The following is a 114,205-nucleotide window of genomic DNA, read 5'->3' on the forward strand; positions in this document are numbered from 1 at the left end:
ATGTTCACATGTGTTTGACATTTCTCAGTATTCCCAGCACAAACCTCTCAAACAGAATTTGTTGTTTGTTTTACATTTTTTATAACCAAGTTGTTGAAGAGTGTTTCACACCAAAATTATGCAGGTCATTGTTTTCTTTATCAAAGAATTGTATGAATATGAAACCATATTTGTTACAATTATTTCAAGTCCATTAGAAGTGAGTTTCACGTTGTCATGTTACTGCATTCAGTACTGTATCATGGTTGTGTTAGCATCTATTTATATGTATCTTGAACTTTCATAGGGCCTACATGTTATGTCTTAATGTTTCAAGAATTTATGAACAAATTCTGTCTAATTTTCAATAATTTATGAACGTGTTCTTTCTTAATGTTTCAAGAAATTAATGAACAAGTTCTGTCTAAATGTTTGAAGAATAAATGAACACTTTCTGTATTAATATTTCAAGAACATATTTTTCTGTCTCCATATTTCAAGAATTTATAAACTTGTTCTTAATAAGTGCTAATGTTTCAAATATTTTTAATTGAGTGTAGAGTTAGCCTTTTTATAGACTAGTTTTTTCATGACATCGTGGCAATTTCTCTTGTTAAACTATTTATTGGAGTGATATTTTTGTAGATCACATAAGTGCTAAATGCACTGAATGAAATGACAGTATTTACTAACACTTCACAAAAATCTGCACACTTTAATTATTCACAGGTTGACCTTCATACTGTTCTGAACTCTACCATCTAATGCATAGATTAGAATGTTGTCTATCTTTTTCATATCCTATTTATTTTGTTGTATTGAGTACTGTGTACACCTAGAATGACAATCTTGCTTTAATTTCCAGCCAATATTTTAGAACATATGTGATGTGGTTTCTTTTCTTGCTGCCATTTTTAAAAAAAAAAAAATTTGTAGTAAATAAACAATTAGTAAAGTTGATGTGTTTAGCTTGATGTGAAGACACTATACATAGATGTGATTAGCTTGATGTGAAGACACTATAAATAGATGTGTTTAGCTTTATTTGAAGAGACTATAAATGGATGTGTTTAGCTTGATGTGAAGACACTATAAATGGATGTGTTTAGCTTGATGTGAAGAGACTATAAATGGATGTGTTTAGCTTGATGTGAAGATTTAATAAATTGATATCAATTAGTTTGAAGACACTATAAATGGCAGAGATGATCTCAAATAATTGTTATGGTTTGTTGTAATTAAATCTTTTGGCGTGCTCATTGCATAAATCTTTTGCAAATTGGACACATTGATACCTGTGGTTAACCCAGTATACCAGTGGCTAACTGCTATTACACCTGTGTTTAACTGCACTGATACCAGTGCTTACCCACAGTGGTATATGTGGTTAACTCCACTGATACCTGTATTTAACTACACTGATACCTGTGGTTAACCACAGTGATACCTGTGTGTTTATACCTGTGTGGTTAACCGCACTGTATTAACCCAGACTGCTGATACAGAGTGTGGATGCCCTACCCCACAAGAGGCAAGCCTGTACATAGTAGCCACATGTGTTGGAGACCAAGATTGTGATTTGATTCAGTCCTTCCACTGTTCTTGTTACCAAAGTAATTCATTCTACACAATAGCCATTTTATACCTTTTTTTTATCCAGCACTTCTTGGGTATACGTGTAATATAGGCCTACATCATTTCAATCATTCTTGTTAGTTTAGATGTAGTGTAGATCAGCTATTTGTCTGTGGTCAGCAGATTTGTAGAAGTCTTATGTCATAGCATTGTTTATGTCTGTTGATATATATTGTTATTATACCCTACTTAGCTTGTACCCAGCATAATATTTTAATCACCCTATATACATATACTCACACTATATACTGCTTGTTGTGTAACTGCACATATAAACTTGACATATACTGATGTTGGCACTGCACATAATAGCTTGTATGTTGTCTTGACCTGTAATGTCATGTCTTACATAATGAAAGTAGACATAGACCTCTTTAACTGCACTAATATCTTGAAGATATTACTTAACATTATTGTCCTTCATTTCATTTGTAGGCTTTAGTTTTTCAAACCGGTCTAAAAGTCCCTTGTAAATGTTGACAACTAGAATAATCCAGCGCTGGTCCTGATCATGACATGTTATTACAAAGTGGCGCAAACTTATAAACTGACATTTTAGTTAACCATTACATAAGCTGACAAAAAAAACCATGACTTTTTGAAAAACAAACTAAAACCTGACTCTAGTACATTTATGACATTTTAAACCAAACATTACAACTTGACAGAAATCACATTTTACTTGACCACACATTTAGTATTTGAGTTCACATAAAGGTCTAAAAAGAAAATAGAAGATATTCAGTTTTCATACACATTTCAGTTCATCACTAAAGATTCACGTTTAAGTTTTATGATGGAATGTAACTGCCTTATTATGATCAGTCCATTTCTTGATTTTGTACATGTATTTGAAGTATTATTTAATAATGTTGCATTAAACTGGAAGGAAATAATGTTTGAGTTGTTGGAAGCTCTTGTGGTGTACTAAAGCAGCTGATTTGAGCCTGTGTTTTCTAGTTTGATCATGTCAAATTCCTCACCAAATGTCAATGGTTTCTCATAAGTTTGATTTTTGACTGCTACTAACATGCTATTCTTTTTAGTAGATCATTAACTAGCTTTTTGACTGCTGCTTCTACATGCCATTCCTTTAAAATTATTGACAAACGTTTAGACTGCTACAAACTACATGCCGTTCCTTTGAACTTATTGACTAAGTTTTTGATTGATAATAAGTTCATTGACTAACTTTTAGACTGATAATAACTACATCATACATGCCATTCCTTTAAGTTCTTTGACTAACTTTAAGCTGTGCTACTAACTACCTTTGAAGATCATTGACTAACTATCAGACTGCTACTAACTACCTTTAAGATCATTGCATTTTTTTTATTTCCACATGTTTGTTCTACACATTATAAAGCTTGTGAAGATTTTTTTTTCTAAAAACATTTTTATTGCATTAAATTGATTTAATAAAACAAAAAGATTTATTATTGTATGGTGTGACTGGGCAGAGTAAAAAATCAATGTCTATAACATATCTTTTCCTTACCCCAAAAAACTTTATAGGACAATAACATTTACTTACACCACCAGCCCTTACATAACATTTACTTACACCACTAGACCTTGTATAACATTTACTTACACCACCAGCCCTTACATAACATTTACTTACACCACCAGCCCTTACATAACATTTACTTACACCACCAGCCCTTACATAACATTTACTTACACCACCAGCCCTTGTATCACATTTACTTACACCACCAGCCCTTACATAACATTTACTTACACCACTAGACCTTGTATAACATTTACTTACATCACCAGCCCTTACATAACATTTACTTACACCACTAGACCTTGTATAACATTTACTTACATCACCAGCCCTTACATAACATTTACTTACATCACCAGCCCTTACATAACATTTACTTACACCACCAGCCCTTGTATCACATTTACTTACACCACCAGCCCTTACATAACATTTACTTACACCACCAGCCCTTACATAACATTTACTTACACCACCAGCCCTTACATAACATTTACTTACATCACCAGCCCTTACATAACATTTACTTACATCACCAGCCCTTACATAACATTTACTTACACCACCAGCCCTTGTATCACATTTACTTACACCACCAGCCCTTACATAACATTTACTTACACCACCAGCCCTTACATAACATTTACTTACACCACCAGTCCGTGTATTACATTTACTTACACCACCAGCCCGTGTATTACATTTACTTACACCACCAGTCCGTGTATTACATTTACTTACACCACCAGCCCTTACATAACATTTACTTACACCACCAGCCTGTGTATAACATTTACTTACACCACCAGCCCTATAACATTTACTTACACCACCAGCCCTTACATAACATTTACTTACACCACCAGCCCTTACATAACATTGACTTACACCATCAGCCCTTACATAACATTTACTTACACCACCAGCCCTTACATAACATTGACTTACACCATCAGCCCTTACATAACATTTACTTACACCACCAGCCTGTGTATAACATTTACTTACACCACCAGCCCTATAACATTTACTTACACCACCAGCCCTTACATAACATTTACTTACACCACCAGCCCTTACATAACATTGACTTACACCACCAGCCCTTACATAACATTTACTTACACCACCAGCCCTTACATAACATTTACTTACACCACCAGCCCTTACATAACATTTACTTACACCACCAGCCTGTGTATAACATTTACTTACACCACCAGCCCTATAACATTTACTTACACCACCAGCCCTTACATAACATTTACTTACACCACCAGCCCTTACATAACATTGACTTACACCACCAGCCCTTACATAACATTTACTTACACCACCAGCCCTTACATAACATTTACTTACACCACCAGCCCTTACATAACATTAGCCCCCAACTCCACCTCTCCACCCTACCAACTAGGCACACTTTGATCTACTACAAAAGGTAACAACGAAGTTGAGTGAAAATCACTTATTTCAGTTTCAGTAGAAACCTTAGCATATCTTAACCAGCTTTGTCCCAGTAGGCCTATTTATCCAGACATTTTAAGACTAAAACAACGTGAAGAAGAAGATCTAGAAAATAAAAGTCCGTGTTAAATTTTGCCCATCATATTTTATTGTAACACGAAGATTTTGCGTGCTGGTTTAGAAAGGAGTTGTTTTATTTAAAAAATGCAGTTTAAAAGTTAGACACTTGGCACGTTATTTTATGGGGCAACTGTATTTGGACACAATGTTATAGCGATTAGTCCTCTGTCCTTCCCAGGAAACCAAACATAAAAAAGGGCAGGTAACCAGTTGCCAGAAATATTTTTTGTTGTTGTCTTTCTTGGAATAGATTTCGTCCCATATGTGTGGATGCTCTTAACGTACGGATGGTTTCTGTTAGAATTTAACATCACGTGGTTCTCAGGTTAGAGATCACAGGCTATCACGTGGTGCTATGGTTAGAAGTGACAGCCTATCATATGGTGCTATGGTTAGAAGTGACAGCCTATCATATGGTGCTATGGTTAGAAGTGACAGCCTATCATATGGTGCTATGGTTAGAAGTGACAGCCTATCACACAGTGCTATGGTTAGAAGTGACAACCTATCACACAGTGCTATGGTTAGAAGTGACAGCATATCATATGGTGCTATGGTTAGAAGTGACAGCCTATCACACAGTGCTATGGTTAGAAGTGACAGCATATCATATGGTGCTATGGTTAGAAGTGACAGCCTATCACACAGTGCTATGGTTAGAAGTGACAGCCTATCATATGGTGCTATGGTTAGAAGTGACAGCCTATCATACGGTGCTATGGTTAGAAGTGACAGCCTATCATATGGTGCTATGGTTAGAAGTGACAGCCTATCACATGGTGTTATGGTTAGAAGTGACATCCTATCATATGGTGCTATGGTTAGAAGTGACAGCCTATCATATGGTGCTATGGTTAGAAGTGACAGCCTATCATATAGTGCTATGGTTAGAAGTGACAGCATATCACACAGTGCTATGGTTAGAAGTGACAGCCTATCATATGGTGCTATGTTTAGAAGTGACAGCATATCATATGGTGCTATGTTTAGAAGTGACAGCCTATCATATGGTGCTATGGTTAGAAGTGACAGCCTATCATATGGTGCTATGGTTAGAAGTGACAGCCTATCACACAGTGCTATGGTTAGAAGTGACAGCCTATCACACAGTGCTATGGTTAGAAGTGACAGCCTATCATATGGTGCTATGGTTAGAAGTGACAGCATATCACACAGTGCTATGGTTAGAAGTGACAGCCTATCATATGGTGCTATGTTTAGAAGTGACAGCATATCATATGGTGCTATGTTTAGAAGTGACAGCATATCATATGGTGCTATGGTTAGAAGTGACAGCCTATCATATGGTACTATGGTTAGAAGTGACACCCTATCACGTGGTGCTATGGTTAGAAGTGACAGCCTATCATATGGTGCTATGGTTAGAAGTGACAGCCTATCATATGGTGCTATGGTTAGAAGTGACAGCCTATCATATGGTGCTATGGTTAGAAGTGACAGCCTATCATATGGTGCTATGGTTAGAAGTGACAACCTATCATATGGTACTATGGTTAGAAGTGACATCCTATCATATGGTACTATGGTTAGAAGTGACACCCTATCACGTGGTGCTATGGTTAGAAGTGACAGCCTATCACATAGTGCTATGGTTAGAAGTGACAGCCTATCATATGGTGCTATGGTTAGAAGTGACAACCTATCATATGGTACTGTGGTTAGAAGTGACAGCCTATCATATGGTGCTATGGTTAGAAGTGACAACCTATCATATGGTGCTATGGTTAGAAGTGACAACCTATCATATGGTGCTATGGTTAGAAGTGACAACCTATCATATGGTGCTATGGTTAGAAGTGACAACCTATCATATGGTGCTATGGTTAGAAGTGACAAACTGTCAAGTTTTGGGGTAAGAAAGAAAACCTTGGAAGCTGTGAAACTGCAATGTGGTGTACCGTTGCAAATTGAACTCAGGTACCACGTGACAGAGAGAGCCAACAGACAGCGACTTTAGTAATTCAGGAGTTTGTTACTGTTAGACTTTAAAAAATCGCTCTATAAACTATTGGATAAGGGCAATGAGTTAGGTCTATATAGGCTATAAAGTAGATATATAAGATCAATACACTAATGTATGAGGGCTATATATATGTATGAGCTATAAACTGGATTTAAGTGGTCTATAAACTAGATGTAACTGGGTTAGAAACTAGATGTGTAAGGGGTATAAGCCATTCCATCTACATCAGATTTTATTTTAGTACTCAAGAGCTAAACAGTGATGACCTGTGTCAGTTGTAACAAGTCAACAACAAATGTACTTGTATTAAGGAATAGGAAACAGGATCATAGACTGTTCGCATTTGTGTGTGTATGTATGTGCAGAGTTTCTTCCAGGCATCTCTTCGGGGGGGCGAAGCCCCCCCGAAAATTTTTTACCGCCCCCCCGAACGAAATGAAATTTATATAATTTATATAGAAAATATATACTAATAACAGTGTCCGCCCCCCCGAAGAAAGTTTACCGCCCCCCCGAAGATTTCAAGTGCCCCCCCGGAGAAAAAAGTCTGGAAGAAACACTGTGTATGTGTGTGTGTGAATGCTTGTGTGTGTATGTCTGTGTTTGTATATCTGTGTGTGTATGCATGTGTTGTGTGCAGGTGTTTCAACTGATGCACGCGACAATCACAACTTACTGTTGTTACTGGTAGAAGCTAACGGTGTCTGTTACCACTGATGAGTCTTTTGTGTATGACAAAACTTTTGGGTCTCAGAAATCCGAAATGTTAAGTTTTATCTACGATTTCTTTTCTGGAGGTTGAGTGATTGATTCCCATAACATGTTTTGTTCCATCAAGGTTGTCATTGATTCCCCAAATATGTTTTGTTCCCTCAAGGTTGTCATTGATTCCCCAAATATGTTTTGTTCCATCAAGGTTGTCATTGATTCGCCAAATATGTTTTGTTCCATCAAGGTTGTCATTGATTCCCCAAACATGTCTTGTTCCCCCAAGGTTGAGTCATTGATTCCACCAGCACGTCTGCACCTTGTGTTGCTGGACATTCCTGAACAAGTAGTCTGGATGATACAATAGCACCACATTTGTTGTACTTATTTCTATTGGAACCCCCCCCCCCCCCCCCCACCCTCCCCCACCTCACAAATATTACACTTAAGCTGGATTTAAAATGTTGACAAAATGTCTTTGTGGGAGAAATTATTAATCAGTAATTAAGGCATTCGATTTTTTTTTACACCTCTTTGTTAATTCTTGTTCATTAAACTAACGCCAACAGCATTCATTTAACAACTTAAAAAACAACTCATCAATTTTCATTCTCTCGTTGGTTTTGCTGGCTGTGATTTTAAAGTTCGTAAGTTTAGGTGAAGAAACTCTGTCTTCACCGTAAAGACATGTAGCAAATATAGGGTAAAATGTCTGTCTGCTGCTGATGTTGATGCACCGGATTACGTTTTTTGGTCTGCTAACTTGTTTTGAAGAGGATGAAAAACATAATCGTCTTAAAAATGAATGCATAATTAGGGATTTGATCGGGGTGTCTGAGAATCTCGCGAGAATGTACAGTAAACATGATTTATCGAGCGATATTAACCGTTTTTTAACAGACGATACTCTCGATATTGGCGAAACGAACGTTCGTTGACAGAATTCTTCACAAATAATAAAAGCTGGGAGTGTACGGTGAAAGAGGAGTTTAGGCCCACCGTAATAAACATCCGCAGTATTTTAATTTTTTTTTATCTTAAATGTATTAGAGATAGTGCTAGACGCCATTAGCTGATTAAATTCACTGCGGGATAACTGTAGGCTAGCAGACGACAATTGGGATCTGATAAAGTCAAAAGAACTGGGCTGAAATAAAAATCGATTAAATGAGAAATGAACGTAACAGAAATACTAAATGGGTTTTTATCAAAGAAAATATAAAAATAAAGATTTTTTTAAATGAATAAATCCCATTAGCGTTGATCATTTTTTAACTTTATTTTATGACAGGTGTCCTTGAACTTATTTTCTGTCAAACGCACACACACACACACACACACACACACACACACACGCACGCACGCACGCACGCACGCATGCACGCACGCACGCACGCACGCACGCACGCACGCACGCACGCACGCACGCACGCACACACACACACACACACACACACACATATATATATATATATATATATATATATATATACTCACACATACACACATACGGTAGTTTAACCTTTCCCATACTCCACATAAACAGTATGAACTAGGTTTTCATTTGAGTACTTCTCACTGACTGCAAGATATTTCACGTCTGCTTCCAATTTCTAGTCACAATGTTCGTTTGTTTGTTTGTGAGTGTGTGGTTTAAGTCTAGTAACTCTATGTTGAGCCATTTTATCGGAGCGAGTCACGCTTGACTAGTACTATGATAACGCAAACACATGAATTCTTCGATTTAATCGATATTTTAGGAGTCGTTGAATTACTCTCAAGAGTACTTACAATCAAGGCCACACAGGGAGGTAAGTCAGCCCAAGCAACCACTTACAACAATCAAGGCCACACAGGGAGGTAAGTCAGCCCAAGCAACCACTTACAACAATCAAGGCCACACAGGGAGGTAAGTCAGCCCAAGCAACCACTTACAACAATCAAGGCCACATGGGGAGGTAAGTCAGCCCTAGCAACCATTTACAACAATCCAGGCCACACAGGGAGGTAAGTCAGCCCAAGCAACCACTTACAACAATCAAGGCCACATGGGGAGGTAAGTCAGCCCTAGCAACCATTTACAACAATCAAGGCCACACAGGTAGGTAAGTCAGCCCAAGCAACCACTTACAACAATCAAGGCCACACAGGTAGGTAAGTCAGCCCTAGCAACCACTTACAACAATCAAGGCCACATGGGGAGGTAAGTCAGCCCTAGCAACCATTTACAACAATCAAGGTCACATGGGGAGGTAAGTCAGCCCTAGCAACCACTTACAACAATCAAGGCCACATGGGGAGGTAAGTCAGCCCTAGCAACCATTTACAACAATCAAGGTCACATGGGGAGGTAAGTCCATTCGATCAGGTTAGGGGAACTGCTGTAGGGTCTATTAGCCTACGACTGATGTTGATGTTTAACTGCTGTAGGGCCTATTGGCCTACGACTGTTGCAGCCAAATCTTAGAGGCGAGACGGACGTTAAAGAGAGGGAAATATTAATGCATTTAATCAAGACATTCTTAGTGCCCCCCACCTCTGTGTGTGTGTATGTGTGTGTCTGTGTGTGTCTGTGTGTCTGTCTGTGTCTGTGTGTGTGTTAGGTGTCAGGGGAAGGGGGTGTCGGACCAGTTACTGATCCGAAAAGTCCCGAGTTCGAATCCCCGGGAAGATGAGGCTCGATAGCTGGGAACAGTCACCAATGTAGGAGAGACAACTCCAAAGTCAAACAACTGCTGCCTTTAGTTTGTTCTTGGTTGGAAGCGAAACAAGATAAAATCAGGCTGAGGTCAACGACCTTTATGGCGCATAAAAATTCCAGGAATTGGTTCAGCACTTTCACCCACACGTACACATCGCTACACTTATCTTGAAACTCTCATCTCTACGTCTTTTCTTAAACTTTTAAAATCAAAGTGCTGAAAAAGTTTTTTTCAATCAATTTTCCCAATGTTCTGGAAGCACAACATGTTATGGTATATCCTGTTGCTCTCAAGTGTGTTAAAACCTGAAGAAAACAACACATCGCTCATTGAACTGAGCTCATCTCTATAAATCCTGTGTGAGTAGCTTACAGATGATCACTTGCCGTTGTGACTCCTTTAACTAAGTCGTATATGGATGATCTCCCCTTATCTAAGATGCCCCCTGTTATTCCCCTTTTCCCGCCAACTACGATCCAATAAGTAGGGGGACACAAGGGACGAGGTGATTGGACAAGGTCATTGTTTACATTCTGGTCGAGAGGGATTGGCTGCTTGAATTCATACAGCCGGTGTTCACATACGTCACCCGTCTTGACGCCATTTCCTTCTCAAACATTCGCAGCACTGGGTTAGACAGGAGGATTCTGGGGAACATTGGGCAGGGCATGAGTGCAGGAATGTAGCACAGGGGCTTAGAACAGGGGGCATAGAGCATGGGGCTTAGCTCAGGAGGGCATAGAGCAGGGGCATAGAGTAGGGGCATAGAGTAGGAGGGCATAGAGCAGTGGCATAGAGCAGGAGGCATAGAGCAGGGCATAGAGTAGGAGGGCATAGAGCAGAGGGCACAACGTTGCACCACATATACATCAAAGACAAAAACACGTATGTGCACACTCCTACACACATGTATAAATATCTCGCTGTTTTATAAAAATACACATTCTCTGGTTATACATCATTTTTCAATATTTTATAAGCATACAACGTTTTCCTCCCTCTCTATATACACAATTCCTAATGTTGTATTACCGTATCTCTTCTTTATGCATATATATATATATATAATTTCTCAATACTATAAAATCATACAACTTCTCTATGAACATTCTTTAAACCGCTATGTTGTATTTTTATCAAACATCTCTCTGCTTATTTAGGACTACATTATTTCTCAATATTACATAATCATACAACTTGTCTATGCATATACACCTTCAGAAGTTCTCAAAGCTGTATCAGCGTACAACTTCTTTGTGAATATTTATCATTTCTCAATGTTTTATAAGCGATCAACATCTGTGTTAATATTTATCATTTCTCAATGTTTTATAAGCGATCAACTTATGTGTGAATATTTATCATTTCTCAATGTTTTATAAGCGATCAACATCTGTGTTAATATTTATCATTTCTCAATGTTTTATAAGCGATCAACTTCTGTGTTAATATTTATCATTTCTCAATGTTTTATAAGCGATCAACATCTGTGTTAATATTTATCATTTCTCAATGTTTTATAAGCGATCAACTTATGTGTGAATATTTATCATTTCTCAATGTTTTATAAGCGATCAACATTTGTGTTAATATTTATCATTTCTCAATGTTTTATAAGCGATCAACTTCTGTGTTAATATTTATCATTTCTCAATGTTTTATAAGCGATCAACATCTGTGTTAATATTTATCATTTCTCAATGTTTTATAAGCGATCAACTTCTGTGTTAATATATATCATTTCTCAATGTTTTATAAGCGATCAACTTCTGTGTTAATATTTATCATTTCTCAATGTTTTATAAGCGATCAACATCTGTATAAATATACATCATTTCTCAATGTTGTGTAATCGACCAACATTCTTGTCCAACATTCCTGTCAAACATTCCCGTCCAAAATTCCTGTCCAACATTCCTATCCAACATTCCCGTCCTCCATTCCCGTCCAACATTCCCGTCCATCATTCATGTCCAACATTCCTGTCCAACATTCCTGTCCAACATTCCTGTCCAACATTCCTGTCCAACATTCCTATCCAACATTCCTGTACAACATTCTTGTCCAACATTCCTGTCCAACATTCCTATCCAACATTCCTGTCCAACATTCTTGTCCAACATTCCTGTCCAACATTCCTGTCCAACATTCCTGTCCAACATTCTTGTCCAACATTCCTGTCCAACATTCCTGTCCAACATTCATGTCCAAGATTCCTGTCCAACATTACTGTCCAACATTCCCGTCCTTCATTCCCGTCCAACATTCCTGTCCAACATTCCTGTCCAACATTCCTATCCAACATTCCTGTCCAACATTCCTATCCAACATTCCTGTACAACATTCTTGTCCAACATTCATGTCCAACATTCCTGTCCAACATTCCTGTCCAACATTCCTGTCCAACATTCCTGTCCAACATTCCTATCCAACATTCCTGTCCAACATTCCTATCCAACATTCCCGTCCAACCAGTGATAAGTGTCCTACGTCGCTTCAACGGCTCGGGTTTATTTCACGGTCCGCTGCAAGCGTGACGTCATCTAATCGATACCTCGAGTGATGGCTATCGGCCCTCAATCGTCCGATGTTTCGATGACCTCAAGTCGGCATAACTGTCACTTTCATATTACATCATATTTCTTCCTCGTTCATGGCTTCATCAGTGGCCAGAGGTTTCATCGACAGCTCTTTTCAGATCAGCAAGGCTAATGCTAGACTGCTAGGACTACGTTACAAATACTAGACTGCTAGAACTACATTACAAATGCTAGACTGCTAGGACTACGTTACAAAAACTAGACTGCTAGAACTACATTACAAATGCTAGACTGCTAGGACTACGTTACAACAACTAGACTGCTAGAACTACATTACAAATACTAGACTGCTAGGACTACATTACAAATACTAGGCTGCTAGGACTACATTACAAATACTAGACTGCTAGGACTACATTAAAAATACTAGACAGCTAGGAATACATTACAAATACTATTGGATCAACATGCAACTATATTTCAACGTGAGTGCTTTGACGACATTACACATGTTAAACTTGATTGATTATACAACAGCACTGAGTACTTCAAGCGCTGATGATGTACTGTGGATATTTTCGACGCTAGACTCCTTTATATCATAGACTCTCACCTTTATATCCTAGACTCACCTTTATATCCTAGACTCACCTTTTTATCCTAGACTCACCGTTATATCCTAGACTCTCATTTATATCCTAGATTCACCTTTATATCCTAGACTCACTTTTATATCCTAGACTCACCTTTATATCCTAGACTCACCTTTATATCCTACTCATCTTTATATCTTAGACTCACCTTTATATCCTAGACTCACCTTTATATCCTACTCACCTTTATATCCTAGACTCACCTTTATATCCTAGAATCACCTTTATATCCTAGACTCACCTTTGTATCTTAGACTCACCTTTATATACTAGAATTACCTTTATATCCTAGAATTACCTTTATATCCTAGAATTAACGAATTAACTTTATATCCTAGACCAGGGGTCGGCAACCTGCGGCTCGCGAGTCGCATGCGGCTCTTTTGATATCAAGTTGCGGCTCTCCAGCTCCTTGCAAACATACTAATAGTTTTAATCAAAAAATAAAATATTTGAAATAAAAAAAATGTTAGTGGCTCTTTAAAACCAGGGAAATTTTGAAAATTGTAACTTTTGGCTCTTCCGCTTCAAAAGGTTGCCGACCCCTGTCCTAGACTCACCTTTATATCCTAGACTCACCGTTATATCCTACTCACCTTTATATCCTACTCACCTTTATATCCTAGATTCACCTTTATATCCTACTCACCTTTATATCCTAGACTCACCTTTATATCCTAGACTCACCTTTATATCCTAGACTCACCTTTATATCCTACTCACCTTTCTATCCTAGACTCACCTTTATATCCTAGACTCACCTTTATATCTTAGACTCACCTTTTATATCCTAGACTCATCTTTATATCCTAGACTCACCTTTATATCCTAGACTCACCTTTATATCCTAGACTCACCTTTATATCCTAGACGCACCTTTATATCCTAGACTCACCTTTGTATCCTAGACTAACCTTTATATTCTAGACTCACCTTTATATCCTAGACTCACCTTTATATCCTAGACGCACCTTTATATCCTAGACTCACCTTTGTATCCTAGACTCACCTTTATATCCTAGACTCACCTTTATATCCTACACTCACCTTTATATCCTAGACTCACCTTTATAACCTAGACGCTGGAGTCTATATCCCCAGATTTGTAAAAGTTAATTAAAGATTGATACATGACACCACCGCTCGTATTGGATCAATACACCCAATTAAGTGGAACCAATTGCTAATTACTTCTATCCTAATGTTGAATATTTAACTTCAGCTTAAAATAAAACAAAAGCATTTAAAGTACAACACTTGTGGGCTTGAAGTATTTCATGCTTGTTACACGCACACACTATCGCTGATGATTTGTTGGTTTTAGACCTTGAACTGCTTTTCTTTTGAGACGTGCAAGAACAGTTTTTAAAATTTTAAAAATTTGGCTGTATTTTTCACCAATCATACGGAAAAAGAAATGTATGATGAGTCTTTTAGATTATCTTAAAAAAAAAACATGAAAAAATCGTGTTAGGTCTCATATCTGTGAAATGTATACACTTTTATTGTGAAACCACGCATGCCTACAATGGTGATTCCCCACATTACATTTGTTCATTCCCCACATTCCATTTGTTCATTCCCCACATCCCCATTTTAATTCCCCACATCCTCATTTTAATTCCCCACATTCCCATTTTAATTCCACATTTCGATTGGTCATTCCCCACATTCCCATTTTAATTCCCCACATTCCCATTGGTCATTCCCCACATTCCTATTGTAATTCCCCACCATCCCCTGCAGCAATATATTACGGCCCTTTTGTAATCCCTCACGAAAACTCCTTAAAGCATTACCGCCCTCAGTGCAAACTGCTTAGAAGAGACGGCCATTGATTTACCGTTTAATTAATTAGATGATCTGAAATCAATGGTCTGAGGAGCTTACATCTTTAGCTAGCAGATCCTCTCATTTATTAATTAGTAACGAGAAGACATGCCTTAAGATAGTCAACTATATGAAGACGTTTGATTTTTTCTGCAACACAAATTTTCTTTTTCAAGGCGAGTTCAAGATTGCGCTTGAAAAAAACCTTAAAACTTACGAGATACAGTTAGGCGACTACATATAACGTAGCTCTACATAGCTAGGTTTACGAGACCTAACTTTCGAATAAAAATTCATCTTAATACTTTTAATAGTAAATTTAAAACAATTACAATGTCTAATTTTAAATAAAGAATATTTTCAAAACTAAATTGTGTTAAATTGAATTGAAGTGTGGAGTTTTTCGGCACGAATATTCAGAATGTATAAACATGTTCGCCCTATCGCAAGATGGCGCCACCCTGTATCGGCGCCCCTCAGCTACATTGCGGCATATGTGACTGATCGCCCCCCCCCCCATATCACCGTGTATCAGCAAGGGTGACTGGTCAAATCCCCCCCCCCCCATCCCAACTTGATTGCTGGCATTGTCGACCGTCTCCCCACCAAGATGCTCACTGCTGCAAGCTGGAACAGAGTTCAAATTAAAGCTGTGGATTCACTTACACACAGGAATGTGGAATTAACGCTTTAGTGCCACATTTTGTGGGCCAACCGGAATTGGACAGACTCAAGTAGGCCAACCGGAATTGGACAGACACTTGTGGGCCAACCGGAATTGGACAGACACTTGTGGGCCAACCGGAATGGGGCAGACACTTTGTGGGCCAACCGGAATTGGACAGACACGTTGTGGGCCAACCGGCATTGGACAGACACTTTGTGGGCCAACCGGAATTGGACAGACGCTTTGTAGGCCAACCGGAATTGGACAGACACTTTGTGGGCCAACCGGAATTGGACAGACACTTTGTGGGCCAACCGGAATTGGACTAACACTTTGTAGGCCAACCGGAATTGGACTAACACTTTGTAGGCCAACCGGAATTGGACAGACACTTTGTGGGCTAACCGGAATTGGACAGACACTTTGTAGGCCAACCGGAATTGGACAGACACTTTGTGGGCCAACCGGAATCGGATACAAATACATCATTAGTGCTTTTGGCTCCCTGAATATTGTGTCAATAAAATGGGGTGAATAAAATAAGTTACTCCAGTTAGACTGCAAATCTTTGTGAACGTCATATGATAAAACCTCTAGATAATCCTTTGTAGTACCTCAATTGAAGTAATTAATCAAATTAATTACTAGATTCATCATAAGCATACTTTAAGTACCACACTGGCAGACAAGTAAAATCATTTAAGGGGGCAGTATCACCCAAAGGGAGAGAAGAAAAATATTTTAAAAAAAACAAACTATTAGTAGACTATGAGAACTATTAAAAACTATGTTTGCATCATACAATGACTTTCTTTTATGTGCTGTTTTATAGCTCCTTGATAATAGCTATTAGGGTAAAAAAAATTATGTGTGTATGTATAATAGTTTTTTTTTTGGCACATTTTTTCGTAAATTTTCCATTGTCTGGGTGATACTTCCCCCTTAAATGACAACATTCGACACCTTTTTTTTTTCCAATAGATTTTGCTCTTCGTAAAATAAAATCAATTCTTGTTTCTGATATATTTTGTTTTCAATAATCGTAAATTAAAACGGTGCTACTTTTATGTACAACAACTTCATCGTATTCTTACCTTTAACTTTTGCTATTCGCACTTTCAAATTGTACTATTTATGCCTTCAACTTTTGCTATTCGCACTTTCAAATTGTACTATTTATGCCTTCAACGTTTGCTATTCGTACCACTCCTGCCTGCAACTTGTGCTGCCTGTAGCATCAGCTTTTACACCAAGGTTTACTTCGCCATTTGTAGCTCGCCTGAGAAAATCGAAGTTGGGAGACATTTATGCCCCGTGACGCGACTGGAAAGATAAAGTTAAGCTAATTCTCTCAAATGGCTACCTGATAACCTTTACACAAATTAGAGATGGCTTCGTCGAGAAGCATCTTGTCTGAAGGTTCTCATATAGTCTCACTATGCCCTGATAAGACATCACATGACGTCATCACTTGACGTCATCTTGAAACGTCTTGTCTGAAGGTTCTCACACAGTCTCACTATGCCCTGATAAGACATCACATGACGTAACCTTGAAGCGTCTTGTCTGAAGGTTCTCATACAGTCTCACTATGTCCTGAATAGAGATTACATGACGTCATCTTGAAACTTCTTAACATATAATTCTCAAACTTTCATTACGTTGCCTCGAAACAAAAGAACAATCTACAACTTTGAGCGTTTTTATAATTTAATGTTCTACAGTTTAAATCAATAAAATAACAACTGAATTGTGTCGGGTTTTCTAAAATGTATATATTCTAAATTAAGATGGTCGACTTTTGTTTTAATGTTTTAAGGTAATAGCATTAAATAAAATCTTTTAAAACACATATTTTACACAACTGTAGCACATACCGGTAGTTTTAATCAGTTTACACAAGTGTAGCACATACCGGTAGTTTTAATCAGTGTACACAACTGTAGCACATACCGGTAGTTTTAATCAGTTTACACAAATGTAGCACATAACGGTAGTTTTAATCAGTTGCTAAAATTTAAAAAAAAAATGTTTCCCGTTCTTGCCTAGGACACATGGGAAAGATGAAGTAGAGTTCATCTGTTTCAAGATTATGGGACTGGGACATAGGCTGGGGATCGCTGACTTACATACTGTTGGGGTCAGGTACAAAGGCTGGGGGTCGCTGACCTATATGATTTTGGGGTCAGGTACAAAGGCTGGGGGTCGCTGACTTACATGATGTGGGGGTCAGGTACAAAGGCTGGGGGTCGCTGACTTACATGATGTTGGGGTCAGGTACAAAGGCTGGGGATCGCTGACTTACATGATGTGGGGGTCAGGTACAAAGGCTGGGGGTCGCTGACTTACATGATGTGGGGGTCAGGTACAAAGGCTGGGGGTCGCTGACTTACATGATGTGGGGGTCAGGTACAAAGGCTGGGGATCGCTGACTTACATGATGTTGGGCTCAGGTACAAAGGCTGGGGATCGCTGACTTACATGATGTGGGGGTCAGGTACAAAGGCTGGGGATCGCTGACTTACATGATGTTGGGGTCAGGTACAAAGGCTGGGGGTCGCTGACTTACATGATGTTGGGGTCAGGTACAAAGGCTGGGGGTCGCTGACTTACATGATGTGGGGGTCAGGTACAAAGGCTGGGGATCGCTGACTTACATGATGTTGGGGTCAGGTACAAAGGCTGGGGATCGCTGACTTACATGATGTTGGGCTCAGGTACAAAGGCTGGGGGTCGCTGACTTACATGATGTTGGGGTCAGGTACAAAGGCTGGGGATCGCTGACTTACATGATGTTGGGGTCAGGTACAAAGGCTGGGGATCGCTGACTTACATGATGTTGGGCTCAGGTACAAAGGCTGGGGATCGCTGACTTACATGATGTTGGGGTCAGGTACAAAGGCTGGGGATCGCTGACTTACATGATGTTGGGGTCAGGTACAAAGGCTGGGGGTCGCTGACTTAGAGGATGTTGGGATCAGGTACAAAGGCTGGGGGTCGCTGACTTACATGGTGTTGGGGTCAGGTACAAAGGCTGGGGATCGAATAGCGTTTGCTAAATATTATTGACCTTAAAACACGTATTATTTTGTGTTTGAATTAGCTCATCGTACAAAGTTAAATATAAACTCATACATATTATCTAATTCATATAAAAACATAATACAGAAAGCATTAAAAATACAAATAAAAGGCTTCACATAAATTATTTATCCGATGAACCCTTTTCATAACAATATATATATGAGGTGGGGGGGGGGGAGGTGGGGGTATTGATTAAGAAGGAGAATGTTAATAAGAATAAAAGCATAGGTCTACCTATCGGCGTTTTACGGCAGAATATACAAGCCCGACTTACAAGCCCGACATACAAGCCCGATATACAAGCCCGACTTAATATTTACACATATCGTACCTTAGAGATAGTGTAAAACAAAATTATGCAACAGTGCTGCATGCTAGAGATATAAGCATATTTGGTAACACACGGCGATACTACATAGTCAATCTTTCAATCGATGAAGCATCAAATACCAATGCAACGAAGTAAGGCCTAAATCAATAAAACATTAAATATCAAAGCAACAAAGCCAAGCTTAAAACATCAAAGTTGGACCTAAAATCAATAAAATATCCAATTAGAATTCTACATAAGTAAAGCTAAAATAAAAATACATTTTGATCTGCAATCCTGATTGTAATAATTCCACAAAGTTATGTCTAAAATCCAACAAACATCAAACATCTATGGTGCAGCTAAAATCCAACAAACATCTATGGTACAGCCGAAACAAACATCAAAGATCTATGGTACAGCTAAAATCCAACAAACATCAAGCATCTATGGTACAGCTAAAAATCCAACAAACATCAAGCATCTATGGTACAGCTAAAATCCAACAAACATCAAACATCTATGGTACAGCTAAAAATCCAACAAACATCAAACATCTATGGTACAGCTAAAAATCCAACAAACATCAAACATCTACGGTACAGCTGTAATCCAACAAACATCAAACATCTATGGTACAGCTGAAACAAACATCAAACATCTATGGTACAGCTAAAATCCAACAAACATCAAACATCTATGGTACAGCTAAAAATTCAACAAACATCAAACATCTATGGTACAGCTAAAAATCCAACAAACATCAAACATCTATGGTACAGCTAAAAATCCAACAAACATCAAACATCTATGGGACAGCTGAAATACAACAAACATCAAAAATCTATGGTACAGAGCCCTAGCAGAATTCAATACAACACCAGTCTTCAATGCTGCCACAAGAATTAACTTGAGACCGACTTAAGACAGCAGCGCAATAAACACAAATCACGTGACGTCTTTAATCTAATTAGACAACTACAACATGGTCATAAAATAAAATTACTTCTGATTCAGCCTCCCCCCCCCCTCCTCCACCCCCTGTCCACCCCGGACCTTCCTGCTGAGTGAAATTAAACAAGAAAAGATGGAGAGAAAGAGAAAAATGAGCAGAAAAAAACAAAAGCAGTAGGGGGGTGGGGAGGGAGGGCGTGAGTAAGCCGGAAGAACGGTAACAAAAGGGTCTAATATGATTTGGTTAGTCCCCGCTTGTAGCCGGCAATCAGCTCCCGGTAGAATGCGAACGGCTGGGAAGGCCAACATTTAATAAACCGGCGGGGAGTCGGGCTCAGGGGGGTCGGGCCGGCGCGGGGCGAGGCTACTGGTACGGAATGAATTCTAACACCGGTTTCATAGTCATCTAATAAACGAGACCGCTTTAGGGCTAGTACATTATCCATTCCCCCTCCCTCTTCCCCCCCCCCCCCCCCCGTACACTCTTCGTTTTCACTCAAGTTTGTATTTCCTACATGATATAATATCGTTTTCACTTAAGTTTGTATTTATTAAATAATGTAATATCGTGTTCACTTAAGTTTGTATTTCCTACACGATGTACTATCGTAGCTGTACATTTTGCTGTGGTGGGTGTCTAATATAAATAAAACAGCTTATCAACGATAGCAACATCACTCATTGTCAAAGTTGTATTTGTTTTATGGCATTTTGTAAACAAACGCACTGAGTCACAGATGAGCTAATATTATTTATTTTGGTGAAGTAGATTTTGATGCGATATTCACAGTTTCAATATATTTAACTGAACTACCTAAAACAAATAACGTTCTACTAAATGTAATTTGTTTTATTAAACTTATTGCAACTTGTCCCATTGAATTAAACTTACTGCAACTTGTCCCATTAAACTTATTGCAACTTGTCCCATTAAACTTACTGCAACTTATCCCATTAAACTCACTGCAACTTGTCCCATTAAACTTATTGCAACTTGTCCCACTAACATGCATATTTCCCCTTGAATTCGACAGCTTAAAACAGAACTTCCCTTAAACCCACATTAAGGCAAATAATAGAGAGTCTGACTGGCAATCCGATAAGACACCTTAGAAAAATCTGGTCACCATCAATACCATCATCCTCTTACGATGGAACAGCGACAACTGACCGCATAAACCGCTTTGCCCTTTCAATCATCGCTCCCTGGTCTGGTGTGGTTTCTTCGTTGTGGGAACGTAGGGCACGTGACGTATATAGGAGCTACCGAGTTGTCGGTCCTGGCCCTCCATATTCCCTTGCTAAAATGGGTCAATATATTAAGCTATTTAAGACGATGTTTGGACCCGTTTTGGTCATTTACTGAAGTAGTCAAGCACTTTAAGGTAATTTTTATTAGCGTAAGATCATTTACTGAAGTAGTCAAGCACTTTATGGCTATGTTTTGCCACTGAGAATGTTTTAGTGGTCAAGCACTTTAAAGCTATGTTTTGCCATGAGAATGGTTTACTGAAGTGGTCAACCACTTTCAGGCTATGTTTTACCACCTGGCGATTGAGAACTTTTATACCGTTATGCAATGTTTGTCTCCAACAATCAGCTTCATTAATCCCACAGGTTTTTTGTTGACGTATTAAGCGGATTAAAGGGATTATAAATTCAGATGATGGCAGTTTGTTGTGTGAGTAACTTTCATGTGGGGCAGTTTACCTGGCTTGTTGGATTAAACATTTTAAATGTCAGTTGTTATTTGCCCGTTGGTTTTAAATTGTTGAGTTAAATATTAGATGTTGTAGATCTGTTGGTTTAAAATTGTTAAAGTAGATTTGTATGTCAGCTGTTTTTTATTCGTCAGGATTTATATGTCAGTGGTTTGTGATCAACATATTCGTATGTAGAGGTAACTGTATTTGTGTTTGCATGTCGATATAAATTTGTTCGTAAGCTGAGGTAATGATGTTTCGGCATCTGAATAATTATGGATGTATAGAGTGGTACAATTGAAATTGAGAGGACAATTGAACCACGGACAAGCGACTACACGCAAATTAATGAACATTGTTTGAATTAGTTTGTTATTTAAAACCCCGGACAGTAAAGATCTAATATAATAATGATCTGTTAATGAACGGGTTGTCATTAAAAGCGTACGTAGTTATAATAACATATAAATAAACTACGTGCCATTAAAATGATCCGCCGTTCAATGATTGGCATTGACACTATATGTAGTTAAGTGATTGGTATTGAAACAATACGCAGTTTAATCATTGGCATTGGAGAAATATGCAGTTTAATGATTGGCATTAAACAATATGTAGTTTAAATGACGTAGTTTTAGCTCTCAAGCATAACTGGGCGTCTTTGCTATCTGGTCCAACTTGTGAAATGTCCGTTCTCCTCTTGGTGTCCCCTTAGGGTTTAGGTAGTTTAGGATCACCCCCCCCCCCCACCGTGTTGTAATGTTATCCCGAGTGGTCTGATGGTCTCAGATCCTAAATATCTATGTACTTCTATGTTCCAGCCTTGTTGCATAATGTACATACATCAGACAACACGCGTCGTCTTGTGTACAACGGCAGCCTAATGTGTGCGTCACAAATATATTCAAAAACATTTCTATCAGAAACATCGGTAGGCTGGTATAAAATGTTATGAATTTACATACTACCATAATGAGATGCAGTCACAATAAGAACAAAGTACGAGTTTTATAAATATTCAAGCGAATTTTTTAATTCATGGCCAACACAAATAAAAAAATTGGGGTTTGGTTAACTTACGATTGATGTTGTTGTAAGGTTAGAACTTAAGAGATGTGGTTAAATTTAAAAATTACATCGATGTTAGATTTCACCGCCGAATTAATTACAACTTCCAAAGATGTGAACTTGTAATGCTGTATGTTAACTTACTGCTTTCAAAGCCGTATTGTTAACTTTTAACTCTCAAGGTTTAACTTACAAAAATGTATGGAAAACTCACACCTATGATATCGTACGTTTTTTTTTTACAACTGACAACGATGTAAGCTTACAACTGTCTGAAGTAAACCTATTACACAGCTGACCAATCTAACATGTAAGCTTACAACTGTCTGAAGTAAACCTATTACACTGCTGACCAATATAACTTACAACGATGTAAGCTTACAACTGTCTAAAGTAAACCTATTACACAGCTGACCAATATAACTTACAACGATGTAAGCTTACAACTGTCTGAAGTAAACCTATTACACTGCTGACCAATATCACAACTTACAACGATGTTAGCTTACAACTGTCTGAAGTAAACCTATTACACTGCTGACCAATATAACTTACAACGATGTAAGCTTACAACTGTCTGAAGTAAACCTATTACAAAGCTGACCAATATAACTTACAACGATGTTAGCTTACAACTGTCTGAAGTAAACCTATTACACTGCTGACCAATATAACTTACAACGATGTAAGCTTACAACTGTCTGAAGTAAACCTATTACACTGCTGACCAATATCACAACTTACAACGATGTTAGCTTACAACTGTCTGAAGTAAACCTATTACACTGCTGACCAATATCACAACTTACAACGATGTTAGCTTACAACTGTCTGAAGTAAACCTATTACACTGCTGACCAATATAACTTACAACGATGTAAGCTTACAACTGTCTAAAGTAAACCTATTACACAGCTGACCAATATCACAACTGACAACGATGTTAGCTTACAACTGTCTGAAGTAAACCTATTACACAGCTGACCAATCTAACAACTTACAACCATGTTGGCTTACAACTGTCTGAAGTAAACCTATTACACAGCTGACCAATCTAACATGTAAGCTTACAACTGTCTGAAGTAAACCTATTACACTGCTGACCAATATCACAACTTACAACGATGTAAGCTTACAACTGTCTGAAGTAAACCTATTACACTGCTGACCAATATAACTTACAACGATGTAAGCTTACAACTGTCTGAAGTAAACCTATTACACAGCTGACCAATCTAACATGTAAGCTTACAACTGTCTGAAGTAAACCTATTACACAGCTGACCAATATCACAACTTACAACGATGTTAGCTTACAACTGTCTGAACTAAACCTATTACACAGCTGACCAATCTAACATGTAAGCTTACAGCTGTCTGAAGTAAACCTATTACACTGCTGACCAATATAACTTACAACGATGTTAGCTTACAACTGTCTGAAGTAAACCTATTACACAGCTGACCAATATAACTTACAGCGATGTTAGCTTACAACTGTCTGAAGTAAACCTATTACACTGTTGACCAATATAACTTACAACGACGTTAGCTTACAACTGTCTGAAGTAAACCTATTACACAGCTGACCAATCTAACAACTTACAACCATGTTAGCTTACAACTGTCTGAAGTAAACCTATTACACAGCTGACCAATATAACTTACAACGATGTTAGCTTACAACTGTCTGAAGTAAACCTATTACACAACTGACCAATATAACTTACAGCGATGTTAGCTTACAACTGTCTGAAGTAAACCTATTACACAACTGACCAATCTAACTTACACCCATGTTAGCTTACAACTGTCTGAAGTAAACCTATTACACAGCTGACCAATATCACAACTGACAACGATGTTAGCTTACAACTGTCTGAAGTAAACCTATTACACAGCTGACCAATCTAATAACTTACAACGATGTTAGCTTACAACTGTCTGAAGTAAACCTATTACACAACTGACCAATCTAACTTACACCCATGTTAGCTTACAACTGTCTGAAGTAAACCTATTACACAGCTGACCAATATCACAACTGACAACGATGTTAGCTTACAACTGTCTGAAGTAAACCTATTACACAGCTGACCAATCTAATAACTTACAACGATGTTAGCTTACAACTGTCTGAAGTAAACCTATTACACTGCTGACCAATATAACTTACAACGATGTAAGCTTACAACTGTCTGAAGTAAACCTATTACACACCTGACCAATATCACAACTGACAACGATGTTAGCTTACAACTGTCTGAAGTAAACCTATTACACTGCTGACCAATATAACTTACAACGATGTAAGCTTACAACTGTCTGAAGTAAACCTATTACACTGCTGACCAATATCACAACTTACAACGATGTTAGCTTACAACTGTATGAAGTAAACCTATTACACAGCTGACCAATATCACAACTGACAACGATGTTAGCTTACAACTGTCTGAAGTAAACCTATTACAAAGCTGACCAATATAACTTACAACGATGTAAGCTTATAACTGTCTAAAGTAAACCTATTACACTGTTGACCAATATAACTTACAACGATGTAAGCTTACAACTGTCTGAAGTAAACCTATTACACTGCTGACCAATATCACAACTTACAACGATGTTAGCTTACAACTGTCTGAAGTAAACCTATTACACACCTGACCAATACAACTTACACCCATGTAAGCTTACAACTGTCTGAAGTAAACCTATTACACAGCTGACCAATCTAACATGTAAGCTTACAACTGTCTGAAGTAAACCTATTACACAACTGACCAATATAACTTACAACGATGTTAGCTTACAACTGTCTGAACTAAACCTATTACACTGCTGACCAATCAATTTAAAACTTCAGAGCCCGTTGATGGCGTGTGTGTCATTTCGTGTGGCAACAAGTCAATTATCTGTCACAGTTGATGACAGTCTGACAACGGTATTGGCATCTGGCTGACTCGTCAGTCGACGTTATAGCTTTTTTATTAGTGAACAAAAGATGACGTCACTCAAGGCTACTGAACCAGGGCATACACGGACTTGGTCGTGACGTCATTCAGACCCACTGGACACTAGACTATACAGCTATTTGACGTCACAGAATTGTTCTTTTCATAACCTCCTCAATGTTCAACTGCTAAGGAATCAAATTCCAAAATAAAAAGCAGGCTGAAATCAGAGTCAGTGGCCTGTATGGCCCATAACAGGTTGACACGTAATAATTATGGTGGATGAAATCACGGCCAACATTACAGTTAAGAACGAATAAGAAGGACATCTTCAGCTATACCGTCGTCCCTCCGCTTGTATGTGTCTACATCCCATGTCCTTATTGTCCTCACCCGTGTCATCATCCTATGTGTGTGTTTGTGTTTGTTTACAAAGACATGAGGAGACCCATAGACCTCACACGATCCTAAAAGTCTGACCAGATCCAATGACCTTGCACTATCCTACAATCATGTCAGTGTTTAGTCTGAAGAGACCAGATGACCTTGACCAAATGAAGAGACCCAATGACCTTGCACTATCCTACAATCATGTCAGTGTTAAGTCTGAAGAGACCAGAGATGACCTTGCAATATCCAACAATCATGTCAGTATTAAGTCTGACCAGACCCAATGACCTTGCACTATCCAACAATCATGTCAGTGTTAAGTCTGAAGAGACCCAATGACCTTGCACTATCCTACAATCATGTCCATCCCTAAATGTTAAGTCTAACCAGACCCAATGACCTTGCACTATCCTACAATCATGTCAGTGTTAAGTCTGAAGAGACCGGATGACCTTGACCAAATGAAGAGACCCAATGACCTTGCACTATCCTACAATCATGTCAGTGTTAAGTCTGAAGAGACCGGATGACCTTGACCAAATGAAGAGACCCAATGACCTTGACCTAAAACTAATGAGTGCTCGCCACACAGCCTGTGGCCGTCAAACAAGACTCGGGGCTGTCGTCCCTCATCTAGAACATTCCAACAATTTGTGGTCACTCTAGGGATGGCATGAACCCCGCCCAACCATCTGACTGACAGGAAAAACTAGTAAAATGTGAGGGTTGTGGGTGAAAGGGAGGGGGGTGTTGACCTGTTTAACCCGGTACCGTCCCCATGTTCTAGCAGTAAAAAACCAGTGTTCGCGTCTAGCTCTCCACCTTTGTGAAGACACGAACGAGACCACATTTAAAACCACTAAACTGACAACAAGTTGACGACTATCTCCAGGCCATTTTACTTTGACTCAAACTTTGACACAGTCTTTTTATTTCACGGTCGTGTTATTCCTATAACAAATATTTCAGCTAATTTGTTAACATCTATATCAGCTGTTAACAAAATAAATAAATTGTAAACCATATAATATTATAAATGATTGCTATTTGGATATATGAATGACGTATTATTTAACATCAGTATGTTCTGATTACAGCCCCCACTTTCAAACAAGCCAACACATTGTGAAAGCATACAAAAACAAAAAATGATGCCAATGCAGGTTTATAAATTTGACAAGTATTTGAATATCAATTAAATTATTTTTTCATTATGTCAAGAAGCCATTTTCTTTAATCGCTGGAAAATGCAATACCTTTATATTGAATTGTTTTATTTATTCTAATAAATTGTTCCTTTAAAAAAATTCGGACGCTTCCAGGTTTTTAACTTTACTGCGCCATGACTCAGTCCTTGGCTGACCTGTTCGCGTTGGGACCAGGGCGCATCTGTTGTGCTGATTGCCAATGGTTACAGGTAAGCCAAGCACTTGGATTGAAAAGGAGAAAAAAAAGAGCTCCAACAAGGGGAAAAACTCGGTGTAAGGCACGATTTCCCGACCTTTTCCGCAGCCGTTACTTTAATCACGTTCGACAACTCTCGGTTGGGTAGCGGACGACAGCAGACGAGAGGAGCGCGAGGCGTCACGCGATGCTGCTCGGCTCTTGTGACTCTCGCAGACCAGGCCAGCCCCTGGGTGCGCATGCCTCTACTCACACTCTCCACCATTTGATGCGCACACATTTCACTGCTTTTATTAGGGGTGAAAAAAAAAGTTTTACAGTAATTATCCGGAAGTGATGTAACTTTATTGTGTTTTAGTCAACAGATTCGTTTAGCGGGGAATTCCTCATGACCGGATTTTATTTGCTGTTTTTAATGCACAGGATTTTTTTTGTTCCATTCCGCGGCTGTACTATGTTTCCAAGGAACAACAACGGCTGATAGTGCTGTGTTGTCGCTGAGTTTGTCTAGTCGAGTCTAGTTTACTGCTGCTAAATATCACGTCATGGAGAGGAAACGTAGCAACGACGCCCGAGGGGGTCTGACCCCCACTGACAACAACGTAAACCCCGTCAATACTCACGTATTTATCACAGTTCCCGAGGAAGATCTGGGGTTCCGCGGGAACCTGAAGAGATACGGCAGGAAATGTTTGAACGGCAGCAAGGAAAACGCTCTGCTGATTGGTCTGCTGCTGTCTGTGGTCGCTGGCATCCTCATGGGGTTGATCATCCGCGGCACCAAGGACAGCTTCAGCAAGAGGGAGATCATGTACCTGGGATTCCCCGGAGAGCTGCTCATGAGGATGTTGCAGATGCTCATCCTCCCCATCGTCCTCTCCTCCCTCATCTCAGGTATCGCCGGGCTGGACGGGAAGACGTGTGGCCGGATGGGACTCCGGACCATTGGCTACTTCTGTATCACGACCTTCATGGCGGTCTTTCTGGGGATATTCCTGGCCATCACGATAGAACCGGGCGGCAACGCAGACCTCAGCTCTATGCGGAGGTACGGGAAGGCGGAGTCCTTGAATTCAGCGGACACTTTCTTGGACCTCATCAGGTTCGTACTCTTTTCTTAGACGTATCCAATTTTAGACATGTGTAATGTTCATACTACGGTATATTTAAGATGTACTTAATGTATTAGACCTACACCTGCCTATTTTAGAAACATCTACTCTAGTGTCTTTATATAAGAACTACACAATAGGTGTTTTGGATAAGTTTGTGTTTTTCTACTAGCCTTGCGTATGACATTCTCCAATGTCTTGAAGCCCTGCTAAAAACAAGTGATGTGAAATTTAATTCCCCTCAATCAAGGCTTGTAGCTCAAAAATATTTTGTTATTAATTAAGATAACCGCCAATCAAAAGATAACCGTCGGTATAATGTTAACCGTTAATTAGAAGGTAATTGTCATTTAAAAGATAGCCTTTGGTCATCAGACAGACATCAGTCAAAAGATAACATGGGATATTGCCTGCAGCCACGTACAATTACTTTATCTCTGTTTCATCTTCAATAAATGAAGAGAAATATGTGTGTGTCTGTGTGTGCATGTGTGTGTGTGGTTGCGTGCGTGCGTGCGCATGTGTGCCTGTGTGTGTGCGCGTGTGTGTACGTGTGTGTACGTGTGTGTACGTGTGTGTACGTGTGTGTATGTATATGTGTGTGCATGTGTGTGTGTGTACGTGTGTGTACGTGTGTGTACGTGTGTGTACGTGTGTGTATGTATATGTGTGTGCATGTGTGTGTGTGTGCGTGCGTGCGTGTGTGTGCGTGTGTGTGCGTGTATGTGTGTGTGTATGTGTGAAGGGAGTTCTTCGGAAGGGGACATGAAAGCCGAGTAATGCAGCAGGGGGTGGGGTCAAGAAAGGGTAGTTACGGGAGATGGACACATGAACTTTGACCTAAAATTGGGATACACATGCCACAAGGCAATCATTTTACAATTTTAATTAAATGTTTTTATACTAATTAGACTCAGTGATATGAAATGGGTTTGTTTTTAAATCCACATCATTCCAATAATCTAATTATTTTTTTAAACACGTGAAACATTCCATAGTTTATAAACCCATCTGAAGAAAATCAATTCCAGCTTTGTCCTGTTGCCTTTGATTTATAGCGGCCACATTTTTCAGGATAAAAAGCCAAATTAAATTTTAAAGTTTATGTTTTGCGTAATTTGTGAAAATTGCTGTCCCTGATCTCGCTCAGCTAGAAGAATGGACTTGAGAAATATATTGTCTTGAGAAATATTGTCTGGGATGTGATATTTCTGCTTTGTAACACACACACACAGACACACACACACACACACACATATATATATATATAAATTTATATATATATATATATATATATATATATATATATATATATATATATATATATATATATATATATATATATATATATATATATATATATATATATATATATCGCATCTGATCATGTACTAATGCTGTGTATTTAACACGCATTTGAATGTTATATTAATGTGCACTTTGCCTACCACGTAAATTATTTAAACAGAGCTCGTCCATCTAGACCGTATACTTATATGACACAACATGTTTACTTAGAGACAGGTTCAATTAGTAAAACACAAGTATTTTGATGTTATACATTTCTTGATTGCTTACAATGGCAATATTTTGCTGTTTGATCACTTGTGATACATTGAAAAACTTCGATCATACGTGACCCATTAAAAACTTCAATCATACGTGACACATTAAAAAACTACGATCATACGTGACACATTAAAAACTTCTATCATACGTGACACATTAAAAACTTCTATCCGACGTGACACATTAAAAACTTCTATCCGACGTGACACATTGAAAACTTCTATCATACGTGACACATTGAAAACTTCGATAATACTTGACACATTAAAAAACTATTTTCACACGTGACACATTAAAAAACTATTTTCACACGTGACACATTAAAAAACTATTTTCACACGTGACACATTGAAAAACTACGATCACACGTGACACATTAAAAAACTACGATCACACGTGACACATTAAAAAACTACGATCACACGTGACACATTAAAAAACTACGATCACACGTGACACATTAAAAAAACTACGATCACACGTGACACATTAAAAAACTATTTTCACACGTGACACATTAAAAAACTATTTTCACACGTGACACATTAAAAACTATTTTACACGTGACACATTAAAAAATTATTTTCACACGTGACACATTAAAAAAAACTATTTTCACACGTGACACATTAAAAAACTATTTTCACACGTGACACATTAAAAAATTATTTTCACACGTGACACATTAAAAAAACTATTTTCACACGTGACACATTAAAAAACTATTTTCACACGTGACACATTAAAAAATTATTTTCACACGTGACACATTAAAAAAACTATTTTTACACGTGACACATTAAAAAACTATTTTCACACGTGACACATTAAAAACTATTTTCACACGTGACACATTAAAAAACTATTTTCACACGTGACACATTAAAAAACTATTTTCACACGTGACACATTAAAAAACTATTTTCACACGTGACACATTAAAAAACTATTTTCACACGTGACACATTTAAAAACTATTTTCACACGTGACACATTAAAAATCTATTTTCACGCGTGACACATTAAAAAAAACTATTTTCACACGTGACACATTGAGAACGGCGATAATACATGACATTCTTCATCTTCGTTCTCTGTCGGACCGAACACAATTTATTACTTGTCAACTTGTTTTTCGCCGTTTTGACTCCGATTTCAGCCTGCTTTTCTATTGGATTTGCTTCCATAGACTTTGTCCAACCAAGAACTAACTACAAGGCAGCAGTTTTTTGATTTTGGAGTTGTCTCTCCTAGATGCTGCCCCCAGGACACTCTAGAAACTTCGATTAGATGTCCTGTATTACAATTACGATCATGTGATTTACAGTTAAATTTATGATCACACAATGGTAGTGAAAGCTGGCTGTCGAATCATTTTATTCATGTGAAATAGATTTACATCTAAGGACTCAACTCTTGGGTGACTGTTTCGAATGTCTTTCAAACAAACCTACAACATAATGAAGACGACATTAGCCATGTATTCCCTGCATACTTCATAAGTACTAGAAGCAGCTTAGCTGCATCTGATAGGTTCACTAACTGCCGCATTACCTAACTCTTGGTGAATCCTGTCCAACTTCTCCAACAGGTAGATTCTCCCAGAACTCTCTGAAACCTACCCAGGTTGATAAAACCCTTCAATCTCTCATATAGTGTAGTATCTTTACTTGATTTAAGGCAATCTAGAAGTACCATAAAAACACGAAATTCTTCACTATTCGGCTAAAATCAACAACCGTTATAAAAAGATACTTCAAAGGCTAAAATCCTGGTTTTGGTTTCAGCAAAAAATGTCATCGTTTGCTGGTCAATGCCATATAACATGCGCCAAGCGACGCCAGAGTGAAATCAATGGTATCGTATGGCTCTAATGTGTTAGGCTTGTGTCGTGAAACCCAGGACCGACAAGGTTAATGCCGTGTTCAACCTGAACGACCGCAGACAATTCACAAACTTTGAGAACAATTCACGGGGGTTTGTTTGTGTGGGTGTATCAGGGCGCGCAGGATGACAGACCGGAAGTTGTGGCAGGGTGGGGGTATGTGAAGGTGTGTGTTTACATCGGGAGGTGGCTGAGTGAGTTGTTGGCGTTGGTTGGGGTGTGACTCCAAGGTGGTTGTCACATATGTCACATCTTTGTCACAAATGTGTTACAAGCTTGCAACACATATCTCCCACACTTGTCACACAGTAGTAACACAGTTATCACAATGTATCGAACACTTGTCAAATGCTTGTGACGCATGTCAAACATTTCACAAAATTATCAAACTTTCCAAGTTAGATCTGTAACTCCACATCCCTACCTATTTTGCTACCTTCTCCACCCCCACATCCCTCACTATCTTGCTACCTGCCCCACCCCCACATCCCTCGTTAACTTCCTACCTCACCCACCCCCACATCCCTCCCTATATTGCTACCTTCCCCACCCCCACATCCCTCACTATCTTGCTACCTTCCCCACCCCCACATCCCTCACTATCTTGCTACCTGCCCCACCCCCACATCCCTCGTTAACTTCCTACCTCACCCACCCCCACATCCCTCCCTATATTGCTACCTTCCCCACCCCCACACCCCTCGCTATCTTGCTACCTCCCCACCCCCACATCCCTCCAGCTACCTTCCCCACCCCCACACCCCTCACTATCTTGCTACCTCCCCACCCCCACATCCCTCCAGCTACCTTCCCCACCCCCACATCCCTCCAGCTACCTTCCCCACCCCCACATCACTCGCTATCTTACTACCTTCCCCCCCCTATATCACTGCCGTCTCAATACACGACAAGCTTTAAGGATGCCCTTAACATAAAGTCTTAGAAACTGTCGTCTTGTAGTGTATACAGACTATTAAACTTTATGTAGGAATAGGACAATAACATTCACAAAAAATCAACACTCACTTGTATCTAACAAATATTGATTTCATGTTTCGGTTCCTGTTTGGTTGTTTACTATCTGACCTAGTAGATTTTGTTAGACAGTCACTGATCTGACTGGAAATAAGACACATCATGACGTCTGGAAGTAAGACACATCATGACGTCTGGAAGTAAGACACATCATGACGTCTGGAAGTAAGACACATCATGACGTCTGGAAGTAAGACACATCATGACGTCTGAAAGTAAGACACATCATGACATTTTTAAGTAAGACACATAATGTCTGGAAGCTAGACAAAATAAAATGTCTGGAAGTAAGACACATCATGACGTCTGGGAGTAAGACACATCATGACGTCTGGGAGTACGACACATCATGAGGTCTGGAAATAAGACACATCACACTGTCTGGAAGTAAGACACATCATGACGTCTGGAAGTAAGACACATCATGACGTCTGGAAATAAGACACATCATGACGTCTGGGAGTAAGACACATAATGAAAACTGGAAGACACATCATGACATTTTTAAGTAAGACACATGATGTTTGGAAGCTAGACAAAATAAAATGTCTTGAAGTAAGACACATGATGTGTAGAAGCTAGACAAAATAAACTGTCTTGAAGTAAGACACATGATGTGTAGAAGCTAGACAAAATAAAATGTCTTGAAGTAAGACACATGATGTGTAGAAGCTAGACAAAATAAACTGTCTTGAAGTAAGACACATCATGATGTCTGGAAGCTAGATACAATAAAATGTCTTGAAGTAAGACACACCATGTGTAGAAGCTAGACACAATAAAATGTCTTGAAGTAAGACACATGATGTGTAGAAGCTAGACAAAATAAAAAGTCTTGAAGTAAGACACATGATGTGTAGAAGCTAGACAAAATGAAATGTCTTGAAGTAAGACACATGATGTGTAGAAGCTAGACAAAATAAAAAGTCTTGAAGTAAGACACATGATGTGTAGAAGCTAGACAAAATGAAATGTCTTGAAATAAGACACATGATGTGTAGAAGCTAGACAAAATAAAATGTCTTGAAGTAAGACACATGATGTGTAGAAGCTAGACAAAATAAACTGTCTTGAAGTAAGACACATCATGATGTCTGGAAGCTAGATACAATAAAATGTCTTGAAGTAAGACACACCATGTGTAGAAGCTAGACACAATAAAATGTCTTGAAGTAAGACACATGATGTGTAGAAGCTAGACAAAATAAAAAGTCTTGAAGTAAGACACATGATGTGTAGAAGCTAGACAACATGAAATGTCTTGAAGTAAGACACATGATGTGTAGAAGCTAGACAAAATAAAATGTCTTGAAGTAAGACACATGATGTGTAGAAGCTAGACAAAATAAAATGTCTTGAAGTAAGACACATGATGTGTAGAAGCTAGACAAAATAAAATGTCTTGAAGTAAGACACATGATGTGTGGAAGCTAGACAAAATAAAATGTCTTGAAGTAAGACACATGATGTGTAGAAGCTAGACACAATAAAATGTCTTGAAGTAAGACACATGATGTCTAGAAGCTAGACAAAATAAAATGTCTTGAAGTAAGACACATGATATGTAGAAGCTAGACACAATAAAATGTCTTGAAGTAAGACACATGATGTGTAGAAGCTAGACAAAAAAAATTGTCTTGAAGTAAGACACATTGTAGAAGCTAGACAAAATAAAATGTCTTGAACTAAGACACATGATGTGTAGAAGCTAGATAAAATAAACTGTCTTGAAGTAAGACACATGATGTGTAGAAGCTAGACAAAATAAACTGTCTTGAAGTAAGACACATGATGTGTAGAAGCTAGACAAAATAAACTGTCTTGAAGTAAGACACATGATGTGTAGAAGCTAGACAAAATAAACTGTCTTGAAGTAAGACAAAGCAAGCTGTTATCAGGTTGATAACCTAGGCGTGTGTTCAAGAATCTTTTTAAACCACGTGGTTTTCATGTCTGTTGCTGTATAATAGCACACTTGAAAACATGAATAGGCAGGCATTAGAAATAATTACTGCCATTAGTCATTGATGTTTGCTGATAAAATGCTCACTCATCAAAAGTCAAGTAAAAGATTGAGTTCGTTTTACCGACTTTAACTTGAGAAACTCGCTTAATACGATATCATGTTGAATATGTATTGGAAATGACATATTTACTTTGACATGTAGGTTCTAGAACATGAACATAACTTAAGGTCATGGTCAAGTAGTTCTTGTAAAGTCTAGGTCAAATGGAATATGTTCTTGTAAGGTCATGGTGAAATTGTTCTGGCACGCTTAACCCAATTTTTTTTTGCAACAAGAAGTGTACTGATAAAGTATTGTACCCGTTGTATCATATAAAAAATTTTTTAAATAGATAATTCCATAGCTTCTCCAACAAGTAGGCCTACGTTTAAGTAAAGTAGCATTAAAATATCGTCGAAAATGCTGCTTTGTGTGTATTGCACCGATATGAAAACATTCACACACAAAAAATTGAATAATCTAAAAACTTTTGGTTTCAATGTTGGAATTGAACTTCAAACTGACGGTTTGAATTAGTGTTAACATTTCCTAATGTTTTTAATAACATTTAAATTTCTTAGGCTTTTTAAAATTTAAAAAGCCTTGGAAATTAGATTAGTTTACAATTCCCAGGCTTTTGAATATAAGTTTATATTTCGCAGACTTTAGAAATAGAGTTAACGTTTCCTACACTTTTTGAATACGATTTAAATTTCCCAGACTTTTTTTTAATAGTTCGCATTTCCCAGACTATTTTTCTATTTCCCCACGCTGGAAAAAAAAAAATCGGAGTTCACTTCTTTAGGTGCTATGGGTATTCACAAATGACCCATAGCAAACGTTTATTTCAAGCCTATTTCCTACGTTTTCTTGTCATGAACATTGTTTTTTTCACTCCGCCTTCTATATCAACCATGTATTCCAATGAGTTCTGGAAGCACAGTCTGAGAACCTCAAACCGTGTGCGTGACATGTTCCCTCCTGTTGTTTTATTGAGCCCACCACGGCATCCTGTGAATGATGAGGTGGCTGGAGTGGGAAGACTACATTTACTGGAACCCAAACATGTGAAGCCTACCCCACCAGTCAGCTCAGGCTAGTTTGTCGCAGGGGATGTTTTCAAAGACTTAGTTAATTAAAAATTAAAATGCCATCTTTTAATTGGATACTAGGTTCATTCATCGACGTAAACTGGTTGTGATTTTTTTTTTATAAAGGCGTTTTTTTTTGGCTGTCATGTGAAACCATTGATCATTTCTCTTGGTATTCTCCTTGTCGTCTTGGTAGATTTCTTATCCTGTTGGTATTCTCCATATTGTATTATTATATATTTAAGGAACGAAAGGTTGATCGTAACAATATGTCTCATGCAAAATTGTATGATATTCGAATGTTTTAATTTCGTGCTCAACACGTTTATATGTCATTGAATCACCCAGTCAGTATGTCATATAGGTGTTAAATGTTATTGACTCACTAATTCAGTATGTCATACAGGTGTTGAATGTCATTGAATCACCCAGTCAGTATGTCATACAGGTTTTAAATGTCATTGAATCACCTAGTCAGTATGTCATACAGGTGCTGAATGTCTGTTGTTAAATCACTCAGTGGGGTCAGCGAGGTCTAGTTGGTAGAGCTCATTGTCGCTAAACCGAAAAGTCTCGAGTTCGATCTTCCTGGCAGATGAGGCTCGATAGCTGGGGACAGCCACTCTTCTAGGAGAGACAACTCCAAAATCAAACAACTGCTGCTTTATATTAGTTTGTTCTTGGTTGGACAAAAGCTAAGGAAACAAACCCAAAAAACAAAAGCAGGCTGAAATCGGAGTCAACGGTCTATATGGCGTATAACAAGTTGACACGTAATACTTCATTGTTTTGAAGGGGATCCCTACCCTTCCAACATTAAAAATTAAGAACGAAGAAGAAGAAAGAGAAGAATCAGTATGTCGCACAGGTGTTGAATGTCTGAAGTTACATCGGTCTGTCGGTCATAAATATTGCATGCGTGCCTGGTTTTGAGCCGTCCCCCACTCCCCCCGTCCCGCCACATACCGCCAAAAGATCCGTCAAGCTTTATGTCCCCCCCCCCCCTGTCCCGCCCCAAAGACCCGTCAAGCTTTGTGTTTTTTTTCTCGAGGTGAGCAGTAAATGTGATGAAATTAAGATCGATTCGGCCCGGGCGCCTTTGTTTCAGTATGTTTTCAGTGGCCAAATGTGCCACAGGTCCCTGACCAGTCCTCAGGAGACTCTGGAATCCAATCCACTTTTAATGAATATTTCAGCACCATTATTCATTCGTCTCTCACTAAAACCCCGCTTTCAACGTCCCTCTGTTGGTCAGGGGTACTCACACTGTACTAGCCGACATCAGGGAAGTCACGGATATTTATACCACAGGATACAGGTTCAAATATTATCCCACGGTGGTATAGACACGGATATTTATACCACAGGATAGACTTTTAAATATTATCCCACGGTGGTATATAGACACGGATATTTATACCACAGGATAACGATACACATTATCCCACACTGGTTAAAACACGTATATTTGCATCTCAAAAACATAATTACTCACAAAAAAATGTAGGGGCGGGGAGGGGGGCAACAATTGTATCATCTAACATGAGAATGACACTAACACGACACTAACATGAGAATGACACTAACACGACACTAACATGAGATAGACACTAACACGACACTAACATGAGAATGACACTAACACGACACTAACATGAGATAGACACTAACACGACACTAACATGAGATAGACACTAACACGACACTAACATGAGATAGACACTAACACGACACTAACATGAGATAGACACTAACACGACACTAACATGAGAATGACACTAACACGACACTAACATGAGAATGACACTAACACGACACTAACATGAGAATGACACTAACAAGCCACTAACATGAGATAGACACTAACACGACACTAACCCGTCCAAAGCGAAGAGACATCAGAGAACAGGATCTGATAGTGTGTTCTACACCAGCCTATACTGTAGGCCACAGATCCTCACATTTTAGTAACGATAGAGTCGCCCTAACTCACGAATATTGTAGGGCTAGTTAAGACATTGGGTATACAATAGTTGCTTCAGTTGTTTAAAGTTTATTTGATTCTGTGACATTCCACAGTAAACCTAGGGCAGAGTTTTGCTATACATTTCACGGGCTATACATCATCAGTGTTAGAAATGGCATGACGAAGTGGATTATGAATTGACATATGACATATTGTGACATGACAAGTTGACTTTTAAAACATCTTGTTACCCACTGGCAAACGTTTGTTCAATGATATTGACAAAATGTATTTTGTGAGACACTTGCACTGGGTAGACTAGCAGGGGTCAATGACCTGGGGTTTCTATTGTCGTCTGTACGTAAGTTACATTCTCCTCAGACCTAAAGATATGCATGGGGCAGTTGAAGTAGAGTTCATATGTTTCGTGACCTTGCTATGATCTACACTATTCCCAGTCGCCTTAAATTCCCCTAATGGGTCAGGTACCCAATAGAGCTGGGTGGACTCAGACAAAATCCGAGACTTTGATGTCAGCAGTCTTGTTTGTACGTGCGCTAAACAGATTAGTTTAACTTGAGTATCAATAAAATATGGCTTTGTAACTGATTTATAGATAATTATTTCAATACGTCCTTAACTAGTTAAAAATGTAATACAGTCATATGTGTGTTTTATGTTAGGATCAACATAACAATTGTAAGATCTTTAAACATTGTATGAGGGGAATACCTTATGCAACTAAAGCAAAAGCTAATTTCATTTTTTAAACTTATTCAAATGCTGTGTGTATATTCTTACAAAAGCGAGTCACTCGGTAGCACTAGCTACACGGCTATAGATTTTGTAGCCAGTGCTGAAGTGGGCTATTCTTTGAGTGATACTGGAGAACTTGGGCGCTGGGAGCGACCTTGACATTGTCGACTGAGTTAAGCTTATTAAGTTCAACAGTCTTTACGGCGTAATGCGAGTCACGTGACTGAATATCGACCCACACAGACATACAGAGACACAGGCACAGACAGACACAGGCACAGGCAGACACAGGCACAGGCAGACACAGGCAAAGGCAGACACAGGCACAGGCAGACACAGGCAAAGGCAGACACAGGCAAAGGCACAGACAGACACAGGCACAGACAGACACAGGCACAGGCACAGGCAGACACAGGCACAGGCAGACACAGGCAAAGGCAGACACAGGCACATACAGACACTGGCACAGGCAGACACTGGCACAGGCAGACACAGGCACAGACAGACACAGGCACAGACAGACACAGGCACAGACAGACACAGGCACAGACACAGACAGACATAGGCACAGACAGACACAGGCACAGGCAGACACAGGCAAAGGCAGACACAGGCACAGGCAGACACAGGCACAGGCAGACACAGGCACAGGCAGACACAGGCAAAGGCAGACACAGGCACAGGCAGACACAGGCACAGGCAGACACAGGCACATACAGACACAGGCACCGACAGACACAGGCACATACAGACACAGGTACAGACAGACACAGGCACAGGCAGACACAGGCACAGACAGACACAGGCACAGACAGACACAGGTACAGACAGACACAGGCACAGGCAGACACAGGCACAGACAGACACAGGCACAGACAGACACAGGCACCGACAGACACAGGCACATACAGACACAGGTACAGACAGACACAGGCACAGGCAGACACAGGCACAGACAGACACAGGCACAGACAGACACAGGCACAGACAGACACAGGCACAGACAGACAAAGGCACATACAGACACACAGGCACATACAGACACACAGACGTTCAGACACACAGGCACATACAGACACCTTGACACACAGACACTCAGACACACAGACACAGACAGACACATTCAGACAAGCACAGACATGTAGACATAGACACACAGACACAATCAGACATAGACACATACAGAGACACAGACACATACAGAGACACACACAGACACACTCATACATAGACAGACACATACAGACACACAGACACACAGACACAGACAGACGCGTAAACATTCAGATAAGCACAGACATGTAGACATAGACACACACAGTAAGACACATACAGAGACACATACACAGACAAACTCGGACGGACACAGGCACAGGCAGACACAGGCACAGACAGACACATACACATTCAGAGACACAGGCAGACATACATACAAACATTCAGACACAGAGGCACATACAAACACACAGACATTCAGACACGCACAGCCATGTAGAAACAGACACACACATTCAGACACACATTTAGACACATACACAGACACATACACAGACACACTCAGACATAGACACATACAGAGACACAAACACATACAGAAACACAGACACACAGACATTCAGACACAGACACATAAACATTCAGATAAGCACAGACATGTAGACATAGACACACACAGTCAGACACATAAACAGACACATACACAGACAAACTCAGACATAGACCGACACACACAGAGACCCAGACACACAAAGACACAAACACACTGATGCACAGACATTCAGACACACAGACATATAGACACACACAGATATATAGAAAGACAAAGACAAATATTTAGGCACAGACACACAGGTACATGATGGTACACAGACATTCAGACATTCAGACACACACAGATATATAGAAAGACAAAGACAGACATTACGACACAGACACACAGACACTCAAACAAAAAATTCAGACACAACTAGAGAAACACACACATATTCAGGAACAACTAGAGAAACACACACACACACACACCCTCACAGACGTACACAGGCATCAAACACACAAAGACACACAGACATTCGCACACAGACCAATGCACCGATATAGTGGTAGAGTGGGGGAGGGGGGGGGATTTGCAGTTTTGGTCTTCTAGAATTTGTTGTATGGGTATCACATTTTGATCTGGTAGAATTTGTTACACGGGTATCACATTTTGGTCTTCTTGAATTTGTTGTAAGGGTATCACATTTTAGCCTTCTAGAATTTGTTGTATGGGTATCACATTTTGGTCTTCTAGAACTTTTTGTAGGGGTATCACATTTTGATCTGGTAGAATCTATGGGATTCGTATGGTGTCTTATATCAAACGATATTCTGGGTTGTATATCACACAATATACTGGGTCTTATATCAAATAATGTTCTGGGTCTTATATCAAATAAAGTTCTGGGTCGTATATCGAACAACTGGGTCTTATATCAAAAAGTGTACAGGGTCCTGTGCAGAAACACCAGTATATTCTGTCCCAGTGGCGTAGCGAGGTCGGGTGTCACCCGGTGCGGCACTTAATGGTGTCACCCCCCCCCCCCAGAGGCATAGAGACCCTTCCCAGGGACAAACTTTCAAACTTTCGATTTGCACCCCCCCCCCCTCAAACTTTCGATTTGCACCCCCCCCTCAAACTTTCGATTTGCATCCCCCCCCCCTCAAGTTTTCGATTTGCACCCCCCCCCTCGAACTTTTCGATTTGCACTTCCCCCCTCGAGTTTTTCTCTATATATTTTGCTATTTTTTGCCTTGGTGTCACCCCCCTAAATGGTGTCACCCGGTGCGGTCCGCACCCCCCGCCCCCCCCCTCGCTACGCCCCTGTAATCTGTCCTTCATGATTCAATTATAACCTCTACCAGTTGTAAAAAAGACGTCGTTTTTATTTGTTGTTCTTTACCACTCAGTTAATTAAAAAGTCGCCTCTAATCAAATCAATCATTCAATCAATCATTAAATCAATATTATTTTTTTTATTGAGCTTACTATTCCTATTCCCATAAAGCAGTATATTAGAGAACAAGAGAACAGGTTAGCGTGTGTGTACCACCATTGGAAGAACAGTGAGGTACAGCAGGGTGCAGGGAAAGTCAGCGTTTGGTCACGCATGGGCGCCTTTGATTATCCTTGAAGTAAGGTCGTCCACACGATAGATGACACAGGTATTGTGACTGCCTGCTAGAGCAACGTTTTTTTATTGATTGGGTTCATGACGTACACACTGATCGGTATCGATTCCTTTTGTTCACATCAACTCGTGCCTGCTGATCTTGACATTTTAGCTCATAGAACTTGGCCGGAAATAGTTTACTTTTATTCTGGCATTGTAGCACCGGAAATAGCTCTACTTTTGTTTTAGGGCGGATGAACCGACTCTTGTTTACTTTTGTTTTGGCATTGATTTCATGGAACAGTAACTTTTGTCTCACCATTGATTCATGGAACAGTAACTTTTGTCTCACCGTTGATTCATGGAACAGTAACTTTTGTCTCACCATTGGTTCATGGAACAGTAACTTTTGTCTCACCATTGATTCATGGAAGAGTAACTTTTGTCTCACCATTGATTCATGGAACAGTAACTTTTGTCTCACCATTGATTCATGGAACAGTAACTTTTGTCTCACTATTGATTCATGGAACAGTAACTTTTGTCTCACCATTGATTCATGGAACAGTAACTTTTGTCGCACCATTGATTCATGGAACAGTAACTTTTGTCTCACCATTGATTCATGGAAGAGTAACTTTTGTCTCACCATTGATTCATGGAACAGTAACTTTTGTCTCACCATTGATTCATGGAACAGTAACTTTTGTTTCACCATTGATTCATGGATCAGTAACTTTTGTCTCACCATTGATTCATGGAACAGTAACTTTTGTCTCACCATTGATTCATGGAACAGTAGCTTTTGTCTCACCATTGATTTCATGGAACAGTAACGTTTGTCTCACCATTGATTTCATGGAACAGTAGCTTTTGTCTCACCATTGATTTCATGGAACAGTAACTTTTGTCTCACCATTGATTCATGGAACAGTAACTTTTGTCTCACCATTGATTTCATGGAACAGTAGCTTTTGTCTCACCATTGATTTCATGGAACAGTAACTTTTGTCTCACCATTGATTAATGGAACAGTAACTTTTGTCTCACCATTGATTCATGGAACAGTAGCTTTTGTCTCACCATTGATTTCATGGAACAGTAGCTTTTGTCTCACCATTGATTCATGGATCAGTAACTTTTGTCTCACCATTGATTTCATGGAACAGTAACTTTTGTTACTAGACTCTTGTAACAAAAGAACAGCGTTCTAATTTAGTTAAAGAAGTAGGTGAGTTGCTAAAAGTTTGACTGTCAATCTACAGATGTTGTCCTAAAGGTGTTTCTACAATCTTGGCCAAGTTATCATTTTGTTGGATGACCAGTTTACCTTTTAGATTAACATACTATCTTGAAAATATTACCACTTGACTATTTCAAACTTGACCAACCTACCATTTTGATCTTGGACAACTTACCACTTTGCTCAAGGATAACTTACCACTTTGCTCAAGGACAACTTACCACTTTGCTCAAGGACAACTTACCACTTTGCTCAAGGACAACCTACCACTTTGCTCAAGGACAACTTACCACTTTGCTCAAGGACAACTTACCACTTTGCTCAAGGACAACTTACATCTTTGATCTTGGTAGGTTGACCAACCACATACCGTACCACATGCACGCGCCCCACAACCACACAAGCACACCACACCATCACACCATCACACCATCACACCAGCAGACCGAAACGAAATCAATGCGACAATTGTCGTCAGGAGATGCTATTTGTCCCGAGCTCTTTAGACCTGTTGACATTTCGGATCCCTAGCAGTGCCGTCTTTAACGTGTCAAGTCTTCTGGGGGGGGGGGGTTGAGAGGGGAGGGGTAAGAAAGGAGGGGGGTGCTGTATCAAGCTCAGAGCAAGCCTGGTGCTGGGAGATCAAATAAGATGCCATTAAAGTCAGACAGTTGATGGGGGAAATAGAAATACACTTTACGGTAGAAATACATGCTACAATAGAAATACACTTTACGATAGAAATACATGCTACAATAGAAATACACTTTACGATAGAAATACATGCTACAATAGAAATACACTCTACGATAGAAATACATGCTACAATAGAAATACACTCTACGATAGAAATACATGCTGCAATAGAAATACACTCTACGATAGAAATACACCTTACAATAGAAATACACGCTATTGTAGAAATACACGCTGCAATAATACATGCTACACAGAAATACCTACAAAAATAGAAATAAACGCTACTTTAGAAATATATGTTACAATAGAAAAACCTGTTAAAATAGAAATGAGTGCATGCTAATATAGCAGAATTATATGCTAATACAATAGAATTATATGCTAATATAACAGAATTATATGCTAATACAATAGAATTATATGCGAATACAACAGAAGTATATGCTAATACAATAGAATTATATTCGAATACAACAGAATTATATGCTAATACAATAGAATTATATTCGAATACAACAGAATTATATGCTAATACAATAGAATTATATTTGAATACAACATAATTATTTGCGAATACAGCAGCAGTACCTGGTACAACAACAGAACAACGGATGAGACAACAAAAATTGACAACCAGTTGATACACGACTTACATTCTTGGCTTCAATTAAAAAGTGGAAGTTGTTGCTTCAATAGTTGTGCAAATGTTCCTTCTGATTATATCCATTCGTATGTTAGAGCAAGTTTTTCCCTCACTCGATTATGTTTTTTTCTTCATTCCACCAGAGGCGTAGCTAGGGGAGGGCGGGGAGGGCGGTCGCCCCGGGCGCCGACCCTAAGGGGGCGCCAAAAGGGGTAGAAAAAAAATTAAAAGCTCATTTTAAGCTGCAGTTTTGAATTATAAACAGTCAAAGTAAAGAAATTTAACGACTGAGATCCTTTACATACTAATTTAACTGTTTTCTACCTTGATTGTGTAACTGTAAAACGTATATCTTTAAGAAACAGTGACTGGAAAAACCGCTTTCCAGCTTTACTAGATGTGGAGGGGGGGGGGGGCGCTTTTTCGAAGACTAAAATCGAAAAAATTGACACCGGATTAAGGAATAACTAACCGATATCCCTCAGAAAAGAAACCCATTGAACTAAAGCGTAGTTTATGATTGTGTAACATAAAAAGAGTTAGTGGCGTTTAAAATCCCGCTCTACCATTTTTGTCCAAGATGGTGGGGCGCTTTTTCACTAACAAAAATCGCAGGATTTGTACTGGATCGGTTGCTAGATAACTCTTTTAACACTTAGAAAAGAAATCAAGTGTATTAACACTTAATGTACGATTTCACTACCCAGTTTTGCTAAGTAATAACGCGACTAGTTCTTTGTACGATTCTTACGATTCTCTCAACTTCATCGTGATAGATCAGATACTTTACTTGATTGCATTTCATCTTGCCTGAATCACTGCATTAAAGAGAAATAAATATAACGGATTCTTGTATCGCTATCCGATCAGTAAAATAGCAGACTGTCGGAGCGAGTGGGTGGGAAGCGACACTCTTTGCCAAAATTTTAAGAGAGAAGAAAATTAGTATATTGTACTGAATATTACTTTGTTCAACCTAACTGATAATTCAAAATTGCAATATTGGCCTACTATTATCGAAATTGTTCTAAAAACACGACCAAAAGTAGACAAAATAAGGCTTGCACCTTCTACAAAATACACTCTAAAGCAGTGGTTCTTAATTTTTTGGAGTACCGAACCCCACCAGTTTCATATGTGCAATCACCGAACCCTCCTTAATAGTTGTATCGTCCACAATGACAAAATCCGACCGTGAATCCTATGAGTCGGGTGTGTGTCTTGACCTCCGCGGAAGCCCCAAGACTGAATTACTGAACCTCTCGGGTTCGATGGAGCCCACTGTTCTAAGCTCTTTTGATTTTCTACTTTTTATTCGTTTCGGCATCTTAAGGGGAATTTGATTGGCGTCCAGTGAATTTTTAGGGAACGACAATCAGCGTAGTTGTTAATTTTTTTTCCAGACTGTCGCACACACAAACACACACACGCATATATATATATATATATATATATTATATATATATATATATATATATATAGGGGGGGGGGCGCAAAAATGAAAGATCGCCCCGGGCGCCGGGAGGGGTCGCTACGCCTCTGCATTCCACTTAATATATATTTGTTTGATACAATATAATTTTCATTCCATTAACTTTATAATTTTTTGATAACATTTTTCTTCAATCAGAAGTTTAAACAGTGACAAAGTCTGACATTTTCTTGAACAGTTTTTTGCTCATTCTAAATGAAAACAAAAAATCTTTTTGAAAACGATTTGAAAGAATGTCGGACAGGAAGAAAGTACATCAGGTTATGTCGGTGTGTCTAAACAGATATTTAGAGAAGTAAAATTCAGTTCTTACGGCGTGACTGTTTTATTTTTACTGCCCAACTACAGTAACTGCTAATGAACGCCAATACGCCTGAAAAGCTGGTTCCAAATGGTTATGCCAGAAAGCATATTTTTAAACCAAAAAATGACTATTTTATAAAATTTGTGAAATAAGCACAAAATAACTTCCGGTTCTATTAAGGCTAGACATATTCAAACAAATAATAACTAGCAATAGAGTAGTGATTTAGCAAACACTTTTATTTGTAATTTAGATTAGCAGATTCAGGGTGTTGTGGTGATAGGGGATGTTATATTATTTAATATAAATAAAGTACCAGGATTATTCCCCACTGACCGCTTTGTTTTGTGCATGTATACACAATAATCGTTTTGAAGGGTGAATTAGAGTGTAACATGACTGATGAGCAACTAAAAGTACCATCTTCTATACGACGGTGGGCGGCGAGTCGACAGCGTATATCGAGGCAGATTTAATGAGATTTGACGCAGGCATTAATACACCACCTCCATCTGGACGCGCCAACGTGTGGAGCTGCGCTAATGTAATCAAATGTAACGATCGTGGGACGGGAAATTAAACAGCGACCACTCAACCCTACACCCCATAGAAAGTAGGCATCAACCTACACCAGATAGATAGTATATAACAACCCACATCTCATAGAAAGTAGACACCAACCTACACCCCATAGAAAGTAGACACCAACCTACAACCCATAGAAAGTAGACACCAACCTACAACCCGTAGAAAGTAGGCATCAACCTACAGCCCATAGAAAGTAGGCATCAACCTACACCCCATAGAAAGTATACACCAACCTACAGCCCATAGAAAGTAGACACCAATCTACATCCCATAGAAAGTATACATTAGCCTATATCTCATGGAAAGTATAGATCAACCTACCTCCCGTAGAAAGTTTACAATTGCCTACATCTCATGGAAAGTATACATTAACCTACACCCCATACAAAGTATACATTAGCCTACACCCCATACAAAGTATACATTAGCCTAAACCCCATATAAAATATACATTAGCCATCTCATGGAAAGTATACACCAACCTACACCCCATAGAAAGTATACACCAACCTACAGCCCATAGAAAGTAGACACCAACCTACATCCGATATAAAGTATACACTAACCCACACCCCACACAAAGTATACACTAACCTATAACCCATACACAGTATTAATCAACCTACATCCCATAGAAAGTATACATTAGCCTATATCTCATGGAAAGTATAGATCAACCTACCTCCCGTAGAAAGTTTACAATTGCCTACATCTCATGGAAAGTATACATTAACCTACACCCCATACAAAGTATACATTAGCCTACACCCCATACAAAGTATACATTAGCCTAAACCCCATATAAAATATACATTAGCCATCTCATGGAAAGTATACACCAACCTACACCCCATAGAAAGTATACATTAGCTTACATCTCATGGAAAGTATACATTAGCCTACATCTCATGGAAAGTATACATTAGCCTACATCTCATGGAAAGTATACATTAACCTACACCCCATACAAAGTATACATTAGCCTACACCCCATACAAAGTATACATTAGCCTAAACCCCATATAAAATATACATTAGCCATCTCATGGAAAGTATACACCAACCTACACCCCATAGAAAGTATACATTAGCTTACATCTCATGGAAAGTATACATTAGCCTACATCTCATGGAAAGTAGACATTAGCCTACGTCTCATGGAAAGTATACATTAGCCTACATCTCATGGAAAGTATACATTAGCCTACATCTCATGGAAAGTATACATTAGCTTACATCTCATGGAAAGTATACATTAGCCTACATCTCATGGAAAGTATACATTAGCCTACATCTCATGGAAAGTATACATTAGCCTACATCTCATGGAAAGTATAACTCTCCTAAAGAAGTATTCATCGTCGCTCTGACCCTTCGAGGAACCCATCAGAAATTATACATTTCAATTTTAAACTCTTTAAATGTAAACCCTACAAGGATTGGATGAATGTTGATAGTTTTAATTAAACTGGCCAGTCCTGCTCGAGATTACATCTATTCAATAAGGTCCGGCTAGGGAATAGGGTGATAAAACGTACGGGACATTTTTTCAAATTTTAAATTAGAAGTTTACGACAAAAAACGTGTTTATACGAGTTTGATTTTTTCCAATCGATTTTAATTTGAATCAGAGAAAATTGCATGCAACTCGTCATCTAGCATGTATTGAAAGACAGCCCAGATGAAAAAATGTCATTTCAACTCCATTTCATTTACTCATAGTTAGATCATGCAAGGTCTTTCAAATGGTGTATTTTCCCTCTTGTATACATATGGACAGTTTTTCTTTAATTAATGTCATATTATTGTTTCATGCAAAATTAACGGACATTTCTTTTAAATGCAGACTACAGCTTTATATATAACTTAGATTTTACTAAAGAAAAGCATGTTGTATGAAATAAAATAAGATTGTACCAAAGAAAAGAATGTTGTATTACAGCTCCATATGTAAAAAAAACCGAAGGGTCTTTAAAATTGTGACAATGGCATTGACCTCCTCAACGAACGGCCATTACAACTTTACATTGAGAGTCGAGACAAACAGTTAAACAGAGAGCTATCTTTTAATTTTTGTCCCATGCTTTACGCATGGTTACGTCTATTTAAAATTAATCTCATGTCTTACACATCTATACGTCTAATTAAAATTAATCTCATGTCTTACACATGTATAAGTCTATTTAAAATTAATCTCATGTCTTACACATCTATAAGTCTATTTAAAATTAATCTCATGTCTTACACATCTATAAGTCTATTTAAAATTAATCTCATGTCTTACACATCTATAAGTCTATTTAAAATTAATCTCATGTCTTACACATCCATAAGTCTATTTAAAATTAATCTCATGTCTTACACATCTATAAGTCTATTTAAAATTGTCTACATGCTTTACACATTAATAAGTCTATTTAAAATTGTCTACATGCTTTACACATTAATAAGTCTTTTTTCTAAAAATGTGTCCCATACCTGACACTTCCATAAATCTATTTATAACTTGTCTTAAACATATGCAGGACATTTCCCATCTGTGTGTTGCCCTTTAAAAGTTCCTGAAGACTTGACCATTTGTTTCATCAAGTGTACAACACATAGCGATGTGTATTTTTAGGCTTATGTTTGTATTCTGACAAGGAATGTTGTGTATCAGTGACAAGTGAATTGTGTCAAGTTAATTGTGACAATTAACAATCGAATCTTGACATTTAAATTTTGACTCGTGAATTGTGACAATGGACTTTACAGTTAAAATTTGTTTCATGAATTGTTTCAATCGAATTGTAACAATCTGTGGCAATCAAATTGTGAATAGTGAATAAGACACTTTTCCGCCTGTATCAAAAAACAAAAAACAAAAAATCAGCAGCCATAAAAAGGAGAGAAATTAACTTACAATAATTTTATTTGACACACTAAGGTGATCTAGTTTTACAGCGACCTATTCTGGTGGTCTAGTTGTAACATTGACCTACTGTAGTGATATTGTTTCGAGATTACCTACCTTAGTAATCTAGTTTTACAATGACCTACTTTAGTGATCTAGTTTCATATTGACCTACTCTCGTAAACTAGTTTCACAGTGATCTACTCTGGTTGTCTAGGTTCACATTGACCTACGCTGGTGATTTAGGTTCATAATGACCTACTCTGGCGACCTAGTTTCACAATGACCTCCTCTGGTGACCTAGTTTTACAATGACCTAATCTTGTGGAAACTGTGATCAGCTCGCAGAGAAATGTTTGGCTGGTTCACAGTGTTTCTTCCAGACTATTTTCTCCGGGGGGGCACTTGAAATCTTCGGGGGGGGGGGGGGGCGGTAAACTTTCTTCGGGGGGGGGCGGACACTGTTAAAAGTATATATTTTCTATATAAATTATATAAATTTCATTTCGTTCGGGGGGGGCGGTAAAAATTTTTCGGGGGGGCTTCGCCCCCCCGAAGAGATGCCTGGAAGAAACTCTGCTGGTTCAGGAGTAGGCGGTCCTTTTGTTTTTTACGACTTTTAATTCTGAAATGGATTTTACATTATCGCATCTAGAAAGCATGGGAGTGGCATTAAGATAATTAATTAAATTGGGCTGCCCTTTCGTTTGTCTTCACGGGAGCACCAGCTATAAAAACAATTTAATTTATTATTACCTCACTGTGGGCACTGATCAATGGATTATAGTACACTTATCACTGTCTTTGTATTTTCTAGATTTTTAAAATTTTGTTTTCTATTTTCTTCGGAAATTAAAAAAAATCGCGAATTTCTAAGCAATCAAGTTAAAAATCTGGCCAATCGTGTCGACAGGAAGTGACAAAAACACGCTCAGATCTGCTTAGCTGAGATCTCGTCTGGTGTGATAAGGTTTTTTTTTTCGAAGCGAGTCGCGGCGAGATATCGCGAGACGGAGCGAGACCCAGCGAGATCTGCAAGACACATTTAGACACAGGGATGTATAGTGAGACACATGAAGAACAATGGAGACACAGCGACACGGGAAGACACAGTTAGATCCAGGGAGATAGAGAGACACAAGGAGACCAATGGAGACACTGTAAGACACAGAGAGACATGGGGAGATCCAGGGAGACAGAGAGAGACACAGGAATACCCGGAGATCCAGGAAAACACGGCGACATAGACACAGAGACACATGAAGACACGTAAGACACATTGAGACCCAACTGCAGAAGCCACCGCTGAAAGATCTTGCGCCACACGAGAAGAAAAAAATGGCGTCGATACGGATTTACCGTGCTGTACTGCACGCATACCGGAAGTTGTGAGCCACCGGGTGGTTCCATTGTGATAATCTGGAGACTTAGCGGAGAAACCCAGGCTCCAAACTGATTAGTGCTGGATGACATTCAAACTTGTACGGATAAAAAAAATGTGTGACATTGGATAGCGTGGAGTTCATTGACCTCAGCAGCAATGACACATTGTAGATTGATGTGCAAGTGGCTAAAACACATAAAACATAACACATAAAACATAACACATTTTTTAAAAAACGTAACAGTCGAAAAACGTTTGTTCGGTTTACTAGAAATTATGTAAACAGAGGCTAGCGAGTGATAAAGTTTTCATTTTATATTATTTAATTTTCCCAATACTCGTTGGTTGTCTACTTTGATTGCTTTGTGAATCTGTTATAAATCTCCGATAGTCTACCTTTATTGGCGGTGTTCATAATAATATCGTTAGATGTAACAGATTTTTTTTACAAGTGGTTAGTCTCCCCTTTGATGTAAGCAATTGGTATTTTACGTGTTGTGGGGTCATACATCTTTCATGGTACTTGGTTATATGGTCATTCGTCCTTCGTGGTACTTGTTTATATGGTCAGACGTCCTTCATGGTACTTGGTAGAGTGGTCAGACGTCCTTCGTGGTTCTTGTTTAAATGGTCAGACGTCCTTCATGGTACCTGTTTATATGGTCAAACGTCCTTCATAGTACTTGGTTATATGGTCAGACGTCCTTCATGGTACCTGTTTATATGGTCAAACGTCCTTCATAGTACTTGGTTATATGGTCAGAAGTCCTTAAATGTAGTTTGTTATATCGTCAGACGTCCTTCATGGTATTTGGGTAGATGAAGTGCTGTCCCATCACTTTCCCTCGTGTAGATCTATAGCCACATGTGGGTAGATGAAGTGCTGTCCCATCACTTTCCCTCGTGTAGATCTATAGCCACATGTGGGTAGATGAAGTGCTGTCCCATCACTTTCCCTCATGTAGTTCTATAGCCACATGTGGGTAGATGAAGTGCTATCCCATCACTTTCCCTCATGTAGATCTATAGCCACATGTGGGTAGATGAAGTGCTGTCCCATCACTTTCCCTCATGTAGATCTATAGCCACATGTGGGTAGATGAAGTGCTGTCCCATCACTTTCCCTCAGTATGTAGATCTATAGCCACATGTGGGTAGATGAAGTGCTGTCCCATCACTTTCCCTCATGTAGAACTATAGCCACATGTGGGTAGATGAAGTGCTGTCTCATCACTTTCCCTCAGTATGTAGATCTATAGCCACATGTGGGTAGATGAAGTGCTGTCCCATCACTTTCCCTCATGTAGAACTATAGCCACATGTGGGTAGATGAAGTATTGTCCCGCTGTCCCATCACTTTCCCTCATGTAGATAGCCACATGTGGGTAGATGAAGTGCTGTCCCATCACTTGTCCTCATCATGTAGATCTATAGCCACATGTGGGTAGATGAAGTGCTGTCCCATCACTTTCCCTCGTGTAGATCTATGCGCACATGTGGGTAGATGAAGTGCTGTCCCATCACTTTCCCTCATGCAGATCTATAGCCACATGTGGGTAGATGAAGTGCTGTCCCATCACTTTCCTCATGTAGATCTATAGCCACATGTGGGTAGATGAAATGCTGTCCCATCACTTTCCCTATTGTAGATCTATAGCCACATGTGGGTAGATGAAATGCTGTCTCATCACTTTCCCTCAGCATGTAGATCTATAGCCACATGTGGGTAGATGAAGTGCTGTCCCATCACTTTCCCTCATGTAGATCTATAGCCACATGTGGGTAGATGAAGTGCTGTCCCACCACCTTCCCTCATGTAGATCTATAGCCACATGTGGGCAAATGAAGTTTTGTCCCATTATATTTCCTCATGTAGATCTCTAGCCACATGTGGGTAGATGAAGTGTTGTCCCATCACTTTCCCTCATGTAGATCTATAGCCACATGTGGGTAGATGAAGTGCTGTCCCATCATATTTCTCGCATGTAGATCTATAGCCACATGTGGGTAGATGAAGTGCTGTCCCATCATATTTCTCGCATGTAGATCTATAGCCACATGTGGGTAGATGAAGTGCTGTCCCATCACTTTCCCTCATGTAGTTCTATAGCCACATGTGGGTAGATGAAATGCTGTCCCATCACTTTCCCTATTGTAGATCTATAGCCACATGTGGGTAGATGAAATGCTGTCTCATCACTTTCCCTCAGCATGTAGGTCTATAGCCACATGTGGGTAGATGAAGTGCTGTCCCATCACTTTCCCTCATGTAGATCTATAGCCACATGTGGGTAGATGAAGTGCTGTCCCACCACCTTCCCTCATGTAGATCTATAGCCACATGTGGGCAAATGAAGTTTTGTCCCATTATATTTCCTCATGTAGATCTCTAGCCACATGTGGGTAGATGAAGTGTTGTCCCATCACTTTCCCTCATGTAGATCTATAGCCACATGTGGGTAGATGAAGTGCTGTCCCATAATATTTCTCGCATGTAGATCTATAGCCACATGTGGGTAGATGAAGTGCTGTCCCATCATATTTCTCGCATGTAGATCTATAGCCACATGTGGGTAGATGAAGTGTTGTCCCATCACTTTCCCTCATGTAGATCTATAGCCACATGTGGGTAGATGAAGTGCTGTCCCATCATATTTCTCGCATGTAGATCTATAGCCACATGTGGGTAGATGAAGTGCTGTCCCATCATATTTCTCGCATGTAGATCTATAGCCACATGTGGGTAGATGAAGTGCTGTCCCATCACTTTCCCTCATGTAGATCTATAGCCACATGTGGGTAGATGAAGTGCTGTCCCATCACTTTCCCTCAGTATGTAGATCTATAGCCACATGTGGGTAGATGAAGTGCTGTCCCATCACTTTCCCTCATGTAGATCTATAGCCACATGTGGGTAGATGAAGTGCTGTCCCATCACTTTCCCTCATGTAGAACTATAGCCACATGTGGGTAGATGAAGTGCTGTCCCATCACTTTCCCTCATGTAGAACTATAGCCACATGTGGGTAGATGAAGTGCTGTCCCATCACTTTCCCTCATGTAGAACTATAGCCACATGTGGGTAGATGAAGTGCTGTCTCATCACTTTCCCTCAGTATGTAGATCTATAGCCACATGTGGGTAGATGAAGTGCTGTCTCATCACTTTCCCTCAGTATGTAGATCTATAGCCACATGTGGGTAGATGAAGTGCTGTCTCATCACTTTCCCTCATGTAGATCTATAGCCACATGTGGGTAGATGAAGTGCTGTCTCATCACTTTCCCTCAGTATGTAGATCTATAGCCACATGTGGGTAGATGAAGTGCTGTCCCATCACTTTCCCTCATGTAGATCTATAGCCACATGTGCAAGACATCGTAAGCCAGTAGCCAGCAGCCGGTGCACACATGAGCAGACCCTGGGTGTAAGAAGATTTAATGTCCCTGTAAGCCTCTCATGTCCCTCATGCACACCGTGGGTGAGGGGGGGGGGGGGGGGGGTAGGAGCAGAGAACCCCCTTGATTAAATCTATGTCAACATAGCTGTGAACCTCGGATTTTAATGTTTACCTCCAAAGGTCAAGGTTTCTGGCAGCTATATGACAACATAAATATTTACATTTTCTCAATGAATAATTACATACAACTTTAATACAACTTTAAGACAACTTTAATCGATTTCATTTATTTGTCAATTATCTTTTGCTTTTTAAAAAAAAAGTAGGCATAAATGTATACGACTATACTATTAACATTCTTTTCAACAGCTTTTTTTTGTTAAATTTCAATTCATGCAACTTTAATTATTTAATAGCCCGGTCTTCATTTTTAGCCTTAAATTTGAAATTAAAACCAATCAGTAGGCCTACCTTACGATATTCAGGTCTAAACTCAAATCCAGAATTATGTCCCTTACTTACCTTCACCGCTGTTACTGCCCTTCGATGCGTAACCAATGTTGAACGGTGAACGGAAAAAATGTCACAGGAAAAAAAAAACACAGAAAAAAAGTCACAGTTTTTGCTAGGAAAAAAAGTCACAGAAAAAAAGTCACAGTTGAAAAAATTTTATCGGAAAAAAGTCACAAAAATCTTTTTAGAAATATTTTTATTAATTTGTTAAGAATTGTAAAATTTTGTATGTTTATTGTTGTGGGTTGTATTTTTTGATAGCATAAATTATTTATAGGCGTTAAAAGCATTATGATTTATAACAATTGTAAGTAAAAATACTCTAAGATAATTAACACAAAAATCTCAACTTTTTTTACGTATTTAGTTAAATACGCGGTAGAAAAGTTAATTATAAAAGAAATTTAGGCACATTTTGCCGTAGGCTATTCTCTGGTCGGCCTCTCCTCGGTAGGCATTGTCCGAACATCTTTTGTGTTGTTGACGTTATGTGTCATCGACAGCCTTTGAACCTTGTCGGCTTTCTGTTTTGATCCTAAGTTTTGTTATGTAATGAGCGTGATCAGTAGCGTACGCAGGGGGGAGCAGGGGGAGCGGCCGCTCCCCCTCTGGCCATTTTCAGCAAAGTGGCGCCTTTTTGGAAACTTTTTAAACTCAAAGTTTTAAACAATAATATTTGTAAAAAAAAGATTTTTGGTCGGCACAACTATGTAAACCACAAGACTTCTTTTCATGCAGCAATTAAGCATTATTGTACTAGTCTAGTAGTGTCTATGTTTACAACACGTATTAACAGCTGCATCAGTTTGCCATTCTAAAAAAAAACCATTACGATGCATTGCAATGTTTAAAAAACCTCTACAGGTAGTACCACCTGGCAAGAGGGGTGTTAAGTTTAAGGCAACTGTATAATGTATTTTGCTTACGAATAATTGAATTAGAAAATGTTATACATAAAAGTTTCCCTTTCAAACCTGACGGTCTAAGGGACAAGTGATGTAGAGTTCACTTGTTTCTGTGACCTCGGCATATAAAGTGATAGTGTGGTCAGCACTATGCCCAGCCGCTTTTACTTTCCCTAACGTGAGTTAGGTACCCATCAGTTGGGTGGACTTAGGGACGGTCTACAGACTTGAACCCGGATTCGAACTCGAGACTTACGGGTTAGCAGTTCAGCTCTCTACCGCTAGACCACTCCGTCCCCTATATACATGAAACTTCACACATAATTACTTTATATATACAGTTTGAATCGTGTGATTAATTTTTTAAAAATTAAAATATAGAAATAAATACTTCTGATGTGGCACCTCTATTTAAATTTACTTATGTGCAAACTGAGTAGTGGTGGGGAAATTTTGACAAGGCCAACAACGTCATCACGATGAAGTATTAGCATTCTTACAGTTTGGGCGATATTGATTACGATTACAAATTATATGAAACAGTTACAACCCCCCCCCCCCTCCCCCATGGACCCCTCTGTAAAAAATATTGTCATAATACCACTGCTACTTATTTAAATCTATTTCTGTAATATATATGTGTGTAATATATATTTGTGTAATATATATGTATTTTTTGAACAGTCATCTAAAAACTTAAGCTATGTTCACGCTGAGTTGGTTATCTCCCCCCCCCACACACACACCTCACCACCACAATTGTGTAGAGCGACATTAATGTCACATCTAGGTATACACTGGGTTGGATAATTGACCTAAAGTGACCGGACAGTGGTGAATGAAGTTGAACCCCCCCCCCGAACTTATCTGTTAAGTACATGTAGAAAAACGCGTAATGATGCACCAAAGTACCATGCCGCCAGAAAATTAGCTTTTTAAACGTAAACTCTTGTGAATATTGTTTTTGCAATTACCAGTGAAAAGGTGTGTGATCAATACAGTGATCTAACCCATACCTATCATATGTTAAAAAATGATCTTTATAGAACAAAAAGAAGCAGTAGTTAGTTTAAATTATATGATCTGAACTAAAAGAGCGATATTTAGTTAAATGGAGGCTGTTATTCCGAATGTTTTTCCATTGTATCGAAAAGCGTGGTTTTATACCAACTCTGATTTTAAAAACTTTCATTATGCTGTAATACTTTAGCATTTATGATGACGATATATTGAAGTCTGATTATAGACAAAAACATTTTGTAAGCACGAATGGTGTTAAACAATTTTATTATATTCTAAAGTAATTATTTATTTGTTATGACATTTATAATTGAATGTGTAGATATATACATATTTATATTAAGAGAGTAACTATTTGCCGTATTTCACTTGTCTTAAATAATTTCCCAGGAATTATTATGTAATAATTTTTTAAACAAGAATCACAAAACAGATTGTGTTACGTTCATTGTTTTTGGTTGTAGTGTGTGTATATTTTTTTAGCGCAATTTCCATTCTGGAGAATTGCGTTTATTAACCCGTCATTTCTGGATGTATGAATGGATGGATGGATGTGTGTCCGCAGCTTTAAGTCGTATCTCCTCCTCAACGAAGCAATATCGATGACTAGTTCCAAAAGCAATTATGTTAAGAAAGTTACGAGGATGAACATAGGTCAAAAAAATTCCGGATTTCTTTCATGAATTTCCCGGAAAAGCCAAAAAATCTCGAAAAAAGCAGTTTTTAGCCCATATCTCGGCAACCAGACCACTTAGCGACTTGAAACATGTACCAATCGATTCCTGCCATAATTTTAGAACAATATTGCCGAAGAAAGTTTCAAAAATATCCTTTCGTTCGGTCACAAAATTTTTTTTGAATTAATTAAAATTTGGACCGAATTAGTAGGCATGTTTATCCAACCACACCACACGCGACATCACGTTCAATGGCTGTGCCATCACGTTCGGTAGCTAGGCGCGCAATGGTTTTTAGTCATGTAACTCTATTGTAAATAAAACATGTAAAATACTGAATTTTTTTTATTAAAAACGTTTTAATAACTAACCAATGGTTTTACTAACCCTGCCCTTGATTTACGCTACGACAGAGCTATTTTTAGATAACATAAGGAAAGTGCGCTAAAATTGTCACTAGACTTTTTAATTAACTTGTTTGTTTAGATTGATACAATTTTTGTTTTGTCGGCCGACATTGTGTGTTTTTTCTTATTTCTTCAGAGTGCTACTTTCAATTTAGTTTACACATAGCGAAGTAAAGACATACAGCTAATTATATATATATATATATATATATATATATATATATATATATATATATATATATAATACACGTATATAGAACGTGTTAAAAATTCGGCGCCTTTTTTTGCTCTTTTCGCTCCCCCTACAACGAAAACCTGGATACGCCTCTGAGCGTGATAAATGTGGGCAGTAAAGGTGGTTGAACTAAACATAACTATTGTTGCCATTAGTTGAGGGCAGCAAGTCAGATGAACTTACCATTCACGGTAATTTAATATTGGTATTAAAAAAAAATTACGATGAAAACCGTTGACTTTGGAGCATTCCATAAAATGCTACTAATCTTAAGTTTAAAATAATTACAATCTACATACTTCATAATAAATATTTTTAGATGAATTATAAAAATTCCTCTGCGTATACAGCCTACACACATTACATTACATTTAATTAATCGTAAGTTAATTTGCACTCTCTAAATATTTAATACATAAAAGTATTAACAAATATCATGCAAATATATATTTGTCACTTTTTTTTCCTGTGTTTTTTTCCCGTGACTCTTTTTCCTACAATCATGTTGAACACCAGCTCACCAGACTTATTGCTACAGCCAAGTTTCTTTCCTTTTCATGAATACTTTCATATCTAACACGTTTGAAATTATATAATACAGCGTTGTTATCGGAAATGCACTTATTTGCAGAGTGAATGAAAGTACCCGTTAATGCTTGGTCTAAACTACAGAAGCACAAAACAATTGAATCGCAGCCTTCCCTTCGACGAACGGACATTGTGACTTTAGAGACCGCACTATGGCATGTAAGATCGTTGAACCTGGTGGTTGGCATGTAAAACCGTTAAACCGTTGGGTCAGATGGTTGGCATGTAAAACCGTTGAGTCATGGTTGGCATGTAAAACCGTTGAGTCATGGTTGGCATGTAAAACCGTTGAACCTGGTGGTTGGCACGTAAAATGGTTAAACCATCGAGTCTGGTGGTTGGCATGTAACAACGGGTTGGATTGATGTCTGGTAATTCCTGAGATCAATTCCACGGCATGGCCCTGCCCGGTGTTTCTGAAGATTAAATCAACTAATCGCGATTAGGGATTAATTAAGCTGCTGGCATTTCTGTGCGATGTGACCATGACCTTGATTGATGTAAACAAACCAAACTTGGTGTAGTCTGTCACGCTGAAGTGTGTGTACATTAAATTATATGACAATATATCGTGTTAAGTTTGTGTACATAAGGTATGCTGAAGTGTGTGTACATTAGGTATAACTGTCTGTCGTGTTATAGTTTGTGTACATTAGGTATATCTGTTAGTCTGTGAAGTGTGTTTTCTATCAGCTAGAAGGCGCCGTGGACAGAATCCACACATATTGACGTTTTACTTATGTTAATAAAGACAGCGTTTGTCGAGAAAGAAATCATTGAAAATAAAAAATAAAAACACGAGAATGTATTTGTCTTGCACGTGCAAGTGGGGGAGGGGGAGGGGAAGCAACACGGATGTTTATAAGAATATTGATGAATACGTACACAAACAACAACACCAATATCAACTGGTCAACTTGAATCACTACACCAACAGCAACTGGTCAACTTGGATCACTACACCACCAACAGCAACTGGTCAACTTGGATCACTACACCAACATCAACTGGTCAACTTGGATCACTACATCAACATAAACTGGTCAACTTGGATCACTACATCAACATAAACTGGTCAACTTGGATCACTACACCAACATCAACTGGTCAACTTGGATCACTACACCAACATCAACTGGTCAACTTGGATCACTACTACACCAACATCAACTGGTCAACTTGGATCACTACACCAATAGCAACTGGTCAACTTGGATCACTACACCAACATCAACTGGTCAACTTGGATCACTACACCAACATCAACTGGTCAACTTGGATCACTACACCAACATCAACTGGTCAACTTGGATCACTACACCAATAGCAACTGGTCAACTTGGATCACTACACCAACATCAACTGGTCAACTTGGATCACTACACCAACATCAACTGGTCAACTTGGATCACTACACCAACATCAACTGGTCAACTTGGATCACTACTACACCAACATCAACTGGTCGACTTGGATCACTACACCAATAGCAACTGGTCAACTTGGATCACTACACCAACATCAACTGGTCAACTTGGATCACTACACCAACATCAACTAATCAACTTGGATCACTTAACGAGATTGTTGGACATTTCTTTATTTTTGAGATATTTTTGTTGTTTAACGAATACAACTTGCTACTGTAAACGAAAGCCAATAACGTTCGTTGTTTAGCCAGCCAACATTGTGTCTTGTTTAGCCAGTCAACATCGTGTCTTTTTTAGCCAGTCAGTGTGTCTTGTTTAGACAGTCAGTGTGTCTTGTTTAGCCAGTCAACATCGTGTCTTTTTTAGCCAGTCAGTGTGTCTTGTTTAGCCAGCCAACATTGCGTCTTGTTTAGCCAGTCAGTGTGTCTTGTTTAGCCAGTCAACATTGCGTCTTGTTTAGCCAGTCAGTGGGTCTTGTTTAGCCAGTCAGTGTGTCTTGTTTAGCCAGTCAGTGTGTCTTGTTTAGCCAGTCAACATTATGTCGTTTTTAGCCAGTCAGTGTGTCTTGTTTAGCCAGCCAGTAACAAGGTTATGAACTCTAGTACTGTTATTCCGCCAGTCAATGGAAACCGAGTTTCTCAAGAAACGAAGTTACGGGCCCTGTTTCTATCTTTACGGTCACCGGGACATTAAGTGTGGCGAAGTTGCTGGTCTAGCCCCCATCTTGACGCTATTCGTTAAATTGTTACTCTAGTTCTGTCATGACGCCATTTGTTAAATTGTTAGTCTATTTTTATCATAAAGCTATTTGTTAAATTGTTAGTCTAGTTCTGTCATGACGCCATTTGTTAAATAATAATTGTTAGTCTATTTTTATCATAAAGCTATTTGTTAAATTGTTAGTCTAGTTCTGTCATGACGCCATTTGTTAAATAATAATTGTTAGTCTATTTTTATCATAAAGCTATTTATTAAATTGTTAGTCTAGTTCTGTCATGACGCCATTTGTTAAATAATAATTGTTAGTCTATTTTTATCATAAAGCTATTTGTTAAATTGTTACTCTAGTTCTATCATGACGCCAGTTGTTCAACATCACATAAGTTAAATACTTAGCAAAGCCCAATCAAAACCTTTGATAATTAGCTTGTCTACCACAAATTATGCCAACATTTGATAAAAGTCTATCGTCTATCAAAGCTCCATTCGTTCTCTCTAGTCGTTTGCGTTTTCCTCTACTTTACGCTATTTTCTTATAGGGACGTAATCGAATCTACTGAACCCTATATTTTACAAGGGATATAATCGAATCTACTTAACGCTGAATTTTATAAGGGATGTAATCGAATCCGTTCTTAGGCCGGATCCAAGATGTAGAACCTAATTTTATTTAACGTTCGGGGAGGGAGTGGTCAGTGTAGTGGTCAGGGAATAGATCGGTTAAATCCTCTTGAGGTTAATCTGATGGCATCAGGGGGGGGGGGGGAGTTTTTATAGTTGAAATTTCAGTGACCTTGTGAAACTAGGTCATCTGGTTATTTTTAGACTGTTAGTAGCCAGGTGATATTATCGTTGTATCAAATGTATGATAGTCTAGCCGTTATATTAGAATATGGTACCCAGATGTATGATAGTTTAGCCGTTATATAAGAATATGGTACCTAGATGTATGATAATCTAGCCGTTATATTAGAATATGGTACCCAGATGTATGATAGTCTAGCCGTTATATTAGAATATGGTACCTTGATGTATGATAGTCTAGCCGTTATATTAGAATATGGTACCCAGATGTATGATAGCCTAGCCGTTATAGTAGAATATGGTACCTTGATGTAGATAGTCTAGCCGTTATATTAGAATATGGTACCCAGATGTATGATAGTTTAGCCGTTATATAAGAATATGGTACCAGATGTATGATAGTCTAGCCGTTATATTAGAATATGGTACCCAGATGTATGATAGTTTAGCCGTTATATAAGAATATGGTACCAGATGTATGATAGTCTAGCCGTTATATTAGAATGTGGTACTCAGATGTATGATAGTCTAGCCGTTATATTAGAATGTGGTACCCAGATGTATGATAGTCTAGCCGTTATATTAGAATATGGTACCCTGATGTATGATAGCCTAGCCGTTATAGTAGAATATGGTACCCTGATGTATGATAGCCTAGCCGTTATAGTAGAATATGGTACCCAGATGTATGATAGCCTAGCCGTTATATTAGAATGTGGTACCCAGATGTATGATAGTCTAGCCGTTATATTAGAATATGGTACCCAGATGTATGATAGTCTAGCCGTTATAGTAGAATATGGTACCCAGATGTATGATAGTCTAGCCGTTATATTAGAATATGGTACCAGATGTATGATAGTCTAGCCGTTATATTAGAATATGGTACCAGATGTATGATAGTCTAGCCGTTCAATTAGAACACGGCTTTGCCACTGCGCCTCTCTGGAACTATCAAATCATCTTGGCGCACTTCAATGGTAGCACCAGAAAAACTGACACGTTAGCACCTGGTGAACTGACACCTCCATGTTAGCACCTGAATAACTGACACGTTAGCACCTGGTGAACTAACACCGCCATGTTAGCACCTGGTGAACTGACACCCTCAACAAAGCACCGGGTGAACTGACACCTCCCTGTTAGCACCTGAATAACTGACATGTTAGTACCTGGTGAACTGACACCTCCAAGTTAAGATGGGTCTTGTGTGCGAGAAAAAAAAAGATATCGGCACATAAAACAGTCACTGTAATGCTAACGAAAACTATTGTAATGCTCTACACATGTGGTTATTGTATTGTTCTAGACATGAGGTTATTGATTATGTTCAAGTGCCAATTAAATATCTTTTATTTCAAATTACAGGAACGTGTTTCCAGACAACCTTATCGTCACCTGTTTCAATGCCGTAAGTGATTTTTTTTTCTTACAACACACTGACACACATAGCTGTCTCTCCCACTACACATACACAGACACGCACCCACGCACACACACACACACACACAGACACACACACACAATTTGTTTTCATCAAAGTCAATTGTTGTGTCAAGCTAGAGCTATGTAAATACACTCGGTTCAACTCTTGGTTTGTACCATCACTATGTCTGAACTTAATGAAGACTGTATTGAGATGTTTGTTTGTTTACTAGCTAGACCTCAGTGTAATCTAAATACCGGAATGAATACAAATCGTAGAACGTGATGCACGCGCCTAACACCGGATACGTTTAGCCATCCAACGATGCGTCACTGACTCCAATCTCATCAAGTCGAAGCTCAATGATCGTATGGTTTCTTTAACACCATTAAACCGATATTTTCATTCCTCACCCCCCCCCCCCCCCATCAATAGCACTACCGGTTTTTGATTGAATGCTGGCCTCTTAGAGGAGCGTTAGAATGTGAACATGTCGCCCTTCAGCTGCCAGCCACTCCCGTGGAGGGTGTAATCACCCGCTCGTGGCAAGCCCGGGGAGGGGGCGACATAAAAACATGCCAGGCTCGTGGGGACGGGAAGTCAGGCCCGATTACATGGGCCCTGCACACAGGGGATCTAGGGGTCGCATGGTGCGGAGGGGCGAGGGGGGTGGAGGAGGTGGATGAGCGGCTTAGCCCTCCCTACTTGCTTGGAATAGATTGAAGAAATTCAATAAGAACACTTTCAACAAGTATATATATATATATATATATATATATATATATATATATATATATATATACACGAATATATATGTATATATATACATACATGCATACATACATATATATATATATATATATATATATATATATATATATATATATATATATATATATATATATATATATATATATATATATATATATATCGCATCTAAATAAGTCTGGAGGCGCCTATGGTCACGCATCAACGAACAAGCAGCTTGACGTGGCGAAGTCCCAACCGTTTCCATTGTTGCCTAGAGGTCCGGCTGAAAACAATGGCAGCAGAACTCTCCGTGTGGGTCGATACGGGTCTGACCCAGACCCAGGAGTTGGGACACAATTGCGTCTTTGATTGTCTCCGCTCTGATTGCTGGCTAGATGGCGCTGCACGGAGTGGTGCCAATCAAGGTGTGCCTGTGTCTACAGTTTTACTTGCATTGATCGGAGAAATAGAAGTTTAACTTAAAAATGTGCTCAATCAAATAGAGGGAAAATCGAAGACGTCTTGGGTTGGAGTTGTTGGGTTGGTAACGTAGGGTTTGGGGTTTATCTTTACTTTATTCACTTATGGCGGGTTGTATGGGTATGTGTGTGGTCAGATGGATAGACACACATACAAGAAGGTTTTTTGGTACGTATGTTAACAGATGGAAATACAATGCTTGAATGTTTACATGAATGTGTGTATGGACATAAGACATTGATACGTGTGTATGTAACAACATATGGCTAAAGGTAAAGTCATCATAATTATGGGATATGTGTATGGTCATAAAGAAAACACAACATGGATACATATGTATGGAATAGCGTTTGGCCAAACGGAAAAACAAGATAAAAAGACAAGTTGCATGCAAATCGTATGACTGCATTCATATGACTAATAAATATAACTAATGTGTTGTTTAATTCACCTATCTATTGAAATAATGTTTACCTAAAAGCTGTTTTATTGAGCATAAATTATAACGGCTGACATTAACGATGTTCACCCCCCCCCCCCAGTACCGCACCAAAGAAGTCATCAAGGAGATTGTGGAGGAACCCATGGCTCCCAGCGGCAACTTCTCCAACGTGACCGTTACAACACCAACATTCCTGTTTGAAAACACAACACTGGCCAATGATACAGGTACGTATTTGTGTGGCTCGTGCTCTTGTGTATCACGTGGTCTTGCGTATCACGTGGTCTTGTATATTATGTAGTCTTGTATGTCACGTGATCTTGTGTATACTGTTGTATCAGAAAACACTGTACTGTACATTGAACTGTAGTTTAATATAATAAAACTAATGAACATGCATTTCCTCAGCTTCTAGAAGATTATACGCATGTCTCAGTGTGCCATTGTGTTTCCTTAGTTCATTTGTAAAATTCTTAAATTCACGAGAAAAGTGGCCCGTTGAGGAAGGATACAACGGGCGCTAGGCTGATAGTGCTGTCTCTTTTCTCTAAACTAAAACCACCCCACCCCCCCCACCCCACACACACCACCCCCCACCCCCCAAAAAACGTCTCGTTGAGGAAGGATACAATGGGCGCTAGGCTGATAGTGCTGTCTCTTTTCTCTAAACTAAAACCACCCCACCCCCCCACACACACACACCACCCCCCCACCCCCCAAAAACATGTCTCGTTGAGGAAGGATACAACGGGCGCTAGGCTGATAGTGCTGTCTCTTTTCTCTAAACTAAAACCACCCCACCCCCCCCCCCCCACACACACACCACCCCCACCCCCCCCCCCCACACCCCCCAAAAAAACATGTCTCGTTGAGGAAGGATACAACGGGCGCTAGGCTGATAGTGCTGTCTCTTTTCTCTAAACTAAAACCACCCCACCCCCCCACCCCCACCCCCCGCACCCCCCAAAAAACATGTCTACCGTCCCATTCAACGAAATATAATTATATACTTTTTCCAGTGTCCGCCCCCTCCCCGAAAATTCTACCCCCGCCCCCGAAAATTTCAAGTACCCCCACCCCTCTCCGGGGAGGAAAAAGTCTGAAAGAAACACTGGTGTCGCGCTTAGCCACTACCCGAAGAATTGCATTAAAGAAATTGCAAGAAAACCACTTTTTAGATTAGACACATTAATTAGGCGGTAATTTTATTATAGAGTATCGATGAAGAAATTTCTTTTGAATTGGGGAGGGGGGGGGGGCTCAGACGTTCTTACGCGGGGGGTGGGGCTTCGCCCCTACCCGAAGAATTGTATGCAAGAAACTCTTCACGCAAACCACTTAGATTAGACAACATTTCCTTTTTATTCAATGTTTACTCGAGAATCAATGACGTCATATTACTGTGTGCACTCTTGAGATTATTTTCTACTCTATGCTAAATGTGACCGCGTCATACTTCGTTTTTCGAATTACTATGCATGTTTTTAATTTCCTTGTGTTTTCTCTAGAGCGTTCTTGTCATATAGATAGATACATAGACAGACAGCGAAACTATTAGTATTAATTCGTTTCCTTTTTGTTAGTTGGGTTTCCATAACTCAATGTCTGGGAAAGCTGACAAAAAACAACTGTTGCCTGAATCGCTGGTCCAACCAGTGCCTACACATAAAGTTTACAAGGACATGGATTATACATATCAATATTTGTTATTTACCTGTCGAGATCCTGGAATCTACCTGTAAACGAATGGAATCTACTTGACAATATCTGGAGTTTACTTCCTGCCAAGTAACCGAGTACCCGACAACACATGAAAAGAACAGGCCGGTGTCAGAAAGCGCCTTCATCAAAACTAAAGAATGGCATTGTCATTGGACAAGGTAGCAAGATGGCTCCTTCTGACGGGGTCGCTACACTCAATGATAAAACGACATGTGAATGACAAGAGAAACAGATACTCTCAGAGATTGGAACCCATCTCAAGATGACTTCCATTAAAGACCTTGACCGCCGACTATGTTGTGTACATTTATTAATGGTGGCTGTCTATACATATACTAGCTATTTTTCACCACTCTCTAGCCGTCATGCATCAAATGTATTACATAATCTAAGTGCAAGACTTAAATGAAACAAACTGCTTTTGTCCACAGACGTTTGAATGTATTGAAAATCGAAGATGTCGCATAATTTCAATTACTTAGCATCCGTTGTCCCCATATTTCATCATTATATAAGGCAGGTTAGCTGGTCCTCACAGGACATGGCAGGTTAGCTTGGTCCTCTCAGGACATGGCAGTTTAACTTGGTCCTCACAGGACATGGCAGGTTAACTTGGTCCTCACAGGACATGGCAGGTTAACTTGGTCCTCTTGGAACAGGACATGGCAGGTTAACTTGGTCCTTACAGGACGTGACAGTTTAACTTGGTCCTCTTGCAACAGTACATGACAGGTTAACTAGGTCCTCACAGGACATGGCAGGTTAACTTGGTCCTCACATGACATGGCAGGTTAACTTGGTCCTCTTGGAACAGGACATGGCAGGTTAACTTGGTCCTCACAGGACATGACAGGTTAACTTGGTCCTCACAGGACATGGCAGTTTAACTTGGTCCTCTTGCAACAGGACATGGCAGTTTAACTTGGTCCTCACAGGACATGACAGGTTAACTTGGTAGGACACAGGACATGACAGGTTAACTTGGTCCTCACAGGACATGGCAGTTTAACTTGGTCCTCTTGCAACAGGACATGGCAGTTTAACTTGGTCCTCACAGGACATGACAGGTTAACTTGGTAGGACACAGGACATGACAGGTTAACTTGGTCCTCTTAGGACATGACAGTTTAACTTGGTCCTCACAGGACATGGCAGGTTAACTTGGTAGGACCCAGCACATAGCACCAGTTGATATTGAAGCTACTGAGACACCCCACGTTAACTGTTGCCATACCTTGCAAGCCCCCCCCCCCCCCCCCCCCCCGAGAAAACTATTTCTTCTCTATTGATATTTCTGTTTGATTCTATGAAAGCATTGGCAGTAATCCGAGCTGATCTGTAGGAAATTGGTACTAAACCTATATTGGCATCTATCGGATTGCCTGGAGATTTCTTTGAAGGAAGAGGAAATTAGCTCCAGTGTTTTAATTCACAATAGGTTGAAGTTTTTCTGTGCTTACGTCAACTGGGAAAAAAAGTCAAAATGAAAAAAAAAAAGTATTTAGCTTTGTGTGTATGTTTGTATGAGGCGATGTGTGGTCTGTATTGAAAGTATTTCAGCTAAATGAAAGCCATACAACAATGTCATATTGGACCCAGTGTGTTGATTTGAAGGTACATTTAGGATGTTGATCAATAAAGAGAAATATATGATGCATTTGATTAAATTTTTTCCCTTCAGATTATGCAACTAGTAGAGAATAATAAAGCAGTATACATTGAGTTTAGTTTTGTTTGCTTGTGCAAGATCTAATATTTAGTTTTCTAAATCTGTGTCATTTGGTGTTTTTATGTTGACATGGTGTTTGTTATCTAGACATGGTGTTTGTTATGTTGACATGGTGTTTGTGTTTACATGTGTTTGTGTTTACATGGTGTTTGTCATATTAACATGGTTATTGTTGTGTTTACATTTTGTTTATTATGTTGACATAGTGATTTCCATGTTGACATGTGATGGTGTTTGTCATATCAAAAATCACCTTGTTCCCCACAGAACCTCCAGTCAGGTACCACGTCACGCTTCAGAACGAGGGCACGGGAAAATCCAACGTCCTTGGCATTGTGACATTCGCCATCTTATTCGGCGTCATGCTGGGCAGGATGGGGGAGAGGGGGAAGCCGATCCTGGCCTTCTGTGACTGTTTGGTAGAGGTCACCATGAAACTCTTCACCGTCTTTTTATGGTAGGTTTCTATAGTAGGTTTACAGTCTATGTGGTAGGTTTCTATAGCAGGTTTACAATCTTTGTGGTAGGTTTCTATAGCAGGTTTACAGCCTTTGTGGTAGGTTTCTATAGTAGGTTTACAGTCTTTGTGGTAGGTTTCTATAGTAGGTTTACAGTCTTTGTGGTAGGTTTCTACAGTAAGTTTACAGTCTTCTTGTGGTAGGTTTCTTTAGCAGGTTTACAGTCTTCTTGTGGTAGGTTTCTATAGTAGGTTTACCTTTTTTTTGTGACAGGTTTCTATAATAGTTTTACAATATTCTTGTGGCAGGTTTCTACAGTAGGTTTATAGTCTTTCTGTGGTAGGTTTACAGTGTTTCTGTCAAAAAGCCACCTTCTGGCTACGTTATGTTCCCGGTATCTTTAAGGTAGGTTGAATGTGCTTGAAAAAAACATTACAAAGAACGATATTTCACTGCTCATTTGGAACAGATTTTTTGGGGGAAAAACACTTTCTGTTGTAACAAGTTTTTTGTTCACCAGATTTTGTAAACAGATTCCATTGATTTAATAATGACGTTATTTTAAACAACGGCGTTACTTTTTCAATAATTAATATTTAATTTCTGATCTACCTGGAATATGTTTAATGGTCTACCTGCAGTAATTTTTATTTTAACGTCCGAATAACGCCCGTGTGAATGTCCCCAGGTACTCACCTGTTGGCATTGCATTTCTCATCACCGCCAAGATCGTGGAGATGGAGGACTTCTCGGTCCTACTGGGCAAGGTGGGCTTGTACTTCATCACCGTCCTCATCGGCCTCTTCATCCACGGCTCCGTCGTCCTGCCCCTCATCTACTTCGTGCTGGTCAGGAAAAACCCGTACACCTTCATCTACGGCATCTCGCAGGCGCTGGCCACGGCATTTGGTACCTCGTCCAGGTGAGTGACAGGTGGCATTGGCCGATATGACATGACATTTGTAACTGTTGTAGTTAAGTAACAGGTTTATGTCATTTAAGGAACAGCTATAAAGCCTTTTAGACAGTTGAAAGTTTATAATGTCGTTCAGACAGGTTTACTAAGACTATATATAACATACATACATATCACATAAAAAATAACCCAAATAACCAACTTAACCTAACCAACTTAACCTAACCAACCCATTAACCTAACCAACTTAACCTAACCAACTTAACCTAACAAACTTAACAAAACCAACTTAACATAACCAACTTAACCTAACCAACTTAACCTAACCAACTTAACCTAACCAACTTAACCTAACCAACTTAACCTAACCAACTTAACCTAACCAACTTAACCTAACAAACTTAACAAAACCAACTTAACCTAACCAACTTAACCTAACCAACTTAACCTAACCAACTTAACCTAACAAACTTAACAAAACCAACTTAACCTAACCAAGTTAATCTAACCAACATAACCTAACCAACTAAACCTAACCAACTTAACCTAACCAACCCAACTTAAACGAGCCAACTGAGCCTGACCAACATATCGGAAGAAGTCACCTGAGAAACATCAGGTGTGAAATAGAGTTTTCAGGTAACCGGAAGTAACCAGTCCTTAACGTGTGATGCATCTCCTTAGAGCCCCACCTAACAATCCCCTCCCATCTCGTGATTACATCTCTTGTCTGACACAGGTTGGGTAAGAGAGATGAGAGGGGGGGGTCAGATGACACGAAGAGAGGTGATCTAGGGAGGGGGGGGGGGGGTCAGATGACATGAGGAGAGGTTATCTAGGTACGGAGGGGGTAGGGAGGTAGATGATGGATCGTAGTTAACTTAACTCCACCAGGTCGAATAAATTTAAAAATGTCCGCAACTTTTAAAACAAATATTGATAGATGTCCAAGTCCCGTCACCCACGACGACATGAATGCTAAAAGTTATGTGTAAATCAGCATGTACTGTATCTTGTCAGTTCCTTTACCATCGCATGTTAACATGTTGTACACGAACACCCATATCTCCCCTCACCTTGTACATCACATATGTATCTCACCTTACCTGTGACATCAACACATGCACGTCATACACCTGTGTACACCAACACCTGTACGTCTCCTTACCTGTGTACAAGCCACACGTGTCTCCCCTCACCTATATACATCAACACCTGTATCTCCCCCACCTGTGTACACCAACACCTGTACTTCCCCACACCTGTGTACACCATCATCTGTACCTCCCCACACCTGTGTACACCAACACCTGTACGTCTCCTTACCTGTGTACAAGCCACCTGTACCTCCCCACACCTATGTACATCAACACCTGTACCTCCCCCACCTGTGTACTTTAACACCTGTATCTCCCCACACCTGTGTACACCAACACCTGTACGTACCACACCTGTGTACACCAACACCTGTACCTCCCCACACCCACGCCAACACCTGTACCTCCCCACACCTGTGTACACCAACACCCCTACCTCCCCACACCTGTGTACACCAACACCTGTACCTCCCCACACCTGTGTACACCAACACCTGTACCTCCCCACACCTGTGTACACCAACACCTGTACCTCCCCACACCTGTGTACACCAACACCTGTACGTACCACACCTGTGTACACCAACACCTGTACCTCCCCACACCTGTGTACACCAACACCTGTACCTCCCCAGCTCTGCCACCATGCCGGTGACTCTCAAGTGTCTGGAACACAACAACCACGTGGACGCCAGAGTTGCGTCCTTCGTCATCCCCGTGGGTGCCACCATCAACATGGACGGTACGGCTCTATATGAGGCCGTGGCTGCGCTCTTTATCGCACAGGTCAACAACCGTAACATGAACTTTGGAGAAATTATAACCATAAGGTAAGTCGGGTTATCTAAATAAATAAATTTGGAGAAATTATAACCATAAGGTAAGTCGGGTTAATCTAACAACCGAAAATAAAATTTGGAGAAATTATAACCATAAGGTAGGTCGGGTTAATCTAAGAACCGGAACATGAACTTTGGAGAAATTATAACCATAAGGTAGGTCGGGTTAATCTAACAACCGAAACATGAACTTTGGAGAAATTATAACCATAAAGTATTTCTGACTAATTCAACATTAGAACAACACTAAAAGTCTGTGCTGACTGGTATTGTTATTTGTTATAAAATATGATGTACGCATCGATAGGGAAGTTGATGCTGTACACAACATTAACACCCACGTGGGAACTATAACATAAAGTTTGAAACCTAGATTTGTATTTGTGAAGAAGCCGTTAGGTTTTGGCATCAACGAAGTAAAAAAAAAACGCCCGTGTTTCAAGGGATGTTACGTTTGACAAGTCTTTGTGTGGTCACGTGATCTTCGTTGTTTTAAACTTCATTTGCTCATACATCAACGGTCACGGATGTTCTGAATCACAACCATCCCAGTGTAGCTCTCAGAGTCACAAACAAAGCTCTACAGCTCCCACTATGAGATCAGGTAGATCAGCTTAAAATTGGAATCGTTGGGTTCAAAGCTGTAACTAGTGAAGCAGGGTTGGGAGCTGTAGCCCTCTAGTGAAGCAGGGCTGGGAGCCGTAGCCCTCTAGTGAAGCAGGGTTGGGAGCCGTAGCCCTCTAGCGAAGCAGGAATCATTTTGGAAAGGTGATCGATAATCGATTGTTCCAAGTACGTAGCCCATCTACATGACCAGGTGTCGGATACCATTTATTATATTCAGATGAAATTTCTGGAACCTTCTTTTGTTAGCGACTGATGCCGAGGGATCAAAGAGAAGTTTCTGTAGAATATTTTCTAATTCACTGCAGATTGTACCGTCAACGGAAACTTCTAGAGAGTGAGACGATAGGTACTGACAGATTGTCGGATGTCATGCTTCGTCATCTGAAAATGACGACAATTTTTTGTGACATTTCTCTTTTGATCTTCATGGCCAACTGACAAAATTGTCCTTAAACGCCAGCCCAACAACACAACTGTCCTACATTTCACTACGAATTAGCTCCGGGGATTTCTCTAGTCAAAATCTCCAGGAGCTTCCATGAGACGTATACCGGAAGCCGAACCAAGAAGAGGGGGGGGGGGGTATTCGTCTAACTGTATAGGACAAGCCGTTTCATTAATTAACCTCGCTAATTAACCACAGTTTGGGAGCCAGCGAGATAAATTATTTAACTTGCCGTCCCTGTAATCCACGGGCTTTAGTAACAAGTGTTAGCTGACGTTGTCTGGACGTGACGCGAACTGTGACGCTAGACGTGACGCTAGACGTGACGAGAGACGTGACGCTAGACGTGACGCTAGACGTGACGCTAGACGTGACGCTAGACGTGACGCTAGACGTGACGCTAGACGTGACACGAACTGTGACGCGAGACGTGACGCTAGACGTGACGCTAGACGTGACGCTAGATGTGACGCTAGACGTGACACGTGACGCGAAAAGTGACGCTAGTCGTGACGCTAGACGTGACGCTAGATGTGACGCTAGACGTGACACGTGACGCGAACAGTGACGCTAGACGTGACGCTCGACGTGACGCTAGACGTGACGCTAGACGTGACGCTAGATGTGACGCTAGATGTGACGCTAGACGTGACGCTAGACGTGACGCTAGATGTGACGCTAGATGTGACGCTAGACGTGACGCTAGACGTGACGCTAGACGTGACGCTAGATGTGACGCTAGATGTGACGCTAGACGTGACGCCAGCTTTACCACTAAATCTCTCCCGACATTGTCAGTCAGGTATTCAGGCTATGGAGTCACACCACTGACATAATCACTCACGATTGTCACACCACTGACATAATCACTCACGATTGTCACACCACTGACATAATCACTCACGATTATCACACAGATGACATAATCATTCCCCATTTTCACACATCTGACATTATCACTCAGGATTACCACATAATTCAATTCTTTAAGTCAGTCTTCGAGTAAGAATAAAGTAAAAAAAGTTACGTCATAGATTCTGCGTAGAAGACAGCAAACCCCATAGCCGCACACGGAACATTTTTTTTTAAGGAGACGATTAGAACTCAAATATAGTTAAATGGGCTTAAACTTTCCCCAACTTAGCGACCGTTTGACAAAAGTTAACGAGGTTTTTCATTTAATTGTGGTCATGCAAGCACCATTGTGTGTTATGGTATATCCTGTCGGTGTAAATTGCGATGTTTCATGAATTTAGCGGTCTAAGATAGAGTCAGCTACTTCTTAAAAAGTTTATATTCAATTTGGTCAATCTACAAAACTGTGTGAAGTTGAATATATTCCGTGTACAAATCGGCGATGTTAAATATGATCGGTCTACAACCCATTAAGTTAAATATTATCAGTCACATGACAAGTAGTACCAACACCAGCTTCAAAACGTCCACTAATCAACCTAATTAAATATCTTTACGCCAGCAAGCAGTTTTTAAAATAAATAAACTTAATTGAAAAAAACAGAATACAATTTTTAAGTGCAAAAATTGGAATGGGATGCCTTAAGAATGTTTCGTGCGCAGCTCCGAAGATTATGAAAAACTCCCGGCTGCTTTCCTCCAAGATAAACCTTCCAATCAGGCAAATCTGCCGAATGACACCTCCTTCCATTCAGGTCTGTCCGCTCGATAAAAAAAAAGCTTTAAGTCCGTGTGTGATAAGCAAACAGCGGGCAATGCTGGAATGCCATTGAGAACGTACGGAATCTGCCGGCTGACCGGATCTCGCTCGGAGATGCCGGCTCAGTGCAGATAACATCATTCCATTAGATCTTCGCCGTCAATAGGTCGTGTATGGGGGGGGGGATAGGACGGGGATGGGGTAGGAGGGGGAGCTATCCGCCGTCAATAGGTTGTGTAGGGGGGGTGGAGCTGTCCGCTAACTACATGGTAGCTGTCCGCTAAATAGGGCGGAGTTGTCCGCTAACTAGAGGGGAGCTGTCCGCTAACTACAGGGGAGCTGTCCGCTAACTACAAGGGAGCTGTCCGCTAACTACAAGGGAGCTGTCCGCTAACTACAGGGGAGCTGTCCGCTAACTAGAGGGGAGATGTCCGCTAACTACAGGGGAGCTGTCCGCTAACTACAAGGGAGCTGTCCGCTAACTACAAGGGAGCTGTCCGCTAACTACAGGGGAGCTGTCCGCTAACTGGAGGGGAGCTGTCCGCTAACTACAGGGGAGCTGTCCGCTAACTACAGGGGAGCTGTCCGCTAACTACAGGGGAGCTGTCCGCTAACTACAAGGGAGCTGTCCGCTAACTACAAGGGAGCTGTCCGCTTACTACAGGGGAGCTGTCCGCTAACTACAGGGGAGCTGTCCGCTAACTACAGGGCAGCTGTCCGCTAAATAGGGCGGAGTTGTCCGCTAATTTCCTAATTGCAGAAGAGCTCTCCGCTAATTACAGAGGGAACTGTCCGTCAACTGTTGATAGCTGAGATACTTGGCGTACAAGATGGAAAGTCATCCTTAAAAACACATCTAAAATGCCGTCATTTTTAGAAGAAGTTTACCTTAATGCCTTCCATTTTGCCCGATTGGGTTCAAACTAACAGACACTAACATTTACTGAAATCAGAATTTAACGATTCAACAAAACTCGTTTATACCAAAACGGACTGGTTATATAGATTTTACTGGCCAATAAATATTTTTTCATTTATTATTCATCACTAGCTTTTTCAAATGGATCTGTGCAAGTAATATTACACATAAACATACACACACAATCTGACTAACGCACACACACTAACGAATATATCCAAATGTGTGTTATATATATATATATATATATATATATATATATATATATATATATATATATATATATATATATATATATATATATATATATATATATATATGTAACTAGGGGAAGTTACCAAGAGACATAACGTGTTACAGTCTGACGTCACAGTGCAGGTGTTGGCTGATGCCAAGGCGTAATATCTCGGGAAGCGATACGAAAGACGGTCTGTCAACTTTGATGTGACAGGATGCAGGTGGCTTATTAAAATCGGACTGTACGACAGAAGCGGCGTAATTAACAGTCTGATGTAACGATTAGAATCGATTACAATTACGATTATGATAGGACCGAATATGAGTACGATTATGAAGGGGATATAAGGAAGGCGACGGCTGAGCTCGAGGTCTCTCAGAAAGTCGGTCTCAGAAGGTCTGTCAGTCAGTCCGTCAGTCTCTCTCTCTCAGTGAGTCTGTGTGGCAGTATCAAGTTGGTTATATTGTGTTAAGAAGGACGTTAGACATGTGTATTCAGTTAGATGAAGCCTAGTGAGGACTGTTGGGGGTCCGTTGATTCAGACTATTATTGTGAAACATCTCTCTTGATTCATTATATTATTGTGAAGCATTCTTTGATTTATGTAATAAAAGGATCAATAATGAACCTGCATCTTCGAGTATCTATGCTGTGGTCAATGTTGTGTGGAATGAGTGGTTAGACTCGGGAAGGTCACATTTGGCGTTGTCGGCAGGGTAGCCAGAGACTCGTTACATTTGGCGTTGTCGGCAGGATAGACTCGGGGACTCGTTACATTTGGCTCTGCGAGCAGGACAAGTCTCGTTACATTTGGCGCTGCGACCAGGATGAATTCAACGAGACTTGCCGCGTTAGGCACCCATAGTCAACCTAGTTCATAACTGTGTTTAGTGTGTGTGTGAATTCGGACATTCAGGAACAGTGAAAATTGAGGAACGAGGAAAATTTTTTCATACACACACGGTAAGAAAGAACTCTTTTTTTTTTTTACTAAAGGAATAAAATGTCTACTCTGGACGAGAAGCAGACCCATATTGTGGTCCTGCCCAGAGAGTCCCACATTAACAAATTTTACGGGGACGGTGATCCAACTTTAACCAACAGGTTCAGTGAGGAGGTCAAAGCGGCCTGGGCCTCGAGAAACATGTCACCAGAGGAAAGATTAAGACTGCTGATGGGCAGTATAGGAGAGACGGTTAGGGCAGAGGTCAAATGCCACGATAAAACCGTCCAATCAGATCCAGATAAGGTGTTGGATCTAATTATGGAGACCTTTGGGGAGAGACGGTCGGGATCGCAACTGCTATCGGGGTTCGTAGGCTTAAAGCAGAGAATGGCGGAGAGTGTGATGGAGTATTCACACCGAATAAACAGGGCCTTTGATTCGGTAAAGGGCAAAACACCTGACATTGATGTACGCCTACTGAGGGACCAGTTCATCGAGGGGCTAGCAACCCCGATCTTAAGGAGAGAGTTGAAAGAGGAGGTCCACAAAGACCCGCAGTTGACCTTCCTTCAGGTCAGGAACTCAGCGATCCGCAGGTCCGAGGATGAGGACCAATCGAACTGTTCGGTGGACAAAGTCTCGGTGCCGGAACAGAAACAATCCCCACCCACGGGGACCGGCACGGTGGAAACCATGATGGCTCAACTGTTGGCCCACCTGGATAAGGTTGACCAAAGATTGGAGAGGTTGGAAAGCAGGTCAACAGCTGAGAATCAGGAAAAGAACGGTACAAAACAGAGACAGGTTGGACGGCCGCGACCCGCCGGTCCATCACTCCGGTGGACGGCTGACGGTCGACCAATTTGTTTGTCCTGTTCACAACCCGGACATATGGCACGGTACTGCCAGGGAAACGGTCGTCCTCTGTAAGGCAGGGCCAGGCTACAGAGGGGCGAGGTTATGGCCCAAGAAGCAAAATGATGGGAGTCTGTCCCGAAATGGTGATTACGATTGGGGACATCGCGGTGAAGGCAATTGTGGATACAGGCTCCCAGGTGACGACAATCACGGAAAATTTTTACACCAAATGGATGAAAGGAAAAGACCATAGGTTGAGGTCTGACACATGCATGCGCCTGACGGCAGCTAATGGACTAACCATTCCATACTGTGGTTATTTTCTGGCGGATGTCGTGGTGGCGGGACATAGGTTGAAGCAGGTTGGGGTGTTCGTTACGAAACACAACCTAGAGACAAATGTGTCAAATATACCTTGCCTGTTGGGCATGAATATTCTTGGCCAGTTGCCGGAATTTCTTACAAATATTGTCGGATCGACCACACCAGGTCGGGGATCCAGGTTGGCCAGGTTTGCCAAGACCAGAGGAAGGATATCAGTCCCGGCAAACACGGTCAAGGCAATCACATTACAAATTGGTGATAGAAGCGTGAATGGTGATGTGATGATAGAACCATGTGGCGCCGCACTGAGGGCAGGCGTCGTGTTACTGCGGACATACACATCGGCGGAAAATGGACTAGTTCAAGGATTAGTGGCAAATGTTTTGGATGAGGAAATTTTTATACCGCCTAATACTCTGGTAGGAGTACCACAGAACGTCGAGGTACAAAGGTCGGCACAGTGCATCGAACTGAGCAATACCAGCAGTAATGAAGTAACAATTAGGTCGGTCAATGTGACGGCCGAGGTGAAGAAAGAGGATGGCCGATCATATACATTCCCGGAAACTGAGGACCCAAAACTAAATGAATTGTTGAATAAGTACAGGGATATATTTGCCTCGTACGAGGGTGATTTGGGTTACACGGAAGTAATAAAACACCAGATACCCTTACTACAAGACAAGCCGGTGGCGCAACCTTATCGAAGATTACCACCGAGTCACTACTCTGCGGTGAAGGCACACCTGAACGATCTACTAAAAAAGGGAATTATTACAACCAGCACTAGCCCGTATGCGGCACCGATAGTAGTGGTAAAAAAGAAGTCAGGGGAGATAAGACTGTGTTGTGATTACCGGAAATTGAACAATATCACAAGAAGGGATGCATTCCCCTTGCCTCGTATTGATGAATGTCTTGATGCGTTGGGGGGAGCAAGATTTTTTTCTACCTTGGATTTGGCTAGTGGCTACCACCAAGTGGCCATGCACCCCAACGATCAACATAAAACTGCATTTATTTCTCCACTGGGACTGTACGAGTGGACCCGTATGCCGTTTGGTCTAACTAATGCACCTGCTACATTCCAGCGAGTAATGCAGAGTGCTATGAGTGACTTTCTATTTCAAATAATGTTGGTGTACTTGGATGATATACTAGTTTATTCAAAAACTTGGGAGGACCATCTAGAAAGATTAGAACAAGTGTTTCTCCGTCTTAGGGAGATAGGAGTAAAGCTGAACCCAGATAAATGCTGCTTCGGTCTGAAATCGGTACATTTTTTGGGTTACGTGATTTCGTCGGATGGCATCGCCACTGACCCAGATAAAATTGCAGCTGTTAAAGAATGGAAACAGCCAACAACTACAGTAGAGGTCAGATCATTCTTGGGCTTTGCTTCCTATTATAGAAAATTTGTGCCTGGTTTTGCAAAAATTGCCGCACCATTGCATGACTTGGTAAACAAAATGACAAAGAAACACAGTAAGGAGAAAAAGAAAGGTAAAACACAACTGATAGGTGAATTATGGACTGATGAATGCATGAACTCGTTTAAGCTATTGAAAAAGGCTTTGACAGAGGCGCCGATATTAGGATACGCAGACTTTGACAAACCATTTCGGCTAGAAATTGACGCCAGCTCTAAAGGTCTGGGAGCTGTGCTATCACAACAACAAAAGCAAGGCTTCAGGGTTATTGCTTATGCCAGTCGAGCTCTGAAGGAATCAGAGAAGAACATGACAAATTACAGCGCCATGAAACTAGAACTTTTGACATTAAAATGGGCTGTGACGGAAAAATTCAGGGACTATTTATTAGGTGCTAAATGTGTGGTATACACTGACAATAACCCCTTGAGTCACCTAAAGACAGCAAAGCTGGGATCCATCGAACAGCGATGGGCAGCAGAATTGGCACTCTTTGACCTAGAGATAAAATATCGCCCGGGGCGGTCCAATGGCAATGCGGACGCCTTATCAAGGAATCCTTACGAGAGACCGGGCGATGAGGAAGAAACGCTGACAGGAATATGTGAGGTCAGAGCGTCAACAGATATCCCTCACGGGGTGCAAGTGAGGCAGAACGGACAGACCGGGGTGGAGCACATTTCCACAGAGCCCGGACATAGGGACATTAGTGATTTTAGTTGCCTTAATCACAAAGAGATAAGAAATGCCCAGAGAACGGATAGTGGCTTACAGCCGCTGTTGAAACACGTCCAGGAACAAAAATTCCCAGGAAGAAGGGAAAGAGAACAATTTGGTCGAGAAACAAAGAAAATACTGAGTCAGTGGGACCGTCTCAGTATACAGGATGGTGTTCTCATGCGGAGAATTCAGGACCAAATTGATGGGACAATACACCAGGTGGTGGTGCCTGGACAATTACGAGAAGAAGTGCTAAGGTTGGCACATGACAGGGCAGGACACCAGGGTCAGGACAGGACGCACAAAATATTACGACGAAGGTGTTACTGGCCCAATATGGAAATGGAGGTCAAACGCCATTGTGAGGCTTGTGTGAGGTGTCAGCATGCGAAAATGCCAGTTGTCAAAATGAGACAGCCATCGGGACACCTATTAGCGACAAAACCACTAGAGATTGTGGCTATGGACTTTACGTCGTTGGAGCAATCATCGGATGGGACGGAACATGTGTTGGTAATGACTGATGTTTTCACCAAATGGACTGTGGCGGTGCCCACACGAGATCAGACTGCCAAAACAGTGGCAAAGGTCTTAATAGAACATTGGTTCATCAAATATGGCATACCAAGACAATTACACTCTGACCAAGGAAGGGCCTTCGAGTCAGAAGTAATTAACCAACTGTGCAGCCACTACGGGATCAACAAATCTAGAACAACCACATTTAATCCGAAAGGAAACGGACAGTGCGAGCGGTTCAACCGCAGCATGCATGATTTGCTGCGTACTCTAGAACCTGAACAGAAAAAACGTTGGCCTGATTTTCTCCCAGAGTTGGTATATCTATACAACTGCACACCCCATGCCACAACCGGCTTTTCGCCACACATGTTGCTGTTCGGACGGGAGGCTCGATTGCCTCTTGACTTGTTCCTAGAAAAAAAGGAGAGTATGACTGGCTCATACACTGTACTGGAATATGTGAATGAACATATGAGACGAATTAGAGAAATGTACAGGGTAGTACAGGAAAGACTAGAACATGAAGCACGGCGAAGGGAACCGCCGGTACAGACAAAGGACCCGCCACTCAAACTGAACGACAGGGTATTACTGCGTAGCCACCCGTTAGGCAGAAACAAAATCCACGATCTCTGGGGACAGGAGATATGGCAAGTCGTGGAGATGCCTAAAGTAGCAGGTGGCCCCTTTAAGATAAGACCCATCGATCACACCAAACCGGATCGGTGGGCGAATATTGCTCAATTAAAGAAATATTGTCATAGTCAAGGAGAGCAGTTACACACAAGGAAACCCAAGACAATTAGGGAACCGGAAACTATAACGGAAATTCTCATACCCATCCCGGAACCATGTCACCATCAACAGAACAACAGCGACACACAAAGGGAGGATACCGGCAACAAGGAGGATCCCGGTCCCTCCAAAAGCAGAGAGACAGTAGACCATCAGATAAGTGGTCCGCGGAGAAGTTTGAGAAACAGAAAGAATACGAAATTTTTTGTCAGCAACCATCAATTCTTTCATGGTCGCGCTGGTATGAAAACAGACTGTTCAAAAAGTCATAAAAGTGAACTGGTGAAGGCACCAGACAAAAAAAGGTGGATGTGAATTCTAGAACTGTTTTGTGTCTGAGGAAGATGATGTAGACACATTTGATATGTGAAATAGGGATAACTGTCAATCTTTTACGAATGTGACGACATTGACAGTGAGTGGAACAATGGATTTTTTTTTTTACGGTGGTGCGATGGACTTTGAAGGACTGCACCTGCCAAGCGTTGTTTGTGGTTGATAACACACAAAAAAAGGCAGGGGTGGATGTAACTAGGGGAAGTTACCAAGAGACATAACGTGTTACAGTCTGACGTCACAGTGCAGGTGTTGGCTGATGCCAAGGCGTAATATCTCGGGAAGCGATACGAAAGACGGTCTGTCAACTTTGATGTGACAGGATGCAGGTGGCTTATTAAAATCGGACTGTACGACAGAAGCGGCGTAATTAACAGTCTGATGTAACGATTAGAATCGATTACAATTACGATTATGATAGGACCGAATATGAGTACGATTATGAAGGGGATATAAGGAAGGCGACGGCTGAGCTCGAGGTCTCTCAGAAAGTCGGTCTCAGAAGGTCTGTCAGTCAGTCCGTCAGTCTCTCTCTCTCAGTGAGTCTGTGTGGCAGTATCAAGTTGGTTATATTGTGTTAAGAAGGACGTTAGACATGTGTATTCAGTTAGATGAAGCCTAGTGAGGACTGTTGGGGGTCCGTTGATTCAGACTATTATTGTGAAACATCTCTCTTGATTCATTATATTATTGTGAAGCATTCTTTGATTCATGTAATAAAAGGATCAATAATGAACCTGCATCTTCGAGTATCTATGCTGTGGTCAATGTTGTGTGGAATGAGTGGTTAGACTCGGGAAGGTCACATTTGGCGTTGTCGGCAGGGTAGCCAGAGACTCGTTACATTTGGCGTTGTCGGCAGGATAGACTCGGGGACTCGTTACATTTGGCTCTGCGAGCAGGATAAGTCTCGTTACATATATATATATATATATATATATATATATATATATATATATATATATAGGTATGTGAGCCTTGAGAGTAAGGATGACTTTACTAGGCAGAGCTATTGTCCAATAAAGATGTCGTTTATTGTCCCTTAAAAGGTTGCCCTTATCATACATGACGTCAGGCAATATCTAACCTGGAGTGGTGGGGAGGGGGAGGGGGGGTGAGATCAATGTTTACCTGTGCACGTGACCAACTTTACTCGCCACACTGTCAAAGTGTCATTAAACCAGACTGTCGCCATTATTGGATTCACGTTCGACTTTCAGGCATATCTTTGTTTATCATTAAACTTACCTAGTGTAGGTCCGCCTTTAGAAAACATCATCATTCTACATCTCCACTAGTGCCGGTGGGATACGGCGATAACATAAAGGTCGCATGTATTGACAGTCTTAACAAAGCCAATGAGGTGTGTTCTAAATCTTGACATAAAAGATTTCATTGCATGATAGCTGTTTGGTTTCACTTTTGAAATAATTTTTTCATTGTCGTAATTTTGTTTGACAACCTCGAAATATTCCAACAGAGATCGTTGACAAATTCTGCATAATTAAAATCTTAAATATGGAAAATGTTAAATTTATACTTATATTTCTTTATGTATAAGAATCCTACAATCCGCTTTTGATGTTGTTCCCTAGAAAACAAAAAGACATTAGATGAAGAAGATAAATGTCCGTTGACGCGACATAAATGTGGATTCTGTTACCCTGCCGGAAGTCCGAGTAGAAAAGCGGAGGTGAGAAAAAACACCGCCACGCTAAAAACTTGAATCTTTTCTTCAACAAATAAACAAAATTTACAGATGGTGGCACTGATAGTATTGTGGAATCTGCTGTAATGCCAGATAAATGTGGTCTTGGCTGGGGTGGTCAGGTCTGGTTGAAGCGGCTGCTGTGTTGGGGTGGGGTCGGTGGGGTGGGGGGTCTGGTGGGGGTCAGGTCTGGTTGAAGCGGCTGCTGTGACACCTTACATTGTTAAAGAGACACAACGCGGACATACGACCCCCTAATTTGATTGGTGTCGATTTTCTGGCCTCGGGCAGACGTGGCCGTGGAATTAGGGTGGGGGGGGGGGGAGTTTTTTTTTTCAGTTTTACTGTAGCTGGAGTGTTAGTTTACAGTAGGCTGAACTAGTTTTACAATCGATGCCGAACTAGTTTTACAGTGGACTGAAACAGTTTTACAACTCAACTAGTTTTACAATAGGTATGTAGTGGCTAGCTTGTGTGTACTGAGAGTTTTCAACTGTCAAGTCACGTGATATCCCAATCGATATAAATAGATCGATCTCGTTAAACGTGGCACTGTCATGATACGTAGCCCTATCCTGTCATGTCATTTGTCACGTTCACAGCACACGTCGTGTAACGTGATCATTGTCACATCCATTTCACGTAGGGTTGTCGCTGTGCGTAACGTGACCTTTTGTCACGTCTACGGTATGTGGGACTCTCGATGTGTGTACCGTGATCATTTGTCACGTACATAGCTCACGTCGTGTGTAACGTGATCATTGTCACGTCTGTGGCACGTGAGACAATAGGCTTGTAACGTGACACTGCTTGATGCATTGCTGCATCGATTTTTTTAAGTACTTGAGAATCCATTCAACTGGCGTATACGTGTGGAATTTTAGGGAAGATTGTGGATTGGAGGTATTTGGGGAGGGGGAAGGGGAAAGCGTGAATTATTGTGAAGGCGATGGATTCTAGGTGTGGGGTGAACTTGTTTTGGGGAATGTTTTGTGTTTTAATCCATCCCACATTCACCAAATGTTTCAAAAGGAACTGACTTCCCATCACCCTCAATTTCTCGCGACAAGGTGACCAGATATCACTCTAACATGTTTTCTTTCAGGTGCTAATAATTTGCTTTGTTTTTATTTCTAACAAACTCTTTCTGCTCTGTGCAAAAATCTGTCGGTGCTATTACATTGTTAAACACGTGATACATGTATATTTTGGTGCTACTGTCCGTGTAAGCACACGATACATGCATATTTTGGTGCTATTATCCTGCTTTTGAAGTGAAAAGTATATTTTTAATATAATCAGTTTTCAACCGCCTGGATATCGTTATTTGAAAAAAAAATCTGCCATATTTGATGTACAATATTTGATAAGAAATTAACAAGCAACTATACATAACCTGTGACTAAAGAAAATATGTGTAATAAAATTAACCCCATCATCACGACACAAATTTTAACCCACTAACCACAGCTACATGCCGGGATGTAGCTGTTTGTAATTAATTAATTCGTTTCATTTGTACCTCATTTCATGCTCAATAATTAGATCGTATATGATCCAATTTGCGACTCTAGTTGATTATTGTGGCCAATTAATTAGATAGAGACGTGGAATGTATGGCCGTAAAGTGGCCGCTTATTGTGTTTCCCCGCATGGCCGCATGGCCAATCTTCGCTGGCCCGACGTTCATGTTGGCCTTCCAGGCTCAGACGAGAGAAGCGGGAATCTAATTATGGCTTACGTCCGTCCGATTGTCTGTCTAGTTGTCTGTCTCGTTGTCTGTCTCGTTGTCTGTCCAGTTGTCTGTCCAGTTGTCTGTCTGTCTAGTTGTCTGTCTCGTTGTCTGTCCAGTTGTCCGTCTAGTTTTCTGTCTGTCTAGTTGTCTGTCCAGTTGTCTGTCCAGTTGTCTGTCTAGTTGTCTGTCTGTCTAGTTGTCTGTCTCGTTGTCTGTCCAGTTGTCCGTCTAGTTTTCTGTCTGTCTAGTTGTCTGTCTGTCTAGTTGTCTGTCCAGTTGTCTGTCCAGTTGTCTGTCTAGTTGTCTGTCTGTCTAGTTGTCTGTCCAGTTGTCTGTCTCGTTGTCTGTCTAGTTGTCCGTCTAGTTTTCTGTCTGTCTAGTTGTCTGTCTGTCTAGTTGTCTGTCCAGTTGTCCGTCTAGTTTTCTGTCTGTCTAGTTGTCTGTCTAGTTGTCTGTCTCGTTGTCCGTCTAGTTTTCTGTCTGTCTAGTTGTCTGTCCACTTGTCTGTCCACTTGTCTGTCCATTTGTCTGTCCATTTGTCTGTGCCGTTGTCTGTTTGTCTAGTTGTCTGTCCACTTGTCTGTCCACTTGTCTGTCCATTCGTCTGTCCATTTGTCTGTGCCGTTGTCTGTTTGTCTAGTTGTCTGTCCACTTGTCTGTCTAGTTTTCTGTCTGTCTAGTTGTCTGTCCAGTTGTCTGTCCAGTTGTCTGTCCACTTGTCCTCCAGTTGTCTGTCCATTTGTCTGTCCAGTTGTCTGTTTGTCTAGTTGTCTGTCCACTTGTCTGTCCACTTGTCTGTCCAGTTGTCTGTCCATTTGTCTGTCCATTTGTCTGTGCCGTTGTCTGTTTGTCTAGTTGTCTGTCCACTTGTCTGTCTACTTGTCTGTCCACTTGTCTGTCCAGCTGTCTGTCCAGTCATATGACAGACGAACAATACACCTGTCAGTGTTTCCTTTGATTACTGGACCCCAAACCCTGAAGTAATGAGATTATGTTGAACGAACGTGAAGGGTGGGGGGGGGGCGATATATTTCACAATACTATGTAGCTGCCGTAACTTTCGTTCGGATAGAAGGCAAAAAGTCCTGTGTAGCAGACGTACACAGAAGGCAACAACGTTTCTAGTTACATAAGGCAACAATGTCTAACAAACACACGTTTACAGAGGGCAACAATCTCTAACAATTACAAGTTTACAGAGGGCAACAATGTCTAACAATTACAAGTTTACAGAGGGCAACAATGTCTAACAATTACAAGTTTACCGAGGGCAACAATGTCTAACAATTACAAGTTTACAGAGGGCAACAATGTCTAACAATTACAAGTTTACCGAGGGCAACAATGTCTAACAATTACAAGTTTACAGAGGGCAACAATGTCTAACAATCACAAGTTTACAGAGGGCAACAATGTCTAACAATCACAAGTTTACAGAGGGCAACAATGTCTAACAAACACACGTTTACAGAGGGCAACAATGTCTAACAATTACAAGTTTACCGAGGGCAACAATGTCTAACAATTACAAGTTTACAGAGGGCAACAATGTCTAACAATTACAAGTTTACCGAGGGCAACAATGTCTAACAATTACAAGTTTACAGAGGGCAACAATGTCTAACAATCACAAGTTTACAGAGGGCAACAATGTCTAACAATCACAAGTTTACCGAGGGCAACAATGTCTGTTCTTGCTGAGTGTAATAAGGGAACTCCCCCCCCCCCCCCCCCAATCCCACCACAGAAAATACATTTCTCTAATTCGGTTTATTCCAGGACACCAAAAGCCGCAGTTAAATTATTTCCTTGTATTGAATGACGCGTTGTTTAGAAAATAAAATAACGGAGGGTGAAACCAAAGATCCCAGGTCCTTAGGCCAAATAAAGTTATCGGAAGTGACGTGTTCTAGTTCTACTTTGTTTCGCCATCCGGCAGCAAACACGATGGTTATATGACAGCAACCACAGTGTTAGTTTTTTGTTTTTAAATTTGGCACTAACACATTACATGACATGTTAAGTTCAACAGACAACGAAGCATGGAGTCGTTCACAGAACATTGTTATCACCCGGTAGATTAAGCTTTAATAGGGTCCACAGTTTGTTGCTGATAAATTGGACGGCAAATCTTCTGCTACCCATGGTGCTCCACATGCGAGCCTGAGCACGTAGCTCAATTGTTGAGTGCACTGAACATAAGTCCACTGCTACTTCTCTCTGGTACCTCTAACACAACAGGTAACCCGCAGGTAACCCACACGTAACCCGCAGACCAGTAAATCTAAAACAGGTTACTCATACAGTATTCTTTCTGGGATATTGGCACCCTGTCCTATACTATTCCAGACGGCCCTGACTTATAGCACCCTGTCCTATACTATGTCAGACGGCCCTGACTTATGGCACCCTGTCCTATACTATTCCAGACGGCCCTGACTTATGGCACCCTGTCCTATACTATTCCAGACGGCCCTGACTTATGGCACCCTGTCCTATACTACTCCAGACGGCCCTGACTTATGGCACCCTGTCCTATACTATTCCAGACGGCCCTGACTTATGGCACCCTGTCCTATACTACTCCAGACGGCCCTGACTTATGGCACCCTGTCCTATACTATTCCAGACGGCCCTGACTTATGGCACCCTGTCCTATACTACTCCAGACGGCCCTGACTTATGGCACCCTGTCCTATACTACTCCAGACGGCCCTGCCTTATACAATAAAACAAAAATCTGGGTTGTTACGACCAGCGATAAAGTTGGTCAAATGTCCGTGGTTGGATGAAAACGGCACTTGGTTGGCAGATTATCGGCGCCTGTCTCACTATGATCATCAAATATGTCGTCCAGAGAGAGATGAATTTCTGTAACAGTGATTGGTCAGTGTGGGTCTTATTGTTGAGGATATCAAACCTATGGGCTGGTGGTTGGGTAGTGGAAGATTAGATTCGTCGCCAACTGGTTTCATCTGTCTAGAGTCTAGAACTTGTCTGGTCACAAAGATCATCAATGTCTAAAACTTCGCTAGTCACAAAAATCATCAATGTCTAAAACTTTGCTAGTCACAAAAATCATCAATCTCTAAAACTTCGCTAGTCACAAAGATCATCAATGTCTAAAACTTCGCTAGTCACAAAAATCATCAATGTCTAAAACTTCGCTATTCACAAAGATCATCACTGCCTAAAACTTCGCTAGTCACAAAGATCATCAATGTCTAAAACGTGTCTATTCACAAAGATCATCAATGTCTAAAACGTGTCTATTCACAAAGATCATCACTGTCTAAAACGTGTCTATTCACAAAGATCATCAATGTCTAAAACGTGTCTATTCACAAAGATCATCACTGTCTAAAACGTGTCTATTCACAAAGATCATCAATGTCTAAAATATTTCTAGTCACAAAGATCATCAGCTATTTCCAGAACTGGTCTGATCACAAAGATCATGGACATTGAGAACCTTTCTACATCACCACACGTACTGATGCACACATTTATGCCAGTACTCGCTAATGACAATAAAAATATAAAATGTAAACAAACCATCTTATTGTTACAGGTTGAAAAACACAATGTTCATAAATACCGTGTTATAGCCACTATCATGTAAAATATTGTAGAACTAAACATTTGAAAAAATTAGAAAACTAATTGCTATAACAAGCTGGAAAGGTTTAAAAGCCAATGATACGTTTTAAACTGTTGTTTTAACAGTTAAATGTTGGTAGCATTAAAATAGCTGGTAGTTTTACATCCTTTACCACAACTAACAGTAAAATAGCCGGATAGACGCCGGAGGAAATAGCCTGCCGTGGACTGATCTCTTCTCTCTGCCGGCTACAATCTTTACTTTCCAACACGGCAAACAATTTTTTGTTATCTTTTCTCCTTGGCGGGCTGTAGAGCCAGATTTTTCTAATATTCGGATCATTTTTTTTAAAAAGCTGATCAATAAATCGATACATTTTTGTGAGACTTCGGCGAAGTCATTGATGGACATTGTTGTCCGTCTCTAGATTTGAATGTCGCTCTATTTGTCCAGTTTTATTAAAGGACAAATATTGTCACCATGGCTTAATGTTCTGTTTTTTGGTCTGTTGAGTTCCTTGAAGAAATGTAAGGATTTTTTTTATCATGAATGGCATTTTAGATTTTCCTGATATAACGTGACTTGCTTTCGCTCAGCTGAACAGCCGAATAAAATGGTAAATTTTATGTTCCTTCAAGTGGACTTGCTAGTAGGTAATAGCAGCTTGTGAAGAATTATTCCATAGCCTCGAAAAACACAGTTTTTACAAATCCAACTTTTACTATCAACTCTACTCAAACTCTCATAGGCAAGTGGACTTGGTAGATCGATATGTATTGAAGGTAATTTATCTTATGAGTGATATCTGAGAACAGCGGACAAAGTCAAGAGAATTCTCATCTATATAACTATCTCTATACATAAATAATTACGTAATACCTAAGGATTATGTTACATATAAGTGCAATGAGTGCGTACTTGAAAATATAAGCTGAGGTTGATTATTGTGACAATACCAGCAAAGGTTGCGCGATTTGATTCGGACTGAGCCCGACTCAGCACTATTAAAACCAGTGTTTCTTCCAGACTTTTTTCTCCGGGGGGGCACTTGAAATCTTCGGGGGGGGGGGGGCGGTAAACTTTCTTCGGGGGGGCGGACACTGTTAAAAGTATATATTTTCTATATAAATTATATAAATTTCATTTCGTTCGGGGGGGCGGTAAAAAATTTTCGGGGGGGGGGGGGGGGGAAACTCTGATTAAAACTTATCTGACCAAATGTTTCTTCCATTTTTCAGCATAACGGCCACAGCGGCTTCAGTTGGAGCGGCAGGCGTTCCTCAAGCTGGTCTTGTTACCATGGTGATCGTTCTGGCTGCGGTCGGACTTCCTATTGATGACGTCACGCTGATCCTCGTCGTTGATTGGTTCCTGTGAGTATTTTTTTCCTTTAAAACAAAATTACTGAAAATGGTATTTACTGTTAATTGTTTTCCTCTAAGTCGGAGTTAATTTAATTTTAGTGTAATCAATTTTTGGTCATAAATTGCTGTTCTGCGCGTGGGGATACAAAATAATAATTATGGCGTACGTATAGAAAAACTGCCATTGTGACTAGTTACTGGTATCTGGTTGGTGAGTTAAGTACAATCGCCAGTCTAATTTGTTGACGTATTGTTTTAGTTCGCACATTTTAGTGATGAGTCCACGTACGGTAGTTATGTTAGACATGTGTCTATGTATGATATTTTCATGTAACAATTGTACATGTGTTAGACGTGTGTTCATGTATATCTCTATGTAAAAAATGTACGTGTGTTAGACATGCGTCCACGCCAACCTTTGTACTGGAGCTGTGTCCACGCCAACCTTTGTACTGGAGCTGTGTCCACGCCAACCTTTGTACTGGAGCTGTAAGCTGTGTCCACGCCAACCTTTGTACTGGAGCTGTGTCCACGCCAACCTTTGTACTGGAGCTGTAAGCTGTGACCACGCCAACCTTTGTACTGGAGCTGTGTCCACGCCAACCTTTGTACTGGAGCTGTGTCCACGCCAACCTTTGTACTGGAGCTGTAAGCTGTGTCCACGCCAACCTTTGTACTGGAGCTGTGTCCACGCCAACCTTTGTACTGGAGCTGTAAGCTGTGACCACGCCAACCTTTGTACTGGAGCTGTAAGCTGTGTCCACGCCAACCTTTGTACTGGAGCTGTGTCCACGCCAACCTTTGTACTGGAGCTGTAAGCTGTGACCACGCCAACCTTTGTACTGGAGCTGTAAGCTGTGTCCACGCCAACCTTTGTACTGGAGCTGTGTCCACGCCAACCTTTGTACTGGAGCTGTAAGCTGTGTCCACGCCAACCTTTGTACTGGAGCTGTAAGCTGTGTCCACGCCAACCTTTGTACTGGAGCTGTAAGCTGTGTCCACGCCAACCTTTGTACTGGAGCTGTGTCCACGCCAACCTTTGTACTGGAGCTGTGTCCACGCCAACCTTTGTACTGGAGCTGTGTCCACGCCAACCTTTGTACTGGAGCTGTGTCCACGCCAACCTTTGTACTGGAGCTGTAAGCTGTGACCACGCCAACCTTTGTACTGGAGCTGTGTCCACGCCAACCTTTGTACTGGAGCTGTAAGCTGTGACCACGCCAACCTTTGTACTGGAGCTGTGTCCACGCCAACCTTTGTACTGGAGCTGTAAGCTGTGACCACGCCAACCTTTGTACTGGAGCTGTAAGCTGTGTCCACGCCAACCTTTGTACTGGAGCTGTGTCCACGCCAACCTTTGTACTGGAGCTGTAAGCTGTGTCCACGCCAACCTTTGTACTGGAGCTGTAAGCTGTGTCCACGCCAACCTTTGTACTGGAGCTGTGTCCACGCCAACCTTTGTACTGGAGCTGTAAGCTGTGTCCACGCCAACCTTTGTACTGGAGCTGTGTCCACGCCAACCTTTGTACTGGAGCTGTAAGCTGTGACCACGCCAACCTTTGTACTGGAGCTGTGTCCACGCCAACCTTTGTACTGGAGCTGTAAGCTGTGACCACGCCAACCTTTGTACTGGAGCTGTGTCCACGCCAACCTTTGTACTGGAGCTGTAAGCTGTGACCACGCCAACCTTTGTACTGGAGCTGTAAGCTGTGTCCACGCCAACCTTTGTACTGGAGCTGTAAGCTGTGTCCACGCCAACCTTTGTACTGGAGCTGTAAGCTGTGTCCACGCCAACCTTTGTACTGGAGCTGTGTCCACGCCAACCTTTGTACTGGAGCTGTAAGCTGTGTCCACGCCAACCTTTGTACTGGAGCTGTGTCCACGCCAACCTTTGTACTGGAGCTGTAAGCTGTGTCCACGCCAACCTTTGTACTGGAGCTGTGTCCACGCCAACCTTTGTACTGGAGCTGTAAGCTGTGTCCACGCCAACCTTTGTACTGGAGCTGTAAGCTGTGTCCACGCCAACCTTTGTACTGGAGCTGTGTCCACGCCAACCTTTGTACTGGAGCTGTAAGCTGTGTCCACGCCAACCTTTGTACTGGAGCTGTGTCCACGCCAACCTTTGTACTGGAGCTGTGTCCACGCCAACCTTTGTACTGAAGCTGTGTCCACGCCAACCTTTGAACTGGAGCTGTAAGCTGTGACCACGCCAACCTTTGTACTGGAGCTGTGTCCACGCCAACCTTTGTACTGGAGCTGTGTCCACGCCAACCTTTGTACAAGAGCTATGTCCACGCCAACCTTTGAACTGGAGCTGTAAGCTGTGACCACGCCAACCTTTGTACTGGAGCTGTGTCCACGCCAACCTTTGTACTGGAGCTGTGTCCACGCCAACCTTTGTACTGGAGCTGTAAGCTGTGTCCACGCCAACCTTTGTACTGAAGCTGTGTCCACGCCAACCTTTGTACTGGAGCTGTGTCCACGCCAACCTTTGTACTGGAGCTGTGTCCACGCCAACCTTTGAACTGGAGCTGTAAGCTGTGTTTGCAACCAGTTCCTTAAGAGCTGTGTCCACACCAGCCTCTATCCTCGGCAGGCGGGTTGATGGGGGTGGGGGTGCCTGCCTTGTGTAATCAACAGAGAGCCGCCACAGTGAGAAAGGCTGGATGGCTCTCCTGATAAAAGCAGGCAGTGAGTGAAAAGATGCGGCCTCCATTACAGAGAAATGTTTCTATTGATTGATGTCGCTTGTGGGGATGTCGGAGAACTTGATCGAGGTCCCGATGTGACCACCGTAAACTCTACTCCATTCACGGAGCAGACGGCATTAGGCGAAGGGGGCTCAGGGTTGAGGAGACGGAAGGGCCGAATCGACCCCGGGGTGGGGTCAACTACGTCAGTAATGGAAGCTAACGTGGGAGATCAACAAACAGCAAACTCAACCAATGGTACGGGTCAACAGACAAACAAACAAAACGTTGGTTTCTGGATTTTTCCACTGGCTTTGGAACAGCACAGAATTTCGTCCATAACAGTTTTCGAGTTATTCTCGTGTAGTGTTGGGGAACAGAAGCGATTGTGTGGGCTATAAATTAGCCAATTGTCCTGGTCAGGAGACTTTTAAACGGCTACATAAAGTGCAGTTTAAAATGTATTATGGCATTGTTCTACGTGCAATTTTAAAGCATTCATTCATGTGGGGGAAAAAAGGAAAAAATAATAATAATTTGAGCATCTGTTTCAATTCCATTATTAACAGGTCCATCAAAGTAGACGATACATTAATTTATCAACATATTTGATTTGTGTGTGTGTGTGTGTGTGTGTGTGTGCGTGTGTGATTAAAGAGATCAAATACATCTTTATCGATTGATGAAATTGATAATTGGCGGATGTATCACTAAAGTTGACTTCTCGCTAAATATTGTTGAGAAAAATACAGCAAACTTGTGTCTATATACTATCTTGTCCTGGATACATTAGGACGGTACCGTACAGAAGTCGCCAGCTCAAGACTTTAGTCACTTATAAAAGGCTCTTTAGTTAAACTAAGCGACTGTTTGATATCTAATTAGAACATGTTCCTGTTAAAAAAAAAATTTAGCGAAATATCCTCCAACCAAAATATTAAAATTTAAATGTAACTTTCAAACCACTCTCTTAACATTTTGAAAAATATACAAATTAAAAATGTCATATCCCTTGCACCCCCCCCCCCCCCACTCTCCACTCAAGCGGTAACCGCCCCTGGTATTAAGTATTTGGCAAGTGCGTGAGTCAGAATTATGGAGGACAAGCTCAGACAACTCTCTGCTATCATAGAACTATGTACAGGGAAATAACTCCGGCTGTACTGTCAATAATTTGACTCGAGCGCTCCAATGCGGGTGTCGGTCTCTGTTAGAATATAAGGGGAGAGAAGCCGCGGGCGTCAGGGGTTATTGGTCCTGAGCACGCTATCTCTGTGGGCTCTATGGGGCTGGCGAGCAACGGACGGACGATAAGCGCAGATTCAGATGTATGGACGGCTGACTGGCAGGTTAGAATACAGTAGATTCAGATGTATGGACGGCTGACTGGCAGGTTAGAATACAGTAGATTCAGATGTATGGACGGCTAGATGACAGGTCAGAATACAGTAGATTCAGATGTATGGACGGCTGACTGGCAGGTCAGAATACAGTAGAATAAACTAAATGGACGGCTGACTGACAGGTTAGAATACAGTAGGATAAACTAAATGGACGGCTGACTAATTGATCAGAATACAGTAGGATAAACTAAATGGACGGCTGACTAATTGATCAGAATACAGTAGGATAAACTAAATGGACGGCTGACTAATTGATCAGAATACAGTAGGATAAACTAAATGGACGGCTGACTGACAGGCTAGAATACAGTAGGATAAACTAAATGGACGGCTGACTGACGGGTATACAGTAGAATAAACTAAATGGACGGCTGACTAGTAGACTCAGCTGCATGGACGGTCAGACGCCCAAGGCAAGCTAAGATTCATCAGTTTAATGGTTTAATAGCCAAGTCCTGTTTTTTCCTGCTAGTTGAGTGTTAATGAATGTTGATGAGAATGTATGATATGGGAGATAAGCATGTAAATAATTGACAGAGGCAGGGCCAATCAAATCGGGGACGAAGGTGTTATCAGTGTGGGGCATCTGATATTCAAATGGACGACGTAACATAAAAAAATATGAGGTGGTAATTGCCTAAATTAATAACAGTAAATTTGTAAGCCAAATGCAACGTTTATTATTATGGGTATCCATATAAGCATGACAAATTTACAAATTACATCACACTTATATACATTAAAACTTTGTGCACATTTTTACTGTTAGCAGCATTAAACGCATTTTAGACTAGGACATTCCTATATTGAGAGACACCAGTTGGGGATTAACATTGAAGCTAACGCTATGTTGTATACAGCCAATATCTAGTGGGGCAGTGAGGTTGCTTTAAGTCCTGTGGGAGGGGGGAGAGGCAATACGGGGGAGAGGCAATAATGTCCTGCACGGGAGGAAAAAGTTTCAAGCCCTGCGGCCGTTGGCAGCGGAAGTAAGAAATTATTGATGCTTGCAGTGGGGGGGGGGGGGGGAATGCCAATAGGTTTTGTAGAAATAAATCTTGGTTACCAACTGTCTCTAGCACTTGGACCAGATAATTTTGGTCACCGACTGTCTCTAGCACATGGACCAGATAATTTTGGTCACCGACTGTCTCTAGCACATGGACCAGATAATTTTGGTCACCGACTGTCTCTAGCACTTTGACCAGATATTCTTGGTCAATAACGGCGAACAGCACTTGCACGATTTTATGTTTTAGAACAGTTTAGCCTACATATATTTTAGCTTGAAGTTACTTAGTTCAACAACCAGCTGTATGAATTAGCTCAGTGATCCTAATAGAAATCTGTTTAAACCTGATCAAATTTCTTCTTCCAGGGACAGGTTCCGCACCATGACCAACGTGATGGGGGATAGCCTGGGGGCCGGGATCGTCAACCATTACTCCGTGGACGAGATGCCGCCCCTGGAGCACGAGTCTCACGAGATGGAGAAGGTGCCCAACGGTCAGCAGCAGGAGACCACGCCCGTGTAGGCGATGCTCTTCCGCCCCCGCACTCTTCATTCAACGGCTCTAGTCCAAGATCAAATCACGTCAACACGGGCTCATATGACATAGATATCTCATATAGCGGGACCAACACAGGGGAGGGAAGTTAAGACAGAACTGAAAGTTGGGCAGACAACATACCCAGCGAGTCAGTGCATGCTGGGAGTAAAGTGGACAATGAACATTTGATGATGGTGGCACTGTCCGCATGCACTGGTCATTCTCTGTCTAGAGAGGAACGGAAACTTTAGAAGCGGAATATAATTATTTCGTTTCTTTTTTACGCTGTATTTTTTTAACTTACAAAAATGTTTTTATAAAATAACTTGATTTAAAATGTGCACAATTTTCGGGGGCCAATCTCCATTTGATGGCCCACATTGTGGGTCTGTCGGACGTCAGATGGCCCAGATTGTAGGTCTGGTGGCCCAGAATGTGGGTCTGGTGGCCCAGATTTTGGTTTGTCACACGTCTGGTGGCCCAGAATGTGGGTCTGTCAGAAACATGATGGCCTAGAATGAGCTTGATGTTTATATTGTACATATGTCCAGTTTTTTAATCGTTTTTTTTTTTCTATTTGCAAGTCATTTTAATCGTACCATGGGTAGATAATTCGGCATTTAGTCTCAAACTGTGCGTGCCAGTGATTGTCCACAGAATATGTGTCTAGAATCACACGTAGTCATTCAAGTTTAGAGTTTTGGTGTTAGATTACGTGTTGTAGTGTCGATATTTTCAAATTCGCTTTTTATTTTTATACTTTTGATACTCTGGTCTCGGCGTGGGGCTTCTGATGTGGCATTTGTAGGAGTCAGTCTACACCGATCTGTTCGTATGTGCTTCATAGCGTTAATTACACATTTGATGCTGATGTACTAAACAGTTCTTTTTATAACTGTTTACTAGTTTTTGAAAAAAAGAAAAGAGTTAACCTATAATCTAAATATTAATATCGAAATAAATCGAATCTTTGAAGCAAAAATTCGCTGTGAACTAAACAAAAATAGCTGTCATCTTAAGAATATATTTTGATATACTTTGATATACTGAATAAAGTGGTTGGTATACAGAAGCGTATCAAGAGCCGATATAATGCCTGCTATATCAAAAGCTGATATATAGCCTGCTTTATCAAAAACGTATATATTGCCTGCCTGTAAGCAGTCGATATATATTCAATAAACTAGAGCCGCATCAATTGATTTTGTATTTGTGAATGTCACTTGACTTCTTGGACTTCCACTGACATTTCAGCCAGTTGGAGACTGACATATAGCTTCAATCAGCACAGGCCGCTAGGAGACGGCCCGCTTGTAACGTCACATCCCATTCTCGTCCGCCCTATTGCTGTTTGCTTTCAAGTTACCAGGCGGCTGACAGTCCGTGTGCGGGCCGACTACAAATGTGCTAGATCGATTTCTTCAAAGGTCACTTCAATCTATTTTATACCTGCCATCTATGTCAAGTGCACGCATTAATCTTCTACCTGTAGGCTGCACACGCTCTCACACACAGACATAAGTATATATATATATATATATATATATATATATATATATATATATATATATATATATATATATATATATATATATATATATATATATATATATATATATATATATATATATGTATATATATACATAACATGTCATACATTTCCTAAAACAAAATACAATTTACAAGTTATGCAGTTGTTATGTTAGTTTTATATCTTAAATATACCAACGCTATCTTGCTTAGTAAAGTTCTTTACTTACGTGGTTCAGTCTACTACTCTATACAACAACAAATTGGAGCACAACTGACTGTTAAAATATGAAGACGTTTCTGGCCAAACTTTGCAAGGACTGGTATCATCTATCACAAAACACGTCTTGCTCGTTGTGTTTCTAGATCTGCAATGTGTGTGAAAACAATTGTCTCATTTTTTTACTTGGGTCGGTTGTTACTGTCAGTCTACTGCCAACTTACTGACAGTCCATTGTCAGCCTACTGACAGCCTACTGACAGGCTACTGAAAGTCTACTGCCAACTTACTGACAGTCTACTGACGGTCTACTGATAGTTTATTGACAGTCTACTGACAGTCTACTGACAGTCTACTGACGGTCTACTGATAGTTTATTGACAGTCTACTGACAGTCTACTGACAGTCTACTGACAGTCTACTGACAGTCTACTGACAGTCTACTGACAGTATACTGACAGTCTACTGACAGTCTACTGACAGTCTACTGACAGTCTACTGACAGTCTACTGACAGTCTACTGACAGTCTACTGACAGTCTACTGACATCCTACTGACATCCTACCGACAGCCTACTCACAGTTTACTGACAGTCTACTGCCAACAATCCATAGTTGAACACACACTCCAATGTTAGGCTTTCATAGTGGCTGTTCCACAATAGTTAAACAGTTAAACGGTGTATTCTTAAAGTCGACAGTTAAACCTTGTATTCCTTTGGTCGGCGGTTAAACCGTGTATTCTTTAGGTCGGCATGTCCCTCACATTTGTAAATAAGCATTTTACATATATAGATGTGATTTATATAGCACATATGATTTAACTGGCGTAGTACATCAATAGATTTCAGGATCAGTTGCGTGTGGTATGTCTGAAAAAATAATCGCCCAATAACTTCAAAATCATGTCAAGAATAGAACCAGATGTCATATCCAGTAGCGTACGCAGGGGGGGAGCAGGGGGAGCGGCCGCTCCCCCTCTGGCCATCCTCAGCAAAGTGGCGCCTTTTTGGAAACTTTTTAAACTCAAAGTTTTAAACTATGATATTTGTTAATAAAATATTTTTGGTCGGCACATCTATGTAAATCACAAGATTTCTTTTCATGCAGCAATCAAGCATTATTGTACTAGTCTAGTAGTGTCTACGTTTACAACACGTATTAACAGCTGCATCAGTTTGCCATTCTAAAAATAACCATTACGATGCATTGCAATGTTTAAAAAACCTCTACGGTAGTACCACTTGGCAAGAGGGGTGTTAAGTTTAAGGCAATTGTATAATGTATTTGCTGACGAATAATTAAATTAGAAACTGTTATACATAAAACTTCACACATAATTACTTTATATATACAGTTTGAATCGTGTGATTAGTATAAAATAATTACAATACAGAAACAAATACAACTGATGTGGCACCTCTATTTAAATTTACTTATGAGCAATCGTGTGGGGAAATTTTGACAAGGTCAACAACGTAGTAGTATTCTTACAGTTTGGGCGATAGTGATTACGATTACAAATAATATGAAACAGTTACAACCCCCCCCCCCCTCCCCCATGGACCCCTCTGTAAAAAAATATTGTCATAATACCACTGCTACTTATTTAAATCTATTTCTGTAATATATATTTGTGTAATATATATGTATGTTTAAAACAGTCATCTAAAAACTGACGTTATGTTCACGCTGAGTTGGTTATCTCCCCCCCCCCCATACACACACCTCACCACCACAATTGTGTAGAGCGACATAAATGTCACACCTAGGTATACACTGGGTTGGATAATTGAGATAAAGTGAACGGACAGTGGTGAATGAAGTTGAACCCCTCCTCCCCAACCCACCCCGAACTGATCTGTTAAGTACATGTAGAAAAACGCGTAATGATGTACCAAAGTACCATGCCGCCAGAAAATTAGCTTTTTAAACGTAAAACTGTGAATATTGTTTTTGCAAATACCAGTAAATAGGTGTGTGATCAATACAGTGATCTAACCCATACCTATCACTATGTTAAAAAATGATCTATAAAGAACACAAAGAAGCAGTAGTTAATTAAAAACATATGATCTGAACTAAAAAGACCAATATTTAGTTAAATGTAGGCTGTTATTCCGAATATTGTCTATTATGTCGAAAAGCGTGGTTTTATACCAACTCTGATTTTAAAAAATTTCATTATGCTGTAATACTTTAGAATATGATGACGATATATTAAATTTTGATTATAGACAAAAGTATTTTGTAAACACGAATAGTCTTAAGCAATTTCACTATATTCTAAAGTAATTATTTATTTGTTTTGACATTTGTAATTAAATGTGCAGATATATACATCTTTATATTAAGAGATTGATTATTTCCCCAATTTCACTTGTCTTAAATAATTTCCTAGGAATTATTATGTAAGAAAGTTTTTTTTTTTTACAAAAATTACAAAATAGATTGTGTTACGTTCATTGTTTTTGGTTGTAGTGTATATATATATATATATATATATATATATATATATATATATATATATATATATATATATATATATATATATATATATATATATATATATATATTTGTTTAGATTGATAAAATTTTTGTTTTGTCGGCCTATATTGTGTGTTTTTTCTTATTTCTTCAGAGTGCTACTTTTACATCATAGCGAAGTAATGACATACAGCTAGTAATTATATATATATATATATATATATATATATATATATATATATATATATATATATATATATATATATATATATATATATATATATATATATACGTATATACGTATATATAGCGTGTTAAAAATTCGGCGCCTTTTTTGCTCTTTTCGCTCCCCCTACAACGAAAACCTGGATACGCCTCTGGTCATATCATATATACAAAGTCATCTATTACATATTTCGCTAAATTATAATAGTATAATATATACAAACCACACTGCTATTTTTTTTTCAAACTTGTATAAAACCAACAAACAAACAAAATATTTTTTTTTCAGATTTTAGTGAGCATTGGATAAGATATTGATAAAGTGAATGGTATTTTTTGAAGGTTTAATTAGTAATATATGTCCGCAATTGTGCCACATTCAAATAAAGTGTCCTACTTTTAGAAAAACATTTGTGTAGCTTGTAGAATTCCAACTTTAATGTTGGTTGTCAATGGGGTTGTGATATTCAGTGTTATTCAATATGGTTGCCAATTGTAGTTGTGATATTCAGGGTTGTTCAATAAGGTTGCCAATTGTGGTTGTGATGCTACGGGTTGTTGGATTTTTTCTGCAACTCGTGGTTGTTATGTTGGTGGTTGTTCAATGGTTGTGATTGTACACTTTTCAGCAATGTGATACACAGACATTTCATCTACTTTTGTGATGGCAGTAGAGCTAGTCATTGTGATACCAAACAATATGTGATATGTTGTCTGAAGTTCATATTTACCAAACCAGATGTGATATGTTGTATTTTATAGAAAAGTTGGATTATTGGAAGATTTGTGATATAACTGTAACTAGGGTTGGTTTTTTTTGTATATAACAAGGGTTTTATAATATACTAGGGTTGGGGGTAAATAATTTAAAGCAAGCGGTTTTCATGATATAACTAATATTGGGGTTTTGTAATATACCAGATATTGGGGTTTTGTAGTAAACCAAATATTGGGGTTTTGTAATATAACTAGGCTGGGATTTTGTGAAATAATGGGTTGGGTTTTGTGATACATCTATAATAGGAGACTTTGCCAGTGTCGGGTGTGTTGTACTTGAGTTGTATGTTTAGTTGTTACAGTGTTCAGATACAATGTTGATTTTTTTTTTTTTTTGTTGGTAGAAAATCTTGCTCACGCGATACTTAACGAACGAGTTGATACCTACACGATAGACACGCTATACCAAGCTAATCACCAGGATCAATTCGTTTTTATTGTAACTTAAAACCATAGGTTTTTTCTTCTATTAGAATGAATGTCGATTTATGACAGTGAGGTTGCGATCACATTGTATGAAAGCCATTTTAATGTCTAGCGCATTAATCTAGTCTACCTCTATTTGTATTCATTTGGTATCAGGGTTGGTTGAGTAGACTAGCACTTGGTGTAGAGTGTACCTGGTGTAGACTAGCACCTGGTGTAGAATACACCTTTGTAGGACACACCTGGTGTAGACTATCACCTGGTGTAGGACACACCTGGTGTAGGACACCTCGTGTAGGACACACCTGGCGTAGAACACCTGGTGTAGAACACCTGGTGTAGGACACACCTGGTGTTGGACACACCTGGTGTAGGACACACCTGGTGTAGGACACACCTGGTGTAGGACACCTGGTGTAGGATATACCCTGTGTAGGACACACCTGGTGTAGGACACACCTGGTGTAGACTATCACATGGTGTAGGACACACCTGGTGTAGGACACCTGGTGTAGGATATACCCTGTGTAGGACACACCTGGTGTAGGACACATTTGTTGAAGGACACGCCAGGTGTGAGATGCATCATACACTTAGTATTTCGTATCATTTGTAGACAGTCGTGGGTTACTTAATAAAACTTACTAAACCTCCCCAGTCTTCGTGTGAGTCAATGCTTTCATGTTTCGTCGTTAAGTGGATTTTTGTTTCGTCGTTATGTAGGGCTTGTTGTGTCGTTTTGTGGGTTTTTAGATGTATCGTTGTGTGGGTCTTAGTTTCGTCCTTGTTAATGTTTGTTGCGTCGATATGTAGGTTTTATATTCGTCGTAATGTGGGGTTTTGTTTCGTTGTTATGTGTATGTTCGCTTTTTTATGTAGGCTTTAGCTTTGGCGTTATGTATTTTTTTGTCGTTATTGTGTTTAGGTTTAGTTACTTTCTTCTGAGTTCATCAACAGGCAGAGAGATGAGGAAAGTTCATCGCCATTGTTATCAATATACCAAGTAACTCAAACAGTAGTAACACAAATTGTATCTAACGTCAATACACACTGTTCCCCTTTATGAAATACCTGCTTTGATTCACAGTGTCTAGAGAGTAGAATTTAATAACAATATAAGTTCTGCTTGCAGCAAAAATATTTTCAACACAACTTACAGATTTCTTCTGTAAAAGAACTTCCAATATTCTCAGTGGCTTATTTTTTATTGCAACCAGTTTACTAAATTTTTAATACTTTAAAATGAATTAATCGACAAATTTAATTTATTACTAATTTTGTTGTAATTTTTTCCTTCATTATTGTTTTCTCAGCTGCCAAACAGCTTATTAAATTATTTGAATTGGATGGGAGAAAAAAAAATGACATTGTTAAAAAATGAAGATTAATTTTAATTGACGTGTAAATTGATTTGACATTTAAACAACACGGGGTGTTGTATGAGGCAGGCGTCGTCTCATCATGTTTATTGTAGTCGTCATGTTGTGAGGGGAAAATAATTATTGTCGTTGGCACATTGTCTTAGGCGCACTACCAAATGCCAGAGTGACGATATGTAATGCCCTAACATCCACTGTGTCTCTGGATGATCCTCAACATCCACTATGTCACTGGATAATGCCCCAAATATCCACTGTGTCACTGGATAATGCCCAAACATCCACTATGTCACTGGATAAAGCAAGCCATCCAAGATTTATGTGGACGAACAACGTTCGTGCCTGGCCGCTCAATACGGGTATCACGTGATTGTATCTGTACATCCTGCGGGCATCAGCTGACGACCCCCGGGCCACAGGTGGCGCTGGTACACCGGAAATTAACCCCGACCCTGGTGAATGTGGGGATCGACCCGCGGGAATACCTCACCCACACCCATAGGCAAAAAACTGCGCCTGTGTTTTACCAAGGGACCCGTCGGGTTGGATTTATTCACGTTTTGGCGCCCCAAGTAAACGGTAAACGGAAAAAAAGTCACAGTTTTTGCTAGGAAAAAAAAAACACAGAAAAAAAGTCACAGTTTTTGCTAGGAAAAAAAGTCACAGAAAAAAAGTCACAGTGGAAAAATTTTATCGGAAAAAAAGTCACAGAAATAAAGTCACAGAAAAAAAGTCACAAAAATCTTTTTAGAAATATTTTTATTAATTTGATAAAAATTGTAAAATTTTGTATGTTTATTGTTGTGGGTTATATTTTTTGATAGCATACATTATTTATAGACGTTAAAAGCATTATGATTTATAACAATTGTAAAAAAAACTCTAAGATAATAAACACAACAATCTCAACATTTGTTACGTATTTAGATAAATACGCGGTAGAAAAGTTAATTATAAAAGAAATTTAGGCACATTTTGCCGTAGGCTATTCTCTGGTCGGCCTCTCCTCAGTAGGCATTGTCCGAACATATTTTGTGGTGTTGACGTTATGCGTTATGCGTCATCAAGCCTTTGAGCCTTGTCGGCTTTCTGTTTTGATCCTAAGTTTTGTTATGTAATGAGCGTGATAAATGTGGGCAGTAAAGGTGGTTGAACTAATCATAACTATTGTTGCCATGAGTTGAGGGCAGCAAGTCAGATGAACTTACCATTTCACGGTAATTTAATATTGGTATTTAAAAAAAACACGATGAAAAACGTGGACTCTATTAAATGCTACTAATCTTAAGTTTAAAATAATTACAATCTACATACTTCATAATAAATATATTTAGATGAATTATAAAAATTCCTATGCGTATACAGCCTACACACATTACATTACATTTAATTAATCCTAAGTTAATTTGCACTCTCTAAATATTTAATACATAAAAGTATTAACAAATATCATGCAAATATATATTTGTGACTTTTTTTCCTGTGACTTTTTTTCCTGTGACTTTTTTTCTGTGTTTTTTTTTCCTGTGTTTTTTTTTTCCTGTGACTTTTTTTCCTACAATCAAGTAAACTCGGCTGGTTAGTTGGGGTGTTGTGGTGGTGTGTTAGGTCTGGTACCACTTGCTGGTTAGTTGTGGTGGTGTGTTAGGTCTGGTATCACTTGCTGGTTAGTTGTGGTGGTGTGTTAGGTCTGGTATCACTTGCTGGTTAGTTGTGGTGGTGTGTTAGGTCTGGTACCACGTGCTGGTTAGTTGTGGTGGTGTGTTAGGTCTGGTATCACTTGCTGGTTAGTTGGGGTGGTGTGTCAGGTCTGGTATCACTTGCTGGTTAGTTGGGGTGGTGTGTCAGGTCTGGTATCACTTGCTGGTTAGTTGGGGTGGTGTGTCAGGTCTGGTATCACTTGCTGGTTAGTTGGGGTGGTGTGTCAGGTCTGGTATCACTTGCTGGTTAGTTGGGGTGGTGTGTCAGAAGATCTGGTATCACTTTCTGGTTAGCCGTACAGTTTTAGGCATTTAGCATCAAAATTTAGTTCGGGTGACGCCGTCGCCCCAATTCACTAGAAATGTATATATGGCTGATAAAATTTAACCTTTATTTTATACACCAGTCGCAACAATACTGCCAATGTTTACAAACTGACACGTACAAAGCATCTATTTATATAAGGACAGCGTGTAAGAATACGAATTGAACTTTGAACTTAGGTCATGGGCAGTTTTTCTTCCAGGCGCCTCATCTCGCCATCCCCCTTCCCCTCAAGTCTACCGCCCCCCCCCCCCCTCCCCGCTACGAACGGAATTGAAATTTATATAGAAAGTAAATAATTTTACCAATGTCCGCATTGCGGAAAATTTTTGACAAAATGTCCATATTTTATTTCCTAGGTCGCCAGTCTTTAAGCCACGACAAAATGTCCATATTTTATTTCCTAGGTCGCCAGTCTTTAAGCCACGACAAAATGTCCATATTTTATTTCCTAAGTCGCCAGTCTTACAGCCACGACAAAATGTCCATATTTTATTTCCTAAGTCGCCAGTTAAGCCACGACAAAATGTCCATATTTTATTTCCTAAGTCGCCAGTTAAGCCACGACAAAATGTCCATATTTTATTTCCTAAGCCGCCTGTCTTTAAGCTGCTGTCTCTGTGTCCATCCGTCAAGTCTTAAGCCGACCAGTCACGTGATGGTCCAGACTAATTAAAAGTTGCATTTAATGAACTCCATCAAAGGCTTATGGTCTGTTTAACTGGAATTAAATCTCGGTTAAAACCCAGGCTAATCAAGACAACTTGTTAGATGGCCAAACTCTGAGTTATGTTGGTCTATTTTCTTCAGCTTGTTAGATGGCCAAGCTGGGTTAAGTTGGCCATTTTTCTACAGCTTGTCAGATGGCCAAATCCTGGGTTAAGTTGGCCCTTGTTCCTCAGCTTATCAGACAGTCACGTGATAGGTCACGAGGCTGTAGAATCAGATATCAAGTTTTTTAAAACCCCTGTACCCAACGTGACCCCTGACCCCTCTCTACCGGGACAATAGCCCGTCTCCGTCAGCATGCTAGACACGTCCTGGCAATTGACTCGAGGTCTGCTTCTTTATTGGCTCACGTCCTGTGCTCTTCTGCTCAAGGGTCTTGTGGCCTCGTATGGCCATCGTATCGGGAGTTTTGTGGCCATCGTATCGGGAGTCTTGGTGGCCATCGTATCGGGAGTTTTGTGGCCTCGTATGGCCATTGTATCGGGAGTTTTGTGGCCATCGTATCGGGAGTCTTGTGGCCATCGTATCGTTAGTCCTGTGGCCATCGTATCGTGAGTTTTGTGGCCATCGTATCGGGAGCTTTGTGGCCATCGTATCGTTAGTCTTGTGGTCTCATATGGCCATCGTATCGTGAGTTTTGTGGCCATCGTATGGCAATTCTTTCGGCAATCGTATGACCATCTTATGGTGTCTCTTATAGTCATAGTTTAGTCTTGTGGCCATAGTCAAGTCTGGTGGCCAAAGTCAAGTCTAGTTGTAATTATCGAGTCCTGGGGCCATCCTATCACGCGTCATATGGCCACCTATTCAGAATTTGAAAATGCACTAGTGACTGTCAGAGTAGATTTAGAGGCGAGCTCCAGTCTACCTATCAACACTTATTGTTAGGCGATAAAACCTAAGTACATACCCGCTCGGCTATCATACGATCAATCCCCATAGCACATAACACATCATACGATCAATCCCCATGGTCCATAACCAGTGGCGTAGGCAGGGGTGGGGGGGTGGGGGGGTCAGAACACCCCCCGTAGACACCTCGGTATATACATAAAGGTTGAGCGGGGTGCAAATCAAACGTTTGAGGGGGGGGGGGGTGCAAATCAAAAGTTTGTCCTCGGGGGCCGGGGAGGGACGCTACGCCTCTGATATATACATTTATAATGCGGGAAGAAATTTGAACCGCCCCCCCCCCCCCCCCCCCCCATGAGACGATCCTGACTACGCCACTGCCCATAACACCTAGGAATTTAACGCAAGTCAAGTCAAGGCTGAGTCAATGAAAGTCAAACATGGCCGCCAACCTAGGTAGTGTCAGTGGTGTACCAAAAGGTCATCAACAAAGTTCACATCACAGGAAATGATCAAACAAAATTAGGTCACAGGTCATAAACTCTATTCATTTTTCCTATTTGATTTTTCATTTAATTAATTCGCGATATTATTTTTAATTAAAAAGTTAATTAAATTAGATAAAATAAATGTATAGATTTTTTTTTATAAATCAGGAAAAAAACCGAAATCAGCTTTAAATCTGGCAGCGTTATGAAAATTATTTTTGTTTGTTCTCTGCCCAGTGCCTCCCTCAGTGGGGCATCAATGCCAGCCAGAGCCAGACTAAACGGCCGAGTTCTGGCACTCTCCACCGGTTTAATCCCTCCACTTCCGGTTGTCCACAAAGGTGTTTGTTGATGACGCCGCTACAGTCGATGAGCGACCAGAATCCTCACGCCGTGTTCGACTTCTCTCCCTGACTCGGAGGAGAAGATTACAAACATTGTGAATGGCACCTTCATTATTTTGGTTGGCCTGGAAAATCGAAGAGTCAGATTTGCATCGAACGTAACGGTTTTCATTAATGGGATCTGGGTGGGGCGGGGGTGAGGCGGGCCAGCGGTGAGGGAGGTGTGCTGCGCAAATACTCGGAGCTGCAAGTACTCACGTTTATCTGGCGTTTATGTCAGTCGGGCTGTCAGTCGATCAGTCGGTCCGTCAGTGGTTTTGTCAGTCAGTCATCGAGTGAGTCGTAAATCGATGAAAAGGGAAATAGGTCAGTCAGTCAGTCAGTCAGTCAGTCAGTCAGCCTGTCTGTCTGTCTGTCTGTCTGTCTGTCTGTCTGTCTGCCTGTCTGCCTGTCTGCCTGTCTGCCTGTCTGCCTGTCTGCCTGTCTGTCTGTCTGCCTGTCTGCCTGTCTGCCTGTCTGCCTGTCTGTCTGTCTGTCTGTCTGTCTGTCTGTCTGTCTGTCGTCTGTCTGTCTGTCTGTCTGTCTGTCTGTCTGTGTGTCTGTCTGTCTGTCTGTCTGTCTGTCTGTCTGTCTGTCTGTCTGTCTGTCTGTCTGTCTGTCTGTCTGTCTGTCTGTCTGTCTGTCTGTCTGTCTGTCTGTCTGTCTGTCTGTCTGTCTGTCTGTCTGTCTGTCTGTCTGTCTGTCTGTCTGTCTGTCTGTCTGTCTGTCTGTCATCCAGCCAGCCTGACTGTGAGTCTGAGATTGTGTCAGCCTATCAGTATGTCAGTTAGTCCGTCTGTCAGTCAGTCCGTCTGTCAGTCACTAACCTGTCAGATAGATTGATTTTATAGGCTAATGGATCAAATGAGTGGATGTAGAAATGGCTGGTGGTGGTGGCTGTACTTGTTGTACTGATGGATGAAGCCACCACCTCCAGTGCACGCCAATAGAAGGTGAGTCTATTTTAACGACAGAATGACACTTGTGACCGTTTAATGGTGATTCTACTGTCACGCCAACGTGACACTTGTGGCCGTTTGATGGTGATTCTAGTGTCACGCCAACGTCACAATTATGGCCAATCACGCACATCTATGGTAATTCTAGTGTCACGCCAACGTGATCACGCCAATCAAAGGTGAGTATAGTGTCACGACGCCAACGTGACAATTGTGGCCGATCACACCAATGCATGGTGAATCTGGTTCGCTTCATACCACATTTTAAGAACTGCTCACAATTGTGCACACTGTAACACAGCTAATCTATTTACTATTGCTACTGTACTTTCTGTTAGATCATTTGTGCACAAGTGGGATTATAAATAAGGTTTATAGTGTGTGTATGTATATGTGTGATATGTGTTAGTAAGCCAGTATGTGCAAGATGGGCTAAAAGTAACGAGATTGCAAGTAACTGTTCTACAAGAATGTAAAACAGCTAAGGCAGTGGTTCCCAACCTTTTTCGAGTGGCGACCCCCTTTTATAAAAAGTAAGTGCCCCGCGACCCCCATAGAATTAAAGAGCCGAAATTAGTATGGAAAGTAATAAGCACTAAAATAAGATTTTCTAGTAGACTTTCAATATGAACTACTCTTGATAACTGTTTTAATAGCATGAGTAAAATTGCATACTATACACTAAACCTTCGTGGTTAAGTTTTTAATTTTTAAAAATTTTTGTTAACGCCAACCTATGTCATTATAATTATCTTAATTTTGTTTTTAATCGAAGAATAGTGTTGAAAATATATTCTCGAAAAGTCAATCAATTTTACGTTTGGGTATGAATGGTGAATACTACACCAAAATTGTGTCTGCAGTTTTTCATCTTACTCGGAATCATTCTGCAAATCAGAGAATTCATCTTGTAATTTATCGGGAATGCTGGCAACATCAAGGGAAAAATATAATGGGTAATGCGTAAATGCATATTCTTCTTTTTTCAGCTCAGAGAAATAGCGATGCAGTTCGTTTTCAAGAGATTCAAGATGCCCAGAAATCGCTTCTTTTAAATTTTTAATTATCTCACAATCAGATTCATCTACCACACCGCAGAGTTTCTCAAATTTACAATATTTCCAAGATTTATTTTCTTTACCGATTTTGCAGCTTTGATAAAAATGCCCCAAGATTATCATGGAAAGTTATAATATTCGTTCATTTTCCCTGAATCTTCAGGTTAAGCTTATCTTGATGTTCGAACACATCTGCTAGGTATGATACTCTCTCCAACCACTCTATGTCGTTTTAAGTATACCAAAAAGTCTTGTTTCCTTTGCACTTCCAAGAACAATTTGATTTCAGATTTCAATTCAAAAACACAATTTACAACATTTCGTTTGACAGCCAGCGTACTGTAGTGTAGAAGAGCAGAACCTCGTGATCTATATTAATGTTTTTGCTCAGTTCTTTGAAGGCTCCAGATTTTATATAATTTACGACTTATACTAGCAATGGACTCTTGATGTCGATTGGTTAGTGCAGTGGTTAGGGAGCTAAACCTTTTCTGTTTTCTGAAAGTCCGATTTTGAGCTAAACATAGATGGTGCACCATCCGTACAAACCCCAAAAGCCGTTCTAACCCATTTTAATCCTCCCGTTTAAAAAAAAACGTATTTATTTTCTCGATGCTATCTACCACAAAATAGCAACTCTTCTTTGCTATCATCCGCATGGATATAGACACAGACCAGCAACTGCCAACACGAACTCACGTCTGTTGATTTATCAACTTGAAAAGCAAACAATGATGAAAGCTTAATTTCAATAAAAATGTGTTATTTAACATTTACGTACATGCAGCGTTTGATGAGATTTTCTCCTATTGTTTTTTTTTTTTTTTTGCTTGGCATTTTCTATCGCGACTTCATTTGATGCTTGCACTGCACTAATGCTGGTGAAAACTTCCTGTTCGATCAAGTCTCTGGCGTTTGCAACTAGCTTCTTACCGACGAAAGAACTCCATATATTTTTTGTGTTCCGAATAACTTTTCTCAAATGACGTTTTAGTTTTGAAGATTTCATAGATTCGTGACTGAGAACAGCTTTGTACAGTGCGCTTTGTTTCTTCTCTATTACATTTCCAGTGATGTTAATGAAGCCGAATTTCAAAAATTCTTCTAAATATTTATGTTTTGTTTCAAATTACTAAGGTTTAGTATACCAGTTGGCGACCCCCCAGAAAGACCTTCGCGACCCCCAGGGGGGTCGCGACCCCCAGGTTGGGAACCCGTGAGCTAAGGGGAAGTAACGCCAAATGTTGCAGCCACTTCTTTATTTTACAATGATCTCCCTTTTCTAGTTTTTCAGAAGAGCTTACTCGATGTTTACCATTTTAAAATGTGCAGTCGATTTAAAACCAAAATATTATGACACTCACCAGTTCATCTGAAATTTAGAATTTTTACCTGGACTGTACAACATTGCTTAATCCTGTTTAATTAAATGATTACATAGGGGAGATTAAAACGTTAATACAAAAGAAGTTAAACATTGTAATGATTATTGCCCTTGTTGACCAAAAAATTTTTTTCTGAAATTAGTGTCATGACTTTGAATTGTGAAAATTGCGAAAAATTTTGACCTCTATCCTACATATCTTTCCATTTTCACAGCACCTTCCTCACACCACCCCCACCTCCCTCACATCACCACCCCACCTCCCTCACATCACCACCCCACCTCCCTCACATCAGACCCACCTCCCTCACATCACCACCCCCACCTTCCTCACATCACCACCCCACCTCCCTCACATCACCACCCCACCTCCCTCACATCACCACCCCACCTCCCTCACATCACCCCCACCTCCCTCACATCCCCACACCCACCTTCCTCACACCACCCCCACCTCCCTCACATCACCACCCCCACCTCCCTCACATCAAGACCCCACCTCCTTCCCTCACATCACCACCCCACCCCACCTCCCTCACATCACCACCCTCACCTCCCTCACATCACCACCCCACCTCCCTCACATCACCACCCCCACCTCTCTCACATCACCACCCCCACCTCCCTCACATCACCACCCCCACCTCTCTCACATCACCACCCCCACCTCTCTCACATCACCACCCCCACCTCCCTCACATCACCACCACCCCACCTCCCTCACATCACCACCCTACCTCCCACACATCACCACCCCACCTCCCTCACATCACAACCCCACCTCCCTTACATCACCACCCTCACCTCCCTCACATCACCACCCCCACCTCCCTTACATCACCACCCTCACCTCCCTCACATCACCACCCCCACCTCCCTCACATCACAACCCCACCTCCCTTACATCACCACCCCCACCTCTCTCACATCACCACCCCCACCTCCCTCACATCACCACCACCCCACCTCCCTCACATCACCACCCCACCTCCCTCACATCACCACCCCACCTTCCTCAGATCACCACCACACCTCCCCCACCTCAGTACACATTGAACTTAAAGTTAACACTACATCTCACTTTAATCCAACACTAAACCCCATATTACAACCCTTTGCCAAATCTACGCCACAAAACAATTACTTCCTTCATAATACCTTAATCCCACTAGATACTAGTCTAGTGTAAACAATAATCCTTACTATGTTCTTTATTCATTCGACACTGCATGAGTCGGGGTGGGGGGGGGAGCAAGTTGAAAGGGGTTAGTCTCTCGCACCCATTACGGTATATTCTAAATCTAAAGTGTTTGCATAGTTTTATTTCTAGAAATAATCAATGAAAGTATTCCGTCAAGCGTGAAAAATGAGAAATTTGAACTTTAGTTGGCCTCAATAACACACATGTGAAGACATGTTTAGACCCTCGACCCCCACACTCACACACCCCCACTCTACTTGTCCGTTCTATCATAGTCTATCATAGTCTAACAAACATTTGTAGCCCGATGTCTGACTATAAACACTTATGAAAATAGGTGTGTTGGTTTGTTAGTGGTACGGTCATCTCAGGTTTAATGTTGTGAACAGAACTTAGGGTTAGGGCCAAGGTAAGGTTTGGGGGAGGGTTAGCGTTGATATTAGTGAGTCATCTTTGTTGTTAAATTATCTAACAGGTAATGTAAACACTTTTTAAAAAACGTCATGTGTGTGGTATTTTCGAAGAGGGAATACTACAAACGCATATTTTAATGTGCGTTAAAGTGCAAGCCATTCTGAGGTTTACAAAAAGCTGTTGATCAGAAATCATTCTGTCAAAGTCCTCGGTTTACTCCAATTTCTCGTTCTTCTAGTCAAATTTCAGCCGTCCAGAAAATTTCAGCCGTCCAGTCAAATTTCAGCCGTCCATCAACATCCAAATATAGTATATCGATCTAAAGCGAATGGTTGATGCAGCTATTTTTGTTATTCCATTTGTCCCACGCAACTGGAGCGTGACTGAAATCACTGATGCGTGTAGCCGAACAATAACAAAATACACTTTTAGCTTTAATTTAAGTTTAGTTTCATAAACAAGTTAAAAATAGTGTCAGAAACACGTAAAGGTAGATAAAAGATAGTCAACACCAACGTTTATGTTTTTACACACTTTACTGATATTATATATATATATATATATATATATATATATATATATATATATATATATATATATATATATATATATATATATATATATATATATATATAGGGCCTATATATATACATATGCATATATATTGCCTATATATATATTATAAATGTATTTATATATATATATATATATATATATATATATATATATATATATATATATATATATATATATATATATATATATATATATATATATATCTTATATATATATTTATATATAGGCCTTTAAAATGTGTAAACTGACATATATATATATATAGGTGTGTGTATATGTGTATGTGTGTATGTGTGTATATATATATATATATACATATATATATATATATGTATATATATATATATATATATATATATATATATATATATATATATATATATATAATATTATAGATATGTATACATTTATATAGATGTGGCTGTGTGTGTTCTTGTATGTCTGTGTGTAAGTATCTGGTTGTGTGTGTATGTGCGTGTGTGAGAGTCACGCATGTAACCACATCTGTATACCCACTCTATTTACCACATCACATGACTGCCATGTGACTGCTCACCCTACAAGGTCAACTTGTTTTAGAACGTTGTACCGGAAATATAGGTCAGGCCAACGCCCCTCCAGACGGCACCCTGTTCTGGCATAAACTTTAATCTGACCGACCGTTGATAGAGGCTATCATCTCCACTTCCTCCCTCCAACACCCCCCCCCCTTCCCCCGTACCCATCATTTCCGGGCAGCAAACAGAAGTACATCTACATAAAACATCTACATAAAACATCTACATAAAACATCTACATAAAACATCTGCATAAAACATATACATAAAACATCTACATAAAACATCTACATAAAACATCTACATAAAACATCTACATGAAACATCTACATAAAACATCTATATAAAACATCTCTATAAAACATCTATATAAAACATCTACATAAAACATCTACTTAAAACATCTGTATAAAACATCTGTATAAAACAACGTTGTAGCTATAATTAGATTACATTATAATGTTGAGCTGTGACCAGTTTCAAAGATAGTTTGATATTTTGTCTCAGTAATTTAATTATCTTAAACAAATTAGAAATTAAATGTAAACTGCCCAGCACATATAGGAGAATCCGCTTATGTTATTTAAAGATCATTTGATTACTTACA

At 40.2% G+C, this 114,205-nt stretch overlaps 1 protein-coding gene across 1 annotated transcript; it reads left to right on the plus strand.

Annotated features, from left to right (window-relative positions):
* Window positions 1-27,965: 27,965 nt before the first annotated feature.
* On the plus strand, window positions 27,966-97,440 carry LOC131936139 (excitatory amino acid transporter 3-like). The gene is made up of 8 exons (XM_059293045.1): window positions 27,966-28,776; window positions 63,553-63,595; window positions 65,383-65,509; window positions 69,001-69,190; window positions 69,880-70,113; window positions 71,840-72,034; window positions 90,161-90,295; window positions 95,758-97,440. Exons 1-8 carry the CDS (start codon window positions 28,220-28,222, stop codon window positions 95,912-95,914), a joined length of 1,638 nt encoding a protein of 545 aa, XP_059149028.1. The 5' UTR covers window positions 27,966-28,219; the 3' UTR covers window positions 95,915-97,440.
* The last annotated feature ends 16,765 nt before the right edge of the window (window positions 97,441-114,205 follow it).

The sequence above is a fragment of the Physella acuta genome, unplaced genomic scaffold, assembly GCF_028476545.2.
Source record: "Physella acuta isolate Inbredline_101_S28 unplaced genomic scaffold, ASM2847654v3 ptg000168l, whole genome shotgun sequence".
Lineage (NCBI taxonomy): Eukaryota > Metazoa > Mollusca > Gastropoda > Physidae > Physella > Physella acuta.

Excerpts from the sequence above, each read along its gene's own strand:
- LOC131936139 (XM_059293045.1), top strand. The coding sequence starts at position 28,220 with ATGGAGAGGAAACGTAGCAACGACGCCCGAGGGGGTCTGACCCCCACT. Across the intron at positions 28,777-63,552 it reads ACTTTCTTGGACCTCATCAG|GAACGTGTTTCCAGACAACC; the intron begins GTTCGTACTCTT and ends TTCAAATTACAG. Across the intron at positions 69,191-69,879 it reads CTCTTCACCGTCTTTTTATG|GTACTCACCTGTTGGCATTG; the intron begins GTAGGTTTCTAT and ends GAATGTCCCCAG.